Raw genomic sequence first — 144179 nt, forward strand, 5'->3', positions numbered from 1 at the left:
TTCTTGGGCCCTACAGCTGTGATGGTATTCTATTTAAGACTTCCAAAAATTTGAAGTTTGTACTAAAGCCAGCCACCTTCAGGTTGGTATGTGGAGAAGTTCCTTTTTAGACTGGATTTGTTAGTTTGCTCCATTAACCAATAGGAGAAGGAACAGATTACATTTGTTGTGTTCCAATTTGTATTGACAGACAGTATGGTGTGAAACATGTAATATAAAATGAACAGTGCACAGTGCACTTTAGTGTCCAATCACAATCAATGGGTGTTTTTCAAAGTCAAGGATCTTTCCTTGTTAGGACGGGTCCTTCCAAGTCAGGTCCTACAGAGGCTAAGCCTAAAGAGGGTTCCGGTGTACAGAAGAAATGGAGATGATCCCTTACAAAAATCACAAACTCTGGTTTGATCCTAAATGGCTTTCTCCTGCTAGTAGATCTAATATGAGATTCAGAAACTGGATTGGCAATTTCTCTCCTCAAATCTGTTCATGAACTGATTTTTTCATGAACAGAAAAATCAGTTCAGGGTTTTAGGAGTGCAGAGGATACGCAAATGCATCCATCAAAAATCCTCTGGACTTAATCCTCAGTAGAATAAAAAGGATCACAGACATTGAAATTGTGCTTCAGATGACGTAGCGTACTTGAGATTCAGCCATTGAAGAATGCTTCCTTGACATTGAGAAACACCCTATGTTCCATGTCTGCTCTGCCACACCAGCTGCTTCAGGACACACAGTATGGCCCAAGTGTCTCATTAGTCGATGTCACACACGCAGCCTTTACTATTAATTTGACAGCTATTATAGGCTCATGTGTGAATAAGGGTGAGGGAGCACAGTACCCCTGATGTTGGGCCGTCTTCAAAATATCACAGAGCAGGATGGACATCTCATAAAACATTTCAGTCACTTGCGTTAACAGGTCTTGGCCATTTCATGTATTCCTGAGGGATCAGGCAGCCATTCATACTATGTACTACATATTAATCATTATTGTACACTGTGTTTTTATACTAACAGTAAATAATATCGTAGTTTGCTGCAACTGCTAATTTAAGTCCCCCTTTTTGTCATTTATAATGAAACATTTTATAACACATTAAAAATAATTTTGTAAGGACCCATAAGTGGAGGCTGATATATGGATAGAAATGGAATAATATTATAGTAATAATAATTCAAATATGTCTTTATTATTTGATTTTGAACTGTTTGTATTGACTTTAAAGTCAAATGAAAGCTACATTTTCAATCCTAATCCTGTCCCTCTTTTCATTGATCTCTAGTTAAAAATCTGTCTTTTTTTTAATAACTCTAATATGTAAAAATAGTTTGATGACTCTTACGTTTATCTTTGTATTTAAATCCTACCCACATATTGTGATTCCCTCAGAATCACTTCTCATTACAGAAGCTAAAGACTGCTGTTTCAATGACTTTAACAGAGGGAACCTTTTTTAATACATTTTTGGTTCACCTTTCCCCTTAAAGTCACTACGAAGATAGCTGAGCAGCCATTGAGAAGAAGTTTTATTAACCCTGGAGTGACTGTAATGTCCACGATGTGTGAGATGTCCATCCAGGACCATGATCCGAAGTATGGCAGTATGACGGTCCTGGATAATGACTGATACCTCGATAGCTGTAAATCAGTTACATGGTGTAAGCATGGTGTATAAAAGCATTACATAACTGCTATAGACATGCACATCCTCATTTGCTGGGACCTCTATGAAATAAAGAAGCTAGTTGTTCAGTTTGGGATGTTTGGGACACGTTTCTTTTCAGCTTGAGTGTACTAAACTCAAACAGGAAAAAAAATGAATTAGCATAAAATATATTTATGTCCTTTCTCCTGCACTCCGAGATGACAACCCCACACTGCCCTCTCCCCCACCCCGGTTGCTCTGTCATGGACATTTAGAAAGAGCTCACCCTGTGGCCGATTTGTACCATTCAATGACCGATGGAAACCGGGGACTTTGACATGTTTCCCTTGCTTTTAACTTCAAAGCTATAATTTTATTATTATTATTAGCATTTCAAAATTAAATTAAATTATTTATATGAAAAACAATGATTTCATATATACACTTCTTGTAAAAGAGACATTTTCTAAATAGACATTTTCTAAATATTTTTTTTATAACATTACTTAACTTGATTCACAATTGTTGTATACACTGACAATGAGCAACAAACAACAACAAAGCAGTGGCAACATATCAGCCCACATGAGATAGATGGAAGAGATCCTGTGCTCTGTAACAGAAGAGAGCAGCAAAGAAAGTTCAAAGAGAGCAAAGCATCATGTAAATTCCACTCTCTGTCTAGCCAATACAACTGCATTCTAACTTTACAAAATAGTTTTTAATTGTACTTGCCCACTCTAAATCCACTTTAGATTTATTTGGTCAACCCTCAGGTCTCATTTTAACAGAGTCAGCAGAATGTTCCTTAACATCCACTTTAGGATCACCACACCCAGCTTGGCGACATTTACTTTAAGTTTACCACCAAGAACCTACTACAGGTCATGGGAGGCAGTAATTGACATCACTTCAGTACCAAGTAGAGCGCATGCCACAAAAAAACACCACCCTCACCGTCCATGGTTTGACTACACCATGAATAACTACAGCAGTGCTGAAAACAAGACACACTGATTCAAACCTGGACAACGTTCCACAATAAATAAATTCTGCTATTTATATTGCTGAATCATTTATGTCAAACTAAATTAATAATAAAAAAGCTTTGCGGTCTACGGGCCTCAACACACTGAGTCTATTTGGGCCGGGCACTCCAAAATGTGAGTGATGAGTTTGAGAGGACACCCCTTATAAATTACTTCAGTTTCCACCGTCTCTCTGAAGACGCTAATGCGTTCACTGTAACTCTGTGTTTCTATCAGTGTTGATATTGAACCCTTATTTTAACAAAGGCTCTTTTGCCTGGAAAGGATTTGTGATTGTGTGCTAAATGTCTGCATGTTTCCTGATTTACATGTGCTAATAGCACAAGAGCACTGAGGCGCTATATACTTGGCAGAGCAGTTAGGGGTCCATTTCACCATATGTGAGTGCTTGAGAATTACTTTGTTACCTTCACTGTTTTAAAAAATGATTATAAAAAACGAACAAGTTCACCAAATCAGCCAAGCAAAGTAGAAGGTCAGAGGGCCCCTTAAGGAGACTGCACAGAAGACACTTAATGAGCACGGCAATGCCACCAGAATAGACAGGTTCAAGAAAAAGATGCATAGGCCTCCATGATATTAAATCAGATTTTTCTGATGTTTTCTTCCTTACAGAGTACTGTAAAGTTGAATTCATGCAACAACAAAAAAAAAGGAAGCAGGGTGTGATCTTAGGGGCTCTGTAGTGAGTGTGGGTCAACTGTCCCCCCTGCTCACTCATAAAGCCCATTATTATCTAAGCACCGTAGATACAGGAAAGACCAGGTCATTAGGATTCTTCCTCTGGGGGTCAGCTCAACAAATTGTTATGATCAGCCATCCAATAGTTGTTGAGATATTTCAGACCGGACCAAAGTGACAGAAGCTGTTGACCAAAAAGCAGCAACCTTTCTTTGTCCTTTGCCCTTTCACAGTAGGAACACCCAAAGTCCTTCTCGGTCCTGTCCCCCCCAGCCCGTCCCAGGCCCCCAGTGTACGGAGGTGGCTCCTGGCTCTTGTAAGAGGGTCTGGAGCCACTTTGTTTTGCTCGGTTTGGGACACGGCAGGCTTTTCATGCTCCAGGGGGTTGCGTCAGATCGTCTTGCAGCGGCTGAGAGCGGTCCTGGCACACAAAGGGCGTCTTTGTCCAAAGAGACCCTTATCTTTCCACCGGCATCAACTTACTCCTACGGCACAGAACCACTCGTATAAACCCCCACTTTACACTTCAACCGCACACACATAAACGTGGGCAATGAGACGGCACACACACTTTAGGAAGGCTAAAGTACTGAGGCATCAGCACACACACATACAGCATATGTGTGGATCATATCAATACTGTATGTTATTTGCAGGTGTATTTATTGCATGTGTGTGCCTTTATCTCTGTGGTAGTGTCTCTGTTCACACATAAGATGCATATTTTTAGTAGAGATGTATAAATACGCCGCTGCAGCTACACAGAAAAACCCATTAAATGAGGGAAAGCATATGGTCATACTGTGCAAACAATAAATCCTCTCCCAGGTTCATCTGCCTGCACACATTTACATACACCCACACAGCCTTACCTCTTCAGATGCATGTATATCATCTCCGAGCAATTAACATCTGCACTGATGGCTGTGCAAAGGCATTATTTCCCTCCTTATTATAATGCTTTGTTTCTTTGTTCAAGTCACAATGCACCAACACAACCGAGAGAAAGTTGTCTCTTCATTTTCTGGGCGTTTCTGGGTTCCAATCTCCACTCTGCAAATAAATACATATCATTTAATGCTCTTTATTGTTTATTGATGTGGGAAAAAAATGGAGATTTAGACTCCAGCCAGTTGATAAATGCTGTTACCTATGCAATGTAAGAGTCTCTAGTCCTCTCTATGGGAAACTAAATACTCACTTGCACCGGAAATGTTGTTTTCTGAAACCATGGCTTCATTAATTATTATTATTATTTATTTAAGATTATTCTTCCTGTTTTTGTTTGTGCCTTTGCATGTCTATAGACATGCAAAGCTTGAATATGAAAATATCTCTATGTGTGCTTTATGTCTCCGTCTGTTTTATTATAAACTGCCTTTTTGTGTGTAAGGGAAGCGTAAACTGATACGCTTTGGTTAAAAGTTCTCCCATAGGTTTCTTCCTTTTTTCTCCCTGTTAAAGGGGTTTTTTAGGGGAGTTTTTCCTGTGCCGATGTGAGGGAAGGACAGAGGATGTCGCATGTGCACAGATTGTAAAGCCCTCTGAGGCAAATTTGTAATTTGTGATTCTGGGTTATACAAAATAAACTGAATTGAATTGAATTGAATTAAACAAAGTTAAAAATCAGTAAAACTAAAAACCCTTTACGTAGAACTGGCTAGTAAGCATGAGCACAAACGGTCGCCATGGCTAAGCAGCCAAAAACACACAGACAGGAACTCTAGCCCGATATCCAAAGACGACACAAACCTGCCCCTCAGGATCTAGTCCAATACCAACGTTCAGTGCCAATCCAGGAAGCATGGTTATTGTGGTTTAGTAATTTCCTCAGCTGAATAAATTGTGAACAAAATGAACAGCAAACAATTGTGTATTTACACATCCAGCAGATCTGGTTTAGGTCTGTAGGTCTATTGGATGTTTTTAGTTTTTTCTGGCTTTTATATTCACTTTTTATATTTTTCAGTCTTAGTTCTCTTGTCTGCAAATGAATAAATAGAATAAAACAAAAACTATCTGTATGTTCATCACCACAGGTGACCCCTTTCACATTCTCACATTGTATTATACAAATATCAGTTATAGCTGATTTAACCATGTTGTAGAAGCCATGCACAACGATAGTAGAATGCAGAAATAAAAAATAAAAAATGGCATGATCAGTGTCTCTTTGGATATGGTGGTAAAATCACTTTTTTTCCAGTTTGGTTCAAATCTAAATGAAAATATAGAGTCAGAAATGTAGAAGAAGAATTTGTTATTGGCATTGGCATCAATGGTCACCATGCCTGAAAAGATAAAGAAAGGTGAACACCTAGGGACTCTAGCCTTCCCCTACAGATACACATATAGCACATCAGGATGGGGTTTCAAACCGTAAAACCTTAATATGTGAGAGGACATATGTGTGAGACCAGGACAAGCCCACGTGGGTTTAGCCTTGTCTCACAAACATGTGTGAGACTGTTTGATAGAATGACAGAGCCGGGAAACAAAGACCTCTTCACTCGAGTTCCACTCAGCTTAAAGTTAATTACAAGGATTACTCTTCTCCATATTGTCCCTCTGAGCCCTGTGGAGCCAGGTAAGAATACAGACCGAATATCAGGGCTAACTCTGTGGCCAAAAGGGATCCGGCAGTGTCTCGTTCTCAAATTATATCTTATTTTACCAAATTGATTGGTAAATGATTTGGTATTTTCTTGTTGACAGTTTGTGAGCCTAAATATTTAATTTACTACCAAGTCTGGTTGGAGTGGCTAAATGGCTGAGACAAGGCCCTTGAGAGAGGATGGTATGGTATAAGTATGGGATTCCCCTTTAAGTATACATTTTGCTAAATGCTATCCCAATGTGACTGGACAGGAAATGACCATCATCTGCTGTGGAGTATTTATGAGCAATTTGTCTTGTGTGTGCATGCATTATGTGTGAGTGTACATTGTTAGAGCAATTGACTAAATGGGCATTTAATTGGTTTTGCAGAGAGCACACATTTTGACGGGGATAAACAGATTTCTTTGTCTGCCAGTGTCAAAGATGAGAGAGCACAGATAGTCAACTGGAGCTCCATTTGTTCGCCAGCACAGTGACTCAAGCTGAGGCTAAACAATTAAGATACTGATGGCTAATTCCTGTTTCAAAAAGGACTGGTCTGTCTGCAGGAAGAGAAAACATTCTCCCATAGTTTTCTTGGCAGCTCTGTGTGGTTATTTCAGAGAATGCCAAGCCTAAACCACCCACACACCAAGTTTTAGCCTGTATGCCCATATACAAAATAAACTACATCTATATGGAAAAAGTAAATAATCATTCATTTTTTTTTTGTCTTTATGTGTTTTGTCTGACAAAACAATTCTGTCAAACTATAAGGAAGTGAATCAGAGAGCAAAGGGATCAATATTCCACTGTATTGCTTCGAGGTCTAACATAGACCTCGATGCCATGGTGACAAACCCACAGAGAACCTGTATCCATCTCTGCAGTGCTGCTCAGCTCTACAGAGCCATTCTTTTGGATTTATGGCCCACAAACTCCAGGCAGATATTTTTCAGTGAAAAGAAACAGCAAAATTGGTGACATTTGTGTCTGTTCAATGTGTGAATATGTAACTATTTGCTAACATAACGACTGGTAATGTCAATCATGTGTTTTTCAGATTGTTTCCCAGCTTGGCACGCAGAGCTCTCCACCTCATGCTGGAGCTCTGACTGCAGGTCAAAGACGGCAATGAAGCCGGCTCTGGGTCTGTCCACCAGTGGGCTGGTCGCTGGAGTCTGAGCTGAAGGACTTTTTTTAGACTGTTTCATAACCAGTAAAAAATTCCCCGCAGTAACTTCAAGAAAGTTTTTTTTTATTCAGAACTTTTACTTTTAATGGAGTATTTTTACATGGTGCTATTTCTATTTATGCTTATTCCACCAATGGCTGTTTGCTAAAGGTTTCTTGTCTTACTTTAGCTTATGAGCTACGTAGCTGCTGCACTCTCCATAGCAGAGATGAAGACTGCTCATCAACTTGGGAGCCGAACAGCTGAGATCACATTCAAATGAAATAATCATTTTTTGAGGTCTACATGTCATCACCAGCATGTCGGAGTGCACAGAATCTGGACTCACTCTGTCTCATCTCTCTGCGCTCTGTTTTTTTTGGTCCATCTTTCTCTCTGTCTCTCTCTCTGCTCTGTCCCTCTCTCTCTCTATCTCTATCTCTCTCTCTCTCTCGCTGGCTGGGCTTCTGAGAGTGGAGGGAGACAGACCGGGTCTTTGACTGGGGCGTTGATGCTATCACTGCTCGCTGCATAGGCCCGGCTTTGTTTTCTTCCTCCTCCTCTCTCCTCTGCTTTGGCTGCGCTCAATTCGCCAGGTTTCCCGTTGCTCATGGAATTTCTGAAACATGGAATAATGAGAGGTGTAAATCAAGACAGAGAAACTCTCAATAGAAGTCTGGGAATATAAGGGAGGTTTTACGAAGGTCAGTTTTTGTACAGCAGAATGCACCTCACCTACTAAGCACAACTTGTTTTTGAGAATCAGGGGCCACAGTGGGAAACCTCGCATAAACTTTTGCCCCTCTTTTAAGCCGACACCTTCAACAAACCTTACCAAATCTTCCTCACTGGAGAATTTTTTCCAGTTATTTCAGTGATTTGAAGCCACTCACACAAACTGCACTACAACAGTATCACTACAACTACGCCACAGTCAAAGTGCCCCGAACATTGCTGATGTGCATGGCGGATAGAAATATATCTTTAGATTCGATGGGAAACCAAAAATACATATAAAAGCATATACAAGCAGTGAGAGTGTTTTTCTACAGTAGTAAACATGCTGCTTTAATAACTTGTCCTCACTCCCAACTTTTGGCACCAAGTCATTGGGAGGGGAGGTTGGATGTGTCAAACCAACACAGGACTTTAACCCAGAAGACTGTACATGTCCCATGTGAATCCAAGTGAACATTGAGTTATTTTATTGTAGTTTTGTCAGTAACTTAACGGGCTTAACACTACATAAGAAGCTTGGTTGTTTTACATAACAAACGTCCCTATTTAACGCAAACCACAATCTTTTCCTAAGTATAACCAAGCTAGTACAGTACCTTTGTTTCGTGTATAAACCTAGAAACTACTTACTCTTACTTCAATAAGACCCTGTAGGTATTTAACAAGCAGTGACTGTAAGTTTCCTGTAAAGAAGTAAATTTAGTTTGAAAAGAACAATGCATGTAACGAGTGAACATGGTTGCCTTACATGTACAAAACTGACGCTAGAGGGTTGACTAGCATTATAGTTCGAAGCATAGGGCTACTGTCTACCACAGGCAGTATTTTAAGAGTTGGGAGTGAGTTGGGAGTGAGAATTTAACTACAGTAGTATTTTAACTGCAAACTCGCTATAAATGATGTAGTGTTTGTAAGATATTTCGCTAGTTGTGCACAGATATTTTAAAGCTTTTGCCACATTCTGAAATAAAATGCCGTTGAAACAAAGGTTGCTGGTGTTCAAGACCAGTGTTTGTGTCCAGTATGTTCGGGACGTTTTTTCAATACTTGTGTTATGTTGTCTGTGTTTTACCTAGTTTACGTACTTAGTTTGAGCCCGACCATGATGGTTTACCTGAACCTATCAAAGTGGTTATGTTGCCCTAACCTAAGCAAGTGTATTTGTTTGAGTTCACAATGTTAACCACATTTTAACCACGTGTTTAGTTTGTGACAAGCTGGAATGAGAATGTGTTGGTGGGACTGAGTCAAAATGAACTACAGTATGTGTGTGTGTGTGTGTGTGTGTGTGTGTGTGTGTGTGTGTGTGTGTGTGTGTGTGTGTGTGTGTGTGTGTGTGTGTGTGTGTGTGTGTGTGTGTGTGTGTTTGTTAATAAAGGAGCATGTCTCCCACGGTAACAGTGTGGCTCACTGATGTGTTTTTAATAGTTTTTGGACAACAAGAAGCACAGAGGAAGAGATATATCTGGCTTTGGGTCTTTTCATGACACTTGTTGGTAATACAAAAATAACAAAGAATATATTATATTGAATACTTATCCTTCAACAACTACACAGCTGCTGCACTTTCACATCCATCCTCTGCTTGTCTTTCAAAAAAGATTTCATTGCCAATTTCAGACTAATAGAGTTCACATGGGCTACTTTTATTTGTAGCAGGGCTTCAGTGCCCTCATAGTCAGTGAGCCTGCACATACTTTGATTATGCCACCGTGTAACAAGGCAGAGTCGCAATTAAGTACTGCACTTTAATGAATTTGAAAAAATGAATGGCTTCAATCAAAGCAGCCCAGACTGTGAGATATCAACTTGGGTCCTACATTTCCCACAATGCAACCACAGGGTCTTTTTTAGACCCTCCCTGTGAAATGCATAGCTATTTCAAACTGCATGGGCCCAGTTTGTAGTGCAGGCTCTCTGTTATCAATTAGCGTCAACACAAACCAAGCTGAGATAACCCTGATGACATCGCTATGACATCCATCCGTTTAAATATTTTAGTTATTGTTGTTTTATTCAAGTTTTTTACTTATTTATCATACTGTACTGTGTGATTACTTATTTATTAAACTTGTCTTGATCTTGTTTTCTACTTATCTCTTATTTGTTTGTTTGCACTATCCACTCTGCTGCTGTAATCCTGCAAATTTCACCGCTGTGGGACTAATAAAGCATTATCTTATTTTATCTTATCTTACATCATCAGGGTTATTTTCTCAGACATGAGAGATGGAGCCACATTCATTCCACTGCAGGCTAGGAGTACCAAGCAAATTGACTTTGACCTGTAAAACTGGTGGCGTGTCCCTTTAAAAGCGGTGTTGTGAGAGTGCTCAACACATAAATCAGCCGGTGGATTAGACTCTACACCTCCTGTCGCGGCCCGCATACATTACTATCAAACACAACATTTGGCCTATAAGTAGCTGTTGTGATTTGAGTTATGAGCCATGTAAGGTTAGGATCGTCTCTCTCTCCATGTGCCTCGGTGTCTCTCTCCCGACTCCTCTTTGATGCATACTATGTATATGAATGAGTGTACACACGCGGGTCACATTGCACCTCCCAGAGAGCCTATTGAAATTCATATTTAAACTGGGTTATACTGGGCTAATGTCTGCAAAAGCTGTCACCAAAAGAAATCTTACTTGTTATACCTCACACGCAATCTGTAAAAAAAAAAAGCATGTCTCTGTTTTCTCCAGCTTGTTACACTCATGTGTATATCCAAATTAGTATCATTCCCCTTGCAAGTATTAACATGGTGCAGATGTTATTGTTGGATTGCATTACAGCTCATGAAATGATTGATCTCCTCTCCAACTAGATCTGAATGGGAAGAGGGAATTCAATGCCAAGATCAGCAATAGTTATCTCTTAAATCATTTCGACACTCATACATCATATACATGTTAAACTTGCTTTAGTCTCATTACATGTGCTTGATTTGTTTATTCTTTAACTCTAATTTATGTTTGGTATTTTATTGTCTGTAAACAGAGAAATGTGTTAAGCTTAAGCTTAATTATTAAAGAGCAAACCACAGCACAACATTTCCATCATGCACACAAATAGACGGCCTTCTACAGTTCCATTTTCTTGCTTGATGCTGGATATTCTGTTGTCACAACCAGACTCTTCTTCACTTTCCTGGAGTCCGTGAGTGATGAGCGGTTCACAACATTCCTGCCCGCTCCAGCCCCGCCCCAAACGGGCACTGCCCTAGTTACATAAATTCAGACATCAGAGTCTCAGTAAACTACTAGGAACAACTAAATCACCCTGTGTTGTTGTTTTGTCATGAGTATGAAGAGTGATTTTCCTACAGTTAGCGGCTTATTAAACTTATAGCTCACGATTTAGTTCCTTTGTCTACAAAGTTCCTGTGCCCATTTGGTCAAAATGCGTTACATTATACGCAGCACCACAATAGGATGTGATGTCGCTGTTTTAATGGGGGTTATAAAATCATATTGACATCAGGAACTGTTTGGTAGTGTGTTATTGTACAAGACCGTTCTACTCCCAGGGCAAAATTGAACAATGGTGATATGAGACAAAGTGAATATTCGCATTAATGAAGTATTATGTGACATGAAAACACGTGACACTTTGCTTTGCTTGCTCTTTTCTAAAAGTTACAGCTAGAAAGGATCAGAAGCAACCTCTCATTTTACTGCAGCAGAGTCTGAGTCCTGGTTCTGGTTCTCCCGTGCCTCCCTTCACTCTGGCGGGCTTTTGAGGCATCAGTATTATAGTGAGACTGTTTCAAAAAAGTGAAATTGAAAAGTGAAAACAAATATACCACATCGCACCCACCTCAGAATACTGATCCCTTCCAAATTAGTTATTTTCCCAGAGTCCCTCCAATTTCAACAAGAAGGTCACGCCATATTTGCAGAAGAAGCATCTTTTCTGGCCATTGACCTTTTCTCAGGGCGTGCCTGTGAACATGGTGAACAGTAGAATGTGTAGGAGGGCCGGTGGGCTTTACCTCCTGCAGGATGATTGGCAGGTGTCTGATCCAGTTCCATGAGTATAAAGTCAAAGTCAAGTCACTAGAGGTAATTGTGCCAGGCTGTCTGTGAGGCCAGCTCTCTGTCTCACACACACACAGAAGATACACTCATGCATTACTTGTCCGTCCCTGTGTGTGTGTGTGTGTGTGTGTGTGTGTGTGTGTGTGTGTGTGTGTGTGTGTGTGTGTGTGTGTGTGTGTGTGTGTGTGTGTGTGTGTGTGTGTGTGTGTGTGTGTGTGTGTGTGTGTCTAGCATAGATTAGAATGTGCCAGGCTGGTCAGATGTAGAGAGAGGATCAATGGTGGAGCTCAGTCAGCCATGGCCGCAGACTGTCAGACACCAACCTTTTCGACACTCAGGGGATAAGTTGGTGTATCAGTAGGGGGTGAAGGTTCCACTACATAACACACACACACACACACACACACACACACACACACACACACACACACACACACAGTTCCTTTGGTGCCATGTATAGTTTTACATCCTTTTTCAGAACCCACCATAACCAAAATGCTTTTCGAGCATTAACTTAAGAAACCTCTTCTCATTAACGGGTTGTCTTGTGTCTACATTTGTCAACTTAATTATAACATTTGCTCTCGCTTTGATGTGCAGTTTGTTTATTTGGAAAGTCTTCATTATCCCCTGGAGTATTTCAATCTCACCTGAGCCAATTTGTTCTTTTTCTTTCTTCTGTGTATTTTTTATCTTTATTTGGTTGTCATGTTTTTCACTGTGCACATGAACTCAAAGCTAGGATAAACTCAAATTAATGTTGCATAGCTATTATTATAAGAGTCCACATAGAGTGGTTGTGGTATAATCCAATTTGTATGCATATCTGCCACAGTATCCACATAGACGTGCAACCATATCCCTGCTGCTACTGGATCACATTGACAATAGGATCAAACATGCATAAGATACATTTTGAGAATTACCATCGTGAGAGAGGATGGGGACAGTAGATTCCATTGTTCATGATCATGGAATGAGCCTGTTTATCGATAAAGATATAAATATGCCAGTATTAGCGGCATGTTGTCTTACAGAATTACAGGGGCAGTTTTACAGGGACTTGTTTTGTCTCTCAGAACCATTAAACAGTTACATAAATGCACTAATTTGGTTCACACTCAACGCTGACGCGCTAGTCCAGCTCAGCTAACGCACCAGAGCTTAGTCTGAGCAAAATTACTCTGACTGGCAAATGTTTAGCAAAAAGGTTTTAGAAATAAAAACTACTGGGTTGCAATAAAGAACACATGTTTTCTCTTTAAGTGTTTCTGGCAAGTGCCATCACGAGATAAATCCTCAAACTGCTCAACTCACAGTGAGTCTTTGTGGTTGCTGTGGCATTGCCCAGAGAGACGTTATTGTTAATCCAGGCAGAATCTGTTAGATCTTTAATACCAATGCAATCTAATTAGAGGTAAACAACTTTTTGGGTGTGGAAATGTGCCCAGATTCATAAAAACACAATTCAGAGTTTGTTTATTAGAGATTTTTGGTCACCTGTGATCAAACCATCATCTTGCTCCTTCTACCTTAAGCCATTATTTGTTCTGTCGTCGATTCTCTTCTTGGCTTGAATAAAACTCTCACAGGAAGAGTGGAAGTTGACTGAAAACCCCAACACATTCTCCTAACTGACGCTTGGTTAGTGGACCTAAGTTTCAAACTAAGATGCTCTATGTTCTCCTCTAGTGTTAGTTTTGGACGTCAGTTTGCACTCTTACATGCATATTGCCTTTTCCCAATAAATTTCCATCTTTGAGGAATTTTGGTTTGGCCAGCTAAACCACTTAGTAAAAGAGTGTGGTTGGCGTTAAATTGACTGACTAACAATTCACATCACTACCGACTCACTATCAACCACTCACTAGCGAGTGACAGACGAGTCACTGACTAGTGATTTACTTGACTCACATGATTAAAGACTAATGACTCATGTGGCTAAAACGTCACAACAAAATGTCAGTGTTTACTTTTAGTTTCAACAGGTGCTTGAACAGTGGTCACCTGGACCAAAGTTCAATTCAATTCAATTTATTTTGTATAGGCCAAAATCACAAATTACAAATTTGCCTCAGAGGGCTTTACAATCTGTGCACATGCGACATCCTCTGTCCTTCCCTCACATCGGCACAGGAAAAACTCCCCTAAAAAAAACCATTAACAAGGAGAAAAAAGGAAGAAACCTATGGGAGAGCGACAGAGGAGGCATCCTTCTCCCAGGATGGACAGAATACAATAAATGGCATGTGTACAGAAAGAACAACATAACAGAACTTTACAACACATTCAATGTATATGACATCAATTATTCATATAATCACAGTAGTAAGCAGAGTAACGAAGGAAAAAATGAAGACTACTGATAATAAAAGCAGCAATGACTATAGTAGAATTGAAATAATGATATAGGGAATAGTAATAGTAATCTGCCTAATAATAATAATAATCGAAGTAGCAGTGGGTGTCAGCCGGGTTACAGCAGGAGGCACGACCATGATCCAGCTACCACAACGATTCATGGAAACCTGTGAGGCGAGAAAGCAAAAAGGCTTCAGGGTATAAGCAAAGCCAATAAGCGTAATGGTACAGGGAATAGTAATAGTAATGTGACTAATAATAATAATATTGCTAGTAGCAGTGGGTGTCAGCGGGGCCACAGCATGAGGCAAGACCACAGTCCAGGTACAGCCACGATTTATGGAAACCTGCGAGGTGAGAAAGCACAAGGACTCCGGGGAAGAAGCAAAGTCAGTAATGTGCATGAATAGGAGATTAATACATAAAGAAAGATGGAGGGAGAGAAGAGGAGAGAGGAGTTCAGTGTATCCTAGGTAGTCCCCCGGCTGTCTAGGCATATAGCAGCATATCTAAGGGCTGGACCAAGGCGAACCATAACCAGACCTTACTATAAGAGCTATCAAAAAGGAAGGTCTTAAGCCTACTCACTCTTAAAAGTGGTGAGTGTGTCTGCCCCCCAGACTGAAACTGGAACCTGGTTCCACAGAAGAGGAGCCTGATAACTGAAGGCTCGGGCTCCCATCCTACTTTTATATACTCTAGGAACCACAAGTAACCCTGCATTGATTGAGCGCAGCTCTCTAGTTGGGTAATATGGAACTATAAGTTCCTTAAGATAAGACTGTGCCTGGCCAGTTGTGAGTAGAAGAATTTTAAATTCTATTCTTGATTTAACAGGGAGCCAGTGCAGAGAAGCTAATACTGGAGTAATATGATCTCTTTTCTTAGTTTTTGTTAGAACACGTGCTGCAGCATTCTGGATCAACTTTAGGGATTTAAGAGACTTATTAGAGCAGCCTGATAATAACGAATTGCAGTAATCTAGTCTAGAGGTAACAAATGCATGAACTAGTTTTTCTGCATCGCTTTGAGAACGGATTTGCCTGATTTTCGAAATGTTACTTAAATGAAAAAAGGCTGTCCTTGAAATTTGTTTTATATAAGAGTTAAAAGACAGATCCTGATCAAAGATAACTCTGAGGTTCTTTATGGTAGCGCTGGATGCCAGAGCAATGCCATCTAGAGAAACTATTTCGTTAGATAATTGATTTCGAAGGTTATCTACATATACAAACTGAGATCGATCTGATAAATACGACTTAAACCAGCTAAGTGTGGTTCCTTTAATGCCTATTAGATGTTTCAGTCTCTGTAATAAGATCTGATGGTCAATGGTGTCGAACGCAGTACTAAGGTCTAACAATACAAGTACAGAGACAAGTTCTTGTCTGATGCAATTAGAAGGTCATTGGTCATTTTCACCAGTGCAGTCATAATTCACTCTAAATCCTGACTGAAAATCCTCAAATAAACTATTGTTATGCAGAAAGTCCCACAGCTGATTTGCGACTGCTTTTTCAAGGATCTTAGAGAGGAACGGAAGGTTAGATATAGGTCTATAGTTAGCCAACACCTCTGGATCTAGAGTGGGTTTCTTAAGAAGAGGTTTAATTACAGCTAGTTTAAACGCCTGTGGTACATGGCCCGTTAGTAAAGACAGATTGATAATTTCTAATAAAGAATTGCTAACTAAAGGTAAAACTTCCTTAAGCAGTCTAGTCGGAATCGGGTCTAAGAGTCAGGTGGAAAGTTTGGACTTAGAAATAGTTAAGTCAATTGTTGAAGGTCGATGGGAGAAAAGCCATCTAAATATATATCAGGTTCTACAGCTGTTTCTAAGGTTACTGTATTTGAGGATCGATCGGTACTGGTTGAGGGCAGGAGATTATTAATTTTGTATCTAATAGTTAGAATCTTATCATTAAAGAAGTTCATGAAGTCACTACTACTGAGGTTTATGGGAATACACGGCTCATCAGAGCTGTGACTCTCTGTCAGCCTGGCTACAGTGCTGAAGAGAACCCTGGGGTTGTTCTTATTTTTCTCTATTAATGTTGAATCATAGGCTGCTCTGGCATTACGGAGGGCCTTCTTATATATTTTAAGACTGTCTCGCCAGACAAACCGGGCTTCTTCCAAATTGGTGGAACGCCATATCCTTTCAAATTTACGCGATGTTTGCTTTAATTCGTGGGTTTGAGGGTTATACCATGGAGCACACCTCCTTTCTTTTATTATCTTACTTTTTAGAGGAGCTATAGAGTCTAGTGTAATTCGCAGTGAGCATGCAGCACTATCGACAACATGGTCAATCTGAGATGGACTAAAGTTAGCATAGGAGTCCTCTGTTATATTGAACAATGGTAATGAGTTAAACACTGATGGAATCGCTTCTTTAAATTTAGCTACAGCATTATCAGATAGACATCTAGTGTAGAAACTTTTGTCTAATGGCGTACACTCAAATTTAAAAGTTATTAGATAATGGTCTGATAAAAGAGAGTTCTGTTGAGAGACAATAACATTTTCTATTTCAATGCCATATACCAGAACAAGGTCGAGGATATGGTTAAAACAGTGAGTCGGTTTATGTACACACTGACAGAAGCCAATCGAGTCTAATAATGAAATAAATGCAGTACTAAGGCTATCATTATCGACATCCACATGAATATTAAAGTCCCCTACAATAATAACTTTATCCGTTTTGAGGACTAAAAAATTCAGATAGAAATTCAGAATACGGACCTGGTGCGCGGTTCACTATAACAAATAAAATTGGCTGTTCATCTCCCTCTGTAGACTACCTCAGGTGCTCTGACCGTATTACAATGATGCAGGTGGGTTTACAATGTCGTGATTGAAAGCCAGGTGCATCAGTATCAGATACAGAGATGCACTGACCAACCATCGGAATTTGACCAGTTGGTAGACAGACCTGGTTGGAAACCGACATTTACAGCAGTCTGGGTGTGATTCTTTGAGGGAGCTTTTGAGTTTGTTCAAAACACAGTATCCTTGGTGTGAGCGAGCCATGACTCTCTAGTCTGCCTCCAATTATACTCCACTTTTCATCTCATGGGTGACATCACAAATGGACTTTGTGTCCTGTAGACTGCAGCCTGAGCAAGAGAGAGTTGTTTATGTACTTAATAAAGCAGACTGAGCTCAACAGAGAATCCAGTTTTAGCTTGGATTATTATCACTTTAAGTCAGGGAGAAGTGATTCTTGTTGCATGGGCTCTAGGGATTCTTATATATTGGAGATATTACTCTGTAGGATTACATGCACTAAGATAGGCCACACAACACTGCTGATGATAATTAAAGTGAGCTACATATATGATGATACTATTTTTATGTACCCTCTCAAGCATACATTGGGGAAGATGCAGCCTCCAGCACTGGGGACTACGCTGTGCTGTAAACGTATTCATATGTAATGAATGCACACAATGAGACTCCCTCTTCATTCCCTCTTCTTCTTTGTCCTTTATAGTCTTTTATTTGTCTTGTTGTAGCATTCTGTTGTGTCCTTTGTTTGTTACGCTTGCTGGATGTCTTTATTTTATGCTTTTATTTCTGTCTGTCTGTCTGTCAAGGCTGGATTACCAACCAGGTAAAAGGAAACTTCAAGGACAACAAAAGCCCCAGATTTACTCAGTAGGCCAAGACACACACCCCAGCAGTGGCTCTGCAGTGGGTGGTTAAAAGCGACCAGGACATCATTGGTACCATCTACTGAGCATCAGTGATGTTGGTGAGAAGAGGAGGCTGAGGAGAGCTAAAGGATATTAAAGACAAAACCCACCCAGACACAGCCTGTTCACCCTGCTGCTGTCTGGAAAGAGATACAGAAGTATCAGCTGATGAAGCACCAGACTTCAGAGCTTCTTTCCTCTGGCTGTGAGGCTTCATAACTCATCCTCCACCTTCCACATATAATACGGTTTTGCTTTTTTTGTGTTTTTCTTGTCTGTAGAAAAATGGGACTCCAAACTGCACTCCATTGCGGCACCCTGTGATGTACAAACCTTGAAACCCACTGATATTTCTACCAATCATCCCCATTTCCACTCTACCACTGACCATGGTACATACACAAAATATAAGCGGTGGCAGTGGGTGGAGGGTGCCCGACCAGAAAACCCCATTGCCCAGGGGCTCACTAATGGGTTGATCTAGCCATGCTGTCTTCTTATTATAATTTTTTTTATATTACAAGATATCCATCGTCCATCTCATCTCTCTTCTGGTTCCTTATCCAAATCAACCCCATCTCCAATCTTCGTTGTCCATCACGAGTCCTTGCGTTATTCCACTATAATATCCAATTGTCTGACACCCTGTGTGATTAAAGCTGCATCCCACTCGTCGCGTGTGTGCTCATCATCAGACAATCATACGGATCAGTGCAGATGATCTGGCTGAATTGGAGGAACGACAAGCCAACGATTGTTTTTGGACTGGTTTCTCCTTTAATCTATCTCCACCAAAATGGACATTGAGGCTTTCAATCTTTGAGCCAAAAGACCTAATTCATTCATTTATATTTATATATGCAAAACCCCTTCAACTCTGCTATTAAAACAATGCAAATGGATTGAGTTGCTTTGTTAATTTCTCTTTTTTTCTACATCCCTAAAACCCTCATATAGATGATCGGAACCTTTGTGCAGCAGTCATGCGCCAGTGAACATAAGGAAATAACAACACTGTGAGCTGATAAGACTGACAAAAGAGGTCCATGATCTCAGTCAGAGAAATCATTGCTGTAGCCAAAAACAGGTAGACTAAAAGAAAACAGGCATCTTGATTTTTCATTGTTTTGCTCCAAATAACTTTATAATATTCATTTTTTCAAAATCGTTAGTTTCTGTTGAGTTGATTCAGGAAGTTTCCAGCTTTAATGAGTTTATTTAGCAGAGTAGAGCCTTGATTTATTTGCATTTAACTCCCTGTTTATATCCCGGCTACACTGTGTATCCTGCATTGTTTTACAACGTTGATTGAGCAATTTGTCAGAAAAGACGCAATTAAGCACATAAATGGTGGGGCAGCATCGTCGATGGTGTAAAGTTAAAAGGTAAACTAAATCAGCGTTTAGCCAAAGCCATTGTTCCTTTTATGATCTCATTCATGAGAAACTCGATACTGTAATCTATACCGTTATAATCACTGGTTTATAGTTACGTATGTTCGGAATGTGCAAAATTGAAAGTTCTGAAAAAAATACTTTGGTGTTAGCAATGGATTATTCAGCATTCGTCCGTGCCCTGGTACAAATAAAGTACTCAGACAGATATGTGAACAATGTCGCTGGTGGCACAGCAACTTGTTCATATGTGCATGCTGTTACATGCAAACAAAATTTGGGGAAAATAGGTCAAGTTAGATACATGAACAAAATGTTTTTAGTTGAATGTACTTCTAGTTGAAATTTTTAGTTTTTAAACTTTATTGATAGAAAATGGTAAATGGACTGTACTTGTATAGCGCCTTTCTAGTCTTCCGACCACTCAAAGCGCTGTAACACTACATGTCATCATTCACACCCACTCATACGGATAACATATAAAGTTCCACCTGCCCATCTTGACTCTCACTAAGATTCACACCCATTCATACAGTCTGCACAGCTACAGAAGTTAAATGTCTTGCCCAAGAACACATAGACATGGATAAGCAAAGCTGGGGATTGAACTGCCGACATTACAACAGATCAGTTTTGCTTCGACCACAGCTGAAGAGAAAGACTGTTGGTGTATTTAATACTAGACCGTCTTCAACTTCTCGCCCCATGTTTGTCTTATTGTTTAGAAAATGTTTTAAAGCCTTTCCTCCACAGGCAGGAAACCTCAGCTTCCATTTGACCTTTTAGACCTCTGAATGGAGAATTAATATCTGCATGAAGACAACATCAAACTAAGTTTCAATAGAAATAGGGCTTTCAAAGTAATAACAAACTGCCAACCTCAACCGATGATTTCAGAGACAGGTGATGAGAAAAGAATTGGAGAAAGTAGGCGGTAAGAAGGAAAGAAGAGGTGGGAGGGATTTTCTCTTCTGTCACGATTCTAATGCGAATTAGAAGTAGTAGGAGAGGAAGATGTAGGTGAAGGGATATGATTATGTGTGAAAAGGGTAGCATGAGGTACTTGTTGAAGAGATGAGTTTGGAGCCTCAGATGAAAGAATGGGGAGTTGCTCTGCTGTGCTGACTGGAGTAAGAAGGTCAATCCACTTTTTGAAATGAGGGGGAGAAGCAGCAGACTGAAAGCTAAGTAAGTCGGGCCGCAACTTGAATAGCATTCCTTCTTCCTCCATGCTGTGAGATCATCCTCTCCGCTCCTCTGCAAGTGATGGAGATTAGTTTTGGAATGGTGACGGGACAATGAGGTATTTCAGACTCTTTATGCTCCAATCCAATTTCTTTTTCTTCCTTAACTGCAATGCATTGGTCACATTTCATTACATTCAAAACACATATGCTCAACCAGCCACTGACAGAGAGGCTTTACGTAACGCCGTCACATGTACACTGCCATTACCTTTCAGATGTTCCTCCTCTCCCTCTGATATGAAATGGTCACATGAACGCCATCAGCCAGAAGGCCTTTACTACTATACTTGTTTTTTCTTTGTGCGATTAATTTGCGGTCAGTTTATGTTTTCCTGTTGCTGTTTTTTCCATGAATACTTTCAAGCATAACACAAATATTATATTCATTCTTTTTTTTTATGAAAGGGCGATTAAACGGGTTGAGTTACATCAGCTTTCATCAACTCAGAGGCTCCGTATTCCAAGCCAAGCAGCAAACTATATTACTTTTTTTTTTAACCTCGACATTCAAATCCATCCGTTCTTAACTTTCATAATAAAAGCTTTAGACATTTATTATTTGCAGGCAAGTACTTGCAATTTTGTGTTGTTTTTTGATGCATCCCTGGTGTGTAAAGGCCTAATATGCAGCCTTTTTTTCACTGAAATTACTGCAGACTAGGGGTGTCATGATACACTGGTATTGATGATAACCATAATATTTAAAAATGAAAATTTGGTATCCTGATAATAATACACATATGATGGTGCCTCTTAAATCACGTTATATATACAGTAATTACATGATTTAAGGTGTTGAATCTTAAATCATGTTATTGATTCTCTCTCCAACTCCTACTCGTATTTTGTTGAGTGTAATTCATTTGCCAAAAAACACAAAAAACACAATAAACAAAGTTAAAGATGAATTTAACTGTTTATTATTAATGTTATTATTATTATAAGTATTATCATTATTTCAAATTTTCTATCGATATTGCAGTGATAATACTGGCATTTTGAAATAATTCGGCCCCAATAATTATGTGGTGAAAATCTGATATTGTGGCAACCCTATTTTCAGATCATATGCTACTTTGCAGATAGCTATTGGTTTTCCATCATGTTAGGAACATTCTAAAAATCAACTTGCAGGTACTTGACGGTTGCTTGAAATAGTTAAACTGCCTCTGTGCACAAACGTTTCTTGTCAAAAGTCCATTACTGTTGCTAAGGCTGGATTACCATCCAAGCCAACTGTGTGTGTCCAACACTTCCTTGTGCCGGCATGTATTTTTAACACATTAGAGGCCGCCACGTAATACTCTCTTAAGAAGTTGTGGTTATATCTTTCTGGATAAAAATAGTGTCCAGCTGTTTTAGGAAATGTGTTGTTAATAGAAACATTTATACGGGCCTGTTTTTTCAATGATTATTAGGGTTTGTGTTGCACATTATTATGTGAAACCCTTACAAGAAGTCAGAAAACATGTTTTTGCTTGATGACTTCGCAATTTTAGCTCCTCCATTGAGATTCAAAAGTCTTTGGAAATCCTATAATGACAATGACATGTTTTTTGAGAGTTTTCTCAGCGTAGGACAATGAAAATTTGACCCACGTAACAAAAACACAAAATTCTCCAAAATTGCAACAGCAATGTGAAAGACTTTTTGTGTGTTTCACCACTGGGACAGCCGCAGAGCACAACATCAAACAGTGCAGTGGCTCCTCAGGGTCCATTATGGTGGGACTGACATGGTTCTAATGATGCTGCTGTGACTCTGGCAACAAAGGTAGCTGAGCCGTTCAAGGCGAGTAGAGTCCCATGACAACAGGATGACTGACAGCTCCCGGGTCGTCATGGACAGCGGGAGCGAGGGACTCCTGCACCGATGCACCTCTTGATTTGTTGTCACTGAGCTTGATTGACATTCAATTCAATTCAGTTTATTTTGTATAGCCCAGAATCACAAATTACAAATTTGCCTTTACAATCTGTACACATGTGACATCCTCTGTCCTTCCCTCACATCGGCACAGGAAAAACTCCCCTAAAAAACCCCTTTAACAGGGAGAAAAAAGGAAGAAACCTATGGGAGAACGACAGAGGAGGGATCCTTCTCCCAGGATGGACAGAATGCAATAGATGTCATGTGTACAGAATGAACAGCATAACAGAGATACAACACATTCAATGTATATGACATAAATGATTCATATAATAAGACTACTTATAATAACAGCAGCAATTATTATAGTAGAATTATAATTATGAAAATAGGGATAGTAATGTGATTAATAATAATAATCGAAGTAGCAGTGGGTGTCAGTCGGCTCACAGCAGGAGGCACGACTACGGTCCAGGTACCACAACGATTCATGGAAACCTGCAGAGCGAGAAAGCAAAAAGGGCTTCAGGGTGGAAGTAAAGCTAAAATGCTTAATGGTACAGGTAATAGTAATAGTAATGTGACTAGTAATAATAATGGTGGTAGCAGTCGGTGTCAGCAGGGCCGTAGCAGGATGCACGACCACGGTCCAGGTACAGCCACGATTTATAGAAGCCTGCGAAGCGAGAAAGCACAAAGACTCCAGGGTACAAGCAAGTCAATAAGCGTAATGGTACAGGCAATAGTAATAGTAATGTGACTAATAATGATAGTGGTAGTAGTAGTGGGTGTCAGCAGGGCCTCAGTAGGTGGCACAATGACAGTCCAAATATAACCCCGATTCCTGGGAACCTGCGAGGCGAGAAAGCACAAGAACTCCGGGGAAGAAGCAAAATCAGTAATGTGCATAAATAGGAGATTAATACATAAAGAGGGAGTGAGAGAAGAGGAGAGAGGAGCTCAGTGTATCCTAGGTAGTCCCCCGGCTGTCTAGGCATATAGCAGCATATGTAGGGGCTGGGCCAGGGCGAACCTGAGCCAGCCCTAACTATAAGCGCTATCAAAAAGGAAGGTCTTAAGCCTGCTCTTAAAAGTGGTGAGTGTGTCTGCCCCCCGGACTGAAACTGGAACCTGGTTCCACAGAAGAGGAGCCTGATAACTGAAGGCGCTGGCTCCCATCCTACTTTTATATACTCTAGGAACCACAAGTAACCCTGCATTGATTGAGCGCAGCTTTCTAGTTGGGTAATATGGAACTATAAGTTCCTTAAGATAAGACGGTGCCTGGCCAGTTAGAGCTTTGTAGGTAAGTAAAAGAATTTTAAATTCTATTCTTGATTTAACAGGGAGCCAGTGCAGAGAAGCTAATACTGGAGTAATATGATCTCTTTTCTTAGTTTTTGTGCAGCATTCTGGATCAACTGTAAAGATCTAAGAGACCTATTAGAGCAGCCTGATAATAAGGAGTTACAGTAATCTAGTCTAGAGGTAACAAATGCATGAACTAGTTTTTCTGCATCGCTTTGAGACAGGATTTGCCTGATTTTCTCTAGAGCAATGCCATCTAGAGAAACTATATCGTTAGATAATTGATTTCGAAGGTGATCTGGGCCTAGTAGGATAACTTCTGTTTTTTCGGAGTTTAACATTAAGAAGTTACAGGTCATCCAGGTTTTTATGTCCGTAAGACATGCTTGAAGTTTAGAGAACTGGTTAGTTTCGTCTGGCTTAATTGATAGATATAACTGGGTATCATCTGCATAACAATGAAAGTTTACTGAGTGTTTTCTGATAATATTCCCTAAGGGAAGCATATATAAGGTAAATAAAATAGGTCCAAGAACAGACCCCTGTGGAACTCCGTGACTGACCCTGATTTTCATCGAGGTTTCATTGTTTACATATACAAACTGAGATCGGTCTGATAAATACGACTTAAACCAGCTAAGTGCGGTTCCTTTAATGCCTATTAGATGCTCCAATCTCTGTAATAGGATTTGATGATCAATGGTATCAAATGCAGCACTAAGGTCTAGCAATACAAGTACAGATGGTGAGATGGCTTCAGCTCAGTTCATTTCAAAGTCCCAGCCTTAGTTTGTAGAACCATCAAATGAGACAGGTACAACTGTATTTACTGGGTATGAACTGGGTTCATAGTTTCAAACATATTTTCTCACTTACCTCTAAAGGTTTCATGCAGATAGTTACATTTTTCAGACATTTCTGTTGGGTTTCTGCAGTGCTCAAATTATCCAGTCTGTCTCTCCAGAAACAACGGCTATTTCCACACAGCTTGTTGATTTCATTAGTATTACTTTGTCCTTAAGGATTAGTTCCATTAAAGGTTGATGACTGAAACGACCTGTTGTGAAAATAATGACTGTTGTTTCTCAAAAACAAAGGTGGAGCAGTGTTGCATTGTATTAGCAAAACTTCTCTGGACAAACAACCTTTTCAAATGACACCTTTTTAATCAATTTACAAAAATCAGAATTAAAACTAAATAATAACATGACTTTTGACTAAAAATACGAATAAAAAGTATGTAATTTGATATGGAGGTGTAATGTGTTTTTTAATGATAGCTGCGTTATTATAACTGAGGCTAGGAGTTGATACATAGTACACATTTAGCCACTGGTAACAGATTATCCAACATGCAGTAACAGAGAAACAGAAGTCTCTGTATTGACTAACATCACAATCCAACCACTGAGGAAGGCTCCTCCTTGTGGAGTGTCACTGTGTCAGACACATGTTGTATGACTCAATCTGAGAACAGATGAGGGAGGATGATTTTGGGTTGTGACTTGTGATCAAAATATCAGAAACTTGGGAAGATGGCGGTGATGATGTAATTACAGGCTGGGCATAGGTAAAGCCAGTTGAAGAGGCATGGTGAGAGGATTAAGGGATTTCAAAGTTGCTTGTTTTGTTCCTTTTTTCTACACGTAACACTATGAGGCCACAAACGCTAACACCTTCCATTCATCCACACAAAGGAAAGGGGTGGAGCTGGACGTCTGTACAATACAAGCGCAGAGCAACAGGTGAAGGAGGCTCTCTGTTCGGGGAATTGACACACATGTATGTGTGTCGATTAGCTGAAGGTGTTGGCTCTATTTGCATACCTTTGAGGTTTCTCAACAAGTTCACCACCGCCCAAAAGTTCATGAGTAAGAACAGTGGGGTTTGTTATGGCCCAGCATCTTAAACCGAAACCTTCTGTTTGCTAGTGTTTCATATACATCGCCAGGACACCTTAGAGAAATAAAAGATGTACTGTTTGAATCATTTAAAAACGTATAACATGACGCTGAAAAAATAATCCTTACTCACAATTATATCTTTTTATACCCCAAATTTCCAAAAATCAATTAACGCTGACTCAAAGATACCAGACCATATCCCCAGTCCTAATAGCTACTGTCCATTATGTTTGCTAAATGTGTTTGACTTGTGCTTCTTTACAGAGGATGGTAAATGGACATGTACAGAGACACGGCTGAATGCAGCAAAATGTGACTGATAGCATTTATGTGTTGTTTGACGACAGCTAACAGTTTCCTCTTCATGAAAAACCGCTTTTGGTTTGACGGATATGTGAAAGCACACCCACAACAGAATCCATGCTCCTGGATGAGTCACTCAGCAGGAATCAAGTTTCTGTGTGGATAATCTTCCTGTTGTAAGAGGTTGGTGCGCCAATATGACTAATTTGTTTACTCCCTCCACATATGAGAAACTAGAATGGAATTCCACATTCACATGACACAAGAATCCATACTCACTCACAACTCCTTTCAACTAAGTCCAATGTGACTTAGGCCATGTCCACCTTAACCCGTTTTCACTCGTTTTCAAATGAAAACGGGGTTTTGAGATCTCCGTCCACACATGCGTTTCAGCATCGTTTTCTAAATTATGTGCGTCTAGACTTGCTCCCCTGAAAACAAATATCACGTGACTATTCACGTACACTGGGCATGCGCATGCCGGTGTAAACAGGAAGTACATTGGTTGCTGGGTTACAGATAATAGATTACACCACTCTTGATACTTGTCCTGCTTGATACTTAAGAACTTCCTCTAAAATCTTCCTCCATAAACTCAAACAGACACATTTCGTTGAAGTTTTTAGAAGTTTTATTTTTCAAGCTTAGTTACAACACTGCAGGTCTAACCCTATCTCTCCCACAAAGACAGCACATGTACTTTAAATGAGCAGTTATTAAACATACATTTGGTCAACACAAGTCCGTTCTGTAGGGCTGATACCACCGCTGGACACGCAGCTCACTAATCGCTCCAATAACAGCTGATTCCAGCTGAAGCCGAAAGACCTTGAACCCCCTCCGGGTTGCCATGCATCACCTATGTTTCCCTGGGTCCTATGTCCCTACATGTTTGAACATCTATGTACAAACATTTGTAACAAATACCACATTATCCATGTTGAATTAACCTGGTAGTCGATCGGTATCAAGGCTGTTGTTGTTCTCTTCCGGAAAAGGGTCACGTGGTAAGAGGGTGAAGAATCAGGGAATGACAGGTCATAACTGCTAAGAACCAATCAAATAGCGAACGCTGGTGCCTACATCATCGTTTTCGGACTTCTTCGTTTTCAGTCATCCACACTATCAGGAAAACGCGGCGTTTTCAAACTTATCCGTCCTCGGGAGCGTTTTCAAACTTATTCGTTTTCGGTGCCCTAAAACGCTGTGTAGTGTGGACGCTCGGTGCAAACGCAGAAAAAGATATGCGGATTCATTTGAAAACGGGTTAGTGTGGACGTGGCCTTAGTTGACTTATTATTAGACGGTCAGAGCAACTGACTTGGTATAAAAAAACAAAGACTGCGTAGGGCTGGTGGGAGAAGAGGTTGGATGGCTCAAACATACACAGGATGTTCACTCAGGAGACCATTGTTCATGTCCTGTGTAAAACCAAGTCAGTGTTGACTTATTTTACTGTACTTCTGAGACGTCATTTACACGTTGTGTAACAAATGTCCTCATTTTAACCCAAACCACAATCTTTCCCTGAGACAAATTGACGAGTTGGAAGTGAGAACGTGTTGGACACAATGGATGCTGCAGAGGAACATCAAATCCAATGTGCATCTTGAATCACACAGGAATTTTCTTCAGTGATAAACATGACTACATCGTGTCTTGAAATTGTTATGTTGGTTTTTTTGTCTGAATTTTTCTCACCCCAAAAACATGATATGTTCAGTATGTCAACACAAACAGGTCTGCATTCAAAGCAGCCTCCAGAAGATTTCATCCTACTGAAACAACTCAAACCAAAGTCCCAGCGGGCGTTTTCCTAAACATAATCAGGGTGCACACAGGAATCTGCTGGGCATTTAAGACTCTGGCCCTCTAGTTCTGCACAATGTTAAATTACAGACGTGGAGAGAGGTTAAGGGCCTAAAAACCTGACTACTCCCCGATGATAAACCCCTCAGCTTCCTCAAAAGGAAAAAAAAACCATTAAACACTCGCAACGCCTCGTCGCCTCTCAACAGCACTCAGCCTTCCAAGCCATGAAAGCGAGGGAGATAAAACGGAAACGTTAAATAGGAAAAACATCAGAAAGTCCCCCCCCCTCCTTTTCCTCTTTCTCATCAAAGTGTGTGAGCGAGATGCGAAGAAATGACGGACCACCATGCGAGAGAGAGCGATGGGATACTCACAATTTGTTTTCTCTTTTTGTTTTCTGCTTTGTTTTCATCTTGGCTTCTTAGGCAGTTTTTTTCCTGATAAACGGTCATGAACTGAGATGCAGTGTTGTGGAGATATTTTCATTTTCAGCTGCAGCAGAGGGCTGTGAAGACAATGTGGTTAGAAGTGATGAATATATAGCCAGTGGCTTTAATATCTCTAATACTGGGAATGTGGCAAAGAACAGAGCGGTGTATTAGATAATAATGAAAAAGAAGAAAAAAGGTGGCGAGGGCTTTCCAACTCTGAGTTTTTGTGCTCCATTAAGAAATTTCTAACTGCGGGTTTTAGCCATAATGCGTCTCTCAGGACTAACAGGAGAGCTTTTTACAGTTATGGCCTCATAGTTTGGATGTGCTGAATGTCAAAATACTAAGTTTGCCAAAACGAAAGGAAGACATTCAATGCATAATCAACACAACACAAGGCCGAGTAGACCACATAAGGCTCACAGGAATAGTAAAATATTTTGGGAAATGCTCATTTGATTTCTTGCAGAGAGTAAGATGTGTAGGCCTTGTGAAACTTTAGTCAGCAACCAGTTAGATTAGCTTAGCAAGAATACTGAAACAGAAATGGAAGCAGCTAGTTATTAAGTACAAAAAGTTTATGAATAAAACAAACACGTTATAATATGGGTGTATCATGATAATCAGTCACATTTGTTTTACCTTGGACATAGTAATGCTAGTTGTTCCCCTCTGCCAATCTTTCTGCTAAGCTAAGCTAACCGGCTGCATATTTACTGTGCAGATATTTAAAGGCATTTCAGTATTTCTTAAAATGTCAGTGCATGCTTAATATAACTGTTTTGTATGACGGCCATCAGGTTCAGCTTAGTCATCCATAGAAACGTGGATATTACCAGCCCTGTCTCATTCCCAGGGCGTCCAATAGAACATTTAGACACAACCCTCTGCGCCTGATATCAACACACAAGGCACTCTTTAGTGTCTGTATGAGATGCAGTCATATAAAGACTTTCATGAGTGGATGGGTCAAGTCCAGAACAATTGATTCCATAATGCAAAATACTCCTTTCCTGTATTGCTATCTATGAATCTAGATTATTTTGGAGTTTGGAAATATCTGGCTTAGAGATGTCTACCTTCTCTTGAATATAATGGGACGGTATGGCACTTGGCTATACATCTATAAAACAAAAAAAAACCATGACCCATTTACTCAAGATAACAGGGTTAAAAGTACACCACTCCCATCCTAATCATCCAACACTGATTACAGCCACATTAGCACTGGCGTGGACAATGGGCATGGCTACCAAAGAATACTTCCTAGCCAGAGTTTGATAGCCTGATACCTCCAGCCTTGTTGCAATATTTATTCTTTGTCAGAAAGCAAATACAGACCCAGTGATCTAGTGTTTATGCTGAAATGAAGCTCTGATTTGAACTTGGTGAAGACTGCTTGCTAGCAGAATGCTTGGCTGTCACATACATCATCTTGCTTGTTGCCCCCTGACCTCCTGGCCTGCAGACTCTATGGCTGAACAGAATTTTGGTGGCGAGCTGATGGGCTGATTTGGTGGCTGGCTCACTGGCACTACTAGCTATAGTGGATGGAATGTCTGGCCTGCTATGGCTGTGTCTCTGCCTGGCTTTATTTTGGCTGCTTCTCCTTCTGACTCACTGGCAGCATGGCCGGTTATACAGTCTAGTTGCCTGGATATATTGGCTGGCTTAGTGACGGTTTGGCCTGAGATGGTTCTGTTTCAGAGAGTAACCTCACTGATGTGGTTTCGCTTTGGCCTCTTAGTTTCAATTAAGAAAAATCTTAAAGGGGCATTCCACCGATTTTTCCATATCAATTCAATTTACCCAACATGGGGAGGACTACTCAGCCTGTGAAAACATAATCATGTTTTGATGATGATGTCATTGGGTTTATCTTGGAGACTACACATCAACAATGAAAGCCTGTTACGGAAACTACTGCATGGATCTTAAATAAAGACCCAACTCCTACATAAGAGGGGAATTATCTTTTCTATCATGGGCATGACAGGAAATGAAACCTTGTAGTTAGAAGTCAACACTGTTAACGCTTGGCTATGAGGTGTCACGTCTACCCTGACTGGTGCTGCTCTTTTGCTTCTTTTCATCCACTAATGCAGTTCCTGTTGAAAACACATCTGTTGAGAATGGGGTGAATGCTTGTCCTGTGGAGTTTCTGCTTGCAGCTTTGTCACTGCTCATACAAACAACTTCACACCCAATACTGCACTCCCTTTGCTCTTCTTACTCAGCGATACACCTGTCATGACATAGTTGCTTAACATACCCAAGACGCGCCTACTTACGGTCAGTAACCAGTGAAACACACTCTGGTTCAGGAAAAATCACCTTAAAGGGGCCCAAACAGCTATAGATTTATTATGAAGTTAAGATATGAAAATATTAAATTATGCTACTATTCTAACTCATTGTACCCCGAAATAACTTACAAAATTTGCAACTAAACTGTAAACTAATAACTTACAAAATTTGCAACTAAACTGTAAACTACTTACTTCTTGAGAAAACATTGATGACTACATAGCTGATACCTGACAGAGAAATGTTACTGCTTATGTTACAGATTTGACTCACAAAGGATAACAATTCAAACATGATCCATTATTTTAAATTAAGCTATCCTTGAACAGAGTTAAATAAATTTAACTGCAAAGTGCTGATAATACTATTCATTTGATGAAACAATTTGAATGCAGGACTTTGTATTTTATGGTATTAATAGTTTGACTAATAGTTAATAATTTTACTTCAGAGAGAAAGTTTGAATATGTATTCATGTGGAAAAACTAACCGTTTGATTCCTATGCTAGTAAAACCATACTTAATATTTCAAACTGAATCACAGGCACAGGTGGCCAGGCCCGGCTAGCTGAGTTGTTACATTATTAGTGTTGTAAATTAGAATTGCAGAAACAAACACAATTTGAGTTGCAATGGTAGAGAAGAGAAGTTCCATTGTAACGTTATCCACCATGTAGCGTTAGTAGGCTATATCCAGGATCCAGCAGCAAAGGTGAACTGCAGTCAATGAGCCGCTGTCTGCCCACTACGGACGACAAGCTGGACTGCAGAGCCCTGAAGCTTCGCCCCGGCTGCTACACAGACACTGTGTGATAGTTTAATCAAAGTTTATTATTATAAAACATGTTGCGTGTCCAAATTGCACCACAAATCCCCTGCAGTACACCCCCGCCAAATGTGTAGTAGATCAGATGAGCGGTTCTCCAGACATGTGATCAAACACACAGAAAGACAGACGGACAGAAATTCCTTGCTTTGTTGTGGCCTAATGTTAACTCGTCCACTCTTCTCACCGGCATTCCACATATGCAGCCTGGTCTCTTCCAGGGCGTCAAATACGGATGCTTGGGCAGCTGCCATCGACGTCTTGATTCTGGTACACCGAGGCGACCTTTAGCGTCTGACTGAAATGAACAGAGCTTTCAACTAACTCCAATGTAAACCCATCCACGTCATTATTAGATGGTCTGAGCAACTGACATAGTATTTAGAGCAAGGCGTCCACAAATGGTGGAGGGAGCGGAGGTGGAAATGTCAAACAAACACAGGACTTTTACTCAGGGGACGGGAGTTTGGGTCACGTGTGAAACCAAAACTTGAGTGATTTTTACTGATGACATTAAGTCACGTGACTTTATGCGCCTGTAGCATAAAGTCTGGAAGCAGAACCCTTTTACAAACTGCAGGCATGAAGTTAGAAAGACATGGGTATTTACTAGACAGGGTGAAATTAAATAAAAGGGGGAAGTGTGTGATGCTAGACCCCATTTTAGGGAATAGAAGTCAGGACATCTCATCTGTGCTCCATGAATTCATACCATTCTTTTTAAAAATCTGTCTTTCACAAAACCCCAACTTTACAAAATGAATGCACTAAATTGCTTAGGTAGAGGAAGGTCCTCTACTGTTTGTTACATGACATGACCTCCATGCACAAATCCAGCTCCATAAAGAAATGGTTTTCCCAGCTTCTTGTGGAAGAGCTTCGATGTTCTGCACAGAGTCCTTCCCTCAACCCTATTCAACACCCTAAGGATAAACCGTAACGGCAACTGAGACTATGAGTCAGACCTGATCACCCAACATCAGTGTTGGGCCTTGCTGTTTCTTTTGTAGCCGGAATAGAGCAAATTCCTACAGCCAGGTCTCAACCTCTGTGGGGAAGACTGAAACCAGAAGTCTTTTTTTATTTCAGTTCTTATAGAAGTAAAATGTTCAGTGTAAATGACAGCATGGCCACACGGAGACTGACGCTGTGGATTGTATGAAGTGTGAGTGATTCTACACTGAGATAAATAAGTTATTGAAACCGTCATTTCAACTCATTATACTGCCAAGTTTTGTGACACAATAAAAAATAGACATTATTTATTCATGCGTAATGAAAGCAACAAAGCAACAGAGGCAGACAGCTCGTCCATAGGAAAAACATTTTATTGAAAAACATTTTCAGTTTGTAACAGACTGGTGGAATGTGTGTCATTTATCCTCACTTTGAACGTGTTTTAAATCGTTGAATGTTAAAACCATATTTTCACAGCCTGGCCATCTCACACTGCAAGGAAAGGGAGAACAGGGCTACAGCCACACGGTAACCATGACATGACTAAAGAAAACCAGGGGTAGAAAACAAATAATGCAAATATAATACTGTGTTACTTACAAACTAGACTGAAGTTAAATCATAAACGGAACAAAAAAGAAAGAAAAAGAAACTAATTCAATAAATATTTATGGTACACACTTATGGCACAAATATGCAGCAGTCGGTTTGGCAACTCTTCTCTCATTTTTTTAAAAACCAAATTACCATGGAAACAGTGCAAAAGGGGAGGGAGTGGGGAGAACATGGGCTTTCCATTGAGCGCTAGCTAAAATACATAGCAAAAAATTCAAATTTTATACAAAACATCTTACTTTAGGAGTTCATAAAAAAATGTTTTTATTGGGTTCTGGTCAATATTTACATAAGCTATTTACCAAAAAAGTAGTATGCTCTGTTTTACTGAAGTGTATTCCATTTTTCTGTACTTTTTTTCTCCATTGACTTTCCTAAAAAGGTGAATAAGGCTATTGTAACAACCCAGGATCCATATACAATACAAACATTAATGTATTTACAGTTTTTTACCTACAGAAATACGGTGCAAAATTACTGAGTCAAGTGACCAAGGGCTGACCATACGAGCAAGGCATTTTACAGTAGCCTGAGGTGCTTCTCCTAGCCTTTGGGCTAAGACTCTCACAGCATCGCTACAACATTTCATGATAGGTTAAATCAAACCTGGTCAATGTTGGGAGAGCGTTAGTCGACTGGTAGCTAAGAAAAGGACGTCAGATTCAAATAAACTAATAAGATTGTCATATTCTGCCGCAGACAGAGCAACTAAACAGCCATATCTTTGTTGTATGTGTGTGTGTGTGTGTGTGTGTGTGTGTCTTCTTTTCATCTTTTCTTAAATACCTGTTCAGGTGTGATATATATGCTTTTTTATGGTTTAATTTTTCACAGTCTACCTTTGAACTACGGCACATAGTTAAAACAGAAAAGGTTAAAATAATACTACAAATAATACAGGAAAGAAAAACGAACAGCAGGCTTGTGTGACGTACTTTGCTAGTTTTGTGTCATTTGTTTGTTGTTACATCTTTCAGTGGTTAAGAACACTTTCCATAGGTGTTTTTTTTTTCTCAGAATCGATTAAAAAAATAAATAAGAATTGCATATTTGCAGATTTTGTAGCCTCTTAGAGGCACAAACCTCAGATCATACAAGGCTTGGCTTTACGGTGAAATTTTGATGTTCTTTATGAACAAATGATGATAATGGGCTGATACATGCTCTGGGGACAGCTTAAGTCATGATTATGATCCTAAGTCAAAGATATTAACGGATGTGAAGTCACTGAAATATGGACTTGCTCAACACGCGCACACACACACGTACACACATGCACAAGAGAACATGAAAGGTGTGTATGAGGAGAGTCGGGGGCACTGGGTGTTCATGAGAATGATCCTTTGGGAGATGCTACACTGAGTGAGTGTGGGAGACACAGCTACTCTGCCCCTGTGTACACCAATGTGAGCTATTCTGGGACAGATAAGTCCACTCCCCCTCGGGGGCCGGGCCCAGGCTGCCCTCCCCTGGTCCTCGTTCCCAGGCCCTTTGTCTGTGGACGAGAGCTCATGAAAATATGGGAGATATGAAATAATCAGAAACCTAGATTGCATAATGTGCACTTCTACCATAATATATTAATATTACTTCTTTGTCTTCTTCTTCCTCTCCATACGGCCTGACAACACCTGTGCTCTATGTGTTTATCATAAATAAATTCTGCTTTTTATTTCATTTTTTTTATCTTGTTAATGTCCTTTTTTTCAATGTACATCTATTATGTAAAAAAAAAAGAGAGAAGTAAATCAAATACTCACAATATGGAAATGCTAATGGAGATTGAGAAACAGTGACAATGAAAGAAGATGTCCCTGTGCTTTTTTTCATAAACAAGAATAGGAGAGCACCGGCCACGCTGATTCTGGGCCCCGGGGCACCCTTAATCATCACTGGACCCCCGGGGGTAAACATTACAGTACCTAGAGCTGTCTCAGTCAGCTACGCTAACCTCAACTAGATCTCGGGCCTCTTCTTCACCTGATGCGAAAAATGGCAGTAAGGCGAATTGGATATCTTATTGCCCCTAACACTTTCCGGTGTGAAAAGCCCAGGTTGAAGAGAAGATGAGGCGAGCCCTCACTACCAAATCTGATGGGATACCGTTGCTCTCCCATCTCTAGCGATCACTGTGTCTCTCCCTGACTGCTGCGAAGAGTGGAGGGACCAAAAAGGGGTTAAAAGTGCTGCTCTATGTATATGAAAGTCCTCCACTCTTCCCAGGAGCCACCTGGGCAGACCTGACACACACCCTTTTCCCTGGCAAGAGTGAGTGAATTCAAATAAAATCCTCGCTCTAGCCCTCGCCACTCCTAGCCACTGTACGATAACTTGTGTTTGAACGTCACATACGATTTCACTTGTCACTAAATTAAAAGAAAACCTCTATCAGCATTTTTAACTACACCAGGATATGAAAACCAGAAAACAAAAGATCGAGAAACAAGATCAATAAATGTTGACAGTATAAAAAAAACAATTTTTCTTCCTCAAGACCTTCAAGTAACATCTGAAAGAAGTGATTTGCTGAAAGCATATCTGGGAGAAATGGAGCAAACCCACACTTAAACCCAAACAGTTCACATTGACCGGTGAGACAGTGTGTCTGTGCACGTGGGTGAGTGTGTGTGTATGTGATGGTGAGCATGTGGGTGGCAGGGTGAATGGTGATCTCCGTGAGTCGGCCAGGAAAGTCCCAGAGAGCAGAGAATCTCTCTCCGTTCTCCTCATCCAACTGGTGAATCCACAGAGTCTCTCAGGCTAGTGAGCATCAAGGGAGGGCAGCCATTTTGTGAGTTCATGGTCAGCCCATATTCTCCTTTACATCTCCTCCTCACTCGTTTTTTTTTCGTTTTTGTCTCCCCTCTCTTTTTCCAAGCAGTAGTCTCTCTTATGGTGAAGCCACAGATTCCCTCCCCTCCTCTCATGCCAGTAAACCTTCATGTTCATACATTCGTCTATCGCTCCCATCCCAGACAAAGAAAAACAACCACGCTGTTCATCTGTCTTACTCTCTGATCCCTCAGAAAGAAAAAGGGGAGCCGCATCGGGGAAGAGATGGTCCTGTCCACTTCCAAAGAGCCCCAGAGAGCAGCAGCTGTAGCCTTCTCTCTGGCCCTCCACCCATCCCGTCCGCACCCAATGGGACCAAACCAAGCTTTGATAAAGAAAAAAGTAGTGACAAAACATCAGAGACGAGGAGGAGGAGTCGACAAAGAGAGAAAGAGCGAGAGTGATTGCAGGCGTGCTTTTGGCGCCAACCGAAACTAAAAACCCGCTCTGCCCGGGATTGTTCCAGTTTGTCTCTTGCTTCTTAAATGTTCCACCTCAGACCTTGTAATAGATGTTTGCCGGGCTCTGGGGCGGCATCTCCTGAACTATGTAGACCGGGTGGCCGTAGTCGCCGCTGACCTTCTCGTAGTGCGGGCAGAAGACGCTGTCAGCAGTCCTGAGCGGGATGATGATGTCGCTGGGCTCCGAGCCATTATTGTTCCCACCGCCTCCGCTCCGTTTGGGCGTGGCCAGCGTGCTCAGAGACAGCGTGGTCGCGTGCTGCGGCGAGTGCTTGCGGTGCCGCCGGCGGTACTTGAGCAGCAGCAGGACCAGCATGATGATGATGATGATGAAAATGACGCTGCCCGAGGCGATGCCGACGAAGATGGCCACCTCGGAGCCGATGACGCTGGAGGACTTCCCATTGTTGTCATTGTCATTGCTTTCTCTGGGCGCTACACCTGGGAGACACAGGGAGGCAAACGTGAGTTAAATGGCTTAATGAGCTGCATGTTCAGTCATGTCAAGCTGTAATATAACCTGAAAAACACTTACAGCGTCAAAAAAATTCAAGAGGTCAGGGTGTGTTCAAAACAAACTGGTTTGTATGACATACCATCCAACCACGTTGGAAGGCATTACAGGGAGAGGTGAGACGCGCTAATCATCAAAATGGGGATCACAACATACACACCCAGACAATCCTTCCACAAAGGTTGTGCACACAAAGTCATTGTGTCAAGAGAGAGAACCTCTGGCCAATAGCTGCTTGAAGTGGGCTTGATTTGGGCCTTTGGAAAGCTACATGTGACTGTGGTGCATAATCTGACACCAGTAGGGTGTAGGGGAATGCTGCTCAGAATCTTACTGACGGGGCAGTGTTTTGGTCTTTTCCTGCCTTTCCCTTTCATTCATCACAATCTGTTCATCATGTCACAGTAAAAGTGTCTGGAACAGACCAGCAGCACAGCGTCTGAGAGGGAAGCCTGCCTATAGAGAGCTTTTGTATAAAGGTCACATTCGATCGGTGGCTATTCAAATTCAGCCGGTGAAGACTGCAACCTTGAAACTAGGGCAAGGGCAGCTTGATAGGAGATACAATGGCTGTGGTAGATACAGGCAAATGGCACTTAAATAAATTGCATTTTGAAAGACATAAAAAAGTGACTTCATTTTCTAACTAACAGCCACAGAGGTAAGCAAATAAGAAAGAGGGATTTTATGTCATCGTGAGGCATCCATTATGAAAACCAAGCTGTGCTCTGAATCCCAGCGATGGGCATTCTGGTTAACATCCAACACCTTAAGGGTGTTGTGTTCAGTTCTCCCCGGGACAGGAGCGTGTTTCCTATGCGTCCCTTTCCGCCGCTGTTCTCCTGAGGACCTCAAACTGTCTCTGCTGTGGTAAGGGGAGTGGATACAGGATGGCAGGCAGCCCGAAGCAAGGAACATTCCGTTGTTTTACAAGGGGATTATGCTGCCTCAGACGCTCTTGCCCACAGCACTCTGACGCCCATATGCTCCTGATAGCTGCCGGGACGGACAGCTGAGACATAAAAAAAGCAGGATACAGGAAGATGGAGAGAGCAAGATGCTGATGCCTGCAGAACAAGGTGGCAGCATGGATTTAACAGGCGGAATGGCCAATCTGCATGCTCAACGTAAAGAGTCCGGACACTCAATGAGCCAGGACACGGGAGGGAAGGAACGGGAGACTGTTAATATAGGTCAGCTTTGTTTTTGTTCTTGGCCTTCCTGTTTCTTATTTTCTAAGCACAGCTCACTGCGGAAATTGCTCGCCTGATGTTCTTGGGAGATTTTTAACTGCAATATAATAGCAGAGATAAGAGCAGGTCTGCAAGGAGCCATAGTTGTGATTCGGTGCAGAAACAAGTGCAAGTCTGTACTAAGACTTGGTCCTTAAAAAGATGGCAGACAGCGATCAGATCATTTTCCTGAAAATGTCACTTAAGCGGCAGGTTGAGGCTGGACTGGGGCCAGCGTGGAAAAACCTTATGAGTCCTTGAGAGGCTGGAGATGCCTATCAGTTTTATGGGCAACATTCAATTACTGGCTGATGAATCGCTGATCTTTCTTTCCTTCACTTTCACACGCACACCTCAGTGACTTTTGCAAACACACACGCGCACACGCACGCGCGCACACACACACACACACACACAGACACATGCACACTCATGCCTACTTAGCGCTATCTGCTCTTAGCTGGCCGAACAATCTTCTGCTCAAATGCCAAAATGTTTCGATAAATCCTCCACGCAATTACTCATTTCCTGGGATTTAAGCTGCAAGTAGGAGGTCTCACCTGGTTTCTCCAGAACGTCGTTTAGGTTGTAGGTCTCCTTGCCATCTGAGTGCTTGGGCGAGTAGGGTACTCTGGTGGGGTTGTCTTTGGGTGAAATAGGGTCAGAGGGATCTGAAAAAATGTGTAGAAGATGCCTGGTAATTAATGGGGAATTATTTTCAACTGTAGTGTATGTTTATGATGCTCATGTAAAGGGACTAGTATCTTTGTCCCTTCTGTGCTAGGTTTTGTCTCAGCAACAAACCTACATGTGACTACCAGGAGAACACAAAGAGGAAGTTTGTACAGAGTGCTTCAACAGTGCAGCCAACAGCCAAACTATCTTCGACTAGATCCACAAGTGTTTTATTACAAACGGCTCTTCATGACCCAGAAATGACTGTAATAGCCATAAAGAGTAGCTAATGGATGTTTTGTAGTTCTGTAATGGATCCATTTGGTTCTAAATGCTGCTAAAATGTCTGCCTGTATTTGTGTTGTGGTTTTAATGCTGAGCAGACTCCGACATGGTTAAATGGTCTCACTGAGCACCTGCTGTCAGAATCACTAGTACGAAGAAGTCTGTGAACAGTCGAGCTCAGCTGTACCAAACCCACAGTACATTTAGTTTAAATAAAGCCCCATGTCAATTTCCAGCACCTGTTCCTTTCTGTTTCTTTCTCAGAGTGCAGCAGCTTCGATTAATTCGAGAGGGCCAGCCCAGGAAATGGCCGCTGTGTGTTGCAGCCGTGCAACTATAATTTATGAATAATTATCGCTGTAATTAAGAATATGGGTCCGGTGTGTCTGGTGTGACTGTGTGGGGCTTACTGTACATGTAAGCCCTGCATGTACAGTGGGGGCACACACTCAGGGACAGTGTGTGCGTGGGTGTCACACACATGAGGATTATCTAAACTAGATTTGCATGTGTAGAAATCCTCCTAGTTGAAAGGGGGTATAACAGCAGTTCCTTCCAGTGCACGTGTGCATGCAAGCATATGCAGTGTGTGAGTGTGTTCCTGCTAGATTACATCTCCTGCCCCCTCGCAGCCCCAGGTGTCATGGAGACGATGAAGCAGTATGCTGCACAGCCTCCTATGACCTTATTAGGGCATTTTCTGAGTCTCACACAATTTTTCACAATGTACTAGTGCTGCATTGTGGCTGCCCGCTCACGCCCGCAAGCAGTCACCACCGTAATTCAATAATACAATACTCACTTTGTCCCACTTTCATGATTATCTTCATGGACTTGGTCTTGCACACTCCTCCCTCCTGGTTGTCGATGCCCTCCATGGTGCCGTTAGATGTAGCTACAGCAGGCAGAGAGAGAGGGACAAGGTTAGAATTAGATATCCCTGCGAGCACCTGGTAGAATAAATATGTGTCAGGGAAATTGAGTTGCCATGCCTTAAGCCTATCTCGGAAAAACAGCCAGTTCCCAAAGAAAACAGAGACACGGAGATCCTTCCTCTGAGGAAGGACATGAGTCATATCCCCTTTAATAAAATCACAATTCACCTGTTCATCACCTCAAACGCTCCGCTCCGGCAGGATATTTCGACTCCCCAAAGTCAATTAACTTGAGTAATTGCGACTGTAATACCTCTAACTGTGCTGATGGGCCTCATGAAGGAGGCAGTTAAGGGAGGTGAGGAGAGGGGAGAGACTGAGAGAAGGAAACAACGACGAGTGCCACGACAGTGGCCATCTTGGCAAGCCGCGGGAAATTCGGTGGCTTATCGTGTATTAGTACTAACGACACTCCAGAGAGAGGTAGACGATTATTAAAGAACACAATTTGGGGGATTTTAAGAAGCCCTCAAAAGCTCAGATCTGAAAAAAACCGAACTCGCTGCCAGGCTTAAGAAGAGGAAGAGGCCTGCTGACAACATGAGAAAAATTATTCAGGGGCATAAACAGAAGGGGATGAGAAAGTGTTTGAAAAAAATACGGCACTTTTCCAAAAGAGGCAGTGAAATTAAGAGAACAGAAGGAGGCGATCAATACCTCAATGGCCCCTAGATGAGAAGAGCTTAAAAGATCTGAAAAAAACATTTAAACACAGGAGAAAACAGAAGTGCACCGCTAAACACTGTGTTTAAGGGACAACAGCAGATGTTGGGAGGAATCTCGATGGGCGGAGCGAGACGTCCCACATGTGACAGGAGGAACAAAACGGGCCCTGTAAGCAGATGCTGATGAAGGAAAAAATGCACTCCTGATAAGAGAAATCTCTGCTGGTGTCAAACTTCTGCAGATGTGGCCACACACACACAGACAACATGCAAAGGCTGCCCCGCCGAAGCTCCATCAGCTGGATGCTTTCAGGCCCATTGGCCGCTGCTCCGCCTCTCTGCTCGTCTGCTTTTATCTGCGCTGCCCCTTGAGGCTTCTGGGCAGTACTGCAGCAGGCGTGGATCATTTGAGGGACAGGGAACAGGCAAGGAGGGAGGGAGGGAGGGAGGTGGGGGTGGTAGAGCTTGTGGTCTATCAGGTCAGTAACACAGAGGCTAACGAGCTGCCAGGGCTTAGCAGCTTGGCTTCCCGCCAGCACGCAGTGGCCCGCATTCACTACGACTGCCCCCCACCACCCCGACCCCCACCCCCTCCCCTCTGCTTCCTCTCCAACCTCTCCTTCCTCTTTATCCTCCCTCGAACAACACCCCATCATCCCCGGCTTCCTTCTCTCCAAGGCAGCCACCTTGCAGCCCTCTTCCCTAGACCCCATTACCCCATGAACAGACTCGGCTCCCCTTCTCAGCCCCCCCCACCTCGACATGTTCCCATTCCTGCTTTTTACTAGAAGCATTTCCATCAACTGCAGGGGAAGTGAAAGGCAGATGCCGAGGTCTTAATTGAAACGTCTTTGATAAAAATCAACCTTTGCATAGTTCATAGCTTTCTCTTCCTCCTCCTCCCCAGTTGTCTTCTTCTCTTCCTTTTCCACCCTCCCGAAAACGTCATTTTGATCCGAATCCCCTTGCTTCAATGAGACGGTGATGGGAGCGGACACAAAGAGCATGTTAACAAGGACTCCCTCCTCCCTCCCTCCCTCCCTCCCTCCATCTTGCCTCCTCTCTCCCCCTGTCTCCCTCTCTAGCTGACCTATGGCTTTTCCACTGGAGACCGAAAAGCACATTACAGACAAAGCTCCTTAAAGGCTTGTGCTCCTGTGCCTTGTGTGTGTGTGTGTGTGTTCGTGTGTAAGTGTATGTGTTCATAAACCTGTTAGCACAACACACATTGATTTTAACAATGCTGCAGGATGTCATTAACCATCTTAACACTGTTTGATTTGTAGTGATTGCTCCGATGGCGTTGTGTTTGTGCAGTTGTGTTTAAGGCGTGAGGTACGTTAGATGTGGATCATGCATGCTCAGAAGCACTTGTGCCTGAGAGGTCAGGAGTTCACGTGGTGTGAAGGGCAGTGTACTGCACAGAAGGAGCATACAGGTCTGCAAAACATAATGCTGCTTTTATCACGGACTGTTTCTTTATTCTGTCCTCCCTTCTTCTTTCCTTCTTTTCCTATTAATACATCAACATCCATTCACAGTGAAGCTAAAAAAAAAAACTGAATCTCACTGACAAGCCTCCACAAACAAGAGTTTTGTTTTTACTTGCCCGCAATGTTTCCTTGACATTTAAAAGAAGTTGTGAAAAAGACATTTGAAACTTTACATTCTTCCTCCCCTTTGAACGAAGAGTAAAACACACACTCACTATGCCAAGGCTGCAGTGCCGGCAAGCCTGACTTGGATTTAAAAAGAATGTGATTGTTGAATGGGCTCAGGCTGCCTGAAAGACTTGGCCCTCCTCAGCACGGGTAGACGAGGCCAGGCTGGACTAGCTGGCTAGAGTTAACCAGTTAATCCGTAATGCTGGCCCTAATGGAACACATGGTTCCACCAGGTTCATACAAGGCCCCTTACAAATGGATTTAGTCACCAACTAGCTGGCATTACAGCATCCAGATAAGACCTACAGACATGGGGGGGGGGGGGGGGCACAAGAAGGAAAAAGGAGAAGAAATAGTGAGGGAGATTAAGCCACTACTTGGGCTTGTGTGTGACCTTCTGCAGGGACCCAGAGAGAAACAATGAGAGAGAAACAAGAAGGACAAAGGAAAGGCTACATTGGATTTTCCTACACTGTTCAATCCATCCTGACTGTGAATTACAGAGTAGATTTACTCACTCCTTTCACACTGGCGATGTGGCTAAGATGGGGTTCTTGGGCTGAGGAAGACTAGTCCCACACACAAACACACACACACACACACACACACACACACACACACACACACACACACACACACACACACACACACACACACACACACACACACAGCACACATTCACAGCCACATACACACAGGGGAAAATGGTCATCAGGAAAAATCACTCCCGGCTGTGACAAAGTAGGCTACTGCTTAAGACCAAAGTGACAGCTTGTGTTGACACACACACACACACACACACACACACACACACACACACACACACACACACACACACACACACACACACACACACCTTCAGTCACACACAGGTCACATGCAGTCTCAAACAAATGGTAGATGTGTGTGAAAGAAGTGTCTTCACTTTTGATCTGTCTGTTACAGCCACGTGTAAAATTAGGGCTAGCAGACAACACACAAGGGCCATGTAAAGCTCGAAAAACACTGTGAAAGATGCCTCGCCAGCAATGTCAAATTCTGTGAGTATAATTAATACACAATGCCCTGGTGCAAAATAGACAATACTTGGCCACGCATAATGAAACAGAGCAAAGGCATGGCAACAGGAGCCTGAAAAGGCATCTCAAAAAGACTGATGGGAAGGGAGAGAGAGTGCATGAAAGTAACGGATGGACAGAGAGTGGATGTGTCCCAGAAAGAGAAGAAGAGAGACAAAGGCAGCTATGATCTGAACGCCGAGCATTAATTGCCATCCGTCGGGTTGCCGTGGAGCGTGAAGCCCTCATCTCAGAGCTGGGGTTACGGGCTGGTTAATACCCGTCAGCATCGCGTGCCCTAATCACCCGTGACAGGGCGCCTCTGTGTTTAGGGACCCTGGTGACCCTGAGAAACAAGGCAGGGCGAAGCTGGGTCACCCCAAATCTACTCAAAGCTGTGTTATAATCACCAATACTCTGTAAAAACCCAAACATTGTAAATCCATTTTTGAAATCCACTTAAGTTTAAGTTAACACACAATTATTACAGCAGATATAAGTGGTTTAGTTCCAATTTTGGGTGGAAAAAAAGAATATTTTGACTGAGAGTTGTGGAAAGAAATCCAGTTACATCCACGCAGACACATAGTAACACTAACTGTTGCTGAATAAACCTGTCCGCCATTATCATAATGTGATAATAATGTCACCGCCAATCTGATACTATGAGCCTGGATGTATTGGGGTGAATGAAGAACCGATAGTTTCAATCAGACTAAAACCTGAAAGCGCATTTTAAATTCACATCAAATTTAATGAGAAGAATGTTCCCCTCAGAGCTCACGTTAGATCCAGACGACCATCAGAGTAGCAGGGAGGTGACGGGACTATTTTCTGTTGTGACTGAAGGCAAAGGGTGATTAAAGTCTTGATGAAATGTCTCTGTGCATGTCTGCTCTGACTGTCAATTCAGCCATGTCCTTCTTCTGCCCTCTTTAGCTCATCATCCCTCTCCTTCTGTTTCTTCCTACCTCTTTTCCCTCTCCGTCTCTCCCTCTCTCTCTCACTCTCTCGTTAGCTCTCATTGGCTTGCGTCATTCTTTCGGGCCCCTTTCTGTACTTATTTCTCTCTCTCTCTCTCTCTCTCTTTCTCTCTCTCTCCGTGCCTCTTTAGCTCATGTTATCATCCAGCTCACTACGTCCTCGGCTGCAGGCCATGCTGCCGCAAACGATCACATCAAACTCATCTGCTCTCAGCATAGTGTGCTGCCACTTAAAAAAAAAAATTAAATCGAAGAAGGCACACAGAAGTACATACACATACACATGTGCTTGCACAAAATACACAAATGCGCCCACGTGCAGTTGCGGAGACAGAAATCTGCGGCTACACAGCGGATCCTTTTTCTACGCAAACACGCAGTTCAAATTAAGGATCACGCACACACACGCAAGCTGACAGATCCTTTTTTTTTGTTGGCCGCCTGTCTTCGCTGCAGGAGAGTACAGGATGAGACAGTCAAATGCTGAGGCCTGATGTCACAGTCGCTTGAATGCATACCCATCTAATCTAGGTCTAGCCTTGGCACAATACTCAACGAAAGGCCGCACTAATCCAATTGCTCGAGACTCTGTGGCATTGATGTGGGGGCCTTGGCAATTGTGAGAAGTAATGGAGGATTAAACGCTGGTTAATTAATTACGTATCGAGTGCTCACTCCAAAAGACTAATGAAATCCTCGCGGTGAACTTTCTGAGGCGGTGTCACACTCAGATGGATCTTGGACAGCACTGCTGGGGGGGAGGTGGGGGCCACACACACACACACACACAAACACACAAACACACAACACACACACACACAGGCGTAAATAAGATGGAGATTCTTCCATGTAGGGAAAGTCAAACCATAAGTTTATATGTATGAATTCCCATAATTTAGTCATCCTACACATAGACACACGCAGTTCCACCCACAGGCAGAGACACATAGGCTCACTCCAACACTGCAAAGTATAAACAACCATGAGTCTGACTCCACCTACGCCCACCTCTGAGCATTTCTCTCATTCGGTTTCTTTTGTGTGTGTGTGTGTGTTGGTGTTGTTTGCGCCTTCCTTCCTGGTGTTTACACATGCAAAGCTGGAGCGTCTCCAAGCGTCCGATTCAACAAAATAGAAGGAGTACACAACACGGCGCTGCGATGCAACTGCAGTGGGCTGTTAAAGCTGCAAGAGCGGGGCCAGAGCTAGCCAAGAAGAGGCAATTAACAGCAAAACGTGACACACTTCGATGGAGAAACAGCTTCCTCTCTCACCTCTTTAGGCTACACATTAGCATTTTGGGTAGCTGGGAAGGGAGGCCGAATGGCTGGGTTGTGGGGGGGTGGAGGTGTGGGGATGTTGGTGGAAAGGGAATTTGCAAGAACAGCAAAATTAGATTTTTCCAACTCGTCTTTTTAAAGTTCCAGAATTTAACTTTCCCACTTGCTCTTTCTTTTCAATCTTGTCGACTTAGCAGGCTGATGAAGAGTAGGGGTGTTAACGTGAGGCGGTGAGAAATGAAATATTCCCGTCTGCTCAGGCTCTGATAAAGAACCACAGAGAGAAATAGGCCTTCTAGATGTGTAAGATGGAGTCAAGAGGACTGTTGTTGTCACAGGGCATCTGTACTGTTACAGCTGTGTGTGCACAGAGAAGATGCTTCAAGCTGTGGCCCCAGCTTCCCGAGGGACTGTGTGTGTGCGTGTGTGTGTGTGTGTGCGTCTATGTGTGTTTGTGTATGTGTGTGCATTATCAGCGAGAGCGCTTGTTTGCCCTCACACGCATGCATCTGCCTGTCTATCTAAACCACATGTACCCCTACATGTGTCTGCGCTGGTCTACGACGGTCTTAGTCCATGTTCTGCATCAACCTGAACTCATCCACCTCTTCCCGATACTGATTCTGATGCTGATCCACCACACTGTGATCACATTCAGCACCAGGAGAACCAGGGTAAGTAAACACCAGCCTCAGCTCGTCAATAATTAACTGCGCTGTTTGGGTGGAGGGAGACAAGGGGGGTCGCGTCTGCGCCTCTTCAGTCAGAAGCCTTTGTAGTCTTTGAGCACACACACACACACACACACACACACACACACACACACACACACACACACACACACACACACACACACACACACACACAAACATAAAAAACACATCTTATGGTTTAACCGGCTCCTGTGGGTGTGGATGCTCGTGCACGCCCTGCACAGGTGTATTTACACGTGCAGCCCCCCCACCAGTCAGGTAGCTCCAGATACTAACATTTTCCAGCTAAAATGTGGTGTCATTTTGTAAATTCATTAACCTGCATTATTTGCCCCAACAACATGTCTCCATATAAGCAGCTGTTGGACTCAGCGAGACCTGCCCCGTCGTGTAAATATCCTGCAGCTATGACACATTAGTGACAGAGCAGCCACTGCTGACGGTTTGCTTTTAAACTATCTTCAGCAGAACTGATTGAGCATAATGTCTGGGTGAACCTGTTTTTCTGAAACAGCTGCTTGACAGATCTCTCTGCGGGACTTCTGGGTGCCGCGGAGCTCGGAGGACATTTCAATTTACAGGAGTCAGCTGCTGTGGCTAACGTGGGATTTATACAGTTCAGTACAATTAGTTGTTACCTTGCACATTTGTTTTGCAAAACTCTACCTCCTACAATAGACTGTTTGGCTGCTTCCCGCTCCTCATTCATCCTCTCTTCACTCTCCTTTCTTCCCCTTCCTTCTACTCAGTCAGAAATATGGCCTTCCCCTACTGTGACAGCTCACAGATGGCTGTGGCAGAGCCTCACAGATGGTCCTATCTGCCCCCCCCCCCATCAGAACCACACAGATGGTTCAGTCCACCTCCCATGTTTTAAACCAGGGGGCCGCCGCTAAACCCCATCAGAACTTCCTCCCAGGACGGTGTCAGTGCATCACAGGCAGTCAGCAAAGCAGAGTGGCCACGTCTGCACCATGAGACTGAAGGGGGACTGTGGAGAGTACGGGCTGACAAAGGTCTCACTACTAAGGACCCTTAAGGGTTCAGTGTTTGTCCATACGCGTATAAAGGCATCCATCAGAGGGGTGTGGGATTCAACTGGACCTTCATTTTTTTTACCTTTGTGCTCATGAAAAAGAAAAGTAATCATCAGACCAAGTATAAGTACTTACATTTGAGTACTTGCTGATATCGAGTAATGTATACTTAATACCATTACGGTTCTAACGATGACTTTGAAATCCTGTTTTTCTTTCATCAGTCGCTCACTCTCAGACTGTAACAAATTGAATAAACTACGTGATGTTTTTGCTGACATTTTGACATTGAACATTGCAGTAGGAATGTTTAAAAGCCTAATTACCCGTTTAACTGTTCTATCAGAAAAAAAAAAAAGAAGAAGAAAAATAGCTAAACTCAGAGGAGTGGCTTGTTAATGGTGAATTCACACTAAGCGCTCCTGAGCCGGAGTTGTTAAGGTCAATCATGATGATTCACTTTAATCATCAGCTGGCTGACAAGCAAGAGCCTAACGTCGTATATGAGCACAGTATCAGACCCCATATCTGTATCGTCCTTTGGATGGCCTCAATCTGTTATGTTCCTTTCAAATTGCCGATGAATTGTCTGCAATTTTCCCCTTAACCTCCACGTCAACTTGCATTCATGGGAAGAGAGCAAGAAATAATTGTATTTGACTCAGCAATTCACCACCTCTGTTTGACCAGTGATGGACCAGAATGAGAAAAAAATGTACAACTACACAACTATTCAAGGTATTTCACCAACAGCTGTTCTTAAACCTTTCTAAAGTGATAGGAGGCTGTTTTTCCCTTAATTAATGCATGGCCTAATTTACGATCCCTTGAGGGGGGGACATGTACTTACAGATGATGTAGTAGTCTCTCCCCCTGAAGAACTCCAGGCCCCATAGATTAGGGCTGAACTCCTGAAACTTGAGGGTGAACTTGACGTCCTGGTCGGGTTTGACGCAGTTGAGCAGTGGAGTGTCGGCCTTGGTGATGGTGCAGCTCTCCAGTTGCTCCCTAGGCACCATGTATACCTTGTAATACTCCACGCTATCGCTCATCCCGCCATCCACGCGGGGGCACACAATGTCCAACTTATCCCCGATCTGGGGGTACAATACCACGCCTTGGCCTGGCACGAATCTGAAAGGAGATGCAGGGAGGCGGGGAGCAAGAAAAAGAGGATATTAGTAAGCTATAGAAGAAAACGGATGATAAGTCATTCATTATGCATTGCGGATTGGAGTGTTTGCTATTGAGCCTCTCCATATCTTTCAAAAAGAGACAAGTCAGCTTAATTATTGATGTGGTAATTACTGATTGAGTCCATTCATTTTAGATGGTGAAAGATAATCGAACGCGTGATGTGTGGACATGTGTGTGTGTGCATGTGGTGCAAAGTGAACCCATATATGGAATGAAAATCGACAAATTTTCCTCAGCATTGTGGCAGTGAGAGAAGAATAATGAACCGGATGAACGAGTAGAAGACGACGTGCTTCCACGGTGCCAGGGAAATGGCAGAAGAGTAACAGCATACAAAACAGAAAAATTAAAAAACAATAAAATCCCAGCTTGTTGAGGGGAAATCACAACAGAGCTACAGCAGAAACGTGCACACAGACAGACAGAGGGCTGGAGGGGTTCGTCTGGGAGTGCAGTTGAATTTCCCTAAATTCTTCCCAAAAGCAAAATAATGTTGCCATTTAGTCTCTGAGTACTGAGAGCCCCTGCAGCATTTCTATGATTGTACACGTTCTCTCACTCACACACACACACACACACACACACACACAAAAAAACACACACAAACACACACACATTCACAGTTGGAGCTGGAGTTGGAGGTGAAACCTTGTATTTATCTGCTAAACCAATTTTCCCCACGCTTGGATACAATTTGAAATGTTAACCACGGATTCCCCGGAGGCATTTTATGGCATACTGTGAATACTGGTGCAAGTAAATAGACAGGAATGCAACGCAACAACTGACTAGTGAAAATGATGGGAATATCTAGTGCCACCGTTCAGGTTTAACGTGTGGATCATTATGTACTTTTGGTTCTGTGCAATGTGTCAGGTGGGTGAGCAAAAACAGTGGAGGGTCTTTCTTTCTTTACCCCTGTGAACTAGAGCTGGAACAATTAATTAATCTATTAGTTGATTGACAGAAAATTAGAAGGGAACAATTATGATAAGCGACTAAGTGTAACTGCTGCTCTAGTTTAAAGTGATAGTAAACTGAATACCTTTGGGTTATGGACAGTTGGTCTGATAAAGCGAGACATCTGACAATGTCGCCTTGAACTTTTGGGGATTTGTGACAATTTATTGATTAATAAATCAAAAACATTACAATTACAATAAACTATAATCAATTACTGCAGCCCTATGGTGAATGTACTATAGATAAATGATTTGGAAATTCATTCAGTCGGAAAAACAGTTCAAATTGAATACCCTTATAATTATATAAATGACAGAAAAGCAGCAAATATTCACATTTGAGAATCCTGAACAAGCCAATGTTTGACATGATAACTTGATACTGATAACTACAGTATCAGGTTATCATAACGATCAATGATCTTCTGATAATCGCCTTATCTTTTCAGCAGTAGTTGGTTCTAGTTGGGATTTAACACCTATCAGCTTTATAGAAATATAAACATTCCGACTGCTCGCTCTCACAGAAATATTTTTTCCTTCTTGCTCTCTCTATCTCTGTCACACACTCACTCTTTGTCTGTCAAACGTACGGTCACAGACACATGCATTATTTCTCCTTCCTTCTCCGACAGCATGCATCATCTTCTTTGCTTCCGGCATGAGCTTGTGCACACGGATACACACAAGCAAGCGCTCACACAAGCACACGCTCACACAAGCACACGCTCACACAAGCAACGCTCACACAAGCACACGCTCACACAAGCACGTGCTCACACATGCATGCGCTCACACATGCACACACAGCAGCTAACTAGGCCGAGTGAATATTTTTTTCTGCCCCCTGGGGACACACTCAGCGGTGGTACAGTGTGCCCAGTGACGGACCTGGGGATAGAGAGAGAGAGAGGGAGAGAGAGGAAGGGTATGTATGTCTGTGCATCGCAGCGCCATCTGGCATCATCTTATCATCTATGAGTGTGTCTGGGCGGGGGGGGGGGGGCAGAGAGAGAGAGAGAGAGAGAGAGGAAAGGTCCTTTGAAAAGCTGTGGGGGGGGGGCTTCTCTTCTACACAAACACTGTGCAGCTGTAGGTGTACGCGTTAACCTCGTGTGCGTGGTTGCAAGCATTCATTCATGCATGCAAGTGGGCATGTGTGTTTATACAGGGGTGAAAGCATGCATGCATGTGCTTATTACATCTTTCTGTGTTATGTGCGCGTTTGCGTGTAAGTGTGTGTGTGTGTGTGTGTGTGTGTGTGTGTGTGTGTGTGTGTAGAGTAGCTTGGGATGGCCATTATTTAACCAAAGGATTAATCTAGATGTGTACTTCAGTCAGGGGCGTAAATATAGACTGCCCTGGGGCCCATGGTGTGGGGGGGCCCAAAGAGAGAGCGGGCCCACTAATACTCTGTGTCTTTTAATACCCATACTACCATACTTTTCAGGATGCCAGAAAATATGTAGTATGTCCAAATACATAGTATGTCAAATACAGGATGCCAAAAATACCTTGCAGATTGCAAGCAAGCATGATATTCTGACTTTTCTGACCAAACATCCTCTGTGCAGCAGAGAAATGAGCAAGAGTAAGGCTGTATTCCAAACCAACTTCTATATGCTACTGACTTACGCAGTGTGTCACTTATGAATCGATTTCTTTTTGCACAATGCTTAGCCTACTTTAAGCTTTAAACAAGCTCTTAAAGCACTGCACCAAAAAAACAGACTCATTCCACTATTGCAATATCACCGAATAATACAACTCGATGAGCATTAAAGTGTCTTTCTTTTGTGTATGAACAATACTTTATAAGATACAGCATGGTTTAGCTCCCCCACCTCTAAAACATTTCGTTCTCAAAGCTCATGGTGAAATAGGACATCAACACAAGAGAGAGTGAAAATATAAAACATTGCCCATCAAAATGAGTATATTTGTTTTAGTCAGTTTAAAACTCATGTTAAGAAGGGTCATGTTGTCTCAAGAAGTGTGTCTGTGAGCGTGAGCGGCCGGCTGGTAGGCGAGCTACACACACCGATAACCACAGGTTCATTTTATGATGGACATTTGTGTTGTGATAAGAAAAGCCTCTGAAGGCTGGTGTGTGGAGAGAGTGGTTTTAATACAGTCTGATTCAGAGTTAGACCACGGTGATTCAACAACATGGGGAATCAACCTCAAACTGGTGCCATTTGCTTTATATGCCCTCGACAAGGCAGACGCATCTCCATCATCGGTTTTCATTTTTTGAGATTAAAATAGTCAGTAGCAATCTATAAAAAAAAAAAAGATATGTTTATTCTAAATAAACAGAGCTAAACAATTTTTAAATAATATAATTAAATACACCTGACAACCATTCATATCTTGTTTTGGGGCTTTTAGAAGCACTTATGAGCTGACACCTCCCCTGCTGGAGCTGCGCTAAGGCACTGGTTGAAATATTTTTGACACAATAAATTAAAATGTCTTCAAATGTAACTCACAGCGATAAGAAGTCAAACTGTGACACACACACACACACACAAACACAGGCGCAGGCCCACACCTACTGCACATACAGATACATGGTGAACAGGTGAGTCATTTCTGACGAGACATTTCACCAACACCTTCCTGACAATACTGTCAACCAGGGTGTCGGAGCTCCTGCTCTGCTAGCATGAATGCTATCTCTGCAGGAATTGGGCTACTTGCAGGAGGTCAAACATGACTAAACCTACACGAAGCTAACGAACGGATAGAACTGCATGACGCACACACACACACACACACACACACACACACACACACACACACACACACACACACACATATGTATATACACATGCAAGAGCTAAAGCAAATGGCCCCATCTCTTTCTGCCCCTGTTCCTTTCACATACAAAAACACTGTTTTTTCCTGACAGAATAAGAGATACGCTATCACAATGGCTGTATCCTGTTCTTTCAATGCCTTTACAATTCAAAATTGAGATCTGCCTTGGCCAGGGGCAAAAAAAGACTAACACACAGCATCCTCTCTATTACACTCTTGTATTTTAGCCAGTTGATTTTATAGTAAAGTGCAGTATAATGAAAGCATGCAATAGATGTTGACAAAGAGGAGTAAAACAGTTGGGATGTGGGTTTAAAGATAAGCTGCCAAGAGGCTGATTGAGGGCAAACATGAGCTATTCTGGATGGTCTCCTCAGAGAAAACACAGAGGGAGGGGAATGAGAGAAGAGATGAGGACGGGGACAGTGTCACGTTGGACACTCATTCATCAACGCCTCACTCCTGCCCTCCGTATCCACGAGTACGCTTTGCGATGGCCGAGTGTGTGTGTGTGTGTGTGTGTGTGTGTGTGTGTCGGGTACCAGACAACTGGACCAATGGCAGCCATTACAAACACCAGGTACACAAGGTCACGCAGACAGGGGGAGGAGCCTGGTGCAACTCCTGAATAGATAGCAAGGATGAATAATGGGAGTGGGGGAACAAACAAAAGCTAGCCATCATCATGATTGTAGATGCATTTGACCCCCACTATGCTCTAAGCACCCCCCCCACCCCACCCTCCTAAAAGACCCTTCTTTAGTTAGATTTCCCCCACCATAAATATTCCTGTATCAAAGAGCTGAGCGGCCTTTATCACAGCACTAGTCTGGAGACATGAGACGCATTAAAGGCTGATCAATCACAATGTAAAAGATTGTGATGAAATGAAGAGACATTAATTTACGCATCGTGTTCACAGTGGTGGTTGTCCATTAAATACCATTAACCCTTTAACTGTTTAAGCTCTTCATCTTGTAGAACTTGAGTAGTGACATGAATATGAAAATGTAAAACAGTATTTCATACTGAAAGTGGAATATTTGCTGCGTTTTCTAGACTCCTATCCGTAATGATATGAACTTTACAGACAAAGTGTAAAGAAAACACAAAACAAAATAACATCAGCTGATTCTGTCTAACTTAAAATAATTAAACAAAACAATGTGAATATGTTGACAAATTATTTTTAAATTTCAGAGCAAGAAAATGTTATGTTAGTTGCACTGTAGCGTAGCGGTGAAGCAGATAGTTGATTAATCAATTAGTTGACCAAGTCAGTTTTTTATTAATGATTAATTGTTGAAGTTATTTATTAAGCAAAAATAACAAACATGTCCTGGTTGTGAGGAAATGCTGCTTTTGTCTGTTTTATAGACTTTTCTATGACTTTTGTCTGCGTTTGAGGTCATTTTGCTGTGTGAACTTGTAACATTTCTCTATTTTTTTACTATTTTACAGACTTAAACAAGTAATCAATTACTTATCCGGCGGGTATAGACTGCAATGTTTATACACCATTTATATTATATACTGGAAATTGAATGTGGAAGTTTTAAAGAATTTGCTACTGCATTAAAAAGGTTTACACTTGACTTGTAATTTCTGTTAACTTTGAAGATTTTTCACCAAGGTCACTGGTGCACGATTTATTATTTAATAATTAATAAATAAACTATTCAGTGCTTTTAAATCTATGTATTTATTTGTATGTATTTTGTTTTATAAAGTTAGGAAAGCAATGTTCTAGTCAAGTTTCCATACACATAAAAGAATGATCCCAGTGTCATCCACACAGTTACATACAGCTCAGTAATCAAACACGTATCGGCTGATACAAAACTCAGGTATCAAGATCAATATTTGTACTAAAAAAAGTCAGATTGGTGCATCCGTAAAAAATAATGGACATCATTATGAGCTGCAGTCCAGTTTTTCTGTCATGACATGCATCTTTTGTCCTTCCCCACAGGGGCAGCGCTGCTCAAACAGTGCCTTCCCACAGAATGGAGAAGGACAGACAGCAACGGAGAGACGTACAGTGGCACTCTTCTACTCCCTTCTCTCATCAGTGTTTATCTGACTATCTGCCCTCCTCTATTCCGCTACAAACAGACGCACTGCTCGGACAAAGCCAGCGGGAGAGAAGCTGTCGGCTCTATCAACGGCCCTCGCTTCTTTCATCTCCAACTGAACCGTCGGCCCGTTTGGTTGAAAAGTGAGAGGAGCCACAGGTGCCTGAACTCTCTCCTCAAAATATCCACGTCTCTGTCAGAGCTGGAAGTAAAGGCTTTTATTATTATAACGGTGATGGTATTCATAATGAAACAGCAAAAATCAGACAGCTGCCATTTTCTCCTAACAGAAAGCCCTCGATGCTTTTCTTATGAAGGTTATAAAGCAAATGACTTGTGCATTGTGATGGCTGGAACACGAGAGAGACAACACAAGCATCGATGCAGTAAATATGAATATATTGGTACATATTGAAATTTGGAGTTGTACATTTTAGGTTGAGGGTACCCTTCAAACCAAATGTCCGTCTCTTCTGTATGACCAACCCTGCAGACACTGTGAAGTGAGTCAATTTGCCGCTTGATAATTTATCTTCTAGCCTCCTTTCGTCACCTTTAAGTTGGGTGTCTTTTTTAGTGATTGTGGGGGGGGGGAACTGTAGACCTACTTCCTGAGGTTATGACCGCTGCATCTGTCGCCATTAAAAACAAAAAAACAAACAAAAAAGTTTGATCTCTCCTCTGTGATCCTCTGAATCTCCGAATAATAACCCCCTTCATTCCTCCTCTTGTGTCTCTTTCAGGCTTTTTATTTAAACCACTGGACTGCTGGATTTGCTTGTGACAAAGCCGAGCACCAGTGTGAACCCCAGTCCCAGTCTCCCTCCGTTCTCTTCCTGTGGTCCCAAAGATATGAGAGAGAACAGAGTGAAAAGGGGGGGGGGGGGGATATTTACTACAAATCAAGAGCAACTGTTTGACTCTGAAACTGCAGCTGCGGTGCAGGGATTCATTAGGGCGGCAGACAAAAGAGGCCGAGCCGGGAATAGTGAGGGTTAATCCGCCCCGCGACTCTTCACAGCGCGTCGGCTTTGGCCCTCTGTCGGCCGAGGGGACAGTGGTCCTCGTCCTCTCTCTGGTTCTGTCTGCTCTACCTTTCATCCAGTAATCCAGGCCTATGAGTTCTGAGCGGGCCTAGACATAATTACCCTCCACGCCCCAAGGGGCCCCGACGCTATCGTCTCTCTTTCCCTTCCTTCTCTCCCTGTTCTTTTATTACAAAATCTTAATCATCAACTCTTCTCTTGGCAGTTATCATTAAAAAGCCGCGTCGAGACCCCTATAACCCCGGCAGTGTGAACTCTTGTGTTTCACTTTCTCCTCTTCCTATTTTTCTCCTCCTCGCCATCCATGCCGATCGATGTAGCTAAATTAAAGCAACTGATCTCCCTCTCGCTCGGCTCCGGAGAGAACGGGCAAAATTAGAGGCACCGTGGGGGTTATGGAGGGAGGGCGAGTCGGAGGAACGGGAGGGTTTTCGTCGCGACATTAAGCACAAGGCCTCGTCAGTCATTCACAAAAGGGGACCCACAGAGGTGCCCCCCCGTCACTGCCCGGTCACAAGGGGCCTTTGGGCTTCTATGTAATCTCTTAATGAACTGCAGTGGAGGAGAGGGAGCGCTCCTTTTACATAAACCATGTAAAGCAGGCCTCTCTTTTGTTTCTCCCTCCCAACTACAAAATGGATTACCACAAGAAGGAGGTGTGTGTGATGGGATGGTGAGATTGGTTGGGGGAGGAGGGGGAGGAGGCGGTTGGGTCATTCTCTTGTTTTTTTTTTTTCAGTAGTAGGTTCACGCATAAGGGCAGTAAAGTAGTAGAGCGCAAACAACAATGAAGTTTAATCGAGACAACCGAGGGCCCTGTGGAAGTTTTTTTGGATAGATGCACACACACACACACACACACACACACATACATACACACACTCTCAGCACGCAGAGAGACAGAGGGGGAGAGAGCCGGGCTGTTTCTTTATCCTCTCCCCCAGACTGCACACACAAAGACGGGCCCACAGCCTTCACATTTCTGACATTCATCCTTCCCTGAATAGTCGAAGAGGAGGACTAACGCAAACCGAAAGAGAGACGCACACAGGCAGGAACAACTCGGGCTGCTGAGCATAATGCTGACCTGCTGAATATAAAGATGTTCACTTCTGGGTTTCACTGTTACCAAGGAGGAATAACTGACACACAGGCATTGAGGACTTCTAAAAGCTGTGAAAAGGGATAATTCACTCATGGAAAAAAAGTTATTTATCAGACATAAGCTATATGGAAAAAGGAGAGGCACGGTTTTCCATCCCGATCTCAAACAGTAACTTGCCTGCTCGTCCTTGGTACTGAAAAATCTGGAAAATCATTGAGAGAGAAAGAAGTCTTCATGTGAAACCTTCCATATGTGTTCAGTTCGTAACAAATACATTTGTTTCTCTGGGAGAAGTCGAACAACAAACCAAAGTTTTTGTTCTTGACGTGCTCTAAAACAAAAGAGGCACCTTACCCGGAAAAAAGACAGAGGTGACCGCTCACACAATGATATCCCCCCCCCTCTGGCCTTTTACCTCTGAACTCTTCGCCCAGACAGAACAGAGCTAAGAATGCGCAAATGCACACACTAATTCTGCGGAATGCCCGCTGCATTTGTGGCCACCCGAGGCCTATACTTGCTCTGGGGCAGGACGCAATTTTTCTTTTTTTTTTTGTTTATGGTTCTGTCCTCCTTTTTAAAAGTCAAAAGTGAAATGACATTCTAACTCGCAAGAGCTGCAGCTCCAAGGCGGAGAATGTTTCATGCTCTTTCTATAAGAAAGGCATTTTAAAAAGCACAAAGGGACTTGTTGGGTGATCCCAATCGAGAAAGGAAACTGAAGTCTATATCTAGCATGATATCGATTTCATACATTTCTGATATGAATATTTATTTTATATATATGTACACACACACACAGTGCTCTGCCACTTTGCATTGGGAATCTCACTACACATGAGATTCACATGAGGTGTTTTTTTTTTTCACCTTGTCTCTATTAAAGACACATGGTCATCAAATGGCACTGTATGTCGGACACAGCAGCACAGGGGCCGTTCGGACTGGATGGATGTGTTTTGGAAAGTGCAGCCTCAGCCTCAGCTGATATTAAAATATTAAAAGCACTGTATTGTTTCATGATGAATAAGCACAAATGAATGCAGTCATCAGGTTGGGACCGTCTGGGTCCAGATGGCTGTGGCAGTCAAGAGGCTGGAAGGCCGAGAGAACCCTCTCCCCTCAGGACACCGACGACGGACAAATGAGAACCGAGTTAACCCTCGTCTCCAGCAGCAACACACACCTGTTAGACAATCACACCGTATGCATTTGTGTGTGCATGACTCTAAGGTATAGCAGGATCTCTGTCTGCAGCGGAGCCAAAAGCTGCATTATTGAGTGGGGAGTTGGGAGTTTGGCCGTGACCAAACGGCCACAAAGAGGGGCGCCCCCCTACCCGGGCTGTAGAGGAGGAGAAAGACACCTTTTTATCTGCAGGAAAAAAATAACCGCCTATCTTGGTCTGTGTGTTTGGATATTTGGAAACGGCCTGTCTAGATGTATTTAGAGTGTTGAATGTGATGCACAAACCGGCAGGAAGGCGAGGATAAAGGAGTATTGGGGGCCCGTGTGTGTCCATCTCATGTTTTTTTATTTCCCCCCCACCGGTGACCATGGCTAACGCATTATTTATTTATTTATTTATTTAAAAAAAAAAAAACACACACACAAGTGTTTGGTGCCGGCATCCTGAAAGCATCCACCCGAACCGCATCCAGCATCCAGCCTTCTGTCGGGAGCAAATGGCGGGTTGGAGGCGCACGACGCTCCGTTCAAAGTTTTCGTCTCATTCACCCATATTTCCAATATAATCCAACCCCGAATTCGGCTCGTTAATTAATTATTTCTTTTTTTTTATTATTATTTCTTTTTTTTTTTTTTTTTACACACAACGTATGGGTCAGAGGCCCGGCGGTGCGTCTTAACGGCTCCACGAAAGCATCGGCCACGTCGGGCACAGAGAGGACCGATTTCTCAGCAATCTGTTCTGGATGTAATCTTTCAATTTATCATTAATAGCGGGTCCCAATATTTGCATTCTATGGAAAAAAACACAATTGCGAAATTATAAGCGGGGCCCAGCTAATGAGCTCAACACAGTTCCAAAGGTCTGCCTTTTTTTTTTTTTTTTTTTTTAATTGATTCGGAACTGTTATACAGTCAAGATATCAAGTATAATAACGCCTGTCGGAGTTTGTTATCGACCGAAGAAACCCGAAGCTGTAAAGTGCACCTTCCAAGTGTAACTGACTTTCAAAAACAACCCGAAATGAGCCACATGCCGTTAAATGAAGCACATTTTGGGGTGCTGAGTGCCAGCATGACGCACGGCCGAGCGGGCCCTGAACGTCGCCAACGAGACGCAGACGGTTAAATCAGTCAGGCAGTGGAGCAATGACGCTAAAACACAGCCTCTTCCACCCCAGACAGTCGTCGTGGATGATGGCTTTATCATTGTGTTTTTACCCCCCGATACTTCTCAGTAACACCAAACCCCAAACTCAGTTCAAACATGTTGGGAGTGAAGCTGCAGAGCCTAGAGCTCCAACCAGAGAGGTTCTCAGATGATCAACTATGATCATACATAATCATATTATGTCATATGCAACTATGTGTTTATATTTTTGAGAAAATATTACTTTCGGGGACGCGTTTCAAACAGATCGAAATATATCGGTGTGTGGGAAAAAGGACTGTAGGGAGAACAGGCGAATATGAATATTTTGAAATCACGCTGCTCTGAGTGCTCTTTGTTCCACTCCATATTTATTGAATTGATAAGTTGTTTTAAAAAAAATAAAATACCTAATGTTAACTCTTGTTATCTTACGCATTAAGCCAAAAGCATGCAACGTTAAATTGCCGGATTTTTTGTCCCAAGTCTGGCATGAAATCGTCGCCACACGGGAAACCGTACGGGCCGTTTATCAGCTGCGCCTTTTGGGTCTCCACTTACTTGGTGTTTGTTGTGTTCCAGTAGATGGACTCCAGGATGATCGCCCGGCACAAGTCCACTTTGAAGGCAATAAACAAAACTCCGAAATAATATCTCCACATCGAGTCCCCCATGGTTAGCCTGCGCGCCTCCGGTTAGTGCACAATCCTCCTCAAGATCACCAAATATGTCCACAACAAAAAAACCAGGCTCTCCAGAAAAAAAAGGGCTTGACCGCGGCAATATCTTAATATCTTATATCCCGATCCAGTTGGGATGAGCAGGGAGGGACCACGAACTCCGATCTAGACGTACTAGAGCATCCCCCAGACAAGAGACCTGCTCCACGAAACCAGAGGCGCACGGCAGTAGTTCATTCAGCGGACGGCGGCTTTTGTATTCTCCCCTGATCGGAGACTTCAACGCTTTAATACATCCCTCAGAGAGAAAAACAAAAAAAAAGGATCGGTGTTAAAATCCCCCCTGCGTTATAGTCCAGCAATGCACGCCAAAAAATCCAGGGCAGCAGGGAGAAGGACAGTGATGGCTGGTGGTGGAATGGGTGAGATATTCCCCCTTTCAGACGGTGGTGACGGTGCTGCTGCTGCTGGTGCTGGTGGTGAGCTACAAACTGTGGGTGACAGCAGCAGAAAAATGAGGAGGACGAAACAATGAGGTCTGGTGGTCAAAATGAAGAAAATGATTAAATATGACGATGAACGAAATCAAAGGAGCTGGAATGGAAGTTCTCATACTAGAGGTTTTCCCCCCCCCAACAAGTGCTGCGGATGAAAAGCTGCAGATCCGACCGTGGTCCCCCGAAACGCCCGCAGATCGCGCAGGGATGGTTGCCTCAGCGCTGCTAGTGCTTCCAAAACCTGGATGGAAAGTAACTGCAAGGGACCGCGACTGGGAATATTTGGTAGAGCTGGGTTTTGCCCAGTCCCCGCCCCCCGCCGCCGCTGATTGGTCCCTCGGCGGGGGAAGTCAGTAGGAGCTCTAGCTGTCAGTCAACGGGGGCAACTGGTTCAGTACGGTGACTAGTGGTGAGCGAAACTGGATAATTACAGTTAAATCCTGCTATGTGTGGAAAGATGAATCAGACCTGAATGTGTCTAATTAGGACATAATAAAAGTGACACACGTGATATAGATAAATCCAATTAGTTGATTAATACATACGCTGGACATAAAGGTGAATTATTCTAGAGTTATAACAGATGATAGCAGAATAACAGACTTCATGTAAATAAATCGTGTTTTTTTTTTTTTTTTTATGCCTCTCAAATAACGAATATGTATATATTACCTGCTTATTGGCGTGGTACTAGTTTCTGTGGATAGTGCCATAAGGCTCGTATACACGGGGCTGGACTGAGCCACAGTGGCCTTCAAGGTTGTTGGTTTTTTAGAAAGACAAGAGCGCCCACTAGCGGAAAATCCGCTCCAGAAAGTCACAAACAATCGAATTATCTTACATCCTACATCTAAATGAAACTTTAAATAAAAAAAAAATTAAAAAAAACACACTGAACAGAGCGTGTTTATTTATAACAAATAAAACAGAATATTATAGTATTTAAAAACAGACACTGTTTCCTGACTTACAGGTTGTTTTGAAAGAGAAACTGTTCAAATGTTTTGGAACTTTTAAGAAGTACAGGTTTTGCTATTTATTTAAATATTGTTACTGGACTCTGTCACCGACCAACACTCATTATTCTGTTGTAATTATCCACATTGTGTGCTGTGTAATTGCTTCCTGGACTATTAAAAACATTATTTCAACAAACTTTTCAACTTTATTCAAAGCCTAATTGACACGGCTCCACATTCACACTTTCTGCAGACACTGAATGTTTTTTTGTCAATTGCCTCTAATTTAAAGAGTAAACACGCCGACACCGACACCTCCCAGCAGGCTGTAGATTACAGGACGTCGAGTGTGAAGTTTTGACACTTTTGAACGACTTAATTCGATCAGGGAGGGTGTTTTTTTGTTTTTTTTTCCTTTCTTAAAAGACGTCGCTGTGGATTGCGGCCGTTTGTTTAGCCGATAATCAGGCTGAACACCGGGGCAGATAATTGAGGAGTCCGGTCCCACTGCGGTGGAATAAACACAGAGGAGCCGAGGCTCTCTCTCCACAGACGGCCTGTTTATTCGATTAATTAGTTTCAAAAACGGGTTTAAGGGAAAAGACAACGACATGTGTGGAGCCGATTAGATTAACAGGACTGTTGATTGTTCTTACATTATTCAACTTTTTTTTTTTACATGCTGGAGAGCAAGAAAGAAATCCTAAAATATTTCTATAGTGACTTGGAATATGTGTTTCCACGAGGAAAATAAATGGTCATTTCTTGTCGCGTTAGGACGTAGAAATAGATTTTTTTTTTTTTGTTTGCTCCACATTTGTTCGTCAAAAAAAAAAAAAAGTGTCGAAAAAAGCCTTGAATGTTTTTTTTTTTTTATTATCTGTTTCTCACCGTAAAATGTTGCTAAAACATGCCTGTTTGTTAATCACCCAACTATAATCTTTGTAACTCACTATTTATTTTTATTTTCATGTAAAATTGTAATTGCAGTAAAGCGGAGGGCAAGCGCAAAGGAAGCTTTCAGTTCCTTTATTTTTTTAAATCTCTGCCTTCCTGCATCTAAAACAAGTCAGTCAACCCGTCGGACAATAATGCGGAACACACACACACACGCACACACACACACACACACACACACACACACACACACACACACACACACACACACACACACACACACACACTTAACTGAATCTTTGTGCTTGACACCTGTAATCAGGGAAAGCAGTTCGGATACTTAAACCATTGTTCTTCCAACAATGCTAAAAGATAAATTGGATTAAATGGAAATTCTTCCGAGGACACAGACAGGTCTGCTAATTTATTTAAAATCAACGCAAATCGTTTGAGAAGCATTATTGAAAATAAATGTAAAATAACCTGAGCTAAAATAGTGCTAAAAAAAAAAAAAAAATCAGCAAGTCAAATGAGCGATTCAACACTCTTCTTTGATCAAGCAAAGGTAAACGGCTCCATTTGATTCACACTGCTCGACTTATTTAGGCTCTAATTGGTCATCGGGACAGAGACAACCTACAGGCCGAGAGCCGTCTTTATTCAGCCGTGCACCGGCCCGGGAAGGTGGGGGAATCGGTGGTGGTCGCTCCTCTGATCTGGTTGACCTGAGTTTATTAATAATAATAATAATAATCCCTTCTTTCCCACCATGTCTTCACTTGTACCTGCTAATACAGACACTATTGGATTTACATCAAAGTGTTTAATAACGTAGTGAAATGTGTGTGTTTGCTGAGGTCATCGTCAGTGGTGTGAGTTGGTTATAATGGGCCCTGGGACACACACACACACACACACACACGTGAACACACACACACACACACACACACACACACACACACACACACACACACACACACACACACACACACACACACACACACACACACACACACACACACACACACACACACACACACACACACACACACACACACACACACACACACACACACACACACACACACACTTTTCCTTGTGTCGTCACATGCTCAGAAAGAGACTTGACATTGGACAATATCAACATGGATATTACCCAGAATGTATTATTGCATAAATGTATATGACTAAAAATATCAGAGAAAAGAAGAGATTATACTTTAAATGTAATCATTTTTTAGGTTTATATTTAATTTTGCTATCACTACTATTTAACCCCCTACACAAAACATGATTGGGCCCATATTTGATGGGTATTATTTTTTTTGGATTATAGGCATATTCATGGAAAGCCCATGCACTACTCAATACTTTGAGGGAGGGCCTGCTCTCCATCTTAAAACTCAGATAAAATGAGCTGGATGTTGTGATGTTCCGGCTCTTTCCTGTGTCCACGGGCCCACAGGGTGAGCGTTTACTCGTGGAAGTGCCTCCAGTGCAGTGAACGGGAGAACGAGGCCGTGCCCGCTGAGCTCATGGTCGGTTTGCATCGATTAAAGTCTTTGTATCACCAGACTTCACTTGCTGAAAAAAATAACAGCAGCTGCACAAGTCTCCAACTGGAGCTTTAATCTAATTGGACAGCGTTGAAACGGGGGTTTCGTTAACGTGACGATATGACATATTATTGTTCATGCACGGCTCACGGCTTAGAAAATGTGTGTGCTGTGAGCAATGACAACCCAAAACATCACCAGTAGACAGCGGAGCCTCCAATAGATTTATTGAACTGATCAGTCCCTCGACAATTGGGGGAAATTACATGACAAATTCTAAATCCCACAACATAACAAAAAGTCAATATACCCACCTGAGGTCAGCCTGCCTGTCACTCACAACCACAACCACACACACAAACACACACACTCACACTCATTCTCTCTCACTGCTGCTGACCTCAAACCTTATCTTACCTGAACTTGTCCATCCTATTCGAATCAAGACTTACCAAGTGTGGCGCCTTGCCAAGTTCATTTACTACAACAGAACTGGGACAGAACACGGACTGTATGGCCGGGTGTTTTCCCACAGTTCCCTGTTTTCCCAAAGAGTCTGATAAAACAAAACTCGAGTGTTTACCCCTACTGTGACTTTTTGTTAACTTGGGGAGGAGTGGGAGTCAGCACATCACAGCAAGGCTAATAAAATTACATCATACAGGAAATGTCCTCTCTCTCTCCTCCACCACCCCACAGGCCCCCTTATCGTAGACCAGACACATATCCTGTTGTAGGTTTCGTGGTTTAGTCATGGGCAGCTTGGGAGTCGAGGCCGAGTTCACCTGCGCTGCAGTGACTTCAAATCAAACACAAGCTTTACGTTTCCTCTCAGCTAGACATGCTGCTGTCCATTAGAAAAAAATATATATACATGGCAGACAGAGCTGAAGCAGAAATAAAAGTAGCTGTAGATTACAAGGTGAACAGAGCTTATGGGCAAAGGAAGCTAGATGAGGTGGAAGACACAAACCTGTCAGCTGGACGGGAAGTTAACTGTGCTTTCATAGGCTGCGCTGTGATTTGTCACCACTGCGTCAGCCACTTAAAGAACCTTTAAAAAAAATATATATAATAACAGGAAAACCACAGGCCAACTCCCAAGCTACACATGAGTTTTAACAGTAGACTGAACTACACAAAGTCACACATACTCGTCTACATCAGGGACTGGCGTTCTATTGTAGTCTGCTGGCTGTGAAGACATGAAAGAAGAGCGCGGGCGCACAGTTGCTAAATGTTACACCAGAGTTAAGACTTTCAGGGAAAGGGACATGTTAAAGCATTCTTGATCAAAAGTTTGAGTTCCCTAAAAATGAAAATAAAACCGAGGAGGAAAAAAAAGCACAAACAAGATTCATCTGTGCGGTGGGGGGTGAGGGAGGATGGAAGGAGCGGTCGGGTCCTTCAAGGGCTAGGAGCTGCCTCCTCTTCAAGGCCTTTCACAGGGAACAGCAAGTTCACACACCGGTTGCACCCCTTTTCCTCGGCCTTCCTTCAGCACTTCCAAAACGAAGCGAGCATTCCTCAGAGAAGCAGTGGGGTCGATTGATGGAGGAGGGAGAGCTGGGTGGGATGAAGGCAGGGCGGGACTTGGGGACGAAGGGGGAGCAGTCTCATTCGGTGGCCTTGAGGGAGAAGGACAGCTTGGGCCTGGACTTGCCCTTGCCGAGGATGATTTTCTGCTCCTCCTTCTGCTGCTTTTGACGGTCCTGCTCCAGCTTCATGCGCTCCTCGTGAATCTTTCTCTGCTCCTCTACAATACGCAACTGCTCCTCGGCCTGTCAAAAGATGCCGAAGAAACAGTAAGGTCAGAACATTTCTCAAGCCACAAACGCCCACCAACGGCTGGCATTGTCTTCATACCCCTGTAAGATCCAGCATCACAGTGTGTGCTTCTCTTTTGTGTGTGCAGCTGATTACAGCCCCAGCTTGTCCAAATCATGCCTGAATCAATTAAACACTGCTTTACAAATTACTCAGACTTAAACTTCTATAGCCAACAGGAAAGAAAAACCCACTGAACTGATAACCATCAGCTCAGAGGCACTCAATAGAAGTGGTTCTTGCCAAAGGACTATTAAGTCATCAGTCATGTTGTGGTGTGGTGAAAGCCTTGAGACAGAGATTTCGAATTAAAGACACATATGTGAATTTAAAAGCACATAAACCAGACTTAACGTGTGTTGGTTTTTCTTGACATGATCCCATCAGTGGATGAGATCACAACAACTTATCTTTCAACTAAAAACGATGTGTGGATATCAATATGATGCAAGAAGTTAAGTGAATCTAGTGAGAAAACAACCCCATTCTTGTGTTATCTTGTACAAAACATTAGTTTTTTTTAAGGTCTTTGGCAACATTTATGGCCTAAATCACTAGAAGGGGATAAATAGTGCTCGTCATTTTGTATGTGATCTAGGCAGCGTGCAAAAACAATTAAATTCAGGCTCATGAAAATTACTTAAATGAGATAAATGTATCACAGAAACAGGCAGGAAAGCAGCAGCTGTGCTGGTCACAGAGCAGGACGTACCAGCTTGGCCTGAGCGTCGGCAATCTTGCGGTTATTCTCCTCTAGGATTTTTTCCAGCTCCTCCCGCTTAGATTTTTCTTCTTCCTAGACGGGTGACACGGTTCCATGTTAGCGCACGAACAGGCTACAGCCACAAAGCACTTAATATACATACATACATACACACACACACACACACACTCTTCCCCTATAATTGTCACACACACACACACACACACACACACTTGCCACCGGCACACATACACACAAACACAAACACACAACTAACTCATTACACCACGGAAAAGTTTGTTTAGCCTCTCGCACATGACCACACTGTGTGGCATTCTTTGCAGTCATGCTGAATTGTTTTTTAAAAATACAAACGGGGCAAAAAGAATAAAGAAAGCATAAGGAAACTGTGGGGGGAAAAAAATTGACCCAGTAATTTCCCCCCCTCCCTTTACTGCTCTTAATACCCTTCTAGAAAAATGTAAAGCTAAGCCACTTCTAGGGCACTCACTGAATTAATGTGAAGACATTAAAATTTAAACACAAGTATTCAAAAAGGGGAAAACCCACTCATCACACTCATAAATAGAGGACAGATATAGATGACAGACAATTCAATCTAGAAGAAAATACAATTGCTGATTTTTTTAACATCATCATAAGCAAGAGAAAAAAAGGATACAAATAAAGGAGGGAATAGTTTTGGCTCACCAATGCATGTATACCTACGCATTTTCCTTGCCTGTGTACCTACACAACTGGTGAAAGCATTCGGCATTAAACGGTTGAATATTTACTGTCTCGTCCGGACTGTGTGGCCCCTGCAGAGACAGAGAAGCGCTCCTGGGGTGGGTGGGTAGGTATGGGGGGGTTTCTGCCATACCGCGCCTGTAGCATTCCTCTTTATAAGTCTGATCTCTGTAATGCTTAGCCTGCAGCCACAGCTCACATTCATTTTTATGGTTTTTTTTTTTTTTTTTTTTTTTTGTTTCCTTTCTTTACAGGGACTCAGTCCCTGCTGAGACGATAGCAGGGTGAAGGCGAATACAGTACAAAGTGGCATCTGTGTGTGTTCGAGTAGGACCGGACCACGGAACACTTACAGTACAGGTGACAAGTCACAGCTGAGCTGAAAGGCTGCAGGCCAGCTCAGGTCAAGTGATAGTTAAGAAGTTGGAGAGTTGTTTTTTCCCCCAAAAAACAACAAAAAAAAAAAAACAACACAAAAATATATTTACTAATAACAATATCAAACTTAGCAGCAACCCTATGGGAGAAGCAAGTCATGAGTACAGAACACAGTACATTTGTTTATCTACGGAGAAAAAGGCTCTTTAACTATATAAAATTATTATTATTATTATTATTATTAGAAGAAAAAATGATCTATATATATATATAAATAAATATAAAGAGATAAAAAGGTGAGACCAGAGTTGGTTAACCTTGTCAAACTGGAAACAGGAAATGTAGTGGTCCGGCATTATGTATCCAAATAATGTAACAAAACAAGGATTGTTAAAGAGAAGGTAAAGGGGGCGGTAAAGGAAACCTGTACAGGACAAACTGTCTGTGAATTAAAAATAGGTGATTAACATTTCTTAACATCAAATTAAAATGTGATGTTGTCAGAGACAGGAAATCTCCACTCATATGTCTAAACCTCATATAAGAGTTATGAGATTGTAGCTTCTTCAGCTGAATACTTTAAGGCTGAGCTTTTGGTTAGAGAAGGGCCTCGCTAGCTCTACCGGTTCCTTTGATTAACCGCGTCTCAGTAGGAGATTTAGAAAGAGAGGAGTAGTGTGTACAGACAGAGCATATGGCAGGAGAGGGGGGACCCAATAAGTCCACAATGGTAAAGGGGGCATGCTCGGACTACATTTCTCACCCTATTAGTACCAAGCCACTGGCTGGTCTCTGTGCAAGACAGGGTCACTAGGCTTTAGCTGCCCCTCTCTTTCACAATACATTATTACTGTAGCATAAACAAACCCCTTTTCAGAATAAAGCCTGGGGGGGGGGGCGTCTACCTTTACTCTCAAAAACACCAAAGGAGAGAAAGAACCAAAGGGTCTTGTACTAACTTTAAAGAATCCTGGGAATCGAACTTTGAAAACTGCATATTAAAGACCGTCACATGGTTGAGCGTCTTATTAGAACTTAAACTAAAGATGGGCCAGCTATGTACATGAACAAATTCTAATTTTTCACAAAATAAATAGCCATATATAAGCTAGTTCTCAATTTGAGCCACTTGAAAAATGGGCCATTGATGTACGGAGACGGTGACTGTAAAACAGAAGTGTCAAAAAAAAAGCTGTTTATTACATATTATTAACAAAGATGCTTGCAAATATGAAAAGTAAAGATCAAGCCGAACCAGGGAAAGAAATAATGAAAAAGTATGACGTCAACCAATTCTTGTAACTCTGCCATGGCAAAACTCTCACTGGCAAGTTAGGAAATCCCCTTGAGACGCCAAAACGTGTGGTGGCGATATTCACATTCCACCTTTAAGTGTGTGACAGGCCATGGTCATCCTTAAAGAATAAAATGCTCCTTGAGTTCAAGAATGAGACCTGCTGTGAAAAAAATGACCCCAGTGCAAAATCTGTTAAGAGGCTGCATGGAAATGAAGGATGTATTGTAGAGCCATCATTTCAGAATTAGGAGATGTGGCTGTGCACATGTTTTACAAAGTTCCATTCTTTTTGATGAAATTGTAGCATTGTTCCCCAGTGAGTAACATCCACTACAGTTTATGCACAGGGTTTCTCATTTCACATATTTCAAATAGTAAGAAATGACCATAAAAATAGTTACGCTGACACTTAATTGAATTCATGGTAATGCTTTGTTACCATTGAGTACTTAATTTCCCTGCAGGACGGCCCATTCTAGGCTCTGCATACACCCTCCCTGCAGTGAAACTTGTACCATGGCCAGATTACTTTAAGAAAGGAAATTGGGAGGGGTGGGATGCGCCTCCACCTCCATTGTCGCCACATGTCCCTTAGAGAGGCACCAGTCAGAGCAGGTAACCAGGAGGGAGATGGGGACAGGGGTTAAGGAGGTATGTAGGACATGGAGGGTTGCGTTCCAAACGACCGAGCGTTACCTCTCTGGCCTTCTGCGCTGCCAACTCTGCCTGCCGTTGTCTCTCCAGCTCCTCCAGCAGCTGCCGCTCCATGATGCGCTTTGCCTCCTCGACGCGCCGCAGCACCTCCCGCTCGATCTCGTCCTTCCGCTTCTCCAGCTCCTCCTCCACCCGCTTGGCCACCAGCTCCTCCACTCGCCGTGCCGTCTCCTCCTCGATCAGCTTCTCCTCAATCTCCTGCTGCCGGCTGGAGGGCGGAGGAAAGAAACAGATGGGAGGAGAAATGAGAGCCGACCTAAAGAGGGACGGTTTATAGGAAATCGGTATGAAAAGGATTTATCATAAAGCTGATCAAAGACACATACTTCACGTCACTAAACATGGAAGTGAGTAAAAACACCAATACAGAATGTTTAAGGTTGCTTTTAAAGAAAATAAAAAAAATTAAATAAAATCACACAATAACACTTATCTGCAGCATTATTTCCACCTGATGTGACTCTATCAGTGACCTCTGTCACAGTCACACACGGTGTCACTGCAATTAACAGTTTTGGTTTGAAGTGAGTCTAGTGTAGTTTCCCCACAGACTTGGTATAGCACACAGTAGGGCCAACCACAGGGCCATTACACTGCAGCTCACTGTGGTCATTGCCCATTGAATGCGAGAGCTCCCGGTTAAGTCGAGGAGTAGCCCAGGGCCTTTTGAGTGTTTGTGATAGTCAAAGTGAGCCTGCACTTGAGCTCCTGACTGGGGTTTTTTGGAGGGTCAGGAAAGAGAAAATGTCAAGCAATACATACAAAATGCACAGAGCCTTGAGCACTTTGGGCAATGCATAGGTGCTTCCTGTTCAAGCTAATCCAACCTGGGAGCGACTCAAAAAGATTGACAACCGCAGCACTATATGAAGGTGTCAGTGGTTCTGTGGCTCCTCTGTAACATCGTTTTCTATTAAGGTTCATTTCACTCCTGCATTTCTTTTTTCTTCTCCGTCTTACAGTTAAGAGCACAAGTGTTTCTGGTGCCCTCTGCAGTGCTTTCAAGGACATAGTGAAGTCTCTTCCTGTGTTTTCAGCTAAAAAAAAAAAATAGTGGGTGATCTGGAATTCATGTTCCATCACGCTCTATGTACAGCATTAGATGAAATGGACAGGTGCTTATTGCAGAATGGGAAAAGCTTTAACTTCTAACATTTCATCATAAGTACACAACACCTTTTACGTTTCATCCTTTATACATGTTGTATGTAAAACCACCAATGTTATGTTCGCATCCCAGGTTGACTACATACAGCACAGCAAAGTCCAGGTATTCAAACTGTGTGGAAATTGGATTTACAATTCCACCCAATCCCCTGTGGGAAAGAATGAGCCTGTCGGTACAGTACAGTAGCCGACTGATAGTTCAAGGTTCAAGGATCATTTAACACAGGGTGCACAAAATGCAGCTTTAGTGCATTTGCTACACAAGAAAACCATGACAAAACAAAAACAGAAGGGGATTTATGTAGTGCATTTTTGGAATTTGCAGCAGGGGGAGTGTGAACAGCACCAACAAAACAATTGTCTGGGCAGATAATATGACATTTAAAAACAGACACATTGTCCATCAACTGTGACTTTGTTTGAGCCGAAAAGCAGCATTGATGAGTCCTGCTCTCTGTCCTGCAGTACGGCCATCAAGTGCAGCTTGATCCGGCATGAACGATGGGCTCCATCTCTTAAAAGATGTGGCTCGACAGTCACCGACCTCCTGTTGCTCGGTTAGCCTTTGGTCTTTTTTCATCCATCATCCACCATTTTCATGCAACCTGACATCAAACAGGACTAGGCTGGGTAGTGGAGTAGCCTTAGTTGGGTTAGCCTAGCTTCCGTCTCGGCTCTCCTCCCTCTCCTCCTGGGGCGGTCAACTCCCCTTTCAATTGGTTTATGCAGATGGGAGTCACCTATCCTGTTTACCTACTATTCTTTTTTCCCCCTCCACTCTCAACAGCAAGCTATTAAGAACTGGGAGATGTATTGTCACATTGCTTGTGGTACCACTGTAAACATGCAACCTTCCCTGCTTGGATCTGATTTCATTCTGTCAGCCAATGGGAAACCAGAGACTCTACCCAACTCAGGCCCACCTCCTCCCTTATCTTCTAAGTCTGTGTTGTCATAATTAAGCAGTAAAAAAGAGCCACTCCGACGACCACCCGTGGGGCAGCAGCTGAGATCTCAGGTGACTGTGTGCCTCTGGCTACCACACACACACCTTCACAATAGCAGCTTCCCTGTCCAAATGATAGAAACTGCCAGCGGACATGGTCATCATGTGTGGCAACCATTGCTGTGTTTTAAAGCCAATGTGGATGCCCAGTCAGTGCTGATCGTAAATGTAGTCCATTGAAGAAATAAAGTGGGTGCTCTATTGACCAAGAAAGCTGATCACTTCTCCTGCGAAACTGTGCTGGCTGTGCCTATACCTACCAGAATGCATTGTGCATGTCTGATAATTAAATCAATGAAGGACACAACCTCACACATTCCTGACGAACGCTTCTCGTTTGCACTAAACTAACCGGAGCGGAACTAAATAAAACTAATCAAACACAACTTGTCTTTCCACTGTTCCAACAATCAGCAACTCTGGTTTGGTCTAAATAAATCCTTAATTCACACAGTGTGAAAATATTTGCTGGATCCAACAAAAACAGCTGGAACAGCTGACTGACAAATGTACCTACTGTAAGCTAGGGCTGAGCTTTATATTGTTTAAGCATGGACTTTGCAGTGTGCGTCTGCTGGAGTGCAACTCTGCTGGTCAGACATTGCCACTCTGTGTGGGAGGATCCTCTTTGACCCTCGCCAGGCACATTTCCACTGTGGCTGTATCTGCGACAGGCTTCAGCAATGCATTGTGGGTATGACTTTGTTTGCTGTGTAATCACAATTAATATCGATACAATCAATGTTTTTAGGATTTATTGTTTACAAGAGCACAACATTGTTTATCTAGTCTCTTAGTTTCACTCTCAACGAGCACCTTGGAGGGTAGGGGTGTTAAATTGGATATTTAATCAGACAAGCACCTACAACACCTTCAGGGTTCAGTTAAAAGGTAGGAAATTGTTTTTCTGAGGATGTGCATGACAAATGTTTGGTTTGTTCAACAAATTAATTACCCAATTCCTAAACTATCAAAGTGCGTATAGTGAATGTAGTATGTCTTAATATATAATCTATAACCAGTTATAGAGCCACTGGATGACAAACTAAATAGCACTACCTCCCTTCATGCAATAAATGAAGGGTCAGTGACCCATCTTGGAATCTGCTGCACTGGCAATACATTCAGTGACAGTCTACGGCAACAAGAGAAGGACACACAAAAAGCAGGGATGATAACTGTGTTGTTCTTGTGTATTTAACAACAAAGTAATAACGCCCTCTCCCTTGTCCAATCTGAAGTTAAAAAAAAATCATAGTCTAAGTTTAATACAAATATAATTCCAGCTATTTCAATACGAATGGCCTCATAATTAAACTAAAACTTAAGTTAATTAATCTAAAGGTCCAGCTGTGACAGGGAGACTCACCTCCCCTGCACAGCCAGGGACCTGTAGAGCCCTGCTGACATTAGCATGCTTTGGCGGCTAGCCTGCTAGTGTAAAGAGCTAACGCTATCTACACAGCTGAACGCAGCTAGCCTAGCCGTTAGCTTAGCCTATATTGCGGTTTAATACAGTCAACGCTATATAACATTGTAACACTAACTTCCAGGTCTGTTGATATAATATACTTACATTTTCCTTTGTCTTTCCATTTCTGCCCTCCTTTCCTCCTCCTCTTTCCTCTGTTTCTCGTCCAGTGCGTTTCTCTTGCTCAGAGTCCTGCCGAAGATGTCGATGCGCTCAGGCGGCGAGGCTGGTCTTTCTCTGCGGGACGAGGCTGTGGTGGACCGGGAACGAGAACGAGATTCTCGGCGACGGTTCCTTTTCGATTCTCGGGACTTGGACCGCTTCTTGGACCTCTCCCTGTCTTTGGACCGCGACCGAGACCGGCTCCGTTTCTTGCTGTGCTTGCTGCTTTTGGAGTGTTTAGACCGGGACGAGCTGCGGCTCCGAGATCGGCCCATGTTGCCCTCCTCCACTAGCGTTAGTACCGCGTTTACCCCAAATTACTGTGTCTTATGTCTGATACGTGGGCAATATCTGAAATTCAGTTTCACCCGCAAGTCTTTAAACTTATTATTGACAATAACCGACCAAGAGGAATTTCTTCAACGATTCTGTTTTGCAGAAATGATCATTCAAAACGGGTTGTTATTTTGCCCTGCTAACTCTCTAAAAAGAAAGATGGCGGTTTGTCGAGTTAGTAGTTTCCCAGAGTGCACCGCGGGTTTCGGTATTTCCCGGAGGTCTTCGGGATTGCCCAGTCAAATCAACGCACACAGTCCTCAAACGTGGCTTTTCCAAGAGAAATCCATTTGGAAGATATTCATTGTATAATGTATTAGGAAATATTTGTATTTGTATTTGGAAGTATTTGTCCGCGATACAACGTGCAAATACTCGTATGACTTGAATAGTTTATTTAAATGCCATGTGTGGTAGGCCTAATATTTTTACTGTTGCATCCCCTTCATAAGTATACTGCTGGCATGGTTGCAAGTCATTTTTTTTATATTAGGCCAAAAACAATGTTACACTCTATTCTAGCTGTACGGAATATATTTATTATATTATTTATTATATTAATAATACACTGTGCATTCAAATTACAAATTTGTGGACTTGAGAAATAATATGTGTGAACAAATTTACAAGATAACAGCAAACAATATCGTTTATTAGATTTCAAAGATAATAAAACAACAGGGTCAGGCCATGTATAATGTATTCTAAATAAGCCGCTTGGCTTTAATGCAATTTCTTTATGATTTTGGACAGATATATTTTCAGATTTAAACTGTTTGTAGAAGTATTTGCCTTCATTTTATTAGTTACTTGTGCAAAACTACCAAAATGAAGAGATAAACATTTATAGGAACAACTTATATCCGATTATAAAAAAACACGTGACAGAGAAAAAAATGCTGAGTCTCTAAAGTGTTGAGTACATTAGCGTGTAAACTGTAATGGTTGATTCAATGTGTTGCTCTGCTGCCTTTTTTGATTGCAAGAATGCCAGAACTACACTGAATCCTTTTTTTGTCCCTATTTGACCTATATTTAACTTTGCCTGTGTCCATTTTTAAATACTGTTTTCATGCACTATCAGGGGCTAAAATGATGCTTTTATCAGAGCTATGTAAATTTAGCAACAAGAACATCAGACAAAACGAGGGAGAGAAAAAGCACAACTTGACAATGACACAGTCCTGCACTAAAAGATTGCCATTCCACTCTAGCAAAATGAGGCCATTGTGATAACTCTCCCTGGAGTGCTGCGCTCGAAATAAACTGCCATTACTATATTTAAAAACACATAACTCAAAAGCCCAGTGAATCAGCCTTAAAAAAAGGTCACACCACTCGAGCTGAGAATGAAAGTGCTCCTACTTCAGAAGGATTTTTCTGTCATCTAGTTTTTTTCTAATTACCTGCAGCTTTCAGCATCTTCGGATCTAATTTTAGTAGAAAGAAATAATTTGTTCACATGGAGTCACGCTGTGTGCAGCTTCGATTGTAGATCAAGAAAACTTATAGTTCTTGTGAATTGATAGCAGTTGTCAGATGTGTCATTTTCATACCCACACAGATAAAAAGTGCCTTTGTGTTGAGTAACTGCGCATTCATACATGAACCTGTATTGTCAGATTGAGTGTGAGCACCACAGCCACAGAAATACAAATTTCCTCAGAATTATAGCAAAGAGAGAAATGATGTGATTTTAGTGCCATAAATTGAGGGCAAGTCCTGGTTCATCAATCCAGGAACAGCTCGTAGCCAAAGAATCAATTTTCTTTAACGTGCAGTTGTGATTTATTTTAATGATCCACAAATTCTGTTCCCACAGATGAGAGGAATCAGCATTAAAGAGCCAGAGATGTCTTGTTTTTCACTCGTGTAACGGGAAGGGAGAGGTGCTTAAAGCTCCTTTTGATGAATAATAGAAAATGTTTCATGGAGGTGGAGAGGAAAAGAGTTCCAGTGCGGCTCCAGTGGGGAAAAAAAGATGCCGAATTGGAGAAGTAGTGTAAATGAAAGAATTTGCAGAGTTTTTTCTGCTTTGCTCCTGGGTGGTTTGGGATGAATGTCGAAGGAGAGACATTAACGTGAGCGGGGAAGATGGAGCTGTTAGAGAGGGTTTCAAAGAGCCAAAAGAGCAGATTTCGTATTTCTCTAATCCGTATATTAAAGGATGCCATGCAGAGGTAATCTCTGGAGAAACAATTTGGATATGTCACAAATAATCCCGTAAATCAAGGCTGAGAGGTGCATGTGTTACAGGAGCACCATCCGTTCCTTTGATGGGAGACGTTTTAGCCCAAATGATTATTCACTTATTCACATAATGTCTCACTTATTGGCAGTATAATCAGAGTCAGTTTAGCCACCTAATAAAATGTATAAATAAATCCACCTGCTCTAAGTATTAATTAATAGTCTCTGCTCCTTCACTATTGCTGTTACTTTTTCATAAAAATTAAGTCTGAATAGAAGGTAACTACCACCTTTGATGTCTTTTAAGGCAAAGCCAAGAACTCAGGAGGAAGAGCTCCAGGCTTGCTAGCAAATGACCAAGCTGCATATTTGACACATTGTTGTGAGAATGTGTTGGGCTGAAGAAGTTTGTGGTGGTATATATTCTTTAAAATGTTCACCATATTCACTCGGGATGTTTTCCACTTAATATGAATTCAGTCACATTGAAAGACTGACATTCACAGTAACTTTTGTTGTCATGATTATGCTTTCAGCCTGGCTCACTACTTTTCTTTGTTTTACATTAACAAAGAGAACAGCAACAGCCAAACAACCGATGTATTTCTTTTTTTAATTTCCCTAAACAGCTGGAAATCGGGCAAACAATACCTAAACAGGTAGAAATATTGCATTATTTGGTTATCAACTGAGTATTTAGGTGCAGTAGGATGGTCTATGTGGAGAACATGTCACTGATTAATGCAATCTTCAGCACTCACAGTTTGTGAATAGTCTTCATAGTGCTTGTGTCCTAAGTGCAAATCAGTGAGATGTACATGAAACAGAAGCTCTGTCTGAACTACATGATGTATTCTAGGTATTAAGACAATCACTAATTTCACTACGAACCAGGAAATGGGATTACACCACTTCCTGTTTAAAGTGCATCTACTACTGCATTGGTTACAAATAAGTCGTACGGGGACCAATGTGTATCTTTTGGGCATCTTGCTATCTTCATCTTCAGCGTCTTTTTCTTCTTGAAAACCAGTTGTAGTTTGGAGACCATGTGGACCCTCGCAGATGTGGGAAGATGATGGGATTAACCTCACGCGGACCAAAGTGGACCACTTGCAGACACGTGGACGCAGAAAGTATGAATTGGCCTCTACTTTTGAGATGACCTTCTACTGATCCCATTGACATTCATTAATTGAGATAATCTCACCAGTCTCACCATCATATTTAATTGCACACGGACACTCAAAAGGCATTCATTAGTCAGGAAAATATTGCAGTTTCCCCAATGTCAAATTCCTTTCTGCATAGCCATTTTTGATAGCACTCTTTAACTTGTAAATGTAATGGTTTCTTATAATTATAAATGTAGGTTTGAATTATTTGATGAATCAAAGATTATCCTTAGAACTCAGATCTACTCTAAAACCTGAAGAATTCGAACCCAGCTCTCTCGACTCTAGTTAATCAAAAAGTCCATCCCTTTCACATTGTGTGATCAAAGTTGGCCCTCTTCTTTCAGAAGCACTTTTCAGGTCCCCTGACCCTGCCCCGTGGTAGCTCTTCAGGGGGAAAAACACTTAACAAACACAGGATCTCTTTTAAAAAGCCCCGCCACATTGTCACATTGTCATGTTGATGGCCCAGGGGTCCTGGCATAAAGAGCTATTGAGGAAGGAGACCCCCCTCCCCCGCCTGCCTCCACTGGCCTGAGAACAGTTCTTTAACCTCGAGCTGGGTATTGGAGATGTGAGGAGCAGACGGAAGCAGATGGGGGAGGATGGTGGAGATTTTAGGAGAGCAAAATGATTGAGTAAGTGGAGGACAGGAGATAGTTTAGGAGGTCAGTGGAGTTGACCAGTGTACCTGACAAGTGATAACTAGAAAACACACTCTCTTGCACCAATAGTTAGAGCTCTTATTGAGTCACCTTCAGTTTGGGATGGGCAGTATGACTTGGATTTTTACATTGCAGACTGATAACAGAAATCACTGCATAGACCATTTTGTCATTAGTTCAATTAACTTTCAGTTAAATGCCCTTCACGTCTCTGGGATAATCATCACTTACTGCCTGAAGTTCATTGTTAACAAACTTAACAATAGTTGAAGAGGCAGACCTTCTTAAATGGTGAAAGTCAAGAGAAAGTCAAGAAAGAAAGTCAAAATTCCATGTATGCGTATTGACTCTGGTTACTCACGCACACTGGTACACAGAAACAGACAAATAAACAAAAGATAAAAAAGGATAAACATTAACTATTTTGTACACAAAATATTAAATGCAAGAGTATAACATAAAAACACAAAAATTTGCAATACAAGTTCGAGTCCATTTACCCTCATCCCTGATCCAGGGGTACGACATTGTCATCACACGAGAAGACTGAGCTTTCTGAAGCGAGATGAAGAGTGTGAACTTAGTGAAGAGCAACAAAAATGACATGTATCACTTTTTGACTGCAGCTGCTTGTTGGTGGTGTCACATTGCCGTCAGGGTTTGTGTTCGAGTCTGCATGGGTCTACTGTTAGTTTGGATGAGGTCCAATGATCCTCAGTTGACTCTCCTCAGGTCTTTGTTGAAGCAGGTCACTTATTGTGAAAACAAATTCATGCATGTTGGGTTTTTACAGGTTTTTACAGGTTTTGGAAGAGGTGCCAAACTTGATCCAAAACAGGTGCATCAGTACCTTGTTAAACGCTGCACTCAAGGACAGCCATCCCGACGATTCACTCAATTCGAATTCACTGACGCTGAAAAGAACATCCCATTCACTTCGACCACCATATGCCAAATGTCTTACTCCTGATGATTTGTTTGTGTCAAGGCTGGTGAAGAGCTCAAGTCTACCTGGCATGTGACAGTCATGACCGCCTTCCCCTGGAGAGATGTAATTAAGTGTTAGATGAGCTTCAGAGGTGACCTCTGTGACAAAAGACTCTGAGGGAACTTTGCTGTCACCACCAGGTATATTTGGCAAGCAGTGGCCAGCACCAAGGATCATCTTTCTCGGGAGGCTGGACGAAAAGAGAGAGAGGAGGACAGGTGATTCTGAAGGGCCAAACGGAGAGGGCAAGGGTCAGGCTTGAAGTATTGTCTGACGAGGGGAAGCTGATCTGGTTAAGCTCTTGTCTCTATCTTCATCTCAGACGAGTGGTCCGCTTCTCTTCTTGTCTTGGCACAGCACCCCGGAGCTCCCTCCCTTTCAGAACTTAAATGAGCAACGTTTAGGTATCAGAACAATTATCAGCTGAAATGAAAAACTTTGAACACAGAAGGGTCTATCTGTGTTTGCTCAACAGAAAAGATGAAATGGAAAAGGATTGACGGGAACATGATCTGGACTGTGTGCTGGTGCACCACGCTCACTGTGCATGATGGAGTTTTAGGTCATGACATGGGGGGTGGGAACAAAGAATTTGACTCAACAGACTCCAGAGCCCTCCTTGAGTGTGTCTCTGCCGTATCCTTTGGTCCGAGGGGAATGAGATTTACTCCTGCCACTCTTTCATCTCACACCTCTCTTTCTTCTCGTGCCTGCTTTTCTCCCACCAGCCTGCGCAGAGAAAGCATGGAAGCGTGTGTGTGTGATTCACAGCATGGGAAAAAAAGAGCACTCCTGAGAAACTGCAAACAGGAAGATAGACACATCCATCACAAGCACGCACCCCCCCCTCCTCCAGCAACCAAACACAAATACATACACACAATTCACCCTCCTTTGCTTGCCAATGCTCCCCGCTGTAACAATGGCTGTTTCCTGAAGACTGGGGTCACTATGACGTTGCCAGCGGCGAGCAGCCTATGTGTGAAAGCTCAGGAACCAGCGAATAGGAAGGAGCCATGGTCTTACTCAACTTCCAAGCGTCACTTAAAGGTTTTTTCTTGAGAAGCCCGCGCAACTTTTTGATGTTTTTACATTCATAGATTTCCTCACTCTGCGTTCATTATCTTAGCATTCCACAAACCTTCCGTAAGGGAAGGTGCTGCTCACTGGTTTGCTGCTTCTGAATAAAGAATGACAAATACAAATCAGTGATTATTTATCTTATTGGCTGCTGTCAAAGAATCATTCAATCTGGACTGGTGGGGAGTACATTCACTCTCAGTTATAAGATGGATACGTATACAAACTTGGATGAAAGCTAGAAAACACTGAAGGCTTCAGACTCAGTCTTTCGAGCAACTGCAAGTAAATCAGAGCCAACAAGGTGTTGTGATCCTCAGGCCTTGTCAGGTTTGTGCCTTTCTTTGTCAGGCTGGCTCTCATCTACATCAACTTTAAGAGAAAAGAAGCTGCTCTGTCATTCTCACAAAGCCCTGACAGCCGTGATGGTTAGCATGAAAAGATGAGTTTGCCACCTGGCACCGATCCACCCACAGCCCATTCCCCCCCAGTCTTCAAGACTGGCTTCTGAAGAGGTTGCATAGGTTCAAGGCAGATGTGTTGATATGTCATCTCTCCGCACTGTGGAAAAGGTGTTATCTGGAGCATGAACGCTAGAGGGTCTATGGCAACATCCACACACTTTTAAGAACCCCTAAGACGGACAAGTCTGAAAATGCTGTTCAAGCCATGTTGGTCTGAAAACTCACAGGTTGCATTTAAGTCTGTACAGAAAGAAACAGCGACTTTGAAAACAATGATGCTGACACCCACGCCGCTTCCTTTTCCAGAACAAAACCAACGACATCAGCCTTGACTACTAGTGGTTGATTTCAACACTGGTAATGAATTTGAAGAGTTTCTGAGCCTGTTGTCTATGCTTGCAACTGTTACGCAGCTAAATTCTGCATTCTATAATGGGGCCAAGCTATGAATCAAACTCTTTGGGACAAGTACCGTATCCAGTGTACGTGAATGGTCAAGTGATGTGTGTTTTCACGAAGTAGTATGGACAGAGATTATTTTTGTTGCTGCTTTAAACCAAAAACATGGTAGTGTGGATGTAGCCTATGTCCGTATGCCAAGACAGAAAAAAACACATCCCCACGTTCCCTTTAGTGAGCACAGGCAAGGGCCTTACTTCAACTGGGGAAAGGGGACACATGTCACTGTCAAGCTGCCAAAATCCACATGAATTGTTGACGAATTCAAGTTACTGTGTGCTATGTACCAATAGGCTTAATGTGGTTCCGAGTGGTTCCGAGTGTGATTTGTGGAGTTTTTGTCTTACATTTTCGCACTCTAGACTGACTAGATACAGACAGTTTTATTATGGTCCTATTTTGTTGGTGGCACGGATGTATAAAGAGAACTGGATACAGCATTGGAGCGACCCATTCAATTCTAAAGTGCTAAACTGGGAAGTTGATTTTCTAGAAATAAAGAGTTTGTAGGACAGAACAGAAATGTATTCACTGAGACTCAGAACGGTAACGCATCCTTATAATTTAGCCTTTGGGCTTCTCAATGTGTATAGTGCTGTGAATGCAAACTGTTTTCACACATAAGCAGTATTTTACAGATTTAGCTGACCTAGTGTCGATGTGGTTTCAGTCACAGCTTTGCAGCTTCCAGGGTGACAATAAAAAAGTGTGTGTGTGTGTGTGTGTGTGTGTGTGTGTTGTGGAGATGGAGGAAAGTGATTGAGGGTGTGATACAGAGCCAGGGCTGAGTTTCTTTGTGGCTGTTTGGCTGATCGTGTTAGCTTTTATTAGTGACCTCCTGATCGAAGGCATGAAGGAGGAGGTTAGGCTCATTTCACAGTCTGTTTGTCAGGCTTCTTTGTTGAAGAGGCTTCTGGGATGGTGATCAGGGAGTGACTGAGGCTCTTGCAGAGCGCCACACATACTGCTAGCAGAAATCAATGCTTTACTGTTACGGCAGGGTTTATCCAAATGTACAGCAGTGATCCTTTTTGAAGCAGACCTGCAGTCCAACAATGTCATAAATCCAGGATAATGTTGTACAGACATTTGTGGTCCCAAGATGAAATTTGCTTTTAGTTCCACTATCATGTCAAAATTTCAATTCATCCAATAATTGGATAATTTGGTCTTCTGGAAGACATTCATGGTGTTGCATTCAGCTGCAACAAAAGTGCCAGAAACAACTGTATAACAAATTAATAAAAAGAGCTAAAGACAGAAATTCAAACCTACTGACGTGTCATCTAGATCAACCAGTATCGGTGTGTCTTTTCTCACCTCTGCACAGCTGGCAGTGTGAAGTGAGTGTGAATGTCCAACCCTGTCTCCTATAAAATTCCATTTCCATACAGCTAAACTGCACCCTCAGTAATGTTTTGAGGAAAACATGTTTTCTCCCGGATTACGTTTGAAATTCTGAACTATTTGAAACACATGGTTAAACATGTAAATTGAAAGAACTAAACAAAACGCAATAAGAGCACTGTGTAAGGTTTAGGTAACAAAACTACTACTTGTTTATATTTAGCCATTCAAAGTACTTGGTTCACTTGGGCACAAACAGCAGTCGCCCAGGTGAAAAATCTTTTTTTTTTTTACCATAAACCACCCCGATGTCCTCCTAATGCTGACTTCTGCAGACTCATTTGAAACTTATTTGTGATATTTCCACTGCAAGCATCATCAATGGCAAAAGATGGTTCTTTATTAATTTATGGAGCCGTGCAAGTCACTGCATTATTTAAAATAAATTTAAATAAAAGCCTTGTCTTAACAAATGAAGGGATTCTGTCCATTATTTTTAAATGGACTGCATACAAGAAACAAGAAGGGCTGTGTTGATCTCCATAAAATACTCAGCTGACAGCGCCTTAGCCCAACCTGTAAACAGGGGCGCCGAAATAAAAAGCAAGAGTGTGGCCCAGGCTAGCTGCCTCCTCAGCTGCCTCACCCGAGCTCGCCTCAGCTCCACGGACAATCCACCTCTTTGACCATTTTTGGATAAGGCCGTGTCGTCAATGCCAAGATGGCGATGGCCGGAGCCAACCACTTTGAGCTTTACAACAGCTCTTCAGAAACCTATATGTGATATCACAGAGACTACGTTTATATTTAATACACTTTTCATCCCTAAATTTACAATATTTATCAATATAACTTTAAACTTGAATTGTTTATTAAAACTTTGTTTTCTTCACAGAAAAAAACTATATCAAACAGCAAAACTACATAAAAACAGTCATTTATAAACTGTCACAAAACAATTGCAGCTAGAATTATTTTTGCCAACATCAACTGTAACTTGCTAACCTTCTTTGTGACCCTCTAGAATTATTTAGTTTTTTACTTATTCATTTGTCTACAGGACAGCACTCTGCAGGACCAGCGCGTGCTTGTTGCCAATTTAAATATATGGCATCCTCATTCCATTAACCCATAAATATTCCCAGCAGGAGTTAAATGTGGTTATAAAGAGCCTCTAGCTCTCCCCGGCCCTCCCCCTCTCAACCCCACCTCCTCTCCCACCGCACCCATCACCCCCATTCAGTTTGGTGACTGATGTCCTGATTAAACAGGTGATGGATCCATCATATCCATCACTCTGTCTGTCTGTGGCACAGTATGGTGTCATCCCTTTACTCTTTTGTGAAGAATTCCAACCTTTGTACTGCACACGTGTGTGTGTTCACATGTGTGTTTCCGCCCCCTCTATGCAAAGCGCTCACTATCCCCATGTGAGAGTGTGACAACTGTAATTTGGCCCTCATCGTCAGCGGTAATCTAATTTCTTTTGCATATGTTTTCAAGTGTTTGGGGACACCATATGTTCATTGTGCGAATGCAAGTGAAGGTGGGGGATGTGAGATTTTGTGTTCCTGTGTCAAACACAGTCTAAGATGTCCGCAGGCCAATGCACTCTCCCTCTCACTGTGTTTCCCCCCTCATCCATCTCACTGACAGTGGCCGAAACACTAGCCTCCCCAAGCGCTCCTAGAGCGCCCTCAGCTAACAGCAGGAGACCCTGTGTGCTATGTATGGAGGCCTTGTGCGCTGGAGGAAACCTGCTCACCGTTGGGTTAACTTGTTGAGGACACCCCACCGCCACTGGGTTGACCTCTATGTGGACCTGAATTGAGTTGCCAGGTCCCAAACCCATTTGTCTACTGGATATTTTGACACTTATCCATGGCCCTTCACCCTTTTCAGAGCTGTAAACGATATTAATACAAATTATCTGACTAATCCATCCTGTGGGCTGTTAAAGTAAGCATGAAATATGAAATCCCTTTGTTTTAGTTATTTTCAAATTCCACATGCACATGTTAAACAAAATAACAACTCTATTTCTAGAAAAGCACTCGTTCATAAGGGCAGGATATACTCCATAACATGATACTCTCTACATCCACATGGGCATGTGGATGCAGAGAGTATCTTTTGGGCTTCACCAAGACAGTTTTTCTAACAGGCTATTCATTCTGATTCCAAAGCACGCTGTGTTATAAACTGGTTGCCAATATCAGATGATGAAGGCTCACATATTAAACAGTTGTGTCTGTCCGTTATTGCGTCATGGTGCATTTCGCACGATGGCGCGAGAAAACCTGGGTTGCAATTTTGATGACTGATCATCACATGTGAGCAAAGTCAGTCCACAGCCATGCTTGTGGCTCTGTGATGCTGTATTCAATTCAATTCAATTCAGTTTATTTTGTATAGCCCAGAATCACAAATTACAAATTTGCCTCAGAGGGCTTTACAATCTGTGCACATGCGACATCCTCTGTCCTTCCCTCACATCGGCACAGGAAAAACTCCCCTAAAAAAAACCCTTTAACAGGGAGAAAAAAGGAAGAAACCTATGGGAGAACGACAGAGGAGGGATCCTTCTCCCAGGATGGACAGAATGCAATAGATGTCATGTGTACAGAATGAACAGCATAACAGAGATACAACACATTCAATGTATATGACATAAATGATTCATATAATAAGACTACTTATAATAACAGCAGCAATTATTACAGTAGAATTATAGTTATGAAAATAGGGATAGTAATGTGACTAATAATAATAATCGAAGTAGCAGTGGGTGTCAGTCGGCTCACAGCAGGAGGCACGACTACGGTCCAGGTACCACAACGATTCATGGAAACCTGCAGAACGAGAAAGCAAAAGGGCTTCAGGGTGGAAGTAAAGCTAAAATGCTTAATGGTACAGGTAATAGTAATGTGACTAGTAATAATAATGGTGGTAGCAGTCGGTGTCAGCAGGGCCGTAGCAGGATGCACGACCACGGTCCAGGTACAGCCACGATTTATAGAAGCCTGCGAAGCGAGAAAGCACAAAGACTCCAGGGTACAAGCAAGTCAATAAGCGTAATAGTACAGGCAATAATAATAGTAATGTGACTAATAATGATAGTGGTAGTAGTAGTGGGTGTCAGCAGGGCCTCAGTAGGTGGCACGATGACAGTCCAAATATAACCCCGATTCCTGGGAACCTGCGAGGCGAGAAAGCACAAGAACTCCGGGGAAGAAGCAAAATCAGTAATGTGCATAAATAGGGGATTAATACATAAAGATGGAGGGAGAGAAGAGGAGAGAGGAGCTCAGCGTATCCTAGGTAGTCCCCGGCTGTCTAGGCATATAGCAGCATATCTAGGGGCTGGACCAAGGCGAACCTGAACCAGCCCTAACTATAAGCGCTATCAAAAAGGAAGGTCTTAAGCCTGCTCTTGAAAGTGGTGAGTGTGTCTGCCCCCGGACTGAAACTGGAACCTGGTTCCACAGAAGAGGAGCCTGATAACTGAAGGCTCTGGCTCCCATCCTACTTTTATATACTCTAGGAACCACAAGTAACCCTGCATTGATTGAGCGCAGCTCTCTAGTTGGGTAATATGGAAATATAAGTTCCTTAAGATAAGACGGTGCCTGGCCAGTTAGAGCTTTGTAGGTAAGTAAAATAATTTTAAATTCTATTCTTGATTTAACAGGGAGCCAGTGCAGAGAAGCTAATACTGGAGTAATATGATCTCTTTTCTTAGTTTTTGTTAGAACACGTGCTGCAGCATTCTGGATCAACTGTAAAGATCTAAGAGACCTATTAGAACAGCCTGATAATAAGGAGTTACAGTAATCTAGTCTAGAGGTAACAAATGCATGAACTAGTTTTTCTGCATCGCTTTGAGACAGGATTTGCCTGATTTTCGCAATGTTACGTAAATGAAAAAAGGCTGTCCTTGAGATCTGTTTTATATAAGAGTTAAAAGACAGATCCTGGTCAAAGATAACTCCAAGGTTCTTTACGGTAGTGCTGGATGCTAGAGCAATGCCATCTAGAGAAACTATATCGTTAGATAATTGATTTCGAAGGTGATCTGGGCCTAGTAGGATAACTTCTGTTTTTTCAGAGTTTAACATTAAAAAGTTACAGGTCATCCAGGTTTTTATGTCCGTAAGACATGCTTGAAGTTTAGAGAACTGGTTAGTTTCGTCTGGCTTAATTGATAGATATAACTGGGTATCATCTGCATAACAATGAAAGTTTACTGAGTGTTTTCTGATGATATTCCCCAAGGGAAGCATATATAAGGTAAATAAAATAGGTCCAAGAACAGACCCCTGTGGAACTCCGTGACTAACCCTGGTTTTCATCGAGCTTTCATTGTTTACATATACAAACTGAGATCGGTCTGATAAATACGACTTAAACCAGCTAAGTGCGGTTCCTTTAATGCCTATAAGATGCTCCAATCTCTGTAATAGGATTTGGTGATCAATGGTATCAAAAGCAGCACTAAGGTCTAGCAATACAAGTACAGAGACAAGTCCTTTGTCTGAAGCTATTAGAAGGTCATTGGTAATTTTCACCAGTGCTGTCTCTGTGCTATGATTCACTCTAAATCCTGACTGAAAATCCTCAAATAAACTATTGTTATGCATAAAGTCACAGAGCTGATTTGCTACTGCTTTCTCAAGGATCTTAGAGAGGAACGGAAGGTTAGATATAGGTCTATAGTTAGCCAACACCTCTGGATCAAGAGTAGGTTTCTTAAGAAGAGGTTTAATTACAGCTAGTTTGAAGGCCTGTGGTACATGGCCCGTTAGTAAAGACAGATTGATAATTTCTAATCAAGAATTGCTAATTAAAGGTAAAACTTCCTTAAGCAGCCTAGTCGGAATCGGGTCTAAGAGACAGGTGGAAGGTTTAGACTTAGAAATAGTTAAAGTCAATTGTTGAAGGTCGATGGGAGAAAAGCCATCTAAATATATTTCAGGTTCTACAGCTATGGATCGATCGGTACTGGTTGAGGGCAGTAGATTATAAATTTTTTCTCTAATAGTTAGAATCTTATCATTAAAGAAGTTCATGAAGTCACTACTACTGAGGTTTATAGGAATACATGTATATGCTAATGTAAGCATGCTAAAAATGGCAATGCAAACATGCTGATTTTCGAAGCCGAAGTTAAACTTTCTGCTTCCGTGAGTATGCAAGGGTCCACGTGACGTACATTTTGTCACTAGAGGGTGTTCACATTGGCAGTTTGTGGTGACTGCCACTCCACAACAAGTAGTAGCGTAACAATCTACTATGCGTGTGTGGAACGTGACCTCCAAGCGGACAGTATAAATAGAACTACTTTGTGTTTGTGGTGTCTGCAGCTGTGCACGTCCGTTTTGGAGTATAAGCAATGCAGGTTAAAGAAGATGTCACAACCAACTTCTAGTAACTAGTAATTCAAGACTATAACATCTGCACTGTCAATGTCGATGAAACTGTTCCACACCACAGGCAAACTTGGATTCCCCTGCAGAAAATTCTGTGGACTGTGTCAAATTTAATATTCTTTCTTCTTCACAGCTTTTCATCCAAACAAAATCTGTAGGCAAACTTAATTCAGTGGTGGACATAAAGAGAAGCAGTAAAGAACATCTAAAAAGACATGGGAGTAAACTAGGGTCCAAAGACGAAGTGTTTGTTTTAACCTGTCTGGTGTGCCAGATGGGTGGAGCTTCTGTAAAAGAAGACAATGCAAGTGTCAAGCATTGAGACAATCACAGGAAAGCAATTGAAAATCATTTTGGCAGTTTTGCAGAAACCTCACATGCTATTCCCCACTCATCTGGTGCTCCCAGCAGGTTAAAAAAATGCTTTTGCAGGCTTTGAGAACTGTCACCACTCTCCAAGCTGAGTCAAAGGAGGCTGGAAACACGTGGAGGCTAATTCACTTTAAACTTATAAGGTGTGTTGTCTTTAAGTATGTGTGGTTATCAATCAAGGTGCACAATGAAGATGTAGCTTTACGTTTTTCTTGTTAAGCCTTTGCTTGGACAGATCCCAGTTTGATCTTAATTATCATATCAGTAGCATGCAACTAAAGCATTTTCAAAGTCCCCCCCCTGCTGCAGGACAGAGATCAGCAGGAGACCCCGAGGGCTGCTAACTTCTGGACATGAAAGACAAGCCATTCTTTTATCCAGACAATAGAGGTGGATGGGCCCCCACCCTGATTCAAATTCAAATGGCACTAGCTGCTCCTGAAAGAGGTGGCTTCTTTTATCAAACTCTCTGGTGAAACACTCACTCCCTCTCCAGGGCACAACTAAACTTTGTTGACCCTTGATTCGCAGTGTAAAACCTTGTGAACCCCCGGTCATTTGACGTGGCCCATCCCGGTCTTGTAAAGACTGTCAATTGGAAGAGGAAAGGAAAAGTGAAGCTCTGTAAAAATACTACTCTAGAGAGCTGTTCACCAAAATGTTGCTGTCGGTGAAAGTCAATTCATTCTTGTTCTTGCAAAATTTCAAAGTTACCCAGGTGCACTCTGGTAATTAAATCTTGAGGGACATGTGACGGAAAAGTTGCTCTAACGGCAAAAAAGAAATATCTTGCTCAATGTTTTACACACTTTTTCCTTGCAAAACTGACATTTCTGAAATGTTGAAATGTTGCGAGTCAAATTTGTACTAATATGAACTTTTGTTGTGTGCAGAGAAAACAGACTTACAGAAGAAAAAAGTGAAGCGAAAGTTAAAAAATAATGGCAGTAGAAATAGTCAGGTCTGTGTGGAGCCCTGAGAAGACTGTAACCTTCCTGACTATAGGAAATTTTCTAATATGAGCAAAAATGAATGAAATGCATATGAGCAACTACAGTCCGGTAGTTTCTATATGAATTACCATTAATTCATGTATCATTGAGGTGAATAGCTGCCACCTGCACATGTAAAGAGTTATCTTCCCCCACACAAAACAAAACACAAAAAACATGTGTGTTGACTCAGCAGAGATAATATTTGATCAGAGAAGTTGATCTACAGGTGATTAAATATGTGAAAGAAATACACTATGTTCTATTATATTCTGAATTGTCACCAGGTGCCTGGATTTAGTGCTTTCCTTTAAGTAAAAAAAGACATTTTCACCATAAATAGTGCATATATTGTGTGATGTTCAAAGTTTCATGGAGGAGGACCCCCAGACCCCGGCTTCATAGGTGCCCCCAACAATGTTAAAAGGAAACCTACACCCTTGCACTGCATCTCTGCAATTATCCTGCCTGACACAAAGACATAATGTTGAAAAATGCCCTTTGTCTTCACAGCAAATATGGCCATCAGTCATTTTAAGATTTAATCAAATACAACCAAATGCCTTCAATCAAAATTGCAAATATTTGGCCACTTCTCTTGGCAAACACAAACCCAAAGTTATCTAATCAGCGAACCAAGTCTCTAGGCACATTGACTGCCAGGCAGTGCTACTGTAAATACACTTCCACCATCTGGAGCGTGTGCGACTCTCTCTTTCCTCGGTGACCTGAGATAGCCTCTTGCTAGGTGGTAACAGCATGCCAGGCATGGGACAGCTGTCCCTGTCTCTCATTTCCCTCCTGTGCCATGCCTTATAAACTGTTTTATAGTTATTTTATTTCAAAAAGTGAAGAAACCTACTGTTCTGATACCTTTGCTGCTTGAAGTCCTAAAATTAAATGACTAATGAATTGAGTCCTACTCTTCCTCCTATGGCAAACCCCCCCAAAAGTTGGAGCCTTTCCTGTAAGACGACCCGCACATATTCATGTTGCGTAATCCAGTATGTGGCCTTCTGCTGACCCTGTAGAAACTTTCATGTCCCAGGTCAGCTGCTCAGCCTCTGGGGAATGTCCACCGCCCAGCACTCCCACAGCCTCCAGCAGATAAGGCCTTATCTGCCCCAGCCGGCACATTCTGCAGGTGTGAAATCAGGAGTTAACAAGAGCTCTTTCATTAACACTTTGACGGAATTGCCTGATAATGACAGCTTCATCTCCTGAGCAGTGAATCAGTCTCCGCAACAAAGGGAAAAGGGAATAACTTCAACTTGGAGTGGAAAATATGATTTTTGATGATGTAGTCATTAGGTCAGAATCAATATATATCTGGAACCACCTCCTTTGCTATGTATTCCCTTGAAAACATGCTTCAGTACAAACTATTCTCACAGATCAGAGCAGTTTTCATCGTTTCATTGCCCTAAGCCTGGTTGTACTGTGGGAATAGATCTAACATGTATTTCAAATACATGACTAGTAAGAAGGGTACTTCCAAACTACTGAGTCCCTTTCCACATCTCAGATCTTTTTTAACTAGGTTTAGGAGCTCACTGAAAGTGTTTTCCCTGTTCAATGGATATGAAAAAAGGCAAAATATGCTGGTTACGGCAAACTAACCCCTCCCAAACAATAAAAAGTCTAACATGTAGGAAATGTTAAACTGAACAATGACGTGAAAACAAAATTGCAATTGCGTGTGATTATCGGTTTATTGGTACACCCAATTAAGACCCTCAACATTCTTCACATCATGCTGCATTCACACCAGTGTTGGCTGAATTAGCCATAAGCTAATTGTCATCCAAAAGCCTAATTCACAGCAAATAAATTAAATTAAAGGTAATTAGCAAACAATGACACTGGCTTTAAACCACATATCAACAAAAAAGTATTTCTGTTAAACTTGGATTTTATATCCATTGAATTGCCAGCAAAAGGGCTATGCTGTTATAACGTAGACAATTTTGGGACATTTTTGTAGCTCTTTTCGCCAACTGGGATCCATTGTTATAAGTTCCCCACTTATCACTAAGAATAATAACTGCAGCTTTTATTACTCTCTCTTTTAGAGAGTCAGTCATTCCCAAAGACTGGGTCAGGACCTTTCGGTTGGTCGCAAGAGATACCTTTGTGTCGCAAAACAAATTAGCTGAATTTCTACCATTACATTGTCAGGATAGTATACAAAGACGTGGAAATGGCAGTAACAATGGTCTTGAACCTTAATTTGCAAACAAATCACCTCTTCTCAGCTTTATGGACAAGACCTGTTGATAAAAGGTAACGATGGTTTGTCAGTTTTAAAATGTAGGTCCCCAGGAAAAAAGTTTGGAAAACACTGATCTACATGATATGAAATGTTGTAAGTAATATAGTGTTAGCCCTTATAAGCTTATAACGAATCCTTATTACTTAATTTGTCGATATTTGTGACTCAAAGTACTAATGGCGTAACGACAAGCTTTGCATTAAAGAATGTGACTCACAATTAGACACCCCCAAACGTTCTTACCTGCTGTTACGTTCACACAGTCCAGAATTGGGAAATGTTAAAATGTGCCAAAGCCCCATTAGAAATGCAGTGGAGATGTCACACACGTTCCATATCACATAATTAGCATTCTCCATCTTTGGAATCATGCATTGTCGTCACATCCCACAGCACTGAATCCCCGGCATTTGGGTAGTGCCATCTGGCCGAGGGATCATGCATATTCAAAGAGCAGCAGAACCTGACATAACACCCCACAGCCTTACTCAGAGCCGACTCTTACTGAACCATAACTTGTCGCCCGGTATATTTAGATCACCTTTTACTAATTACTGGGGAGGGAATCAGGTGGCTTAAGGCACTGTGTATGGAGGTCAGTACTGTGTTTGTTTGTAAGAGTGCTTTTTCTGTTCTTTTGAGCTGCTTCAAGTTACTAATTGTGTCCAGCGGTGATTGGTGCTCACCAGGGGGGTCACTGGAGACCCCACACTCATAACTACAGGGGACACCACCATATGTAACTGTCAATCACACACACACTTGCAGATAATAATTGTGTGTACCTAACCTGACTTTCACTCCTCCTCCCCTCTACTCACAGACATTCGTGAAAGGATTCAATACCTCATTACAACTGCATGGTTCTTTTTGTACCATGGCAGTTGCACAAAACACCTTAATCTTTCTACCTCGATATGACACAGAAAACTTGATTTCTGCTTAATTGAGTGACTTTCCTAAGGGTGTTGCATAGTATCCCTTAAAAGGTTTCCTTCATTAAGGAAAAATGTTAATGCATTCACTGCTTTGGAAGTTGCAAAGCAGAGTGATCCAACTCTAGACAAATCATGAACTGACTGTCGGTCAAATCTACAGAGTAAAATCCATTCTTCCTAAACTGTTTCACCATAAACTGTTTTTAATTTGGGTGCTTAGCATTTAACTAAATTGAGTTTACTGGATTACTTAAGTGTCAAGATAAGGATAAATACTCTAATACTTGAGTGAACATTTTAAGGAAACCTTAAAGGGAAAACTTAAGGGTGTTTTGAGCAACAAATTTTATAATAAGGTTACTTTAACTCAGACTTAAGGGGTGTTGTGTAAACAGCCCCAGGTCCTTTTCTATATCTCGTTTTCCACTGCCAATGGTCCCCCCCTCGTGTATGGGTGGCTGACATTCTCACCCCAACACATCAAATACTGCATCTTGGTCAGTGGCCCTGAGCTTTAATCTGAGACGCTCTATGTAGCATCAGTTGTCGCTACATGCATAGTGTTTTTTCAAAATAAACTTCTGTATATTGACGCGTCACATACAAACCCTAAAGGGTGCCTCCGTTCATCTGCGATTGTTTTAACTCCACCTTCTAGGATTGGCTTACCATTTCGACTGAGATGGTGCCAGATCCACAGCTTTTGCCAACGGAAAACAAAACAGAATCACAACCTCGAGGATAAGGGCATCTGCCATCCAATCATGTTGCAAGTTAACATCCATGTCTGTCCAAAATGTCATCACTTCATCATTTTATCACATCAGACAATTGTGTGAAATTGTGGACGTTTGAAAAAAATATCTTCCAGTTTACGCATCAACCTCAACCTAATGGCACTGCCCACTTGGCACGTGTTAGATATTGACAGTAACATTTGCCAGTACTGCCAGTTCTACCCCTTCCAGGCATAATATTGTGTGTTTGTATGAATAGAAAAGAAGGGCATCACACAGAAATGTCTCTCATTCAACACAAATTAACTAAGAAAACAATGTAAATAATATTCACTAGAGTTACAAAAATAAAGTTTTAAAGATGTATTGAAGGATAACATGCCTGATATGCAAGGCTTGAACGGATTGTAGCTCAGCCGCTTTGTCAAATGCATTATGTGGAAGCTTAGATAGGGAATCAGCAAAAGCACCCGCTTTAGCCACGCCATGGTGTTTTTTTTGTTGTAGCTTTTAAATGAAGGTTAGTTTCACTACTAGATCTAAGTGACCAGTTTACTCTCACTGTTTACTGGTTGCTGCTTCATTTGAAACACTCCAAGCACCGGCAAACCACTGACTGAATGCCTGTCTACAACCTGGCACCTGGTAGCAACGTTTTTATGGAGGTTGTCATCCAGAAACGTCTTGAATACAGCAGAATAAGGAAAAACAGGCAGAAGGCAGGTCTTCTCACATACAGAAACCTCCACACTCTTCTAGTAGGCGATAAGGGATTATTTTTCTATGAGTATATGAATAGTTTTTTAGGCAAGTCACTCATTCTGCCTTTAAGAAGCATACCGAGGAGATGCAATGTACCTGTCACTAAATTAAGCTGTGAGAGGATCCGGTAAGAGGATATTGTTCAAAAAAATAAATCTTTGCAATAACATTTTTAAATGATTTGGTCATGGGATCAATTTTAAATATTGTTGCGGAGAATGTTAAAAGACAACGCAGCCACAGTGAGCTGTTGAAGCAGTGCAGTTGAGAGGCTATGAAGACCAGTCAAACCAACATTTAAAATGATAAAGTCTATTATTTTCAGTGGAATTGGCACAAGTATGTAAATCTGCATGGGTCATTGGCTCTGGGGTCAACGTTGGCGATCTTTGACATGTAAATTGGCGGAATTGACCATTAGCCAACTGTCTTGAGGAAACCGGCAGCCCACAATGAAGCCCAGAATGGATAGAAGATACCGTAGCTTATTAGATGTGTTGCACCATCCACTTTTATTCAACACAGCTCTGCTGCATAAACTGGTCCACAATGGAGGCATGACTTTATAGTCAATAGGATGTACACACCTCTTCAATCAACTGTGTGAATTTAGCTACCAAGCTAACAAGCTTGCTAACTGACAGTTGGAGGATGCCTTGCTTTACTTGCTGCTGCCAAAGCAAACTGGGCTTGTGAGTAGTCCCTAATTCACTAGGTTTTAGTACCACCTTTTTTACTAGGAGTTGCATATCAACAAGATAATCAACAGCTTGCACTGTGCAGTTCTATCTTGTTGAAAGACATTTGCACCATGTGCATAGCAAAAGGTCTAGTCAGAGTAGCTCACCTGACAGCACTGCAAAGATTTCTCAGCCATACGGAAAAATGTGAAACGCGGTCGGTCTGCCTTCATCCTCCAGCAGGCTATAAATCACAGATCGTGAAATGAACTCTGACATGCAGAAAACACGCTGTGGAAACAAAGTTACATTTTTCCCTGATTCTTCGGCTAACTCATCAGTGGGATTGTCCTCAGTTTTTTACTGCCCCACAGCTGATGATCACTCACTTCTGACAGCATCGCCAATGATGGATTGTCAACTTTAGGACAGGCAGAGACAGATTAACAGATTCATAGACTACAAAACATCTGGTGTTACAGCTTTTGCATGATGTTTTGTGATTCACATTAGACGAGGTCATTATAGGAAACTGATGTTACAGTAAAAGAAGGTAACCGAACATGAAGTTTGAATCTTCCTCTTAAGCTTGAAGCAATGTTGCACACAGAGCCGCCTTTACTCGCATCAACTGGAATTAAGTCACATTATTGATTGTGTTGGTGATGGAGTTTTTCCTGCAAGATCATTCAACTCCCTAACTTTGGCCTGCATCGAGAAGAAAACGGTGTGCAAAGATAGAGAGAATGTGAGAAAAAGTAAAAGGCAGGCGAGAGAAAAGCAAAAGACCGAGATATGAGAGAGAAAGGAGAAATAGAGAGGAAATGGGAAAAAGACAACCAATGCAGATTAGAAAAACAAGACAGGGATACAAAAAGGGGGTAGATCAAGAGAGACAGAGGAAGAAGTGGTGAGAAAGAGTGGGAAAGTGCAAACAGGTGACGATGATGCAAGAAGGAGGGATTTGTCTGTAAAGGAGGACACGCAGAGGAGAAGGAGCTGCGGTCGATTGAGAGGGGAATCAATCTGCTGTCCAGAGAGGAAGACTGATCAGGATAAAGGGAGCATTCATCATGAAACAATCCTGATACACACACACACACACACACACACACACACACACACACACAACAAGAAATTAGAGGCTAGACTTTCGTTTCACATCAAAAGTAAGACCTGCGGTTTAACCATTAGCCAGCATTATGTGTGTTTGTGTGTGTGTGTGTGGTGTGTGTGTGTCTAAAGGAGAAGATTAATCACAACCCTCATTCCTCCTGAAGCATCTACTTTGTGTATTCATATTGCCACGTCCCCCACAAAAACTCTTGTTTTCACAACCTGAGAAGGACCTCAGAAACAATTAACCAGCCACAATTACTAGATAAACACGAACAAGTGCCCCCCCCCAATCTCCACTACCCTGCTTTGACCTCTCTGTGAGTATACCCCTGCTCCGGGTTAGGTGGTAGGTCCCATCCCTGCAGAGCTGCTGGAGACACTGTCCTCTGTCACAACACTGGGGGGGGGCTTACAGCTCACATCATGTGTTGGGTCCCCTCAGTGGCTCACTGTATACAGACACACAGTGCTCGTCATCAAGGTGGGTGGCCATGTTTTTTCTACTGGCCACCAAGACAGGCTGACAAAGGTACATTTGCATTAAAAGAGGAGGATGAAGGCCAAACTCGGAGCCATCCTGGACAATCCCTCTCACCCTCTCCATGAGGAACTGTGGCAGCTGGGCAGCTCTTTCAGCCATCGGCTGATTCTGCCAAAGAGCAGGACGGAGCGCTTCAGACGCTCATTTGTGCCCACTGCCATCAGACTGTACAACAACAGCGGAGACCACAGTCTGTCATCATGCTGAACAGGCGCCCCCCCCATGTGGATATACTGTACATTTTTATTCCTGTTCTATCTTTATTTTGTTGTATAGTATGTGTATTTATTGTCTGTGTCTGTGTAGTTGTATAGTATGTGTATTTATTGTCTGTGTAGTTGTATAGTATGTGTATTTATTGTCTGTGTCTGTGTAGTTGTATAGTATGTGTATTTATTGTATTTATTGTCTGTAGTTGTAGTTGTATAGTATGTGTATTTATTGTCTGTGTAGTTGTATAGTATGTGTATTTATTGTCTGTGTCTGTGTAGTTGTATAGTATGTGTATTTATTGTCTGTGTAGTTGTATAGTATGTGTATTTATTGTCTGTGTCTGTGTAGTTGAGCTGCTGCAACACTTGAATTTCCCCCATGGGGATCAATAAAGGAATATAATAAAAGGCATTAGTTGATGTTTGTATCCACATGAGGGCTTGCAATTACGTGAGCAGGTAAAGCACAATTTCTACTTTTTGTAGGTGTGAATTGCTGTAAGGGTCCTCATGATGTAACCCAACCCAATGTCTCCCAACCCAATGTCTCTTTATCATGGCCTTAATTAATTTGGATTCAATTTTATTTGCATAGCCCTGTATGCCAAATCATCAATTTGCCTCTTAGGGCTTTACAATCTGTGCAACGTACAATATCCTCTATCCTTGGACCATCAAACCGGATAGGAAAAAATTCCCCCACCAAAAACCCAAAAAGAAAGAAATCTCCGGGAGAGCAAATGAGGAGGGATCTCTGTGCCAGGATGGCCAGAAGTGCAATACATGCCATGTGTACAAAATTAACCACATAATGAAGCTTTGGAGCTAGTCATGGTTAAACATTGTGTAATAGTGCTACTCGTTACTTGCAGAGATTGGAAGGAGATATATGTTTCTAAAACGTTACGTTTCTACGTAAAAACCTGTGGAGCTAACATTAGCAAGTACGTTAGCACATTATTAACTAGCGTTAGCACTTTTCTGCAATTTTAACTACTGAAGGTATACTGAATCTTTCCAAAGGCTGCTTTTGCTTTTTAATTATTGTAACAGCTAATAAAGACCTGTCTCGATGGCCGAGGGCCGGAATTTCAAATTGATCTAAATGGATTAAATTGGTTGGATTGATTAAATTCTGATCTGATCTGAAAACTGTGTATTTCAAAGCAGTTCCAAAGATTTATTATCCTGAAGACTGGATTCAGATGTGGAATCCTGGCTTTAGTACGGACCAAATGCTGCCTTTGGGTATTTCTAAATTTAAGGCAGAAATCAGGATCAATTTCACAGCAAAATTCAGAATCATTAGGATCCCTCTTCAGAGGTGGATTAGATGTAGATAGATAAATAGCCTAGGCTTCTCTAAACTCAAATACCTTTACCCAAGATGTTCTTTACATTTGAACTAAGTTGAATGTGACTTCACACAATGTGAAAAGTGTTTCCGTTCTACAAGAATAAAGTAGCATGAAACAAGCTGGGAAAGCTGGTGTAAAAACTCCATCTGTTAACACTAATTAAGCGCTGTAGTACTTTATTAATATAGGGAACAACATAAGCCTATCGACTTGGCCACAACAATTAAAAAGTATAAACTGGAGGTGTATACTTGTTTGGCTGTGGAAGTGCCTGACGTATTAGTAGTATGTGCAGCCTTCACTGAGCATAGTGTAAAGGAGGGTAAATACTGGACTACCATGAATCAGGGGGACACGATCATGGATCCAACCCGCCTCAGGTTTTTGACAATATTACTGAAATGTTACTGGCTTTTGTAGGAAACGCATGAAAAATTACGAGTAACTTTTTGTAAAATATCATAATAACCGTTGTATGGCAATATGTTTCATATCGATAAACAAATACTGAAAAAAAGCTTATTTTGGCAGGTTTATGTTCTCCTCACTGACCGCCAGCATCAGTGTGCTGCTCCGGTGGCTGCAGCATAATACCATGTTGCTGCTGTACCGCAGTCCCTGGAAGACTACGACGGCTATCCTGACCCTCACCACAGCTTCTATGGCCGTGTCCAGATTATAGCATGGCAAATGATGCTGCAGTATAACATTTGGCATCATTTTATTACACTTGCATGATAAGATGAGCAGTGACGTGGTATATTAAAGGGGCTAGTGATGCTTTGGTTAGATCAGGAATATTCCCCCTGGAGTCCATACACTGGTGGTGGTTATGATGAAGGTAGTTGCTGAAGATCCAATAATGGGATGAGGGGCAGGACTGGGCACTGGATATGAGTGGGTGGAGGAGGGTCGCAGCAGTTTATACTGAAATGACAAGCGACTGCAGCATAGAGGAGAACAGTTTTAAAATTTTACAGCAACAATGTCATTTAGGGAGATCTTGGCAGAATACAGTTGGCTAATCTGATCTGTTAAAGTGAGTATCTACAAAAAAATCAAGGTGCAGTGTTTTATCCAGCAGTAACCCAGCTGCCTCTCTCTCACGTACATTAGATCCACTTTCCACAATCTCTGTTCCAAAAAGCGAAGCTTGGCACGGATTCCTGAGGACGAAGCCTTTGGCCTTGTTTAGCCAGTTCACAACTCCCTCCAAGTCCGTGTTTATTGTCGTCTGACAGCATTTCCTCCCCGTCGCCTGCTATAATTAGCTGTTGGCTAACAATGCCCCACAGCTTCATGTGTTGTCACTGCTACGGCCTCAAGTTATTGAGTGGTGTTAGTTTCACCACTTCAGAATGTGTCATTCATCTTTGCAGAAACATTTGATCAAATAAGCAAATTATAAGACATTGTAAGTGTTTAAGTACTTACTTGCATGCTCTAGTTTTCAGTTGAGACTGTGTTACACCTTAAGTTTCTCTAAATTTCATCAGTTAGTATCTCTGCAATCTCTAAAACTAATAGTGTTGATTATATAAATTCCCCCAAATGGTAGTATGGCATCTTCGAAAACAAACTTTTAAAAATATGCACACACTACAGTTATTTTCTGTGTGAGCATTCGGCTGATTCTTTGTGGGTGATGCAAGTATTTTTCTGCTTTTTTTTCAAAGCCCTCGATGTAGAAAATGTTTTCCCACCACTACTATTTAAAGATGCTGTTTGAATGTTTTGGCAAAGTGCCAGATATGTGTTACTGTGATAAACTGTGTGAGCGGACATCTGATTTTCAAAGTGCTACAGCAGCATAAGGAAGAGTGTGAAAGTTTCACATGGGTGCTTCATATATCGCTCAGCCCCACTTTATGTTTTATTATAGCGATCATAATAAGTGTCAAAGGGACATAGGCTATATTAGGTGTAAACTACTTCCTTACAGCCCATTTGTTATTTGGCATTATTGGTATGTGTATTTGCATTCAGTCAGAGCAAGTGACGGGAAACATTGACAGCTCCCATGGCGCTGCACTGTCATAACTGGGCGGTGCGATCCTGCACCTCCTGGAAATAAGCCAGTCCGGCCTCACACTTCACCAGAGCTTTATCCTCATCCTGGTCCCATGTTAGACCGCAGTGACTGTCCTGGTTGCTTGAAGGGATGTAGGCTCATGTTTGCTCAATGAACTGATGACATATCGGAGGTACTTGCATGTGCCTGCAAACATCCCAAATCACCAGTGTTGAATTAACATTAACATTCACGGTTTAAAAATGCAACTTGTATCCAGATACCTGCTCCATGAATTCCTGACTAATTAAGATAAAATATTTGAACAATTCATTTTTCAAACAGACTGAAACAAATTAAGGTGAAAGGGTGGCATAGCCATACATACAGAGCACAACACACACAGACAGCAAACTTCTCCATCTTCCCAGCCATTGTTGTGCTGCCTGTCAGCTTTCAGTGACTTATGGTGGGAATCTCACAAGAAAACAAAAGACAGAGAAAGAAAGTCACTGTTGTCATCTTCAGCCGGTGCCGTCATCCTTTGGTCAACATGTTATTTTCATTACTGGACTCTGGCCAGCTGGCGACTCACACAGACAGTGGACACACTCACACACACAGACACTGGGAGCTCCCTGTCCAAAACAATAGACATAAATATAGCTGCCTCTGGGAAAAAGAATACAAACGCCGTGTCCATCCCTGTGCTGAGGAGCAACACCCAGTCATGCATTTCCTGCTCTCTGAACCCTATGCAGAGGTGCATGGTGGGAGAATGTGTGCGTGTGTGTGTGTGTGTGTGTATCTTTGCCCTCTCTACTAGCCTAAAACCCCGGCTACAGAAAGCCTCGAGCTACTTGGACTTGTTTTCACACACGTATTTCAGAACTTCAAGGAAACTTGTCAGTGCACTTCAACCAAAATGTAAACTGGCCTTTTCTACTGGCAATAGGGACCAAAAAAGGAAGGCCTGTATTGGTCTTTGATAGCATGCTAGCAGTGTGGACCAACAGACCAGCGGCGGCTGTGGCTCAGTGGAGAGCAGGGTCGTCCCCCAATCAGAGGATCGGTGGTTCGATCCCTGGCTCTGGACTCCATGTCGATGTGTCCTTGGGCAAGACACTTAACCCCAAATTGCTCCCGCAGGCTGTTCCTGTGGTGTATGAATGTTAGTTAGGGTCCTGATGTTCAGGTGGCACCTTGCATGGTAGCTCCTGTCATCAGTGTATGAATGGGTGTGAATGGGTGAATGATTAGTAATGTAAAAGCGCTTTGAGGCGCTATACAAGTACAGTCCATTTACCTGCAATCAGAACCCCACAATGCACCATGGACTGCAACTGCAATCATGAATATTGAAATTTTCTGATGCTTCTCACTCAATATACTACACGTTAAAGCAGTAAATTGATGGTAAATGGACTCACATTTATGTAGCACCTGGTGAATGTTGAGATGTAGTGCTGTACACTACATCTCAACATTCACACATTCACACACATTCATACACTGATGGCAGAGGCTGCCAAACAAGGGTACCACCTCTCTTCAGGATCCAATCTAAATGCTGATTCACACACTAGCACACGCTGTCACATGATTGCACAGCCAAACAAATTGATAATTAAAGTGTAGCCTAAAATAGAATGTTTTTCTATTGATCTCCGCTGTGTTTCAACACTTTGGACAGCACACAACAGACCAACCAGCGCTATCCGTCTGAGAATACCACATAAAAAGGTATTCTCAGGTATTCTTATTAAAAATAAAATAAAAATAGCATTTTGCATGCTACTTTTTGCGCACAACACCCTGAATGCCTCGATTTAAAAGACTTCAACTACAGCAGAATAGCGCTTGACGTCATGAGCATTTTTTCCAATTGCCCAATCGTATGAATTAAGAGGTGAGCCTTTTTTGGTGACTGTAGCTGGATTCATATAGAGCTATATGACTTGACCAGAAAACATCAGGCCTGGAGGCAAATTAGTGTGGTACTTGTTTGTTTGTTTGTTTACCAAATTCTATTGTACATTTTCATATTTTCTATTTTAAATGAAGTCTTATACTATTGCACTTTGTTTACTGTTATGCAACAATCACCAAACCAGATTCCTTGTATTTGTAACATACTTGGCAATAAACAGTTTCTGATTCTGATTCTTGAGATTTTAGCAAGCTGCTATTTTTTTTTTTTAATTGTAGGCTTCAACAGGCAGTGCTGTGCACTTTGCGTATTCAACCTGTAAAAGCACTCTGTCTGAGCGGACCTAAGAAGCAGTCCTTCCAATGAAGAACTAAGGTCTTGTGTGTGTTTAAGAGAGAGCAGGGATGCAGGGATGCAGGGCGGCGAGTGGGAGGACAAGGGGAAGGGTGAGTTGACAGCAGGCCAGGCGGATCTGTGGGTTTGGCAATGGGCCCTGTGGGCTGTAACCTTTGCGTCAGCAAGTCACAGGTTCAAAGCCCAAGTGGAGCTCAAGAACACACTTCAGCAGATGTTGTGCAGCTACATCCAACAACAGTAACAACAACAGACTTCATATATTTCTTTGGAAAAAAGTTTTGTTAATGGTGTGTTTCTCTACTGAGACATCTCCCCAAATACCAATAAGCTTGTTGGTTCTCTTGCCTTTGTTGTGTCTCTGAGTGAAAGGTATTTGTCTTACAAATTATGTAAGATTTACTTTAGAGTTAGATGATTCAACTTTCAATGTCAGATTACTATCCAAGGACACATGGCTTTAATACAATGTTGTAGCCAATATCTAAGTGATCTATATAAGACATTTTCAGTGCACCTAATTTTCACAAAAAGAAATAAAAAAAATGATGAGTTAGTTCATCTCTGAATATTTCCTTTTACTCCCCTATCACGTCTGTGGCACTTAGCCACAAGCTCCTACTGATGACTCAAATCTTTAAAAGTGGGTCACAAAATGTATAGTTACATTATTTAACAATTTCCTCAAACTGCTGGGCACCAGGGCAACATGATCTTAGTCACCATCACCAGATTTACAGTAGTTGATGTGTTTGTATATATTTACAATTGTTTCTGCTGCATACATTCAGTGTATTTTTTTTAGAGCAGGAGCCCAATTGTGTTTTCTGCACTATTGCGGTTGGTGATAATGGGGCAAGTGTAGGGTTTTTTCATAATTAATATGTTCCCTTATCTAAAAAATCTATTTTTACATTTTTCCACACAGTTTGTCTGGAAATTGCATGGGAAAATGTGAGTGTTATCGTCTGATGAAGGAGAGCAGGTCAGAGTACAAAGACTGAGACCTGACAACAATAAAGGTTTTAATGCCGCTCAGTAATTAAAGCTGCTCTAATCAATTTTAACACATCAACAATAGATCAAATGACAATAAGTAATCTGAAAAGTTTCACTCATAATGAAATACCAACAGAGAATTATTATCCAATTGCAGTTCACCTCAGCTCTACAGAGTGTTTTAGCATTTAGCTTCCTTTTCTTATTTTGTTTTACAGCAATACCAACAGTTTTTTGGTTCACCATTTTTATTAACGATTCTCTGTTTTCAGTTATAAGCTGTGATAAACCCACTGTACACTACCTGTTCAGCACCAAACAAAAAGCAGACTCAGTTAGCCACTAGCCAGACATTTCTCACAGTAGTTGGCAGAGACCAAAACTATGAATGCATATTAGGGCTATTGTAGGTATAAAAAATGTTGAGTAAAATTGGATAATCACAAGAAAAAAATACGATAATCACTGAGATTTGAGTAGTATTTTTTTGACAAAAAGAACTTGGATCTTTCCTGAGATTTAAGTCGTAAATGTACAACAAAAAACGTGTTTTATTCTTTGAGATTAAAGTTAACTTACTTTAGTTACTTAACAAAAACAAGGAGGAAAATGTCCTGAAAGTCATATCTACATGTTTTCTTTCATGTTCTTTCTATGTTCTTTTATGAACATGAATTAATACATATATATTTAATATAGCTTGCACTCTGCGGTGCCACGTTAAAACAGTGTTTAACAGTGGTGTCTGTGGTGGGATGAGGTTATTCCCACCTTGTAAAGTGAAGTGAAAAAAAAAATTGGTGACTCATTCTCAGAGAATATTCAAATTTTTTTTTTTCTAAAATTCTGATTCTTTTCTCTGAATATTTTGCCCCTGCCCAGCTTTTAAATGGACCTAAACCGGTGTTGTAGAGATCTAGAAGAAAAGTTAATATTGGATTGACTTGTTTCAGCTGGTTAGAAACAGGACTGGTGTATGTGGGGTTTAGTAAAAGCCAACTTCAGTGTTTGTGTCTCTTAATGCAGCATCGGGCTCAGTGGAGATTTTTTGTTTAACAATGGAGCTCTTTGGCACTGAGGAAAACTTTTCACAGTATTCAGTCAGTGAAAGTCAGCATCCCACAGGCAGTACAGTGGGTGGTACAGGGTGAAAAAAACCCATCACACATCTATTTTTTACAGCTGCAATATAAGCACTGCAAGACGTATTTCAATCAATTCATCACACAACTTTGAATCTGTCAGTTCCACTCTATTTCTATGTTGTTTATCACCACTTCATCATCATCTGATTTTTGTGCTTGTTTACATGAATGGGAAAGCATGTTCAGTGTGTGTTTGCACGTGCGCCTACGTGAGTGTGTGTGTGTACTTTTGCAAAGTCAGTTATTGGTGTGAGTCATAAGAATCTGAAGAGACTTTACTTTGGTTCATTTGACTTTGTGTTTCTGTCCCTCTGTGTCTCTGTCAGAGGAAGATCATTGTAGTCAAAAATAGTCCCTTTGTTGCCTGAGGAAGTGATATCGTGGCTGAGGGGGCTGAGAAAAGACTGAGGTCATGAGGAGGAGAAATTACCTTGGAGACTATCACACTCTAAGGTTCCCACTGTCCACCCACAGCAGGACATACAGGAATACACACATGCACACAAAAACACACATGCATGTCAAATCAAGAGATGTATGGGTCACAACCTCTCCCACAGACATTACATTACATTACATTACAGTCATTTAGCAGACGCTTTTATCCAAAGCGACTTACATCATACAAACACGACACTAACAGCAGAATTATTATCTTCACCTGACATGAGTTCACAGTGTTTCCACTTCAATTGTTGCTATATAATTAGTTATTATAAAAGAATGGGGTTATACTGTGTGTGAAGTTGTGTTCAATATTAAAGTAAGGATTGCTTAAGCACAATTTTGGTCATAAAGAGACGGTTCATATTAACGGAATCTTTTTAGAACCAGTAACACACTGCTATATATATATATTATTATATTATATATTAGAAGAAATTAAACAGTAAAACTTTGTATCTTTGTGAGAATGTTGTCATGATAAAAGACATAGGAAGAATTAAAGAGTTAATTTCACAATTTCAATGTGAAATGCAAATACAACAGATAATTTGAATGATTTGAGAGTATTTTGTTCCATCTGCAAGTAAAATCCAAAACCAACGGAACCAGAGACTTAACCTAAGTCTCTTCAACAAAACCACAAGATTCCAAAGTTGCTTTGAGTTTAACATGCAACATCATCCCAAAAGTTGACTACAAAATAATCACTGAAGTTAGAACTACACCTAAAGTCATGGTGTCATGGCTGAACAGACTCGTGAGCATTACTGGATCTGTAATCTGTGAGGCGATGTGAAAATGTCACTCTGCCTTCTTCTAAGTGTGTACTGTAAATGTGTGTGTCTGTGTGTGTGTGTGTGTGTGTGTGTGTGTGTGTGTGTGTGTGTGTGTGTGTGTGTGTGTGTGTGTGTGTGTGTGTGTGTGTGTGTTTGAGGTGGGAAGGAAGTGGGTGTGTCCCTATCCAGGACGTTGTCAGGGTATATCTGTCTCCTGTAGAGGCGACCCCGTTACCATTTCCTCATTGGCACCGCCTCCCCCGCCATGTTAGCAGCTTTGGAGAGCAGCCACCTGCTGTGATGCCACCATCTGTGATTCATTTACCTGTAAGCACATACAGACACACACACACATACACACAGAGCTGACAGGATATCTGTGCATTAATTATAGAGGGAAAGTATTACATAATATAAAAAGAGGATTTTATGGCTCTCAAAGCTATCAAGGTTCTTTCTCTGCAAAATATCTTAATTACTAAAAGACGTGTTTTACTTCTCTGTTGCTTTTTCTGAAAATAAAACCTTACTCCACTATAAACTCATGCTTACTAAAAAAAAATGAAAAGGCAATTCTGATACACACACACACACACACACTCACTCACACACAGGTTGTAATTAGAGACATAAAGGTGATGATGAGGGGGAGGGATTGACATGAAGCTGGTCTGACAGCTTTATCAGTTCCACTGTGGTGAGGACAGATGGCTCGACCATCTCCCTGGACTTACTATAAACACACACACACAATGATGCATTCATGCAAACACACGCACACACTGCTTGGCAAGGCACACACATAGACACATGTATTAACAGTTTATTATACATTTAGCTTGTACAAATAATCAACTCTTAACACACACTCTTTTCATTAGCTACAGATTCAGACATGCTGTAGTTCATTCTGTCTATGAGAAGCACATGGTATTATTGGATAGCTAACACAAACCAGGGATGGTGAAAAATAATGCAAACAGACATGTCTGCAGACAGGAAACCCGGAGATTGTTGTGGAAACATTACCATATGGTTGATGCATCACAAGAAACAGATTAAATAAAGAGTGGCCACAACTGTAGCAGCCGAGGCCAAGATATCCTGAGTTATAGTCCCTTGTACTGATAGATCCTACACTCTCTCTGAAATCTTAAAAGTTTATTTTGTTGGGTGTTATTTTATTTATTTATTATTAGTAGAGCGGGTCGGCCTCCAATCAGAAGATCAGAAGAAGACGATGTGTCCTGGGGCAAGACACAGGACCCCAAATTGCTCCCGGAGGCCTCGGTGCATGGATGTGAATTAGAGTCCTGATAGACAAGGGGCACCATGCATGGTAGCTGTGTGTGTGTGTGTGTGTGTGTGTGTGTGTGTGTGTGTGTGTGTGTGTGTGTGTGTGTGTGTGTGTGTGTGTGTGTGTGTGTGTGTGTGTGTGTGTGTGTGTGAATGTGTGATTGTGTCATGAAGTGTAAAGCGCTTTGAGTGGTCATAAGACGAGAAAGGTGATTATAAATGACAGTCCATTCACCATTTACCTACCATTTATTTAATGGTAAAAGAATAAATTGTTAAATAAATAAATATATTTTGTTTTGTTTTTCTGAGCTAGTGTTTCATATTATTGTGGACATGTCAAAACTGGCAGATGCACTAAAACCATTGATAATATGTATCTGTTTGTCAAATATATATATAACATATAATATGGGTCTATTCAATTCAGATTTTATAAAAACATATACTATTATTAGCATATTACAATCATAAGCCTGCTAAGCATCAATAGAAATGCTGAAAGATCTTGGTTGATTTGCTATTAACAATCCTTATCAAAATGAGGGTTTGCTCAGCTGCATGTTCATAAACACAGTGAAATACTGCCTGTACCGTCAGCATTAACACAGTTAGCTGTCATCATACATATCAGCACAGAGGTTGTAGATCTCTGATGCTTTCCCCTCACTGCAGAGGAAATGAGCCCTGATGCTGCTCACTTGATCCGTGGATCAGTTGTTTAACAACTATTTTGACTGGAAAAGGCTTTCACTTGAATATACAACAGTGATCTTGAGATACTGGGCTTAGCACCTCCTCGACTCTGCTTGGTGGATATCAGGAAAAAATAAACCAACATCAAAGGACACACCTCACCACGACTCAATCAATCACAGATGGTCTTCTCAGCTGTTTGAGAAATGCTGAAGTAATTAAGAATTAGCAGTTCAAAGAGAGGGTGATGGGCAGGAGCAGACCTTAACTTGTGTGATTGTAGCACAACTGATGTGCTACTGAGTGTGTATTGTAACACCACCAAAGGCTCAAAGCTAAACTCAAGAGCCAATCATGGGTGGCTTTTCTTACAACAACTTGAAATGTCCTCATGAAAAAAGACTTTAACACATTTGTTAATCTAATACACATGAATACACATTTCTCTGTCCACTTTAACAGCGTTATCTACCAAATACATTCATAAATAATTAACTATTAATACTTACAGTTGTGAGTGTTCATTTTTACGGTGCATGTTTTTGACCACTGTGTGGTGTCACAGTGGTTGTTGGGGCCATTAATGGACCATATGAAAGTGATTTGGTGTGGAGGGTCAAATGTGAAGAAGGTTGTGCATTCTTCATTTTTGCTGAAAGGAGCATATAGTCTCTTTCTTTTTTGGGGGAATCGTAATTGATCGTCTTTAATTATTTTCTCATCCAAAATGTATATTTTATTTCATGCTCTCCTTGAGAGATTTGTTGTTAAAAGATCATAAAGTTAAAAGACCATAAAGTCATATAAAAAAGGTGGCTTTATATCTGCTGAGGATTATAAAGTACAACAATCGTGTTTCGGTATTAGGGCTTTATTTTCCTCATCAAAGTCACAGCTAGACATTGGCAGGACTGATATATATCAGTTTTGAAAAACACAATGTAGTTATTTGTATACAGAAAGTTTAGTTGAACAGATTTTTCATTATATTAATTCATATTAACAGGCTTTACCTTTGTAAAAGGGAAACATAAGGTGTCGATTTTCATGAAACTTGGTTGAAGGGTGAAGCATAGGCCAAGGAGGATCCAAATTAAATTTGTAGCAGATCTGAATCAGGGCAGATACTCAGCGTTGAAGGGGAACCTGAGGGCGGGCACTACGATTGCGCAATGACTCCATCGGTCAGGAAGACTTCATCAGCTGTAACCTCCGTATGAGTGCATTGCACAGCGATTATTAGCAAGCCATAAGATGATGTTAAAGGCAAGCATGGCCGACCCCGCTATGCAAACAAAGCACAGAGAAGCTAGGATTACATCGCACAGGGGAGAGTTACTTAATTCTCTGCTCAGGTAGACATTACTCCACTATATCTTTACATAGCAAATATTAATGCACTGAATATCCAATTGTGAACCTTTAAGAAAAGGATCTGCAAACTGCAGCCACTTCCTGTCAGTGAAAAGACATTAACACCCTACATTGACCCTGAAGTTCTAACCTCTTCTTGATATGTGTGTGGCTGAAGCTCAGTGTCACATTTAAGCCAACTTATCATTCTAAGATTGGAGACATTCGTCCTCGAATGGAATCTATAGAAGACTTACTCATGATATCTAAGAAGGTCCTATTGTTCTTGTTAGTATCCTATTTCCCCTTTTAAATTTTTACTGGCAATTTCCCTTTCCTCCTCCACAGAGTAAATGCTGATGACTTAATTGTTTTCTCACTGGTTTCAAACTGCCCGACACGATCTGCCCCTGGGAACCCGCCGTGTCTACCATTAGCCTGAGGGCATGGGATCCGGTGACACAGCGTGTGTGACTGTGTGAATGTCTACAAGTAAATGTCTCCATGTGCGTTTTTGTGTGTGGTGTGTGTATGTGAGCGTGTAAGAGGGTGTGTGAGTGTTGTTTCTGAGTGAGAGGCAGTGTGTGCACGAGCTGCTCGAGCACGTTTTCAGACATAACTGGCAGGCGTGCTTAAGCCCACTTTGTAGCGATGTGTGGGAAGCCAGCCGAGAGGGCTTCCTCCCTGTTTTCTCAACACCAGCGATTACCAACTGCGGAAATGCTAATGGCTGTTTTCATAGCCATGGACAGGGGCTTAAGCATTTGTTTTCCTAGCTAATCCATGTCTGGCCTGCAGAGCCCCCAAGCCTGTTGATTTTAAATTATGAGGGGATTTTGCTGCCTCTGCAAAAATGTACTAACCAAATCACCAAAACTCCCCTGTTCCTCCCAAAGTGTGGATTGATTTGAATTAGGAAAGTTAACAAGCAGCTTTGCCTTAGCATTGTTGAGCTGAGAGCACCTGATTTCTGCATGCTCTTGCCATCACATGATTCCCCTTTGAGGCCGAAGGTGCTAAGTCGAATTTGGTGACATATCAGACATAAACAACATAATGTGGGGACTTTTTTCTTTCTGATTCTTCAGGAAGACAGAGAAGAACGTTCCAAACTAATTACTTTTTGCCCCTCGGCTAGCCTTTCGAAAAGTGCCCAGGCCACCATTGTTTGTTTTGGACAATCAGGATCTTTACACATCTAACATTTTCACTGGCAACATGTCAAAAGTATATTATATTTAAAATGCTGCAATGACTGTGGTTGTGGTGGTTGCCAGCAGCAACAGACAATGTAACTTTCATGGCAAATATTAATTTACAATCATGGATGTGTTCAGCCTCGCACATTCTCCAACATGGGAGCAGTGGGCGTATGTTACTCTGCTCAAACTTCTGCTTAACTGCTGAGGTTGCGCCTCTGTTAATTCAGTCCCAGTCCCAAAAATCTTAGTGTGTGTGTGCCATCCATTATACAACCAGGCATTTATGTTTGTGCTAGGCCTGTCCTATTGTTAGCATTTTAGAAAAATGACTTGTTTTCTGTCTCCTTAATTATAACCCTTTAATTAAAAATCATCCCTCTTAAATCAACTTAGGACAAATGATAAAATTATAACACAAGGGAACACAGATTATTCTGAAACCTCAAATCCAAGTTAAAGCTTTAAAGGAAAATTACTGTATTTCTCAACATAGAATACCAAGTTTTATGAATTTTCGTAGACTAACGGCATAAATTAAACTTTCTGTCATTTGTTACTCAATCGCTAGTAGACTAGGCACTAAATCAACAGTGGCCCACAGCTTCACATGTGTAAACAGAAAAATAGGCTACTAGTTTGGTTAGCGAGCTTTTGAAGTAGATCCTTGTTACCTACAACAGCTAATCCAGAAGGCTTTAATTTCTGTGTTTACTTAAATGATAGGATCATTGTAAAATTTAAGTGCACCTGATTCTCTGAGACTGTGGTGGTGAGTGTAAAGTGAGCATGATCCATAGTCAGAATGGACATACATAAGATATAAGAGCCAGGTTGACTTTAATAATATTGAAGTGCCTGAAAAGGCACACATATGAATACCTCACACAGCTAAAGTTTACAAAACCCAAATTCAATGGATGTTGCTATATTGTTAATGCACTGTAACGAAGGTTACAATATTGTAACCCTAGTTATTACTGGACTTTATGGATGGAGATCTATAGATCTATCTATATATCTAAGCAGGCCTTGTGAAGATCTGTTCTGGCGATAAGGCTGGGACATGGCGAGGCACTGACGAGGTTCTTGAAGTGGTGACTCTGTCCATAGAGGAAGGTCAAACGCTGTTCGCTGAAGAGCAAAAGGATGGCTTAGCAGGGGGATGTGCTCCCTTATAACATTGGGGTCGGCACGCATTCAGGTTTGAACGTCTTGATTGACACTGATCATCGCACTGCTTTTTTTGAGTTAAAAGACGACTAAAAGACTAAAGGAGTATTTACAAAATGTCAGCATCACATAATAGAAGTGCTTATTGACAACTTTTTCTACCGGTTGAAAGTTGATTGCGATCATCTCACAGGTCAGATATGAATCACAGCTGGACTGAAAAAGCAGCAGGGCTGACTGAATGCTTGTGTTGTTAGCAATGATAGCAAACTGACAGACTGGTCCTACGTATGTGTGCTCATGATTGGAGGAGAGTATTATCCACAGTCGAGAGTGGAGCCTGAGTAAGTTCATTCTCATATGACTAGTACAAAAATCATACAACCCCCTCAAGTTGTCTAATGATGTTGAACACTTAAGCCCCCAATATATTGTCTTTCTTATTTATTGTGCCTTGTTCGATGGCATTCCTCTGTTCTTACCTCAGCTGATGCAAAACCATATCTATCTAAGGTTAGGTCTTTGTGTTACGTGAATCAGTTCTAATACTCCCTGTAAGGGAGGGATTTTGTCTTCACAAGAAGGCCATTAGATGACTTTCTAACGAGCTGTAACTGGGAGACATGGTGTGTAGAGTCCCAGGCTCTGGCTGGGTATCAGTAATGACATGTCAGTCTGCATGCTGAGAGGTCACAGCTTTAACACTACTCAGTGATGAGTGAGAAAATGGAGTTAATGTGGCGTTCAGAGTACCTCGAGCAAAGTAAACATAGTAAAGTGTTTTTGTGTGGGTATTGTGAAATTCACTACATTACAGGGAAGGAGGGTGAAACAATAACCAATTGATATCAACTCAATGTGTATCCTGGTGTGTTTTTTCTTTGTACTAGTCTGAAAGAAGACAAAATATTCCAAAATCTCAAAATTGACTAGCGCATGTAGAATACAGCTTTTGCCTGGTGTCTCTCGCCTCAAAAACAAAAAACAAAGAGGTGGAGGAGAGAATATTGGGCAGGGAGAGGGAGTGAATGAAAGCAAGAGAGTGTGATTAGAAGAAAACACCAACTTCACTTTCAAGTAGCACCACTGTTGTCCAGCGTCTGTCAGTCTGTCAGGGCAACCTTGTTCTATAGCCTAGGCCAGCTACTCCCACCCACTCCTGCGACTCAGAGCACACACCCGTGGGCCATGCACGGAGGTACTGTCAAATAGTTGGATACATTTTTTTTTATGTTTTTGGGTTATTTACAAAGCTAGTTATTTTTAAATATAAATGTGCCAAAGAATTCACATAAATATATCAATATAATAATAATTTCGGATAGTGTTTATCGGAATTAGAATCAGAAGTGGCTAGCGATAAAGGGTTGAGAACTCCTGGCCTATGTGACTATAAACTTTTTTATTTAATTCACTTTAGCGAAATGTTCTAATTTTATTTCATTTCCCCTGGTAAAGAGTTAAGCAGTGAATATGTCTAGGGCTTTTATTGTGAAAAGAAAGAACGAAGGGAGTGGATCTGGTGTGCCCTGCCTTTGTCAAGGTTGAAAGGAGTGATAGAGTTTTCCGTCTTGATTCGGAACATGGAGCCTCCGTGTTTTTAATGATGTAGGTTCCACACAATCTGATGTCTGATGCCTTTACTAGCTGTGAGATAGCTCAAACTTGTTCTGAAAAAATAATTACGTCACTTTTTTGACTCATAATCCTTGCATTCTGTGTGAAAGTATGCATGACAAAAACAACATTAGAAACAATATATTGATGTGAAAAAAGTGAGTAAAAGACCTAAGACTTACATTTCCCCAGTCTGAGATGCACTACTGACATAAATATTTGTTTTGACATTTGCATCTCATTTTCTAAGCATTCTATTATCAGAAGTTGACTGCAGTGAAGACACATAGGGTCTATTTCTCTGGTTCCAGTGAAAACTCTTCCCAGTTAATTAGCTACAGCTACATGCACACAAGGAACCAGTTTGCTGAGAGAAAGCAAAAAATCAGACTGTACCAACCTGGTTCCTCAGATCTATAATTTCCCCTTGCATGACATCAGAGAAAACCCTCTTACGGGCACGTCCATGTGATTGGTTGAAAAAGGAGGAGCCACCTGATTGGCTACAGATAATTCCCTGTTGAAAACCATGCATTTGTGCTTCAAGGGAGGTCAGGGGAGTCTCAAAAAGCCCACACACAAATGCAGTGAAGTTCACATATGACAAGTGGTTTGTCAGTTAAAACTGTTTTTATATGAATTTATCAACATTTGAAAAAAAAATTTGATGATAAATTTCCAATAATTTCAAATACATATATTTGTGGATTTCTTTAACATTTACCTAAAACTATAAATATTTGTCTTTCAAACAGACAAATGTTTTTGAATCGTATTCCTTAAATGTGGATTCTGTTTACATGTTTATATATTATATATCATTTATTTTTTAAATCACTTTTGTGAATCCTTCTGTGTGCCTTCAGTAATATTGATCTGACTGCATACAAACATAGGAATGAAACTGGAAGTTTAATGTATGGAAGTGCTATTGAAGTGGAGATTGCTGGCTCAGAGTCTGAGCATATTCCACTGAAGAGTTTAAAACACTCCTGAGGACGGATATGTTCGAAAATGCCAGGTTAACCTCCTTGTGTGGACAGGACAAAACGAAGACGTTTGGAAACATTGCCTATTATATTGGGTCTTGGCAGACATGACGTGTCCTTCCCTGATTCATCACGTGACCATTTCCAGAAGAAAACAAACAACAGCCTCTCTTTTCGATTGACTACCAGGTTAATTCAACATTGATAACAGATTACAGGCGTTGCTGACCTTGTCTTTACTAGCAGCTGTTGTGCATTTAAATTCAGCATTTTAAAATTCTACTACAATTGGAGCTATTAGTGAGTGGCGTGTCCAGCGGCGTTACCAGACCTACAGAGGGGGGTTTGAAGTCCTGGTTTACAGCTTTGAGAAGAGTGATGGACACAAAACTGAGGACTTTCCTTTTCTTATTAATGTTTATTTTGTTCTTTACAACTTTTGTGAAGTTCACAAATAAACTGTTAAGGAACAAAAGCATAAATGCTCTCCAGTAGACAGAGACTTCAGCCACCGGCAGAGCTACAAGTGACTTTTAGTAACTGTTCATTTTAAAGTAACCTTGATGTCTGTGTGGGAGAGATAGAGTTAGACCTGCAGCGTTGTAAGTAAGTATGAAAAATAAAACTTCTAAAACCTTCCAAGAAATGTGTCTGTTTGAGTTTAGCTGGAGCAGACCGGGGTGGACCACCACCTCACTGCATGGAACTAGCAATGCATCACACAGTTGAACAGCAATGGAGATTTTTGTTTTTCTCACCAAATCAGAGGACCCTTTTTTATTTTTTTTACTTTTACTTTTATTTTTTATATATTTTTATATGAAATTATGATTTCAGATCCAGAAATGCAATTATTCTAACATGGAGGGGTTATTGTTTTTGTGTATTTGCATATATGTATATTTATATGTATGCAGGCTACGCTATGTACTGTATGTGTCTCCTAGGTTTTTAGAAACTCTTGTGACAGTTCTGATGTGAGTGAGAGGGAGACTTGTGTTTTTAGCATTATTTATATGAAAAAAGGACTTGCTGCCACATGTCAAAAGTAGGAAACCAAGCACAGCTCACAATATGCTGTGTTGTTACCTTAAGATTTTTACTACCTCACCAACCGTCCACAGTATGTGAGGATAAGGGAGTGTGAGTCAGATCTGGTGTCCTGCAGCACGGGCCCCACAAGGAACCGTTCTGGCTCCATTCCTCTTCTCCATATACACATCAGACTTCAAATATAACTCTGCTACCTGCCACCTGTAAAAGTTCTCTGACGACTCTGCAGTCGTCGGCCTCATCTCCGCCGGTGATGAGAGGGAATACAGAGAACTGAACCAGGACTTCATAGGATGGTGCCGGCAGAACCACCTCCAGATCAACTCTGGTAAAACCAAAGAGCTGGTGGTGGACTTCCGCCGGGGTAAACACTGTCCTCCGGAACCAGTGAACATCCAGGGACAGGACATTGAGATTGTGCAATCTTATAAGTACCTGGGTGTTCACTTGAACAATAAACTGGACTGGACTAATCATACAAATGCACTTTACAAAAAGGGTCAGAGCAGACTCTATCTGCTGAGGAGACTGAGGTCCTTTGGAGTGCAGTGAGCACTCCTGAGGACCTTTTTCGACTCTGTGGTGGCATCAGCCATTTTTTATGCAGTGGTCTGCTGGAGCAGCAGCATCTCAGCAGCCGACAGGAAGAGACTGAACAAGCTTGTCAGGAAGGCCAGCAGTGTGCTGGGGTGTCCACTGGATATGGTGGAAGTAGTGGGAGACAGGAGGATGATGGCCAAGCTATCATCCCTGATGAACAATACCTCCCACCCCATGCGGGACACCCTGGCTCTGTGCAGCTCCTTCAGCCACCGGCTGCTTCACCCCCGGTGTGTGAAGGAGAGGTACCGCAGGTCCTTCCTTCCTGCTGCTGTCAGACTACACAACCAACTCTGCTCCCAGTAGACCACATGACACTAAAAACCTGTGCAATACAAATTCAACGTGCAATTATAGTTATAATAGTTATTCTGTCTGTACATATAATATTTCAATTATTGTGGATTTTACTGTTTTTTATTGCTTATTTATAATAGTTGTTTTTTATTGCATTTTATTCTTAACTTGTTTTTCTTTCACTATGTCTCTTGTGTGCACTTTACCCTATGCTGCTGTAATCCTGCAAATTTCCCCGCTGCGGGACTAATAAAGGATTATCTTATCTTATCTTATCTTATAGAGGAAGATTTTAGAGGAAGTTCTTAAGTATCAAGCACAACCGTTTTTTTTTATTAAAGAGTAGTATAATACTCTGTCGTATTATCTGTAAATAAGCAACCAATGTACTTCCTGTTTACACCAGCAATGACCTGAATAGTCATGTGATATTTGTTTTCAGGCGAGCAGTCTGTAAGGAAATCTTTTCGAAAACGATGCTGACACGCATGTGTGGACGGAGATCTTTTTCGTTTTAAAACCCAGTTAACCTAAGACACCGTCATTTAACTGATTTAAAGAGCTCATCCAATTTAGTATTTGTTTCAGCTTCTCTGCTTCAGATCCCATTTCATCAACAATTACATTAAGTGCACTTTTCAGGACACTTATGTACTTCAGTGAGCAGCTGATCAAATCCGTCATTACATCAAGATAATGGTTCTCCTAACATCAATCCTCATCCTCTGCTAATCTCGTAGAATTGTACATTGACAATTGTTTTTCATTACCATTTAAAAGCACCCATTCTCTTTGATTGTACACAGTTTTCCTCAATTGGTGCCTATGCTGCATTGTATGTGCGTGTGTGTGTGTGTGTGTGTGTGTGGTAGGCCTAAACAGTTGGTAAACCCCTCTCTCATTCCCTCCCCTTGACTTGAGCCTTTAACCGCCTGCCCCATTCAGGTGCAAATAGATGCAGCAAATTTACAGCCTGGCTTTACGGCGTATAGCTCTTTTGGCCTCTTTCTCCTCTCTGGCTGCAGCACTTTGGGTGGCTCAGGGAAACATCTGGAGGGGACAAAGGCCCCGAGGCAGCTGCTCCAAGGTGCTCTTTCAATGACACATGCTGACGACGCCGAAAATTAAAAGCACATACACAGTCCCTCACAGACTCTCCATTAATTCACTGTTGGACATTTTTACAGCCACTTTCAGTCTCACGTGTCAGGTTGTATGCGTGTGGTTTCCCATCAGTCGGTCACACAGCAGAGACAAAGTGGGGAAGGCACACACTAAGTAACGTGAATGAAACCTAACAGATTTACATTCCTAATCTAGGCCAGATTCTGCCGAAATGCAGGGTGGGACAATGACATCATGACTGAAAAGCAGCCATGCCAAAAGCTTTATTTGTACTTGCATCCATATTTTCAGCATTGTAGACAGTATGTCATAAAAGGAAGTGAGAGGAGGCTTTTTAAAATGTTTTAAACATCTGTGAGTGGTTTCAAAGAGGGTTCAGCTCTGGACGCCTGTCTGTACGGAGTTGCATGACTTCCTTATGTTTGTGGCTTTCCAACACTCATCCCAGCTCGTTACATATCGAACCATTTGAAGAACTCACTGTGTTTGGGCTGCATGGACCATTGTCTAAACGAAGTCTCAGGGATCTTTTGCTCCTTAAAAAGGCCCTGGTCGGGGTGTAGTACTTTCTGAAAGTACAGAAACTTTCTGGGTGGGGTTTGTAGGGATGACCGTCGCTGATTGCTCTAACACACACAGCACCGCTGCTTCAAATTGTGAACAGCCTCATTCATAAAACAAGAAAGTATCTATTATTGATTTAGTAAAATATATACTTTGTTCTCAGCTTCCTGACTCATTTTAAAAAAGACAGAGAGATAAAAAGAGAGCGAGATTGTGTGGGCTAGTTCCTTGAAAAGTAGACCCGCAACTAAAATAAACAGGATCTTCTTGGTCAAAACACAGCTAAAGACATGCATAATAGGTTATAGGAATAATCCTCCCAGTGCTCTCGACAAAGATACTGGTGTCAGAAAGGATGTGGGTTTCTGGCTGTTGCAGTGCTAGCGCCCCACTGCTCCTAAACAGCCAGGATGGGTCAAATGCAGAGGATGAGTTCCTCCGCAGGGATTAATAACTCAACTTAACTTCATTTGGAATGACTCATTTAGATTTGACATTTGATGATGATGTCAAGTCCAAGCCCTCATGACATAATATGCAAGTTTAATACTTGGCAAGTACATGGCACTACTCAGAGACACTGTGCAAACACCCATGACTTCTCTTAAAGAGACATAAAGCGCAGAACTGAGAGTCACTATGAGAGTCACATTAGTCTCTGAATTACTTCTTCTCCGTTTTCAACTGATGCAACCCAACCTCTGGTGGACAGAGGTGGAAGTATATAGAAGATATTTTGCTCAAGTAAAAGTGGCAGTTTAAAAAACACTGTTAACAGTACAAAAGTATGAACGACAAATTATGCCGAAAGTACAAAGTAAAAAAACTCAACCTGCAGAATGACCCATTTCTGAATCATATATATATTATATTGCTGGATTCTAATGATTGATGCATTAATGAGTACATCCCTTTAATGTTGCAGCTGGTAATGGTTGAGCTAATTGTTATTAGTTTATGTGTTGCTGGGTCAACACATTCTTGGACTCTTGGTCAGGACCCCTTGCCGTAACTTTTTAAGCATTGGGCACCCCTTTAGTGCCGGGTAGTCCCATATACAAAATACTTGGTTGGGTTCATGATCATGGTTTAGTGTAAAATAAGTTTGTTTGTTAAGTAACGTAAAGTAAGTATGTGAGTTACCTTAATACCTAAATCACACAAGTTAAGCACGTACATTTTGTGAGTTAAGTATGTTACGTATTAAGTATGTAAGTTAATTATGTCAGTTAGGTATGTATGTTAAGTATGTCAATATTGACTTCTCGTTTCTGGCACTCATTTTGGTGGAGAAAGGGTATCGGTCAGACATGCTGTAGATATGTTTCCTCCCAAAGCAGGTAAGAACAGATAAGTCTGAGAGGGGAATAGGAGTCACCTATAATCTCAAAACAACATATGTCATATATCTCCTCTTTAGCTTGACCGTTAGACTTTAATCCATTACTTGGTCATAGAATGCTCCACTTGACCTCAGCTTTCATAGCAGACGCGGTTGCTGGGAGATTTGTATGTGAATGTAAAGCCTTTGTGAGCAGCAGTGCACATTGTGAAAGCGTTGTTTTTTCCCCCTCTTTTTGTCATCCAGGGGAACCTGGTGTGCACTGAAGACATGAATGGGGCAGCTGGGTCATACTTCAAAGAAGACACTCATTCAGACACACACTGAGGGCTGCATGCAAGGTCGCACGTCTTGACAACAACTGATTTAAGCAGTGCTGGAATGGAACTAAGGACTTCTACCCCAGAACTGTACCACTTTTCAGGTACTTATACTTTACTTGAGTATTTATTTAAATTTCATCTCCACTATGTTATAGAGGTAATATAAAGCACCTTAACTTTACCTAACTACTGTTTCAAGAAAGGTTGAGTGATTATTCCAAATATGATTCAGGCTATAAACCATTTGAAAAGTTGTACATCCAGTGTAATAACCTAATTAAATACCATTCACAGATTCAGGGAATGACATTGAGAGTTTTTAGCAATCAAATTTCCAGGCTGGCAAATTAGAGATATTTGAGGAATGTAATATTTCCCCCTCTCAAAAATGGATACTGAATTAAACACCTGCAATAGCTGAAGGTTACTCATGGGCTGTTGATGTATGTGTGGGGCACTGAGATCTTTATTTCAGGTCTTGGAGAGCCTGTGCTTACAGGTATTTGTCATTGTAAATGCCAGGCGGTTCACTGGAGGGGTAATGAGAGTTAATGTGTTGGGAGAGAGCACCCATCAATAAAATGTGTAATACCTGATGGGATGTGTTCTCATTGTAATGCTGGAAATGCATTCTGGGATCATCACACCGCTGTTTTTTAGTTAAACGACTACTAAAAGACTAAAACAGTATTTCCAAAATGTCAGCATCACATAATAGAAGTGCTTATTGACAACTTTTTCTACCGGTTGAAAGTTGATTGCGTTCATCTCACAGGTCAGATATGAATCACAGCTGGACTGAAAAAGCAGCAGGGCTGACTGAATGTAAGTGTCAAACACTTACTTTGCATGTGTTGTTAGCAATGCTAGCAGGCTTTTCATGTAGGGCCAGCAGCAGGTCAAAGTTTTTAGTTATCATGTGAGATATCTCCACATCCACCTAATGGATTGCAACAAACTTTTGAACAGACATTCATGATCCCGAGATGATTGTCAATGACTTTTGCTGTCTCCTGACTTTACATTTAGTGCCATCATCAGATCAAAATATTATTTTGTCCAACACTTTGATTATGACCAAATTCCTCAACAATCTGCTAATTAGCAAATGCTAGCATGCTAACACACTGAGGGTGCTTTCACACCTTACCCGTTTGGTTTGGTTAAAACAAACTTCAGTCCATTTTCCCGGTTAGTGCTTTTCATTTGGGCTGGTGTGTAAGCTGTCAAGTGAACCCTGGTGCAGACTAAACAACAAATTGGTATTCTCAGCTCGCTTCCAAGCGGACTCTGGCACAGTTCTCTTGTGAAGTGAAAGCGAAAAGAAAAGGGATTTTATAACAGCAGCTTAATAATTTTATCATCATTTCAAAAGCTATACTTATAAATCCAATCTTCTGATCGCAAAGTGTGTTCAGGAAGCAATCTTATTGAGCTGTATAAGGTCATGTAAGATCTGATGATGGCACTGAATAGAAAGTCAGGAGACAAGGAAAGTCATTGACAATTGGCTCTGGATCAAGAATAGGTATTTTCCCTGATTAATAGGTCAAAAGCTCCATTAAAAAGTGTGTGGAAACAAATCTTCAGCCTCATGTGTATTTGCACTATGAATTCCCACCAGTCATCTTGTAGCACTGAGGGGCTTTGGTACAACTTCCATTATTCATTGTAACATGCAATCAATTTACAGTCCCATAATACTAATGATGCTTATAATCAGATATAATAAAAGAAAAATAAACATATCAGAACAACGTGATAGCACCACAAAAACAATTATCTGTCTTGGCACTACGGAAACAAGGTCACATTAAGTTTAGGCAACATGCCACTAAGTCAGGTTTAGGAAAACATCATAGTTGGGAAAAATAAAAACAAACATTAGGTTTTGGCTACAAAAACAAAAGTCACGGGTGAGGCAACGAAACAATCCACAACATGGACGTTTATAACCTTTAATATCTGTCTCGTTGAAGTCCTGTGTTTGCTTGCTTTTCCCTCTGTGCTTCGATTACAGGAAAGCATGCATGTAACCCAGCAGAACACCATCAACTTTTGCTTTCCTGTTATACTTAGATATGCTATGTCTGTTCAAAGGTCACATTACTCTGTACGCATAGTCACAGTTTCTTAGGGGAACTTTCCTTTTGAGTTAATTTTGGCAAAACCTGGACAATAGTGGTGTTTCTGAGCACCAGATCCCCTTTAGAAAGGCTCTCATTTTACTGCAGCCGGGTCTGACCAGCAGAGTCTTAGTTCTGGTGCTCCTGTGCCTCCTTTCTCTCCATTTTTTTCTCATCATTGTTTAAAAATGTCTTCTGTGGCTCTTGAGAATGTTTTTCAAGTCTGACAAAATAACCTTATGATGTAATTAGGAAACTGTGTCATTTTTTAATTTTGCAAAAATGATGGGGAAAAATATAGATAGTATGCAATTTGTAAACTTCCAATTGATAAAATAATTGCTAGTGTAAGTTCTTTAGTCAGTGTGCCACTGCCAACACACATAAATGTGTTGTCTACAGGCAAGAAAGTTTAATATAGATGGTAAATAACATTTCCGATAATAAATTAATAATAAATAAAAAACTCACTTGGGTTTAAATGGAGCAGTTTATTTGAGGACATTGCTATTTTCCCTATAATAATGATAATGATAACTCCTATGAAACTATTCGGATATCTTTAGAAAAAGTTTTACATTATGCTTGATTTGTGTTAATCCATGCATTAGTAAGGATATAAAAGTACTGCCTTCGCACTGTGAATAGATTTGTAAATACTTTACACACCAAAGTGTTGTATACTGTTGCTTGCCTGTGACTTTATACACAAAGCTTCCAGCTACAGGTCCTTTTTCCTTTAATGCTCTACACGGCGGGATGACAAACTCAGATCTGTTAGGCTGGGTTGGAGCTGTGGTTTCAATGTTGCAACCTCTCTGCCCAGAAGAACAGGAAGAAGATGTATCCTCTAAATCAAACATTTATTTATTTATCTACCTGTACTCTGTGCGATTTGCTCCAAGGCCTTTGCTAACGCGTTTCATCCGAGGCGCTAAAGAAGACGGATGGTAGTAATTAGCATCACCTGGAGCTTTGCCACCGTTGCCACGGTTACCAGTGAATTATTCCTGCAACATGGACAACCATCCTCCCAATCACCCTCCATCAGCCTCTCTTTTATTTTCTTCCAGCCTTCTTTTTCTCAACTTTTATCACTTTTTTCAAGTAAATGTCACTTTGTTAGTATTCGCTTTTAGTGTTTTTAAGAGAGTTTCCACTTTTATAGAGGGCCATGTCTATAATGCATTACAAACACACTTATAATGCAGTACAGTTTGCTTATAGCATGGTAAAATTGTATTGATAAGCACTTATAAATATCTGTAACGCTCTATAACAATAATCATAACAGATTATTTTTCATATTGATTTATCAGATAAAGTTTCAAAATACTGTTCAATCACATTGTGTAATACATTATATTAACACTGATGACAGGCTACCATGATAGGTGCCACCATTATAATATGACATATTGTAAGTCTTGTCAAACAGGCCATTCTAACGTGAGTGGAAAACAAAACCAATCATTGTGTAATACATTATAAAGGTTTGATAATGCATTATAATATGATTATTGTAAGTGGTCAAACAGGCCATTCTAACGTAGTGAAAACAAAACCAATCTTGGTATAAGGTACTATACACTGCAGCAGCAGCCTCAAAGAGCTGCCTCGTAGAGCTGCATAATTGTTTGCTTCATTGATAGGGTTAGCATGCTGAATTTAGCCTTCTCCCTTAAAGCACGGCTGTGCATCCTCACAGATCTGCAGCTGCAACCTCACAGAGCTGGTGCAGTGTCTGAGTCTTCTCCATTTGCCTTTTTGTATCTTAGCAGACAGTTTTATTTTCTCTCTTCACTCCCAACTTAGTTTTTCTCCACCTCCTTTTCTCTCCTAATCCCCTACGCTCTCTCGGTCATTGTGGCATGCTCCAACAGCACATAATCATGCTTAATGTTAGCCTACCGTTCCTGTGTGTGAAGTAGGGCCAGGGGAAGGTTACGGGGGCAGCAGGGTAAAGATGGAGGGGTGGAAGGGCAGATAGAGAGAGGAAGTGAGCAGGAAAGAAAGAAAGACGGGGTGATGCCAAGGTTTATTTGCTGGCTTTGCAGGCTGGATCCAGCTGAATCCATAGGCAAGCTGCAGCATTGGGAGGGTCATCCAGACAGCATCTGCTTTTCAGGAAAGGACAGTGGGACTTTGAGAGCATAGAGAGCAGCAGCCAGTCATTCAAATTACAATCGGATTTGCTTCCAGTCTGTTTTTCTCTCTCTTACAATACTCATCTCCGCTCCATTTTTCTACATTCTTGGTTCACGTTCTCTTTGCGCTCTGTGCTTCTAATCGTCTCTGTGGTTCTGGCTCCAGTGTGAGGTGAGTCAGGAGATGGGGTGTAAAGAGTGAAAGGATTTGGCCTGACAGTAGTGCCAGGAGAGGCCCACCTCACATTCAAAACCACTGTTTCACTAACAGAAGAGCCAGCTAAGAAAGCACTTTCCCTGAATGCAGGATCAATGTTACATCTATGAGCATTCAGGCAGTGAGATATGAGTGAGACACAGCAGCACCAAATCGTTTCCTTACTCACATTAAAACCTTCAAATTAGATTAAAGGGCAGAAAGAAAGAAGGAGGAGGGAAACATGATGATCGGAGCTCCAGCGTTTTCTTGATTCGGGGCAGAAAATCCTATTTCATGGTAGTGTGGAAAACTGTTCCAAAAAACTTTTTATCTGCTCCCCTCATCTGACTTGCTGAGAGATTTTTTTCCTAATCTATCTCTCTCTCTCTTTCATAGTCCCCAGCATCCTCTCTCACCCTCACTCTCTCTCCCCCAGCGGTTCAGAAAAGAGCTGAGAGCACAGAAGAGCAGATAATACATGATTTCCAGACATTTGCTTTTAATTTGCAGTCATTGAAGGCTTGCCATCGTGTCTGCGTGGTTTGATTGTATTACCAGGAGATACAGAGTAATTGGGGAGATTAAAACCTCCCCCTTCTCTCATTTGATAGTCCTGCAGAAACCAAGGAATCTCCATTAGGCCCCTTGAATGTTGATTAGAGACAAATCTGATGTCTAGATAGCTGATGATAGGTGAAGTGGATTTTCTTGTAGAGTGCTGCGGTTAAGTGTTTCATGATGTCACACAGCGCTCATTTAAAAAAAAGAAAAGAAAGGGGGATTTGATTCGGATTACATGGTTATAACGTCATGTGGAGCCATCAGACTTCTGGAAGAGCATCACAGGAAGGACGGATCGGCTATAAGATGGAGGGGAAGTAACAGTTTAGTCTGATGAATGGCTCAGTCAGGTGCTAAAAAATGAGGGGGAAACATATGATTGCCTCCTTCAAATACAAGTTGCAAACATCTTGTATAAAAAAAAGTCTGAATTCAAGGCCTCAAAAGCATTTGGATGCACCTTTTGAGGCAGACATCCAGCTTTTTTCCTACAAAAAACGTGTGTTGCTTGTCTGTAGAGCCATCGCTATCTGCAACTCAGTCTTAAGGCCGGGCTATGGTTGAAACAAAGTTCTTCTTACAGAGGCAAACGTGTTTATGGCTGTTCCAAAATGCAAAACTCAATAGTGGGATGAAAAAAACTTTAATAGAGAGGGATGTGATGTGTGGTTTAAATGGGGATTACAGCACACACTAAGTCAATTACATTCATAGTGTTGCACCAACCATTTTTTCATTCCTAACTTGTCACACACACTCAGGACTCCTTGGCGGCAGTTCGGTTGAGGCAACAAAGCTACCAGGTTAGGCTTGGAAAAACATTGTGGTTTGGATTAAAGGGACAGTTCACCCCCAAATCTAAATTACACTTTTCCTATTACCTGTAGTGCCATTTATCAATCCATATTGTTTTGGTGTGAGTTACCAGGATTTGGAGTTATCGGCCATAGTAATGTCTGTGACAGGACAATGGCAGCTTTCACAACTTGCATTAAGGTCCGACAGGAAGATGTAGCCAGTCCGGCAGCCTGTACACAGATGGACCCCACTGGACCTCTTGAGAGATTGTCATTAATACTAATCACAGCAGAATGAAACAACGTTGCATCTGGCTCATGAGTGTTACAATTCTGTTGCTATTTTCTTCTACACTTCTTATATTACTTCTCCTGGTCCCAAGCTTAAGTTTTTATCAATCGTGTCATATATAATAAAACAAATAAGTACAGCACAATAGCTTATTTCAAATATAGATCACAACATTATATTATCAATTAGCTTTTCACTCTGGGAACAGTTATAATTTAACTGTTCCCAGTTAAAAATTCTGACCAACGTGGTCAGAATACATTTATTATGCCTCTTTTCTAATATAACCCTGCTATTAGACTAGTAGGCTTATATACCAACCAAGATGCCTACAAAAAAACTCAAAAACAGATGCACATAGAAAAAACCTGTCCCCTGTCCTCTACCTGTCCTGTAACTGCTGCATGACCTTTGACCCTGACTTCAGAGGTTCATCCCGGCCAATAATCCTCTCAAGCTCGCTCTGAGCTCGTTCTCTCATGCCTGGTCATGCACAGAAACAGCAGCCAACTGACACTCTTGCCACTGTTCAATCTGTCCTTGTTCGCCTTAGTACAAACCAATCTGTGACTGAATTAAATGATACTGCAGTTGCCATTCCACTGATGCTGGTGCAAAAGAAAATACTTTTAATATTATATTCTGTTTCCCAACACAGAGAGCTGTTGAGGTTCAAATATTGTGTATTTATAATAAGTATTTTTTTCAGAAAGAAGCATCAATCTCCTGTGGTCATATGCCTATCCCTGACAGCTGCCTGGTTGAATTTAAGTGAATGATATTGCATTTATTATGCCTTGATATAAACATTGATTCATCAATTTCAACAAAATATTCAACAGGCAATAATCTTGCATTTTGATCTTCCTTTTGATTTCAGTTCAGTTGATCATGTTAAAACACTTTTTCCTTCCAAACTGGCTTCTATAACTTGCGATCATATAGAACTAGTTTGCACAGGAAATATGTTTTGGAGGAAACATTATGCCACCGGATTACATTGTTACTTAAAGTATCTGGAAAATTGCAATGTCTCGATACTGATAGAATCAGGAAAATATTCACTGGCAATGTATTTCATTTGTTTTCCTACAATATCCTTTCTTGTAATACATTATCCACTCATAGTACCTATAGCATCAAGAAACATTTATTTTGTTAAGACACTTAGTCACAGGCAGATCATGATCTCTAGCTTTCCAAAACCTTAAGCAAAGTGCTTTTGTTGCCAAAATATAACCATGATGAGTTTATTCAAACATGTTTGTACAACCCAAAAGGTGCCATAATTAAGTACATCACCTTATTGGATGGGTTGGGTGTACGGTTTGAACATGACCTGGATGTAGGGTGGGCCTAAGGCATTCACAGCATGGATGCAAGTACCAGTCTCTTGAATCAGATTTGAGGAGCAACCATGGAGCCAGAGCCAAATGTGGTCTGTAATGGTCAGTTAGTGAGTGTTGATTGAAGTTTACTGAAGTGAAGACCAGCGGTGAAAGCTATTAGTTTGAAAGGTATTTGCCCTGGTTATAACACATTCTCTGATGCTCTTAAAGGGAGCTGTTTTTAACATTCAGAGCATTAATAAAGCAGCAAACAATACCATCAATGAAAATATATAGTGGAGTTATGTCTACCTGAGCAGAGCATGAAGTCCCTCTCCCTCTGTGTGTGTTGTTATCAAAGCTTCTCTTTAGTTAGTTGACTTAGCAAGTCTGGCAAGCGTTCATGTGAGGGTGTCCCACTGGTTAGCTTACGGCCGCCGCTTTGCACTGCACTCATAGGGCGGTTACAGCTGATAACACCATACAGACCAACAATGTCCTCTGGTTCGCCCTCAGGTACACTTTTATGGCTGCCAGCACTTTCGCCGTAGTTTGCCCCTTGAGCCGCCAGCTCGCCATCGACATGTTGAGAGCCGTTGAGAGGCAATCGAAAAGCTCCCAATTTGGGATTTTGCACCTTTAAACTCTGAGCTTTGCATTAAATTTGTTAGTGTTGCTGATGTGCGTTAAATTACACTTGAGGTCATGAATTATTCCCCACAAGGCCATTATCAGGCAGTTATTGATACAGCCTAATGCAGCAGTGAAGGATAGCTTGTGTGCATGGGGTAGCATTAGTTATGGGGATTAACTCACTGCTGGGATGAAGCCTTTCGATAAAAGACAATAATGCATGTTGTCTAATGGTCTTAGAATACTTTGCTGTCTCACATCAGCTGACAATTGAGAAAGGGCTAACTTTTGCATAAACCTAGAGCTTGAGAGCCAACATGTTTTTTTTTCTATTTCACATCCAATTTCCTGAGTCAAGTATGTCGGCCCTGATAAAGGTCTAATCATGCTTTTGCTATAGAATCCTCTATGTTTTGATCTGTATTTTGTCATAAAAAGTCAACACCATCAAAAAAAGGGTCAGCCTTGGACCATGGTATTTCAACAGCTTTTGAGTTTAACTGTGTCAAAACCAAACCAGCTGCAAAAAGAACCATCTGCTACTACCTCCCTAATTCGGACCATTTCTCAATTTTAAAGAGGTCCTTCACCAATTTTACATGTTTGCTCCTTTAAACAAATTTACACTCATAATCATTAACCTTTCATGCTAACCAAGTTAGGTGACAAATGTGCTCTATGCAGAATGACATTGGATATTACATTTTTATTACCCATATAAAAAACTCTGCTACCATCCGCTTGGATTGTTTCTTTACATAAATCTTTGCTTTAAGCAAAAGGAAAAAAACATGGCAACTCTGAATATATAAATGTCCCGGGGTTGAATTTGGGTCTTAATTTGGCAGTTGCTTTCAGTCAGGTTTGGCCCAATCCAGTTCTAAAGACGCAGGGCCACACACACACCTACACACACACACACACACACACACACACACACACAGAAATGTTTGGTTCAGTGTAAAAAACAAAGGCTAAATAATGGTGGATCTTTTTCCGGCAGTATTGCCCAACCTCTGTGTAAAAGAGGCTTTAGATAACTTACAAATAAGAGCTATAGAGAGAGGAATCAGTTATGATAACAACAACATTCAAAAAAACAGGACACAGGAGGTGATCCAGCTGCGTTGGTCTCCCACCTCTGAGAGAACAGATAGGCCTCTACTTAAATCATTCCATCTGGGAACACAAGCTGCCTTTTATTGAGCTCTGAGTGCTGCCTAAATGCTAAGGACCTACACTGAACACTGTGCCTGAATGCACCATGTGTAGACACGGATGAAGCACTGATGCTGCTGCTCTGCTAACGCTGCTGCTGTCACAAGACATCCCAGGAGACGGATGGCAGCAGAGTGCAGTTCATCCTAGGGAGTGCACCAGTGAAGAAGCCTGTGCCACACCTGTGCCTTGTTCTGGGTGTTACCTTCACTCATTACAGTATTTAAACCCTGCCTTGTTTGTGTATCGCTGCTTGATCTTGACATTCTATGGAGACCCTATGTCAAACAGTTTTGCGAGTGCCTTGGTTTCAGTGTGTATTATTCTCAGTTTTTAAGAGCCTTGTCTCTGTTTTCTTTCTACCTTTGAGTGTATTTTCATTTCTCAAGTAAAGCCTCAGTTTAAACACTTTTTGCCTTGTCGTCTCTTCAAGTGGGTCCAGCAATCTCAGTGAAGTGCCTTGGTTTCAGTGTGTATTATTCTCAGTTTTGCCCACGCTACCTTTGAGTGTATTTTCATTTCTCCTCAGTTTAAACCTGAGACATGGTGTTACTCTCATTGTGTTCAGTGTTGAGTATAAAATAATTTTCTCATCTTTGTGTCTGCTCCGATGTTCAATGAGTGGGGGGGGTTCCCTTCCAGCTGGTATCTGAGTATTGAGGTGCTGTTATCTTCCATGCTTCCATTCACATCTCTGTTACGTTTCCCACATTAGGGCTGCTTAAGCTGCTGTTATGATAACGGAGCCGACCTGACCTGACCAGACTACCTCTTTCTCCCCTTCCAGCGTTTTGTGACAGGAACCATTGCTCCATTGTTTCTCTCACTCTCTGTCTGTTTCTCTCTATGTACACCCAAAGGCTTCTTTGTGTGCTCGATCACTATTTCCCTTCATTTTCCCTGCAGCTTGAGTTCCAGCATCTTAGTCTGTTTTTGTTTACCTATGGACAAGTGCTTTACTCCTTTAGGTACACAAGTAATGTAGTAGGCAGAGAAACCCCACCTTTGTTGGTGAATTCTTTTCTCAAGGTAAAGAACACTGCCAATGGTTTAAGTAGTGACAGATAAATGAGGTATGTGTCTTTGTAGTATTGATGCAGCTTCAAAATGAGGCTTTTTAGCATCCTGAGCTAAAATGTAATGTTCCCCTGATGTCCCACTACTGGCAGCATCCTCCTCTGTAGCCATCAATATAGCTATATTGATTAACACATAAATTATGCCACCTCATGCTCTAGGCCTGCAAAAGTCAGACTTACAGCTCCCTTAACTTGTTAAGATGCACTTGTTAAAACAACATAAAGCTGAGCATTATGGAAATCTTGAACTCCTGGCCGATGAGATAAGAGGATTAAGTCTGTCTTTTGAATCTCCTCTTATCATCTTGTGCTCGGTTTCTCCTCTCATCCATCTGATACCTCTGTTTGTGTTTACAGCACAGTTCACCAGCTCAACCTCCACTGTCACACTTCCTCTTGCTTCAAAAAAGCCACTCAGGTGGTTGCATTAGATGTGATATTTGATAACCCATGGACGTGGGTATCCCTGCAACTTACAAGGAGCACTTTTTTGAGTAAAATGAAAAATAAAACTGAACATTCTATAATGTCTTGTACCAAACCCCCAAAGTACAACTCAACATCACAATCACTCTGGTCTGATCCTCTGGATCAATAGCCAGTGAAGATCCAGACACATCACATCTCTTAAAAGTGTAAATGTAGTAATACCACAATTTAGAATTACACCATCACAATTTTCAAGTCTGTATGAAAATATTACTTTAATTTAAACTGCTGATTAAGAATTGAACTAAATTTGTCAGACTTACAATGGACAACTAGAAAAAAACAGATCAAAATTGATGCAGATTCTTCAAGCAGAGGTAAGGAGCTACAGAGATCTTGTAAGCTCATTTCTTTCTACCTCCACACCTCTAGATTCATTTTCAAGTTGCAGTCCACAGTCTCAACTGATCTGACTCACTAAATAATACTACTATATAGAGTGAGCCAATCCACAGTTACATTATTTTAATTTTTCTTTTTCTGATGCATTCTTCGTCAACAGCATTTTTTGGTTTTTGGTAGTTGAAGTGAAGCAAATTTTCAATATCAGGCTAGGCATTTTACTTAAAAATGTGGGTCATCCTCACACAAATTGCAGCAAAAACAAACTCAATGGATTTTGTGTCCTCAGTGGAAAAAAAAGCCATAGGGAATTGTATGAAGGGAACATTCTTAAAATCGCCTCAATATGATCGTAACAAATACGCCTTTTTAGCCATATTTTGGTGCCTGTACAAGCCTACATTGTTGTGCAGGATAGATTTGACCATTTTGTATTTATTGTTTTCTTGAGGCAAAAAACAACGACATAGGCCTACAGTATATCTGTGATGTTAATTTATTATGATCCACCCAGATTTTTATTGCAGTTCAAATAGCATGTGCTAGCTCGCTTAATTATTGTCACTAGGGCGGGTGGCGGCCTTTTTGAATTTACTTTGGATTTCAAAATGTTCCCTTCAGGTTAATCGTGATCACCTTTTGACTTTTTATGTCAAAGAGTAATAGTTAATGGTAAATATTCTTGTACTTGTATGGCGCCTTTTAGTCTTGGGACCATTCTTCATGCACCTCAGGACTAACTTACCATTCACACCCATTCATAGACTGCAGTTACAGCAGGAGCAATTTGGGGTTAAGTGACTTGCCCAAGGACACATTGGCATGGACTAGAGGAGCCCAGATTGAACCACTGATCTTGTAATTGAAGGACAACCCGCTCTACCACTGAGCCACAGCCAGCCACATGAATTTTGTCCCAATTTGAGGCCAAATTGGATAATTTAAACTATAACTATGCATCATCTCTGAGGAACTTTCCAAAACTGACCTTCTCCACCTGTCCACCCAACACGTTTTCATTGCAACTCGTCACATACTGGTGCTCCCAACTTGATACGTACTGACCCCTTGGCGTCACTTTGTAATGCACTGAGTAGCCCACCACACGGTTGCAGTAGACATATGGTTAGCGTTGTGCATTCAAACAAAATAATTTTCTTGGGTTTACGCCACAAAACCACTTAGTTTGGTTAAGGTAACACATCATTGTTGGGCTAAAAACTAGTATTACTATTATTATCCCTAATTCTCCCTTATAAACATGTTGTTTATAATGGGAGGATTTGTGTAAATGTTTTAGATTACTTCTAAGGGTTGAAGATTCACAATGTATTGTTAAGAGGTGGCAGTTGGAGCTTAACTTTACGTTTACGGACACAAATGATGAAGCTCGGGAAGAGTAAAAAAGAGGGACCGTCATACGCCAACAAAGACGGCACCAAAAAAGAAGCGGATCCAGAGTCTCAACCTGGTATCTCTTAGCAGTACGACAGATGTAAATAATTGACAATAGTTTGACAACGGCATAAGTCCAGCCCCTGGCAATGATTGGCTAATCGTTAGTTCCCTGCTATGCTTATTTGTCAATTACTCTTTATTGAAACCTCTGTTTCATGCTACGACGCCAGACCAATCTGTTGACTCAAAATCAGTGGAGTGGGCGGATTTAAAGGTCTGGACCCAGGCAAGACATGGTCTTCATCAGGAATCCTTTATGAAAACAACGGCATCATCATAGATTGACCCATTGTGTCACTCTAATCAGTACGCTGAGCTTGAGTCCAATCAGCCACGCATCAGTCCCCTTCTGTACAAATGGCTTCACTGTAACAACAAGCTTTCCCAAATAATGACAAACTTAAAACAGAGCTCCCCGAGTGTAAATTCACTGCAGTGGAATATAAACATTTAATGCTGGTTTGGAGGATTGATTGGGTGGGTATGAGGGAATGAAAATGCGTGCGTGCGTGCTTGCTTGCTTGTGTGTGTGTGTGTGTGTGTGTGTGTGTGTGTGTGTGTGTGTGTAACAACTTCAGACTGATTCCATCATGACGAATCATTTTTTTCACACTGATGTTAGAGGTTCTTGTCAGGTTAAAATAAACACAGGTCCTATAAATTTTAACAAATCACAAATGATGTAGTGAGGACAGTCTCAATGAAATGTGTCTTATCTTCGCAGTGTTTGCACAGTGTTTCCTTCGCCATGAAGCAGTAGACTATTGGTAGTAATAAAATTGATCATTAATCATTCGTCCCTCCTTTCCTCCTCACTAAGTATTTGCCTTGTACTAATACACATGCAGCACCCCTTCTCCTCTCCACAAACACAGACACACTGAACACACTGAACATCACAAACACCAGATGATGAACTCTGTACTCTAATTTGGGATCTACTAGGAGACCCTGTAGGGGTTAATGGTCCAGTGATGTTGCTGATGGTCTGATAGAAACCCACAGAGCAAATTGACTTTTTAGAGGAAAAAAGCCCTTAACCATTAACTTCAATTGATTTTTATTGATCCCCTATTGATTGTTATCAGGGTTCTTAACAGGCTGAGCACTAACCTGACGGTGTTTTAGCTCAGCCAGACCAGAATCTTCTGTCTCTCTAAGAGCCTGTTGTCAGTGCTAATGCTGCTGGTTGTCATCACTGCAGACTGAAAAGGAAGTTTGTTTGTGCTCGCTGTAACACTAGACTAAGTAGTAGAAGGTCCAAAATCAAAGGACACGTTAGATGTGCTGCGATAAAGCTGATCCTGAGTGTTGTTAAAGCAGTTGTTGCTGACCTCAGATTCTTGAGGAAGAGAATATGATACTGGGATTATGTGATAGTGGTCAGCTGTGTCAGCTATCGGCCACACAGGAGAGTCTGGATAGAGGAATAAGCAGAGAAACAGATAACATTGATTCCCGCAGTAATCAAGACAAGGGCACTAGTAAGGGTTTTTGTCAGAGAACAGAAATTGGCATACAGGACACCAGCGTCCTATGACTCTGATTCAGGTCCACTTTGGTGCCTTTCATTTCACTCTCATTGTCCATGTTTCATATCCTGCTCTCTGCTGTCAAGGTGCCCAGAAAGAGTTGACTAACACTGACTTTACCCATGACTGCAGCAAAAAAAACCTCAGTGGACTTAAAAAGCAGTTGTCAACAAAAGGTTGAATTTGTATTTGCAATTAAGGGTGTAACAATATGAAATTTTGAGAGATTATTGCAGAGGAAATTTTTTATACCAGTTTAACGGTATTCACCATTATGACTCTGAGTACTTCTATTCGCCCTAAAGCTAATGCACTAATATTTTTCATCATTATCAACTATATCCCTTTACTTTGCTCAATTTAATCTATAGTGATCATTTGCATAAAACACACAATTCAAATGAGTAGGAAACCATAGATTGTATTTTTATTGATGAAACATTTTTGGCACTAGCTTTAATTATATATTAAAAGCATTTGAACAGATTATGATAATGTTATAATTAACCTCATCCAATACTCATATTTAATGAATAGAACTAGATTTTACAATGAAGCTGTTCTTCAGATAACATATTTTTACTGAATATAGGCAGATAACAATTAGCAGAAAACATTCTTTTTAGACTAAAGTGGTTCAATGTGTAATTAAACCGCGGTTCACATATCTCCCTGGTCATTTGCTACATCAAAAATTCTCCAACACTGCTGAATTAAGGCACAAGGGCGGATACAAGGCTGAAATGTCGGTTCTCTCTGACATTTTTACAGTTCTTCTCTCTGTGCTTCAGGTGAGTTGCAGGACCCTACCACACACACACACATAACAAGGTATTGTCCTGCAAAGTATTGCGGTTTTATGTTGTAACGATTTTGATCCCCCCTTGTTCAGTGTGTGTGTGTGTGTGTGTGTGTGTGTGTGTGTGTGTGTGTGTGTGTGTGTGTGTGTGTGTGTGTGTGTGTGTGTGTGTGTGTGTTATGTGTATCAACTAATGTTAAAGGTGCTATAAGGAACTTCCGTTTTGTGTTGACAAAAGTGGTTGTGTTTCTGTGCACCAGGGTCCATTTTACTGAAGCAGGGTCAGTCCTGGTTCTGGTTAACCCAGGTCTCCCTTCTATCCAGTGGGCCAAGCAATATGGCCTGGGCCTTGAGCAGCATGGTGATGGGTTGGAGCAGCGAGGTGAAGCTCTGCTTCTTGCGGGAGGATACGCTGGCAACCTCCCGCTGGAGCTCCTGCTGCAAATCAGATATTCCTCCTCTGAGTTTTTGATGAACCTGCGTGACATAAAGTGACCATAATGTAGGTCATATAGAGGCATCTGTATTACATTGAGACTGTCTCATAACCAGTTTAAAGTTTCATGTAGTAACTTCAAGCTTTTTTGAATTAAAGAATTGACACATTAAGACTATTCCAGACTTCCATTTATTGGTAGGATTTAATGTGAAATGTTGAGTTTCACTATGTTAACTAATCAATCCAGAAAAATGACAAGAACTAAATGTCTCAGTAAATTAATCTAGTATTTCTGTTTAAAAAGAGAAAGTCAGAGCAGCAGTGGTGAGTAGGACATGCCTTTCTGTTGTACTGATGGACTTTGGGCTGTATAAATACAGAACATTATACTAAATTTACCATATGGCCTTTGGTAAAGGGCTAAAAGTAATTCCAACTCCTCAGTGTTTTGTAACTGGCCTTTACCAGCAACCAGCCCCCAGACTTGAATACCAGACTAACATAGAGTATAGAAAATGTTTGAAAGCCCTTTTGAACCTTTGTTTAGTTTCAAATTTGTATTTGCTTCAAGGCAAAACATCACAAGACATGTTCCCTCCTGCTCCAAACATAAAGTGTCAAATACTGGGAAATGAAAAATGAAATCACCTTTTGAAAGTAGAAAGTAAACATTTGACCCCTTAAAAAGAAACAACATGAAAGGGTCAGTGTGCATTAAAATGACGTGAATATAAATACAGCTCTGTTTCCTTACACAGAACATTTTCTGAGACCTTTTTCTTTTTGCTTCATAGCACAACAACAGAGGCAGAGATGAAGGTTACATTCTCTCACACTCCCGGCGTTATTTCCCTTGTGTATACGGTAAGCTATCATGTCAACTGGATTTGCACCTTGTCATCCGTGTATGACTAAATATGTGTGAACAAATCATAGGTGTATTAATGTGGATTATCTCGTTTATCATTGTGAATAATTGAAAACACTACAGCATCAACAAAGAAAGGAAATGTTGAGTCGCTTGGCAACAAACCAGCCTCACACACACCGAAGTAATAATCTAAACAGGCAGGAAAGACATCGTCACCCCTCATCCTTCTCTCAAAAGTGAGAGCTCTTGATGTTTATTAAACTTTTACACCTTCCCCAGAACTTTCGGTTTCTTTCCCACCTCCTTAAGTCCTCCTGGCATTTATTTTCTCCTTTTAACCTTTCTTCTCCATTCCTCCATTTCCAAGCTCTGCAAACCCAGGGCTGAGCAAACACCCTGTCAGTAGGAGGTGGAGGGGGACAAAAATAAAGAAGAGAAGGAAGGGAGGCATCAAATGTTGAAATGGAAGAGAGGGTAAAAAACACCATCTTCCCCCTCCTTGCAAGACTTGCTGTTCAATTAAAAGACTGGAGAGAGGTGGAGGAGGGGTAAAAGAGAAAGGAAAACAGTATTGATTGACACTTGGGGAGTTAATCCCCTAGTCATGCTCATGGAGAGGGGAAGGAGCCTCACAAAAAGAAGGGATCAGGGACATGGAAGAGGTGGAGATTGGGGAGTTATGGTGGAGAAGAGGAGAAGTTTCTTTGAAAGAACAGCTGTTGTGTTAAAGACACAGTACTAATACACGTGGCTCATACTGGGAGGATTTACAAAATATACTTCAGTTTTTGAGGACGGTTGTCACAAGATATAAAGATAGGACTAAAATAATATTTATGTGGTGAGAGTACGAAAGTCAAACCCATGCTCAAAGCAGCACTGTGTTGGTGTTACCCAGCTCTCTTGGTTTTTTGCAAAATGAAGTGACTTATAATAACAGCAGCAATGACTATAGTAGAATAAGAATAATGATATAGGGAACAGTAATAGTAATGTGTCTAATAATAATAATGGAAGGAGCAGTGGGTGTCAGCCAGGTCACGGCAGGAGGCAGGAGGCACGACCACAGTCCAGGTACCACAATGTTTCAGGGAAACCTGCGAGGCGAGAAAGCACAAAGACTCCAGGGAAGAAGCAAAGCCAATAAGCGTAATGGTACAGGGAATAGTAATAGTGATGTGACTAATAATAATAATGCTAGTAGCAGTGGGTGTCAGCAGGGCCACAGCAGGAGGCACGACCACAGTCCAGGTACAGCCACAATTTATGGAAACCTGCGAGGCGAGAACAAGCGATTAAGACCGTAAACTCATATTTACAAGGTTTACGTTTGATAGAAATGTAGATGTATCAGATCTTTTACAGAACGATCTGGCCAAACATGCACCCAGCATACTCTGACCCGATGAAGACCACTGCTGTAACTACTCCTTGCAAGACTCAAGGTTCAATTGAAAGACGAGAGAAAGGTGAAGATGGTTGAAGTGGAGGTGGCGGAGGGGGGAGAACAGAAAGGAAGTAGCATTGATTGACGCTTGGGGAGTTAAATGCCATGCAATGGGTCATGGAAAGGGGGAGGAGTGGAAAAGACAGGGATCAGTGACAGGCAGGAGGTAGAGAGAGGCATGATCAGGCCTTTTTCATCCCCCTACTAGAGCAGTTTCACTTTCTGTGAGAAAGGAATGTAAGAGCCTTTTTTTCCAAACACTGCCTGAAAGGTAGTCAGTCATTGATGAAACTACTGTCAAGAACAAGCAACTCCTTGTCTCCTCTGCATTCAAACCACTGCAAGGAAGTTCAAGTTTTATAGAACTTGGTCCCAGGAATGCTTATGATTTGAAAAGCACAAATAATACAATCATCAAGTTCCTACCTGCAAATAACCCCAACACAGAACAGATCACACTGCCTTGATTGCAGAAAGCACATTACAATATTAATAACTCAAGGAGTATACGCAGAGTAAGTTAAGTTAACAAAATGCAGGATGGTATTGAAAAAAAAAGACAAGGATTGAGTTAAAAGAAGAAAAGATTTTAAAATGTTCAAAGAGAATTAGTGGAAAAAAAAGACAAAAGGAAATGAAAAGTACAAAGGCAACAGAAAAGGGTTATTAATCTAAAGAGAGAGTCTTCAATTTATCAAAGTATTTTATGATCCGAACCCCAACTGGATTTGAATTTCTCCGGATGTCCCCGCAGCGAGAATTAAATTTTCTCCAATTTTAAGAAAAACACTAGATCCCTCAGCCACATAGAAAAAATTGGGGGATGAGGTGACTTCCAATCCATTAGGATTCTCCTTCGTGCAAAAAGGGTTGAGAAAGCAATTATGTTATTGTGTTTATTTATTAAAGTTTTATCTACCAAAGATGCAGATCCAGGCGTTAGATAGGAGATTAAGACTGAGGGAGTCTGATAAGACTTTGAATATTTTGTCCCAGGAAGTTGTGAGTTGTGGACAGATCCAAAACATGTGCGTAAGATTTGCTGGTAAATTCTGACAAATATTGCAGCTATCCACCACATTTGAGTACATTTTAGAAAGTGTCAAGTTAGAGTGGTGCAGGCAATGCAGTACCTTGAATTGTAGTAAATTTAACCGTGCACACGATGAGCATTTAATGACCATTATAAGGGCCTGGTTCCAAAAAGAATCTGGTATGCTAATGTCAAGTTCTTTTTCACAATCCACTTTGATCTTATCAATGTTAGTGTCAGTAATTATTTTATATATTTGGGATATAAATCCTTTGACCTTACGTGGCGTGTTCAGAATTTTCTTATACACTGAGTCTAGAGGTGAATTAGGAAAATTCGAGTTGTAAGATTTGGCAAAATGTAGCACTTGGAAATACCAGAAAATATGGGATTGAGGGATATTATATCTATTAAATATATCTCCGGAATTTCCAAACACCCCAATAATGTATAATTGACCAATGTTGGAAACATTTTTAAGCCATAGAGAGAATGCTTAATCTTGTCTGGGTTGGGGAAAGAGGTGATTATCATGAATAGGAGTTAGAGTAGATGAATCTGTGAAGCCATATTTTGAACGAAATTGTGCCAGAATGTTCAATGTTGTAATTACTATAACTCAACTCTCCGTTGAGTATTTTCTTGGGGAGAAGGGTTAGTCTAGAGGTTACCAATGCTAGAAGAGAGGAAGATAGATACGATTCAGCTTCATTTAGACACCAGCTTACTTGAGGATGCTTGATCCATTATATTATTTTCTGTATATTTGCTGCCCAGTAGTAATATCTGAAATAAGGAAGAGAGAGTCCGCCTTGAGATTGATGTCTTTGTAGCATTGCTTTACTTATCCTTGGTTGTTTATCATTCCATAAAAAGCCTGTAATATGCTTATCCAAGGTAGTAATGCAGAGCTTGGGCAAGAACACCAGCAGACTTTGAAACAAATATAAGAAACGTGGTAAAATATATATCTTAACAGAATTAACTCTGCCTGTGAGTGAAATAGAGATGGTTTTCCATCTTACTGATTAATGGAGAGAAATTACAGAATATCTGTTTCCAGAGGCACAGCTAGGACCTTCGCTAAAATGTTATAATTTGCATTTAGAGATATTGGTCAATTAGATCCACATTCACTACACAGTGGGTGGCTGTGGCTCAGTGGAGAGCAGGGTCGTCCCCCAATCAGAGGATTGGTGGTTTGATCCCTGGCTCTGGCAGTTATTATCTTTGTAAACAACAATATGATCACACCATTTTATTTGAAGTAGATGTTTGCTTCCTGGATTAATATTTGTCCTATGCAGTGATGTTGCCGCCTGAGTCATTATTTGCTTTTATAAAATAAAAAGAGACATTTCTCAATACAGTAATACTGTATAGATAATCTTTTAGCTACAATGGTAATGATGTGTGATCCTCTCCATACAGGCGATACCGGCCTCTCGACTACCGTGGCTTTGTCAGCTGGTGATATTTAGGACACATGAGGCTCGCCATCCCGTCGTGTGTTGTATTTCAGAAACGCAGGGAGTTTCCTGATCTGTCTGGTCAGAATGTTGGCTTCAGGCTGTCCTTGACAGAAGAGGGACACATGGCGGGCAACACTTTCTCCTTTGAGGGTCTCTCACACTGGGACGACAGGTCCTTGGGGATGGGGATTGTCTCAAACACGAGCAAAGTTTTAAACTAAGTATGCTTCCTTCCTTATTTGTATTTTTAAGGTATTTCACATTGTATGTTCATTGTATTATGTTTGCTATAAAAAAATAAATATTATCTTATAACCTACTGTATGTAGGGTTTGTTTTAACTGGCTTTGCTATGCATTCACTCTTCTTTGACTATGGGAACAAGACCTTATAGACAGATGTTCCTGCAGATGTTGTTGCTTGCTCACGGTCCTCATTTTCATAATAATAAATGAAAAGGCACAACCTACAATAGAATTTTGTAGGTTGTGAATAGATTTGACCAACCCAAGGTTTTTCGTAATCTCACTTGGTTGGCTGTGGATAGATGTGTCTCTTGTTGGAAAATTATTTCAGCCTTTAGTTTTTTCAAGTGACCGAAGACCTTTACAACCCTGAACTATATAATGCCCTAAACACTAGAACTTCTTGAACATAAAACACCATTCCTATGCTGGTCTCCCTAACGGGCTAGCCGCAGGACTCCCTTTACCTGGACTTCCAGTAAGGCCTTCCTTAATTACTCCTAACTAGCAGGTACTCCTTACACATTAAATGAGTGTGTAAGACCAGCTTTGTGACACCACAAACAAGAATAATAAAGGAGAGTATAATTGCCCACAACAAGTATATATTGAAAGTTATCAAAACTTAAACTTGTACTACACAGGGTGTGATGTATTTTTATTTTTTTTAATAAAAGAAAAGAGTAGCTCTCACCTTTACAGTCATAGTAGCGGTCTGAAAGTAACCATTTCACCCAAAAAGTTGGGGAAAAACAAACAAAAAGTAAAAAATGTCCACATATCACGAATTGGGCAATGTACATACATGCACGCCTATGTGCGCTGCTTCTGTGACCGAGTTTTATTTTGATGCCATGACTTCTTTAACCAGCTATCCGTCAGTCGTGGAAGGCTTTTGCTTCTTCAGGGGTGTCAAAGTAGACAGATTTTCCTTTAAAGGTTATGCGCAGGTGGGCCGGGTGTAACAGTCTGAAGCTGACCCCTTTTCTGTACAATTCCTGTTGACTGTCAATAAAAGCTGCTCTCTTTCTGGCAAAGGTCACACTCATGTCCTGGTATGTACTTTAATTCGTGTTTCATGGCCCATCTTAATATTTTTTCCTTATCTGAGTAGTTGTGAAAGAACACAATAAAAACCTGGACTTGGTGGCTCCTCGTTCAGGTACCGGTCCGGTGCGATGTGTGCTGTCAATCAGCGGAGGTGAAGTAAACAGCTCCAGCCTCACCGCCACCATCAGTAATTCCGCTATAAACTGCTTCGGTTCTCTGCCAGTCTCGTTGCCGTCTGGTACGTTCACAATGCGGAGGTTGGATCGTCGGGACCTATTTTCCAGGTCCTGCACATGGTCTTGGAGTAGTTTGTTCTGAGACTGCATGGATTTAATGGTCGCTTCAGCCGAAGTGAGCCGTTTAAAGTTTTCTCCCACTATTGTTTCCGTTTCGGTAAGACGCTTGTTGAATGAACTCACGTCCCCTCGTAGCGCTTCCATAGAGGTCTGTAGTGATTGAGATGAGGCCTGTATCAGCATTGTCATATCCTCTTTCATACTGGTACAATGGTTTTCCAGCAGCAAGACAGTTGTTGTATTGTGACGGGCTCGCTTTCACCTTCGAGGGCTGGATGGATTGTCTCACCTTGGGATGAGTCGGAGCCCGCAGCCTTTTAGCTAGCCTTCCTAGCCTCCTTGCTTGTTATATTTCGACATAATTTATTTACCTAGATGTGTTCTTAGCATGTTCAACAACTTGGTGTACACAAAAAGTAAAGCATAAAGGAGGTCGGGAGCCTCTCCTTGTGCGTCAACTCACTACATCCTCTAACCGGAAGTCACTCAACATCTCACTGTCTTCAACCCGTCTCACTGTCCTGGTTCCAAAAATGCCAATACTTATGCTGTATCCCACCAATTTTTTTCCCAGAAGGCCCCTTGGATGTTGACTATCATCAAGAGCAATTACAGCCTCAATAATAATTTGCAGTTGTTTTCTTCTGCTAATTCATAGTCTTCAGTATCGTGACTTACACGGCAGCCTGGAGGGCAAAAGAACGGTCCAACATGGCGGCTAGCACTGGATTCTTCATAGGGACGGAGCACAAGCCGGTCAATTTTCCTCCTGTTTCATGAATGTTTAAATTACCTTTCCACTTAAGAAAAACAAATATATCAGATCAAACTGTATGTTTTTGGCACTTGCGATCTATAGACAGCACCTGTCACTGTATTTCAGTCACTAAAATCCGCCACGTCCCTGCCAGAGCTTCACTCTGTGATGTTAATGTTTATTTTGTGGATAAAACCTCAGCTTACTGTCGCCAGAATGAAAGCGTACAATAGTGTTTACAACTCCTATTTTAGCAACATCATATGATAATTCAATTCATATGAAACCATATGAAGGGCTGTTACTGTGGGGAGCCTGTCCTGCATAATGACGACAGACCTGAGTGTAAATCAGGAATCTGTAAAAGACGGTACATTCACAATGGTTGTTTAAAGCTTGACGCCACAATGTAATGTAGCACAGCTCGCACTCGTCCTGCGTTATGTGACGGACACAGGTGTCAAGGAGCGGTTTATCAGATTTGAAGATGTTACTAGTGGCAGGCGAGCGGGTGACATTGCCGCTCTTATTTTCCGTTTCTTGGAGGAATATGAATGTAGTCTGGATAAAGTTGTGGCACAGTGTTTTGATGGCGCAGCGGTCATGGCATCTGGACTAAATGGGGTGCAGGCTAAAGTTAAGGAGAGGGCAACTATGGCCTTATTCATTCACTGCTATGCACATCGACTAAATTTAGTACTGACTCAAGGGGCCTCAAAGCTTAAAGAATGCAAGGTCTTTTTTGCCAACCTCAATTGCCTTGCAGCATTTTTCTCCAGATCCCCTAAGCGCACGCAACTGCTGGATGACATTTGCAAGCGTCGTCTTCCTAATGTTGCACCAACTAAAGGAGCTGTTTCAACACATACTGGAACATTATGATGGGGATACTGTGCTTAGCGCTGATGGATTTAATGCACGACTGGATGATTTTGAGTTTTGTTTTTTGCTTGAAACATTCAATGGGATTTTTCAGCATTCGGATGCGCTTTTTGGAATACTACAGAAACAAACATCGGATGTACAATTCTGTCTGACAAGGGTGAACAAGTTTTGTGACTCAATTGAGCAAGAGAGTTTAGTAAGATCTACGACCACGCAGCGTGCATCTCAAGTGGCCCACGTGCAGCACAAGGAGACCTTTGCGCATACTACCAACAACTCCACAGCAATATTCTGGACAACATTCTTTGCCAGATACGGAATAGGTTTCAAGACCACGAAAAATGTATGTTTCTTTGACCCCCAGCACTTTCAGACCTACCGGAAAAAAATCCCGCAAACAGCCTTCTCCAGCTTAACACAGAGTCAATGAACACTGTTAGATCTGTCCCGGCTAAAAACAGAACTGATTGTAATGTATGCCATGCCATTTTGAAGGGAAAAGTCCTGCTGATCTCCTTGATTTCCTTAAGCAGAAAATTCTGAGTGAGAGCATGGGGCAGCTTTACACATTGGCATGTGTGGCAGTGACTATCCCTGTGTCCACTGCTTCTGTCAAGCGGTCATTCTCGGCCTTAAAGCGAATCAAAACGTATGCCTGAAATACTACTGGACAGACTCGGCTTTCAGCATTATCCTCCATTTCGATAGAAAAGGACTTATTGGTGGATCTGAAACGCACAGATAAACTGTACAACAGAGTCACTGAGGTCTTCTTGAGGAAAGAAAGGAGGATGGATTTTGTGTTCAAATAAGCAGGTGTTTTGGGGGATAATCAGTCGTTTTGGTGAGTACAAAGCATTGTTTTTTATTAAATAAATATTAACGAAATAAAATGACAAATATATAAAAAATAAATCCTTGATGCTTCTGCAAGATATGATGTGTGTGGCACAGAAAGGACTCAAGGAGTCTTGTTGAATTGTTTTGGTTTAACCTATATCAAAGTTTCACCACTGTCGCAAATATATTCTCAATAACAAATGCAAATTATTTGTTTGTTTTCTTTTATTTTCAGTGAATAGTTTATGTGTCTTTATCGTCACGTTTCTTAAATGGTGAAACTGGTTTGGGTGCGACAATGCGCTGTTTCGTGAACAAACCTTAAAAGTGCCTTTTATTTTAACGTTTTGACAGTATCCAAGCAATCTTAAAGCTGGTAGTTTAACACTCTTAATTGTAAATGTGGATTTATTGATTTTAAATGCGTCGGAAATATTAATATAACTCTGTTGTACTCGACTATGTTAAGGTGATAACATAGTTATAATGCGTTTCTGTCTAAATGTATAGTTTCTAGAGCCATGGCGTCATAATGATGGTATTAAGAGTTGGATTAATTCAGGTAGGACTGTGTAGGACATCACTGAAGGCCTAGGTGTGAAATACACGGCCCGCTACTGGAAAATACGTGTATACTTTGACGGCTGCCATCTTTCGCCCTCCCCCGGGACGGAGGCACATTTAATGGCACAAATCCACAATGTCCTCCTTTCAGGGTTTTATTTCTTGGACGGGATTCTGTAGAAACACGGCCCAGGCTTGTCTCCTCATCCGTTTTGCATCTGATAGCACAACAACTATCCCGTATTTTGAGGAAACAACAAAAATCACTTGCGTCTTAAGCTGGTGGACAGCGGAGGACAGCATTGTTTTGCCCTCCAAGGGGGCGTTCCCCTAAGGACGCGAAGTCACGTGAAAACGATGAATAGTATTTATGTCTCAGATCCTCTCTGCTTGCAGGCGTTCCAGTGGGGGAACTTTTGAAGGAACCTTCATCTGTGCCTATATATAGCTCTCCTCAGGCTTTTACTCTCAGCTCACCAGACAGACAGAAAGCATCCCTACCCAGATTCCATGTCTCTCGAGTCAATCCCATCAATGTAAGCCCTCTAGTTTCTTCCTCCAGGATCCCACCACCTCCCTGGTTTATTGATGGCCAACTGGTATTTGTCCATGCATATTCTGCATGTTTTCCATTGGGAAGAGGCCTCCACTGCAAGGTTGATTAGGAGAGTCGCTCTTGAGGTTTCTATCAGGAACAACCTGGACTGTTTCTTTATCTCAAGCGTCCACTTCTGTCACCCTGACAAGCCTGGATGGAGCTGCTCCTAGAAAGGGGTATTCTGGCATAGCAACAGCAGCAGTATCAACCCAATTATTTCCACCATTAATTTCCCCATAACTTCTTTTCATTTATGACATGACATTCCTAAAGTGTCCACCATATGCGCTACCACCATTTGCCAGTCATCCATGCTCCACCAGTCCATCGCTCCTCCTTTGGTATATGCTTTCCTTCCAGCCCCAG

General features: G+C 41.5%; 2 protein-coding genes across 3 annotated transcripts; both read right to left on the reverse strand.

Moving 5' to 3' along the window:
• Positions 1-32725: 32725 nt before the first annotated feature.
• efnb2a (ephrin-B2a) lies at positions 32726-59571 on the reverse strand. The gene is made up of 5 exons (XM_054615222.1): positions 59409-59571; positions 48152-48435; positions 39769-39861; positions 38567-38677; positions 32726-36701 (listed from the first exon to the last, which is right to left on the reverse strand). The coding sequence occupies exons 1-5, from the start codon at positions 59519-59521 to the stop codon at positions 36295-36297; spliced, it is 1008 nt and encodes a 335-aa protein (XP_054471197.1). The 5' UTR covers positions 59522-59571; the 3' UTR covers positions 32726-36294.
• A 4075-nt stretch (positions 59572-63646) lies between these two features.
• arglu1a (arginine and glutamate rich 1a) lies at positions 63647-73444 on the reverse strand. Of its 2 annotated transcripts, none has more exons than XM_054615752.1 (4): positions 72855-73444; positions 69088-69313; positions 65976-66059; positions 63647-65217 (listed from the first exon to the last, which is right to left on the reverse strand). In XM_054615752.1, exons 1-4 carry the CDS (start codon positions 73184-73186, stop codon positions 65053-65055), a joined length of 807 nt encoding a protein of 268 aa, XP_054471727.1. In that variant the 5' UTR covers positions 73187-73444; the 3' UTR covers positions 63647-65052. The 2 variants fall into 2 exon arrangements, with proteins under 2 accessions (XP_054471727.1, XP_054471726.1); XM_054615751.1 differs by having other exon boundaries at positions 69088-69361.
• Between the last annotated feature and the right edge of the window lie 70735 nt (positions 73445-144179).

The sequence above is a fragment of the Anoplopoma fimbria genome, chromosome 16, assembly GCF_027596085.1.
Source record: "Anoplopoma fimbria isolate UVic2021 breed Golden Eagle Sablefish chromosome 16, Afim_UVic_2022, whole genome shotgun sequence".
NCBI lineage: Eukaryota > Metazoa > Chordata > Actinopteri > Perciformes > Anoplopomatidae > Anoplopoma > Anoplopoma fimbria.

What these genes read in the sequence shown, in the direction of transcription:
- efnb2a (XM_054615222.1), bottom strand. Translation starts at nt 59,521, where the DNA reads ATGGGGGACTCGATGTGGAGATATTATTTCGGAGTTTTGTTTATTGCC. An exon ending in AATCATGAAAGTGGGACAAA is followed by an intron (nt 38,678 to 39,768) that starts GTGAGTATTGTA and finishes ACATTTTTTCAG; the next exon opens with ATCCCTCTGACCCTATTTCA. An exon ending in CGACGTTCTGGAGAAACCAG is followed by an intron (nt 36,702 to 38,566) that starts GTGAGACCTCCT and finishes TGTGTCTCCCAG; the next exon opens with GTGTAGCGCCCAGAGAAAGC.
- arglu1a (XM_054615751.1), bottom strand. Translation starts at nt 73,186, where the DNA reads ATGGGCCGATCTCGGAGCCGCAGCTCGTCCCGGTCTAAACACTCCAAA. An exon ending in CAGCGCAGAAGGCCAGAGAG is followed by an intron (nt 66,060 to 69,087) that starts GTAACGCTCGGT and finishes TCACCCGTCTAG; the next exon opens with GAAGAAGAAAAATCTAAGCG. An exon ending in CCGACGCTCAGGCCAAGCTG is followed by an intron (nt 65,218 to 65,975) that starts GTACGTCCTGCT and finishes ATCTTTTGACAG; the next exon opens with GCCGAGGAGCAGTTGCGTAT.